At 40.9% G+C, this 144,179-nt stretch overlaps 7 protein-coding genes across 9 annotated transcripts; 1 reads left to right on the top strand and 6 right to left on the bottom strand.

Annotated features, from left to right (window-relative positions):
* Positions 1–61,010: 61,010 nt before the first annotated feature.
* On the top strand, positions 61,011–72,593 carry LOC132131481 (putative cyclin-dependent serine/threonine-protein kinase DDB_G0272797/DDB_G0274007). 3 transcript variants are annotated; one of them, XM_059543524.1, is made up of 7 exons: positions 61,011–61,475; positions 64,639–64,732; positions 67,519–67,590; positions 68,140–68,333; positions 68,944–69,832; positions 70,082–70,196; positions 71,163–72,593. In XM_059543524.1, exons 1-7 carry the CDS (start codon positions 61,404–61,406, stop codon positions 71,173–71,175), a joined length of 1,449 nt encoding a protein of 482 aa, XP_059399507.1. In that variant the 5' UTR covers positions 61,011–61,403; the 3' UTR covers positions 71,176–72,593. The 3 variants fall into 3 exon arrangements, with proteins under 3 accessions (XP_059399507.1, XP_059399506.1, XP_059399508.1); XM_059543523.1 differs by having other exon boundaries at positions 64,636–64,732; XM_059543525.1 differs by lacking the exon at positions 61,011–61,475 and having other exon boundaries at positions 64,641–64,728.
* Positions 72,594–99,554: 26,961 nt separating this feature from the next.
* Positions 99,555–104,649, bottom strand: LOC132131598 (zona pellucida sperm-binding protein 1-like). The gene is made up of 4 exons (XM_059543660.1): positions 104,585–104,649; positions 104,356–104,513; positions 104,170–104,282; positions 99,555–99,789 (listed from the first exon to the last, which is right to left on the bottom strand). The coding sequence occupies exons 1-4, from the start codon at positions 104,647–104,649 to the stop codon at positions 99,571–99,573; spliced, it is 555 nt and encodes a 184-aa protein (XP_059399643.1). The 3' UTR covers positions 99,555–99,570.
* A 6,529-nt stretch (positions 104,650–111,178) lies between these two features.
* On the bottom strand, positions 111,179–113,265 carry LOC132131439 (zona pellucida sperm-binding protein 4-like). Its single transcript, XM_059543459.1, has 7 exons — positions 112,660–113,265; positions 112,403–112,590; positions 112,237–112,334; positions 112,008–112,165; positions 111,742–111,934; positions 111,370–111,669; positions 111,179–111,290 (listed from the first exon to the last, which is right to left on the bottom strand). Exons 1-6 carry the CDS (start codon positions 113,258–113,260, stop codon positions 111,468–111,470), a joined length of 1,440 nt encoding a protein of 479 aa, XP_059399442.1. The 5' UTR covers positions 113,261–113,265; the 3' UTR covers positions 111,179–111,290; positions 111,370–111,467.
* A 5,580-nt stretch (positions 113,266–118,845) lies between these two features.
* On the bottom strand, positions 118,846–120,930 carry LOC132131529 (zona pellucida sperm-binding protein 4-like). The gene is made up of 8 exons (XM_059543581.1): positions 120,325–120,930; positions 120,068–120,255; positions 119,902–119,999; positions 119,673–119,830; positions 119,407–119,599; positions 119,187–119,334; positions 119,035–119,107; positions 118,846–118,955 (listed from the first exon to the last, which is right to left on the bottom strand). Exons 1-8 carry the CDS (start codon positions 120,923–120,925, stop codon positions 118,879–118,881), a joined length of 1,536 nt encoding a protein of 511 aa, XP_059399564.1. The 5' UTR covers positions 120,926–120,930; the 3' UTR covers positions 118,846–118,878.
* Positions 120,931–127,070: 6,140 nt separating this feature from the next.
* Positions 127,071–128,598, bottom strand: LOC132131551 (zona pellucida sperm-binding protein 4-like; the record flags this gene model as incomplete). Its single annotated transcript, XM_059543603.1, has 5 exons — positions 127,993–128,598; positions 127,736–127,923; positions 127,570–127,667; positions 127,341–127,498; positions 127,071–127,267 (listed from the first exon to the last, which is right to left on the bottom strand). Coding segments are annotated over exons 1-5 (1,242 nt in total), but the record flags the coding sequence as incomplete, so codon positions are not given.
* Positions 128,599–132,274: 3,676 nt separating this feature from the next.
* Positions 132,275–136,242, bottom strand: LOC132131852 (zona pellucida sperm-binding protein 4-like). Its single transcript, XM_059543987.1, has 7 exons — positions 135,634–136,242; positions 135,377–135,564; positions 135,211–135,308; positions 134,982–135,139; positions 134,716–134,908; positions 134,496–134,643; positions 132,275–132,283 (listed from the first exon to the last, which is right to left on the bottom strand). The coding sequence occupies exons 1-7, from the start codon at positions 136,232–136,234 to the stop codon at positions 132,275–132,277; spliced, it is 1,395 nt and encodes a 464-aa protein (XP_059399970.1). The 5' UTR covers positions 136,235–136,242.
* A 5,580-nt stretch (positions 136,243–141,822) lies between these two features.
* On the bottom strand, positions 141,823–143,910 carry LOC132131591 (zona pellucida sperm-binding protein 4-like). Its single transcript, XM_059543655.1, has 8 exons — positions 143,302–143,910; positions 143,045–143,232; positions 142,879–142,976; positions 142,650–142,807; positions 142,384–142,576; positions 142,164–142,311; positions 142,012–142,084; positions 141,823–141,932 (listed from the first exon to the last, which is right to left on the bottom strand). The coding sequence occupies exons 1-8, from the start codon at positions 143,900–143,902 to the stop codon at positions 141,856–141,858; spliced, it is 1,536 nt and encodes a 511-aa protein (XP_059399638.1). The 5' UTR covers positions 143,903–143,910; the 3' UTR covers positions 141,823–141,855.
* Positions 143,911–144,179: the final 269 nt, after the last annotated feature.

Below are 144,179 nucleotides of genomic sequence, written 5' to 3'. Positions count from 1 at the left end.
TGCTTTGCCATTACATTGTGTAAGACAATCCTGCCAATAATTTTAAATAGGAGAGAGCATGAGGAATGAAGAAAGGGAGGTCAGTCCTCATTTTAGTTGCTCACGCACATTGAATTACAGAAATGTGTAAAGACTAAAGAACAGAGTGAAAAGAGACACAAACACCTGTTAAGTTGATTGTCATGTCACTCTGTCCCTCCTCCACCTTGATCTTCTTTCTCTCTAATGTACCATCTCTCTCGTACACACACACACAGTTGTTGAAGATGAAGATGACTCACAGGTGTTAACGTGGGAGGAGTAGCACATGAGGTCAGCAGTATCTCTCTGTCTTCATTACTGATCACACACACCACTGCTCACACAACACACACACACACACACACACACACACACACACACACACACACGCACGTACGCACGCACACACGCACACACACACGCACACACACACACACACACACACACACACACACATATGCACATACTCACAGCCGTCATCACATTATTTAAATGCTCCATGCACACGTCTCTTGGCCTATACAGTACATGTATTGGTCACTATATGTTAAAACAGACCTTAAGTTGAGTTATATACAATAGAAGAAATGGCCTAGATTTTAAATTTCTGTATTTGAAATGCATACTAAATTTCCATGCATTGCTTCCATTACAGTTTTTCAATAAAAAAATAATAAACTTAATCTGATGCATATTTATCAGCCATACATAAATGAAACACACTGTAAAAAAGCACATTTTACAAAAAAAAAAAAACAAGTATTCATATAAAAACTGTCTTTACATTTATTTTTTAATTCACTGTGTTATTTGCCTTTTCTTCATAATATATATATTTTTTTCATTGCAGGTAATATTTCTGTAACAATACTAATAAACTAAATATGTTTTAAATAAACATTTACACACTATTTTCATCATTAATAAATCCAGTTATACATTTTAATTAAAAACAAAAAACAAAAAAATTCCCACAGCCAGGCCTATTTTGTTTTCACAATAAAATCTGTTTAAATAAATGCATTTTCAAAATATGATTATTTTTTAATAAAAGCAAGCTGCAAATAGATAACAGTAAACTATGTCATGATTCTTTGAGTGCAGAAACCATGCCTATTTAATATACGACTGACAAATATGCATTTAATATACAAGTTTAGTGGTTTAAGTTAAAAATTTATGAAATTGTCTTTATCCAATTCTAACACACACACACACACACACACACACACACACACACACACACACACACACACACACACACACACACACACACACACACACATATATATACTTTTTTTAACATCTTAATAAGTAAAAATAGTTTTTGTTTGATTTCTAGTTGTATCTATGTCTAATGTAAATTGCCCAATACATTTCTGTCATAGAAGTACAAGATGAATAAAATATTTTTTAGACCGATGAATAAAAGTTATCATAATGAATGACAGGAGGACGGAATGAAGGTCTAGGGCCCTCTTCTGTCTGAAATAAATACTGCATCTAAATAAATACATAAAAAATCCACACCTGGTACTTTATCAACTTCGTTATATTATATTTGCTCTTTCGCTGTTCTTTTTCTTTGAAGCATCAGTCAAATGTCACAATTCTTTAAGTCATTCGTTTGTGTAAATCATCATAGAATAATAAAAGTCAAATGTTCAGGGACATTCTCAGTACTGACTACAGGACATTTCACTTTGCATTACGTGACAGATTGAACTCTGTAATGCAAAAAATTTTATCTGCATTTTATTATAGTTACACTGTCAAGCTCAATAGTTCAAGCCTTTTATGGGGGGGGGGGGGATCACATAAATGACCCACAAAGTATGTTTTCGTATAATACCATGCAATCTGTCAAGGTAAAGGAACACTTTGGTTACAAAAGCATGAGTCATTTCCACCATACTGAGATGCAGCAATAGCTGAATAGCATTGATTGTTTCAATCCTGGGACTCTGAACCCACCTGAACCTTGTCAATGTTCATTTCTACTTAGCAACTAAGTACAAACACATTGCTCTGTCACCATCTGTTGAATTGTTAACAAAGCATGCTGGCCTCGAATGCAGATGTATGGTGAGGCTGCACTAATAGTTTACTGAGGATGTTAAACAACATGATATTTACTAAGAAATGTCAAACAGCATCTTATGGAAAATGATATTCGTTCATCTGGAACTCAAAAACAGTCATTGTGAAGTGAAAATGTGGGCCAAATAACCATTCGTCTATGAATTGTCTAAACCGTTTGTCCTGTGAGAGCGACTACATAATAATTTAATATTTACTATATTTCCACCAAGATGGGAAAAATATGGGTTACAGTTTATTTTAAAATAAAAAATAATGAGAAGACGAAGAGAAAGCAAAAGAAGAAAAAAAATCATAATAATTAAAATTATTAATTATTATTATTATTATTATTTTAGGGCCATAAATATAAATTATTACTGTTGTTGTTTTCTTTATTTTTATTTAATGTTATATTATATTATATTATAAAAAAAGAACCCCAGAATTAGACAAAAATTAATAAAAACTAATAATTTATGATATATGAATGTAATATAATTAACATTTCTGGGTCATATTTAACCACATAATTAAAATCAACAACAACATTAAACAACAACAACAACAACAACAGCAAAAACATTTTAGTACTAAAGGTGTAAATATTATATTATTTTTATTTAACATTTTAAGCACATTTACCTCTCAATATTCTTATTGCTGTTATACAAAAAAAAAAAAAAAAAAACCCGGAAGAAAACAAAAAAGTACCATAAAATAATACAAAATATTTTATTTATAAAAATAAAAATACAAGTAATCAGACTTGTTAATGTTTTAAATTCATAACAATGTTGTGAAATTAACGTTTTAAATATAAAATGTTGAATACATAACTATTGTTTGATTGAAATGATTTAAATAACAGAAATGACTGAAATGACACACACATACACATAACTGTCAGCAGGTGGCTGATTTTATCACTGAATCATTCATTCAAATTATTGTTTTGAACGGCTGATTTATTCAGGAACGTAGCAAGTGACTGTCTTTATGAATGGGTGATTGAATCACTGAAATTCTCGCTCTCTGTTTCCAAAGGTCGTACTCCGTTTTAAACGTTGCCGTTATGTATGTTCTGTGGCCTGTCACACACACCGAATGACAGATTCAGCATTTCTCTGAGACCGTGAACACTATCTGCATGCATGTGGGATTTTCCCACAGCTTCTGTAAACAATCCTTCATACGGCTCTTCTCCGCACGTTTACTCGTCTCAGCAGTAATAATAATAAATCTGTCTGAACGTGTGACTGGATGTCAACATGATTGTGTGCAGTCTGTACGGGGCTGATGGGACACATGTTATCAGTGATGTCACAAGGTGACGATCTTTAGGGGCGGAACCAAAATTCGGGAAGTTTGGTTCCGCCCGGAAGTGTTTCCGCCCGGACCGGAAAAACAGAACACCGGAACTTCCGGTAGCGCCGTAAGAAGGAAAATCAGGGAATTCGATGCACCTGTGCCTAGTTAGGGACAGCGGTTGGTGATTGGAGGATACGCTGGACAAGGCAGTACTTAAGGCCAAGTTATTTCACAGTCTAGGAAGCTCTTTTTGGTGTGTGTGAAGCACTGGGTTGTGCCCGTCTTGGTACGCTGCTGGTAGCTGTCTAACTCTCTCTCTCCCTCAGGCTGGAATTGTATGATTGTGAAGACATCGCGAACCTTAAAGGTTGAGAAGTGAACAGATTATACGGCGAACTGAGACGACGTGAAAAAGGGGATTGGAAGTGGCATTGATGTGAGTACTAAGAGCCAGTCGAAAGTGCCCTGTATATCGACCTGGCGTTGTGTAGATCTCTCCAGGAGGAGGAGGGTGGCCCTACCCCTAATATAGTGTGGTGGGAGAGCCGAAGGAATACTTATTGAAGTAGTCGCAACGACGACATCACTAGCTAGGCCGCATATTCCATCGCCAGATCCGAACCAAGCGAAGTGAAGGAAGACGGGTGTCCTTTCCGTACACTGAGTGTGGTGGGTGAGTCTTCGTGCTGTGAAAACCTATAATTTTGACGTGGTGTTGTATATTGCTGTGGGCTGCTGTGTATTGCCGTGTGTCCTGTCAGATAAACCCCCGCCTTCACGCACTTCGGCGTGGGAGGACAAGGAGATTGCTGGCCCTAGCCTAGTTCAGTACAGTATATGTTGTGAGCGTGCTTCAGATCTCCGGAGATAGCACGGTACGCTGTGTCCAGCCCAGAGGTGAAAGCCATCCAAAGCAGAGTAACTGTGTTTTGTGTCCAAGTTGATACCTGTGGAGAGGAAAGGAAAGAGAGTGAGTAACACAAGGAGAAACAGAGGAAACCTGTACTTACAGTACGCTGTGTTCAGCCCAGAGGTGAGAGCCATTCAAAGCAAACTAACGGTGCTATTGTGCCCAAGTTGATATCTGTGGAGAGAAAAGGAGAGAGAGGTGAATGACACGAGGAGGAATAGAGCGAACCCTGTACTTACAGTACGCTGTGTCCAGCCCAGAGGTGAGAGCCATTCAAAGCAAACTAACTGTGCTATTGTGCCCAAGTTGATACCTGTGGAGAGAAAAGGAGAGAGAGAGTGAATAACACGAGGAGGAATAGAGCGAACCCTGTACTTACAGTACGCTGTGTCCAGCCCAGAGGTGAGAGCCATTCAAAGCAAACTAACTGTGCTATTGTGCCCAAGTTGATACCTGTGGAGAGAAAAGGAGAGAGAGAGTGAATAACACGAGGAGGAATAGAGCGAACCCTGTACTTACAGTACGCTGTGTCCAGCCCAGAGGTGAGAGCCATTCAAAGCAAACTAACTGTGCTATTGTGCCCAAGTTGATACCTGTGGAGAGAAAAGGAGAGAGAGAGTGAATAACACGAGGAGGAATAGAGCGAACCCTGTACTTACAGTACGCTGTGTCCAGCCCAGAGGTGAGAGCCATTCAAAGCAAACTAACTGTGCTATTGTGCCCAAGTTGATACCTGTGGAGAGAAAAGGAGAGAGAGAGTGAATAACACGAGGAGGAATAGAGCGAACCCTGTACTTACAGTACGCTGTGTCCAGCCCAGAGGTGAGAGCCATTCAAAGCAAACTAACTGTGCTATTGTGCCCAAGTTGATACCTGTGGAGAGAAAAGGAGAGAGAGTGGGTAACACGAGGAGAGACTGAGGAAACCTGTACTTACGCCGCTGCCTGTGGAGAAAGAGAAAGCGAGTGAGCACCCAAGGAACGAACTGTGTGAACCAGTACTTACTGTGAGCTGTAATCAGCGAAGAGGTGAGAGCAAAACCAAGCTGAACTAACTGTGCCTGTGTGTCCCAGCCGCTGCCTGTGGAGAAAGAGAAAGCGAGTGAGCACCCAAGGAACGAACTGTGTGAACCAGTACTTACTGTGAGCTGTAATCAGCGAAGAGGTGAGAGCAAAACCAAGCTGAACTAACTGTGCCTGTGTGTCCCAGCCGTTGCCTGTGGAGAAAGAGAAAGAGCGTGAGCACCCAAGGAACGAACTGGGTGAATCAGTACTTACTGCGAGCTGTAATCAGCGAAGAGCCGTTGCCTGTGGAGGAAGAGAAAGAGAGTGGGCACCTCGAGAACGAACTGTGTGAACCAGTACTTACCGTGAGCTGTATTCAGCGAAGAGGAGGAAGAAGGAGGGCGCTACGGATACCTAAGACTCAGGCCGGGGCCCGAGCCCCACGCCCCGGATCCCCGTGGCCCCCTTGCTCCCTGACCTCTTCCCGGCCATAGCCCATCTGGAGGGCCGAGTCAGAGTTTAGTTTTAATTGCCCTTTCCCTATTCCCCAAGCTATTTTTAAATATTTAAATAAAGATTGTTTTATCACTTACTTGTTCTCGTGTTGTTTGGCCATTGGGTCGGGTTTGGGGACCTCCTCGAGGTGGAAGTTGAGAAGGGGTGTGGCTTCGTTAAAGCATAGCCAGCCCCTGGGTGTGACAGATTTGGCGTAGTCGGCAGGGTTTCCACCTCGAGTTGAGTAACCAAGGTCGTCCAATGACCGACAACGCGGGGCTTTCAGCCCAACCCCGTGCCATGCCCGTTTTTATGGGGAGCCCCTGGATTCAAAAATATGGGGGGACAGAATCCGAGGTACGATTGTCTGAATGGAAGGCTCAACTAGAGTACTTGGCCGACCTACAGGGCCTTAGTGCAGCCCAGCGGCTTCAGTTTGTGTTAAACTCCCTGGATGGAGAAGCGCGGCGAGAGGTGCATGCCGCCCCCGAAGCCGTTAGAGCCAACGCCCAAACCGTGTTCCAGTTCCTCACTGAACAGTATGGTGACCACACCCCCGTAGCTGCCCTTCGCTCCCAGTTCTTCAATTGTAAGCAGGGCCCCCGCCAACCGATTAGAGCTTTCGCCCTGAGGTTGCGAGAGCAATTCGCCCGACTACAGACCCGTCGGGACCACGGGTTGGGAGATGGAGAGACTCTATTGCGGGACCAGTTTCTTCTGGGGTTGAAGGAGGGTCCGGTGAGACAGAGCCTACGTATCCAGTTTCGAAGGGACCCGGGTCTTACGTTTGAAGATCTGAAGAAAGAGGCACTGGCCCTGGAAGGTGATGAGACTGAGGTGAGTGGTTCCCCAGTGTGTGCGGTTGTCAGTGAAGTAGCACCAGCACAACCCGGAGGCCCTGACTGGAAGCAAGCACTGAAGGCTGAACTTTTGAAAGATGTCCGCGATCAGATGTCTGAACTGTCTAAAGCCCTCGTAGGAGAATTGCGCCAAGGACGGGCGCGGGAGGAACCACGGCCGGCGCCCCGAGACCGAGTGTACTCAGAGGGAGGCCGAGAGCCGTTCAGGCGCCCGAACCACTTTAACCGGCCCCGTTTCGAATGGGACGGGCAAGGGCGACCCATCTGCAACCGCTGTGGCAAACCAGGTCACTATAGCCGCCAGTGTGGGCCCCGCAGGGCGTCAGAAGGGGGTTTTTAGGTCGGCCGGCCACTGTGGGTCGTGTGGCCGGGACCCCTCGAGAAGACCCTGGAAGAGGATATGGCTCTAGGAGCCAGATGATTGGGCGTAGCCCCGTGGCGAAGGTGAGAGTGTGCGGCAAGGAGATTCAATGCCTGGTAGACACAGGCTCCCAAGTGACGTTGTTTGCTGAGAGTTTATCCGAAGAAGTGTTTGGGAAACAAGGGGCACCAGGGGCGGAGGCCCCCTGGCTTACTCTGAAGGGCGCAAACGGCCTCGACATCCCATATATTGGCTACCGATTGACGGACCTAGAGGTTCACGGAGTGATGGTCCCCCAGAAAGGTGTGATTATCGTGCAAGACCATTGTCTGGGTGCACATCGAGCCCTGTTGGGCATGAATGTCCTCGCTGATTGCTGGGAAGAGCTATTTCGGGCTAGGCCCGTATCGAAGATACCACCTGCAGAGAGGCCCAAGTGGGAGTGTGTGGTAGCTGACTGTCGAAGGGTGCAAATGAGCCAAGTCCGCAGGGAACAGGAAGAGGTAGGAAGAGTGATGTGTCGTTTTGCTTTGTCTGTCCCCGCAAAAAGTGAGGCTGTTGTGTGGGCGCGAGTACCGCCCCGAAGAGCGGGCCCAGAAGAGTGGGTGCTGGTGGAGCCCCATGTGGATTGTCCACAAGTGGAAGTGGCACGAGGACTATCGACGGTCCGGCGGGGGAGAGTCCCCGTGAGGATACGGAATGTACATCCATACGCGGTGCAACTACATCGGCACCAACGATTAGCCCGTCTGACAACGGTTACATCCCACCAAGTAAGGGAAGAGAGGGATATTAGTTTTCGTCAGGTGTGCCCCACTGTCATCGAGGTGGCCCTGACACAAGTAGACACCCCATGGGGTGGTATGGAGAGGAGTGTGCCGAGCCACCTGGCGGGTGAGTCGTTACAAGGGGAGGATTTAGAGCAGGCACAGACACAGAAGTTACAGGCCCTCCTTCGGAGATGGCAGCATGTGTTCGCCACCCACGATGAAGACTACGGATGCACCCAGGTGGTACAACATCATATACCTACCGGGGATGCAGGGCCCAGCCGGGAGAGGTATCGCCCAATTCCGCCCACTTTGTATACCGAGGTACGTACACTCCTGCAAGGCATGCTGAAGCAAGGAGTTGTTAGGGAAAGCAGCAGCCCGTGGGCGGCCCCCATAGTGCTGGTGCAAAAGAAGACGGGGGCTTGGAGATTCTGCGTGGACTACCGTAAGCTGAACCTCGTGACTAAGAAAGACGCTTTCCCTTTGCCACGGATCGAAGATTCGCTTGCCAGCCTCACGCAGTCGGCATGGTACTCTACCCTAGATTTGGCCAGTGGCTACTGGCAGGTGCAGGTGGCCGAAACAGACCGGGAGAAGACTGCCTTTACAACCCCGTTTGGACTATTTGAATGGGACCGGATGCCTTTCGGGCTCTGTAACGCTCCGGCCACCTTCCAGCGGCTGATGCAGCGGTGCTTGGGAGGTCAGTTAATGGAGTCAGTATTAGTTTACCTGGATGATGTGATTGTCTACTCCCCAGATTTTGATTCACACCTGAGGCACCTCGAGGAAGTCTTTCGGGCCATGGAGAAGTACGGATTGAAACTACAGCCCAATAAGTGTCACTTACTACGGAGAGAAGTCAACTTTCTGGGCCACGTGGTCAGTGCGGCTGGAGTGTCCGTAGATCCTGGAAAGGTATCGGCCGTGAAGGACTGGAAGGCCCCGAGGACAGTGAGGCAAGTGCGATCCTTTTTAGGATTTGTGGGATACTATAGGCGTTTCATAAAGGACTTTTCAAAAATTGCTAAACCCCTTAATCAGTTGCTGGTTGGCACAGGTCGTAACCGGGGCCGGGGGTCGCCCAACGTAGACTGGGATGCAAATTGTGAGTCGGCGTTCCAGACATTGAAGCAGGAGCTGCTACAGGCCCCTATCTTGGCATACGCAGATTTCACAAAACCATTCCTTTTGTATACAGATGCCAGCAATCTCGGGCTGGGAGCGGTGTTGGCTCAACGGCAGGACGGAGTTGAGAGGGTCATCGCGTACGCCAGCCGGAGCCTCCACCCAGCCGAGAGGAACGATGCGAACTATAGTTCTTTCAAATTGGAGCTGCTGGCGTTGAAGTGGGCCCTAAGTGAGAAATTTAAAGACTACCTCTGGGGTGCCAAGGTGACGATCATTACAGACAATAACCCATTAGTACACTTACAGACGGCGAAGCTGGGAGCCGTGGAGCAGCGGTGGGTGGCCCAACTGGCCAACTTTGACTATCAACTACAGTACCGACCAGGGCGTGAACACATGAACGCGGACGTCCTCTCAAGGCTGCCCGAAGCGGAAAGCCCCGGAGGGGCCAGCCCGGAGGAGGGCTATATGGTAGGAGCAGTAGAGGCACCAGGCAGCAGACAAGAGGCCGTGCCTGAGAACTGGGGATGGGATCCCCGTCGGTGGAGGGAGAGACAGGCCAGGGATCAAGATGTGCGGCTGGTAAGAGAATGGCTGGAACAGGGCCGACGGCTGACGCCAGCGGAGAGGTTAGCCCAGACGGATACTGGGAGGAGGCTGCTGGGGCAATGGGACAGGCTGGAGCTGAGAGATGGCGTTTTGTGCAGAAGGGTCAGTGACCCGAAGTTGGGCGAAGAAGTACGCCAGATCGTGGTACCCGCAGATGAGGTAACGGCTTTAGTTTCGGCGTACCACAACCAGTTGGGGCATCAGGGACAGGAGAGGACCGTGTCCCTGCTTAGGAGATTCTTCTTTTGGCCCGGGCTAGAGGCATCGGTGCACGCCCTAATTCAAGCTTGCCCGAGATGCATATTGTTTAAGTCCAGACGGGAGGTCCGAGCGCCAATGGTACCCATCCATGCGAAGGCCCCCCTTCATATCATGGCTATGGACTTCTTGACACTGGGCCGACCACGAGATCGCTACCAGAACATCTTGATAATAACGGATTTGTTCACAAAGTACGCTTGGGCTATCCCCACCCTCGACCAGACTGCAACCACCACCGCTACAGTTTTATGGCGGGCCGTCTTCCAGACGTTCGGATGCCCGGAGTTTCTGCACTCCGATCAAGGAGCCAACTTTGAGTCCAGGGTAATTAGAGAACTATGCCAGTTGTACGGTTGCACGAAAACTCACACCACTTCGTATCATCCTCAGGGGAACGGCGGCTGTGAGAGATTCAATCAGACCCTATTGGGGCTGCTGGGGACCTTGGACCAACAACGGCAGGACGATTGGGTGAGTGCCTTGCCAAACCTCCTACAGGCCTATAACAACAGTATACATAGTACTACGGGTTACGCTCCCACTTACCTGATGTTTGGCAGACACATACGAATGCCTACTGACCTGGTCCTAGGAGTGATAGCCGACCAAGAGGAAGCAAGTGTAACGGAGTGGGTGGGGCGCCATCACCAGCGCTTGCATTTCGCCTACGAGCAGGTGTCGAAAAGGATACAGACGGCAGGAGAGAAAAGTAAGCGGTTGTATGATCGGACTGCTAGAGAAGCCCCTCTACTGCCAGGAGAGAGGGTGTTGGTGAGAGATAATCGGCGGCAGGGGAAGGGGAAACTGAGTGACCGTTGGGAGGCCACCCCTTATGTAGTCTGCCGGCAGCAGAGGCCGGGGCAGCCGGTCTATACCATCCGGCCAGAAGGGAAGTCAGGCCCCGACCGTGTGGTGCACCGGAACATGATTCGCCCATGCCCTAACTACCCTGAAGCCGTGGAAGAAGTCCCCACGGAACCTGTACCAGCGGCCCCCTGGATTGAAGGTTGGGCTGTGGTACCAGGGAGACCCGTGGTGGCACCACCCCCGATCGCCCCGAGAGAACCAGAAGCAGCCCCTGAACAAGCTGAGCCCGATTCACCAGTGAGACGATCCCAGCGAGAGAACCGAGGCCGACCCCCTGCCCGCTATGGGGAGTGGACAGCCCGAGGACGTTCTAGGGACTAGAACGGATTGGCGGGGGAGGATGTCACAAGGTGACGATCTTTAGGGGCGGAACCAAAATTCGGGAAGTTTGGTTCCGCCCGGAAGTGTTTCCGCCCGGACCGGAAAAACAGAACACCGGAACTTCCGGTAGCGCCGTAAGAAGGAAAATCAGGGAATTCGATGCACCTGTGCCTAGTTAGGGACAGCGGTTGGTGATTGGAGGATACGCTGGACAAGGCAGTACTTAAGGCCAAGTTATTTCACAGTCTAGGAAGCTCTTTTTGGTGTGTGTGAAGCACTGGGTTGTGCCCGTCTTGGTACGCTGCTGGTAGCTGTCTAACTCTCTCTCTCCCTCAGGCTGGAATTGTATGATTGTGAAGACATCGCGAACCTTAAAGGTTGAGAAGTGAACAGATTATACGGCGAACTGAGACGACGTGAAAAAGGGGATTGGAAGTGGCATTGATGTGAGTACTAAGAGCCAGTCGAAAGTGCCCTGTATATCGACCTGGCGTTGTGTAGATCTCTCCAGGAGGAGGAGGGTGGCCCTACCCCTAATATAGTGTGGTGGGAGAGCCGAAGGAATACTTATTGAAGTAGTCGCAACGACGACATCACTAGCTAGGCCGCATATTCCATCGCCAGATCCGAACCAAGCGAAGTGAAGGAAGACGGGTGTCCTTTCCGTACACTGAGTGTGGTGGGTGAGTCTTCGTGCTGTGAAAACCTATAATTTTGACGTGGTGTTGTATATTGCTGTGGGCTGCTGTGTATTGCCGTGTGTCCTGTCAGATAAACCCCCGCCTTCACGCACTTCGGCGTGGGAGGACAAGGAGATTGCTGGCCCTAGCCTAGTTCAGTACAGTATATGTTGTGAGCGTGCTTCAGATCTCCGGAGATAGCACGGTACGCTGTGTCCAGCCCAGAGGTGAAAGCCATCCAAAGCAGAGTAACTGTGTTTTGTGTCCAAGTTGATACCTGTGGAGAGGAAAGGAAAGAGAGTGAGTAACACAAGGAGAAACAGAGGAAACCTGTACTTACAGTACGCTGTGTTCAGCCCAGAGGTGAGAGCCATTCAAAGCAAACTAACGGTGCTATTGTGCCCAAGTTGATATCTGTGGAGAGAAAAGGAGAGAGAGGTGAATGACACGAGGAGGAATAGAGCGAACCCTGTACTTACAGTACGCTGTGTCCAGCCCAGAGGTGAGAGCCATTCAAAGCAAACTAACTGTGCTATTGTGCCCAAGTTGATACCTGTGGAGAGAAAAGGAGAGAGAGAGTGAATAACACGAGGAGGAATAGAGCGAACCCTGTACTTACAGTACGCTGTGTCCAGCCCAGAGGTGAGAGCCATTCAAAGCAAACTAACTGTGCTATTGTGCCCAAGTTGATACCTGTGGAGAGAAAAGGAGAGAGAGAGTGAATAACACGAGGAGGAATAGAGCGAACCCTGTACTTACAGTACGCTGTGTCCAGCCCAGAGGTGAGAGCCATTCAAAGCAAACTAACTGTGCTATTGTGCCCAAGTTGATACCTGTGGAGAGAAAAGGAGAGAGAGAGTGAATAACACGAGGAGGAATAGAGCGAACCCTGTACTTACAGTACGCTGTGTCCAGCCCAGAGGTGAGAGCCATTCAAAGCAAACTAACTGTGCTATTGTGCCCAAGTTGATACCTGTGGAGAGAAAAGGAGAGAGAGAGTGAATAACACGAGGAGGAATAGAGCGAACCCTGTACTTACAGTACGCTGTGTCCAGCCCAGAGGTGAGAGCCATTCAAAGCAAACTAACTGTGCTATTGTGCCCAAGTTGATACCTGTGGAGAGAAAAGGAGAGAGAGTGGGTAACACGAGGAGAGACTGAGGAAACCTGTACTTACGCCGCTGCCTGTGGAGAAAGAGAAAGCGAGTGAGCACCCAAGGAACGAACTGTGTGAACCAGTACTTACTGTGAGCTGTAATCAGCGAAGAGGTGAGAGCAAAACCAAGCTGAACTAACTGTGCCTGTGTGTCCCAGCCGCTGCCTGTGGAGAAAGAGAAAGCGAGTGAGCACCCAAGGAACGAACTGTGTGAACCAGTACTTACTGTGAGCTGTAATCAGCGAAGAGGTGAGAGCAAAACCAAGCTGAACTAACTGTGCCTGTGTGTCCCAGCCGTTGCCTGTGGAGAAAGAGAAAGAGCGTGAGCACCCAAGGAACGAACTGGGTGAATCAGTACTTACTGCGAGCTGTAATCAGCGAAGAGCCGTTGCCTGTGGAGGAAGAGAAAGAGAGTGGGCACCTCGAGAACGAACTGTGTGAACCAGTACTTACCGTGAGCTGTATTCAGCGAAGAGGAGGAAGAAGGAGGGCGCTACGGATACCTAAGACTCAGGCCGGGGCCCGAGCCCCACGCCCCGGATCCCCGTGGCCCCCTTGCTCCCTGACCTCTTCCCGGCCATAGCCCATCTGGAGGGCCGAGTCAGAGTTTAGTTTTAATTGCCCTTTCCCTATTCCCCAAGCTATTTTTAAATATTTAAATAAAGATTGTTTTATCACTTACTTGTTCTCGTGTTGTTTGGCCATTGGGTCGGGTTTGGGGACCTCCTCGAGGTGGAAGTTGAGAAGGGGTGTGGCTTCGTTAAAGCATAGCCAGCCCCTGGGTGTGACAGTTAGGCTACACACATGACCAATGACATGAGAGAACAGGAGAGAGAGAGAGAGAGAAATGATGCTAGCTATAATTACTGCCTATTATAAATATATCAAATGAAAACAGGATCACTTTCAAACAGTGTTTAAAATCCAAGAGTACGATGGAGTTAAAAAAAAGCATCATACAGGGCCCTGCACATCATGTAATAAATAATAAAAAAGAAAAGTATATTGAGTTCATGAATTAAGAATCCATTTTGAATCACAGCCACGTTGTACTAATTCATTCCCTCATTTTGATTAAATTAAATTAGTACAACATGCGATTGTATGGAATTTTGTTTGTTTCTACCATGGGATTAAAAAAAAGGGTAAGTGAGACTTTATCTGACTATTCCGACTTATTTTCTTGCAATTCTGAGTTTAATATATATCACAGTTCTGACTTTATTTCAGAACAGCGAGATGAAAAGTCAAAACTGTGAGATGTAAACTCGCAATTCTGGGAAGAAATGTCAGAAATGTTAGATACAAACTTGCAATCGTCACAATAAAGTCAGAATTGTGCGATAAAAAGAAAAATTACCTTTTTACATGTATTTTCATTCCAAAGTGGGAATAAATAAACAGATTTAAACTCAGAATTCAGAGGAAAAAAGACAGAATTGCGATGTATAACCTCAGAATTGTAAAGTAATAATTATGAATTTAATGTCTCGCAATTCTGACGTCTTTCTTTGAACTGCGAGAAACAATTGTAAACGGTAAAAGAAAGGTCATAAATATGAAATATAAACTCGATGTCCAGAGAATGTGTCTGAGCATAAAGGCCATTGGTCAGATTTACACATTTCACATTTTCACCGTTATTACCCAAGAGATTCCTTTAATACATACAGACCTTATAATGGGGTCTGTTGTCACGATAGGGTAAATATTAAATATTAAACCTTATATACGGTTGAATATTATCCAGCCCTCAGCAGTAGCAACAATAGTAGTGATGCTTGCAAGTTAATGCAATAAAATGTTGTTTCTTTATTGTACACTAGAGAGCACCCTTGAGCTTTATGTATATAAATGCAATAGAACAGGATATTCACATATCTTCAGAGCTGACTGTAAAACAGGGTGTGTTTGTTACTTTAATCAACACTTGTCATGCTCATACCAGCCTTATTGTTCCTCAGTTCGTAGTTCGTTTGTAAAATCAGGTTTTGTGTGCGTGAGGATGTTTGATCTCAGATCTCATCCTCAGGGCAAGGGTGAATTATATTTTGACTCTGTGTATTTGTGTGTGTCTGGGATGGTAAACTTGGCATTTGGGATGGTGTGGTCTTGGCGTGAAGATGCTCGCAAGTTTATGTCAGCAGGTCAGCAATCCAGGAGGCCACAATCCGTAAATAACCACCGGAGACAGACTGGAACATTCATCCGTCCCTCCAGCTCTGTCTGAACCGTTCCAGTTTCTAGAGATCTACGTTCACTCACTGAATACACAATCCCAGGTAACTAACATTAAACAGGTATGTGCTTCACATACTGCATAAGCTCTAAAAGTGCAACCTGCTTGATAATAATGATTTTTATGTGTCTATTTCTGAGACAGTCTGTCACTAGTCAGTCAGTACACAGAAAAAAAATAATTTGATTATTATTTTTTTACTCCAAAAAGACAAATGACTACACAATGTGAAGCCCCCATCCTACATTCCAGCCGTCAGTCAAAATTTATTGGTTGCAATTGTGTAATTCTCTTCAAGCTGACACATCTCAAACTCTTTCAGCCTGTGCTCTGTCAGACAGTAACTCTCAATGTGGGCCAGACAGGCTTCTGGAGACCAGCTTGCTGCAGGACGCAGTGCTGGATATGTGACCTTCTCAAGTCTACCTGCTAAACTGTGTCGTCTGTGTGAGGGAGGACGTGCGCTATTTTTACACAACGACAAATTGTGAAGGAAATGAAGCGAGAGGGAGGGTTGAGAGTGGGCGACAAGCAGGGCCGGCTCTAGGTTATTTGGTGCCCAAGGTGAGAGCCCCCCCCGGGAAAAAGAAACTCCACAGTTATTCCATAGTTATTCATTTTTTATTTTCAATGTTCACACAACAACTCTTTAAAAGCAACAACCTGAAGGATACAGTAGAAAACAATAGAAAAGCATTAAGATCTCACCTCAAGGAAAAACAGTTATAGTGTTTTCATTTTATTACGTGTTTTCATTTACCCCATCATTTAAAGCGCTAAAACCAGCTGTCAGATGTTTTTGCACCACTCCCGGTTGCTGAGCAGCTGAGTTTGACAGCTGCCTGTCAGAGTGACTCAGTCGTTTTTTAGGATTGTAAATCTAGTAAAAGAAATGGACAAATGCAAGCAGTGTGTGGACAGTGCACAGTAAAAGTGTACAGCATGTGCGCAGCTTTCATAATACGATACATACATTTAATTAACTTTTTTTTTTTAATTCTGCAATTTTGCACCCTGTCCAGCAGATGGCGCCCCAGGCGGCCGCCTGTGTCGCCTGTCGGCAAAGCCGGCCCTGGCGACAAGACCTGTAAACTCCCTGAAGCGAGACCTATAATAGAGAAATTTCACTAATGAGATATCTTTAATATTTTTCCTAGATTACTTGATCTTAAAAGCTTTTCCTAAATTAACTGTAGCAACCAATGAAGGCTTTTTGGTGAAGATTTCCTGCTTTTCGAATGTTCCAAGTCTCACATACGTACTGTAAAGTTTTACAAGACAATTCAGTAGAATCTGTTCTCAGATTTGTAATTATATCAACATCAGAAATGATAGATCTCAGTATGATTTTTCTCGCTATTTCCAAGACCAAACTATCTGAGCAATGCTGTCAACATTAATTTTACTGGTATTCTCTTTCCTGATCAAGCAACAGAAAGTATAATTAGGCATTTGATCAGTGTATAGGCTGAGCTAGCTGGCTAATCAGCTAGTGGTATGCCAAGTTAGTTTCTCAGAGCAACTGTCTTGCACAAATGTCTTGTATTCCTCCAATAAACTTTGCATTCTTTCACAAAATGTTTGCATTCCCCCAAGAAACTTTGTGTTCACTGGCAAAATGTTTGCATTCTCTTGTGAAACTTTACGTTCACTCACATAACTATTGCATTCTCTATTGAAATTTAAATTTACTTAAAAAACATTTGCGTTCTTTATTGAAATTTTACGTTCACTCACAAAATGTTTGCGTTCTTTATTGAAACTTTAGTTCACTCACAAAGTTTTGGCATTCTTTATTTAAACTTTTCATTCAGACAAAATGTTTTTAGTTCTTTATTGAAACTTTACATTCACCTCACAAAATGTTTTAGGTCTTTATTGAAACTTTAGTTCACTCACAAAATGTTTGCATTCTTTATTGAAACTTTTCATTCATTCACAAAATGTTTTAGTTCTTTATTTAAACTTTTCATTTACTCACAAAATGTTTTAGTTCTTTATTGAAACTTTACGTTCACTCACAAAAATTTTATGTTCTCTATCGAAACTTTGTTCACTCACAAAATGTTTGCGTTATTTTTTTAAACTTTTCATTCATTAACAAAATGTTTGTGTTCTCCATCAAAACTTTACGTTTACTCACAAAATGTTTGTGTTCTCTATCAAAACTTTACGTTTACTCACAAAATGTTTGTGTTCTCTATCAAAACTTTACGTTTACTCACAAAATGTTTGCGTTTTTTTTTTACTTTTCATTCACTCACAAAATGTTTGCGTTCTTTTTTTAAAACTTTTCATTCACTAACAAAATGTTTGTGTTCTCTATCAAAACTTTACGTTTACTCACAAAATGTTTGTGTTCTCTATTGAAACTTTACGTTTACTCACAAAATGTTTGCGTTCTTTTTTAAAACTTTACGTTTACTCACAAAATGTTTGTGTTCTCTATCAAAACTTTAAGTTTACTCACAAAATGTTTGCGTTCTTTTTAAAACTTTACGTTTACTCACAAAATGTTTGTGTTCTCTATCAAAACTTTACGTTTACTCACAAAATGTTTGCGTTTTTTTTTTACTTTTCATTCACTCACAAAATGTTTGCGTTCTTTTTTTAAATTTTTTAATTCACTAACAAAATGTTTGTGTTCTCCATCAAAACTTTACGTTTACTCACAAAATGTTTGTGTTCTCTATTGAAACTTTACGTTTACTCACAAAATGTTTGCGTTCTTTTTTAAAACTTTACGTTTACTCACAAAATGTTTGTGTTCTCTATCGAAACTTTGTTCACTCACAAAATGTTTGCGTTCTCTATCAAAACTTTGTTCACTCACAAAATGTTTGCGTTCTTTTTTAAAACTTTTAATTCACTAACAAAACGTTTGTGTTCTCTATCAAAACTTTACGTTTACTCACAAAATGTTTGTTTTCTCTATCGAAACTTTGTTTACTCAGAAAATGTTTGTGTTCTCTATCAAAACTACGTTTACTGACAAAATGTTTGTGTTCTCTATCGAAACTTTACGTTCACTCACAAAATGTTTGTGTTCTTTATCGAAAATTTACGTTCACTCACAAAATGTTTGTGTTCTCCATCGAAACTTTACGTTCACTCAAAAAATATTTGGATTCTTTATTGAAACTTTGTGTTTACTCACAAAAATGTTCATGTTTTCCCAATCAATGTTGTGTTTGCTTTTAAATGTTTTGCATTCCTCCAATAAACTTTGTGTTTAGCTAGCTAGCGATAAACACATCAACTTTAACTATCTTTAAACACCGTTCAGCAATATTTTCTTGAAACTTTTGACTCGAGACATAAAATGGACCATAAAAGAAGATATTTTATGCTAATATGCTATAGCTCCCCTTGTGGCAACATTGATAGTGTTAGAATGCTGACATTCTGACATATTTCCAAACAACAACAACAATAAAACGTGCAAAAGCAACCTTGCAAAGGTAAAAACAAATGTTTTAGACAGGAACTCCCTGACTAACAGACACAAATAAAGATTGCCTACCTAGATGACACCTACGAATAGTATAACACACACACAAACACACACAGAGCTTTATCTGGATGGTACCCAAATCTCTCCCCGTGGTCTGCTCTCTGCTCGGGTGTGTCCACCCGCCTCAGGACGGGACAGAATAGACTATTGTTAACCTCAGAAGACACAAAAATTTCAAACAATTCAATACACAGACGCTCACACAGCCTGAAGTAAATGGCAAGTGTGTGTATGTGTGTGTGGCAGGAAAGATTGGTAATGAAGGGCTACAGTTGGCAGAGCGAAAAATTTATCTCATTGTTATCAGTCCTCAACAAGCCTTTGTTCTGCTGTTTGTCCTTTCTGCTTTGTACGTGATGTGGTGGAAGATTATAGATGTAAGTGTGAGTTTGTGCGGTATGCATGGAAAATTTGACTTCTTTGTAGATCACACACTGACTGTAATCATAAGAATTTGAGTTAAAGCAAGTGCCTACGTGTGTGTCGCAGTTTGATTTGTGCGTCTTTCAGCATGACTGCAAAGTCATCATCAAAGCTGTCTTTGAGCCCGCAGAGTCAGTCCGCACACACATACACACACTTTGAAGTCAAGCCGGGTGACTTGCTGAGTTGCTGAGAGTGTGAGAATGAGTGTGACACATGTAACACCTGATCTCAGCATATCCTGCTATTCACATATAAACACTTAAGACATACTGATCTTCAAGAGCCCATCTCTCTCTCTCATTCTGAGGGTCTGACAGTGCTGTTGTCAGGGATGGAGTGTGTACTACAGTGTGACTGGCAGTGAGTTATATAAGAATGCTGCTGCTTGGTGCTGATGATGTTATACTTTACTTTATATTAATGTAATGTAATATTCATATAATTTGTTGTATTTAAATATAGATTATATAAGTAATAATTCAAATGCATTATATTACAGATTTAATGATTTATATTAAAATGAATAATAATACATTTTATGAATATATATATATATATATATACACACACACACACCCACACACACACACACACACACACACAGGTGCATCTAAAAAAAATTGAATAAAATGGAAAATTCTTTATTTTTTTATCATTTAAATAAAAAAGCATACTTTCTTATATTTTAGATTCATTGCACACAAACTGAAATATTTCAAGAGTTTTTTGTTTTAATTCTGATGGTTATGATTTACAGCTTACAGCCCTCATTAATCTCTCCCTCCATACAGCTGAGATTCCACCTGCGGTTGTGCTTCCCCTGTATAAGGGTGGTGATCAGGCTGACCTAAAAAATTACAGGCCAATCTCCATCTTGCCTTGTGTGTCTAAAATTCTGGATAAACTTGTCAACAAACAACTAATCAATCATCTTAATGTGAACGGCATCATCTCCGGGGCACAGTCTGGCTTCCGATCAGGGTATGGTTGTGTTACAGCAACCACTAAAGTGCTCAATGACATTACATCTGTGTTAGATAACAAACTGCGCTGCTATTTTCATTGACCTTGCAAAAGCTTTTGACTCTGTGGACCACAATACACTCACCCACAGACTTAGCAACATTGGTGTCACTGATCACTCACTGGTTTGGTTCTCAAATTATCTTACCGGGTTCAACGTGTAAGTTTTGCAAACCTTTTCTCCCATTCTCTCCCGGTTACCAGGGGTGTCCCCCAAGGCTCCATCCTTGTCCCTACACTTTTCTCAATTTATATTAATAACATTCCCCAGGCAGTTGGTAATTCACTCATTTACTTATATGCTGATGATACAATCCTTTTATGCCAAAGGTTCCTCCCCTGATGCTGTTCAAGCTACCCTGCAAGCTAGCTTTTACCAACTACAGCAGTCTTTTACACAATTCAAACTCACTCTTAATACCTCCAAAACAAAAATAATGTGGTTTTACCATAAGGGTACTATGCCTCCTTCTGCCCTTAACATCACCGCCTGCAAGGGGACTATTCTAGAACAAGTCACTGCATATAACTACTTGGGCATCTGGTTGGAAATTTCACTTTCTTTGTTTATTCACATATCAAAGCTGCAATCAAAGGTCAAAGCAAAGCTTGGTTTCCTTTACAGAATCCGCTCTTCATTCACCACCTCTGCCAAACTTACTCTCATTCAAATGACCATTATACCAATGTTAGACTATGGAGACTCTATATACAGAGTTGCTTGCAAATCCACTCTATTAAAACTTGATGCTCTTTATCATTCTGCTATCAGGGTTGCCACAAATGCACCCTTCAATACACACCACTGTGCTCTATATTCATCTGTTAATTGGCCCTCCCTTCACAATCACCGTAAATTTCACTGGTTCACCTTCATTTACAAGAAACTTCTCGGCCACTCACATCCTTACTTATGTCACCTGCTGCAGCCAAAGCCAGTCACATATAACACCCGGTCCTCACTTCATCTTCAACTAAGCATTCCCAAAACCAACTCTGCGTTTGGTCTTGCATCTTTTCAGTCTGCTGCCGCTCACGACAGGAATGCTCTGAATAACATTCTCAAGCTGGATAAACTAATTTCAATTTCATCCTTTAAAACTAGTATATCATACTTGTTCACAGACATATGCAGTTGCTTCTCTACATATATATATATATATATATATATATATATATATATATATATATATATTTAAAGCAATTAGATTGATGATGATGTTTGATGTTTAATTGTATTTATGTAATTGCTATCCCTGTATGTATTTCTAATGTTCTGTATTTATTTTAGCCCTACTTCCCTTTGCCTAAGTGGTTATTACACTTGTCAGGCCACCATTGTAAATAAGAACTTGTTCTTAATGACTTGCCTGTAAAAATAAAGGTAAAAAAATAGCTTAGGAAAATAAAAAATTCAGTATCTCAAAAAATGTGAACATTTTCTCAAAGATCAATCAAAAAAGATTTACAAAACAGGAATGTTCAAGATCTCCAAAGCAGGTTTAATAATGCACTCAATATTAGGTTGGGTCTCCTTTTGCACAAATTACTGCTTCAATGCTGCGTGACATGGAGGCCATCAGTCTGTGGCACTGCTGAGGCATTACTGAAGCCCAGATTGCTTTGATAGCAGCCTTCAGCTTCTCTCTCTTGTTTGTCAGATGTTACTTATCTTCCTCTTCACAATACCCCATAGATTCTCTGTGAGGTTCAGGTCAGGTGAGTTTGCTGGCCATCAAGCACAGTAGTATTACAGTTTTTCTCAGTCGCTTTGGTGCATTTCTCAAATCAGAAATGGAATTCTCAAATCTACTTATACAACCTCAACATCATCTAGTCATTAATACACATCATAAAACCAGTTTCTCATTCTTTTCAACAAGTTGCAATTGCTTTTGTACATTCATGCAATTGATTATGCACATTTATCTTCTGTTTCCTACATTATCAGTTGCTAATGTCATGTCAGTAAGTGCATTTCTCAAAACAACTCGTACAAATAGCAAAACACCATGGATTACTGTACCTGCAAAAGCCAATCCTTAGTTCATCTCTCAAAAATAAATATCTGTGTCAATGAACATGTCAGTGCCATCAGAATGACAAGTCCTTGTGTCATAGTTTACAGATATTATCAGGAAGGCTATTCCAGAGTTTGGGAGCCAAATGTGAAAAAGCTCTACCTCCTTTAGTGGACTTTGCTATCCTAGGAACTACCAAAAGTCCAGCGTTTTGTGACCTTAGGGTGCGTGATGGGTTGTAGCGTGGTAGAAGGCTAATTAGGTACGCAGGAGCTAAACCATTTAGGGCCTTATAGGTAAGTAATGATAATTTGTAACTGATACGGAACTTAATAGGTAGCCAGTGCAAAGCCTGTAAAATTGGGGTAATATGATCATATTTTCTTGACCTGGTAAGGACTCTAGCTGCTGCATTTTGGACTACCTGTAGCTTGTTTATTGACGAAGCAGGACAACCACCTAGAAGTCCATTACAATAGTCCAGTCTAGAGGTCATGAATGCATGAACTAGCTTTTCTGCATCAGAAACAGATAACATGTTTCGTAGCTTGGCAATGTTTCTAAGATGGAAGAATGTGGTTTTTGTAACATTGGAAATATGATTTTCGAAAGACAAATTGCTGTCCAATATAACACCCAGATTTCTGACTGTAGAGGAAGTAACAGTACATCCGTCTAGTTGCAGATTGTAATCTATAAGATTCTGTGTGGTGTTTTTTGGTCCAATAATTAATATCTCTGTCTTATCCGAATTTAATTGGAGAAAATTATTTGTCATCCAATCTTTTACATTTTTAACACACTCTGTTAGCTTAGATAATTGGGAAGTTTCATCTGGTCTCGTTGAAATATATAGCTGAGTATCATCAGCATAACAGTGGAAGCTAATTCCGTATTTTCTAATAATATTACCAAGGGGCAACATGTATATTGAAAATAGAAGGGGACCTAGGATGGATCCTTGTGGCACTCCATATTTTACTGATGATAAATGAGATGACACCCCATTTAAGTAAACAAAATAGTAGCGATCGGACAGGTAGGATCTAAACCATCTTAGAGCCTGCCCTTGAATACCTGTATAGTTTTGTAATCGATCTATGAGTATGTCATGATCTATGGTGTCGAACGCAGCACTAAGATCAAGTAAGACTAGAAATGAGATGCAGCCTTGATCTGACGCAAGAAGCAGGTCATTTGTAATTTTAACAAGTGCAGTTTCTGTGCTATGGTGGGGCCTAAAACCTGACTGAAATTCTTCATACAGATCATTTTTATGCAGGAAGGTGCTCAATTGAGCAGACACAACTTTTTCTAAAATTTTAGACATAAATGGAAGATTTGAAATAGGCCTATAATTTGCCAGTACACTAGGATCTAGTTTTGGTTTCTTAATAAGAGGCTTGATAACCGTCAGCTTGAATGGTTTTGGGACGTGACCTAAAGATAACGACGAGTTAATGATATTGAGAAGCGGTTCTTCGGCTACAGGTAACAGCTCTTTTAGTAATTTAGTGGGTACAGGATCTAATAAACATGTTGTTGGTTTAGATACAGTGATAAGTTTATTTAGCTCTTCCTGTCCTATATTTGTAAAGCACTGCAGTTTATCTTTGGGTGCGATGGATGAAACTGAAGTGTTAGACGCTGTAGAATCTACATTCGCTATTGTATTTCTAATGTTATCTATTTTATCAGTGAAGAAATTCATAAAGTCATTACTATTTAACGTTGGTGGAATATTTGAATCAGGTGGCGTCTGGTAATTTGTTAATTTAGCCACTGTGCTAAATAAAAACCTTGGATTGTTTTGGTTATTTTCAATGAGTTTGTGGATATGCTCTGCCCTAGCAGTTTTTAGAGCCTGTCTATACCTGGACATACTGTTTTTCCATGCAATTTTAAAAACTTCCAAGTTAGTTTTTCTCCATTTGCGTTCAAGACTACGAGTTACTTTCTTGAGAGAGTGAGTATTACTGTTATACCATGGCACAGTACGTTTTTCTCTAACCTTTTTCAATTTGATGGGGGCAACAGCTTCTAATGTATTAGAGAAAATAGTGCCCATGTTGTCAGTAATTTCGTCTAAATCATGTGTATTTTTGGGTACAAATAGCAGTTGAGATAGATCAGGCAGGTTATTTGCGAATCTGTCTTTGGTGGCTGGAACAATAGTTCTGCCCAGACGGTAACGCTGAGACATATAGTTAATATCAGTTATACGCAGCATGCACGATACAAGGAAATGGTCTGTAATATCATCACATTGGGGTACAATATCTATAGCAGTAAGATCGATTCCATGCGATATAATTAGATCTAGTGTATGATTAAAACGATGAGTGGGCCCGGTGACATTTTGCTTGACTCCAAAGGAGTTTATTAGGTCAGTAAACGCAAGTCCTAATGTATCATTTGCATTATCAACGTGAATATTAAAATCTCCCATGATTAGCGCTTTATCAACTGTAACTAGAAGGTCTGAGAGGAAATCTGCAAATTCTTTTAGGAATTCTGTATACGGCCCTGGTGGTCTATACACAGTAGCCAGAGCAAGAGATACATTAGATTTCTTTTGCATGTCTGACAGTGTAACATTTAGCAGAAGTATTTCAAAAGAGTTAAACCTGTATCCTGTTTTCTGGGTAACATTGAGAATATCACTATATATTGTTGCAACACCTCCGCCATGACCAGTCTGACGGGGCTCATGCTTATAACAGTAGTTTGGTGGAGTAGACTCATTTAGACCAAAATAATCATTTGGTTTTAGCCAGGTTTCAGTCAAGCAGAGTACATCAAAACTATTTTCTGTGATCATTTCATTTACAATAACTGCTTTGGGTGTGAGTGATCTAATATTTATGAGCCCAAACTTAAAAAATTGTTTTTGTTCATTTACTTTACATTTTTCTGGTTTAATTACGATAAGATTTTTTCTAGATCCTATATTATATTTTGACCTCACTATTCGGGGAACAGACACAGTCTTAATAGTTTTTACAGCACAAGTACTTTTATCATTTAAGCGGGTGGAACAAAACTCATCATAATAGTTATTAGAGAATTGTCTTACTAGTCACATGGAGCGAAGTGTCCTGGAGATGTTGTCAGAGAGCAGCTCCACTCCGATTCTGCTGGGGTGTAATCCATCAGCGCGAAACAGCCTAGGACGCTCCCAGAAAAGATTCCAGTTATTAACAAATAGCAGTTTCTGTTCTTTACACCATGACAACAGCCATTCATTTAAAGCAAAAAGTCTACTGAACCTTTCGTGTCCTCGTCGATACGTGGGCAGTGGTCCTGACACGACGATCGTCGCTGCGGGCGTCGTTCTGCGAACCGTCTCGATCAGGCTGCTGAAGTCCCTCTTCAGCGTCTCCGTCTGCCGCAGCGTGGTGTCGTTAACCCCGGCGTGAAGCACGACCGCTCTGGGGCTCTCGTCGACCTTCAGGATCGCGGGTATCTGCGCAGAAACATCGAGAACACGAGCACCAGGCAAACAATGAGTGTGCACTTTACCTTCGGCTAACGTAGCACTTACGTGTCGGACGATGGAGTCTCCGATGATCACAGCGTCGCGTCCTGTCTCGCGGAGGGGAGCGAAGCGGTTCCGGATGGAGATGTCGAAGGCAGGAGGGGGAGAAGTCGTCGCCCGGGACCCGGCTCGCGTCCTCCGCTGTGGATGCACCCAGGGTCCGTGGTGTCCCGGCGTCGCAGTGAAGGACATCTGGGAAGATCGCGTCCTGGGTGCACCGGGCCTGTGCAGAGAAACACACGGAGTAGACGTGGTGGGACTGTTAGCAGATCGCTGTATACTTACCCCGGACTTGTGAGCGTCAGCCCGGGATGATTCCAGCGCGGTTCTCCGCTCTCTCAGCTGGGCCTGCCTCACCTCCAGGTCGCGAATCTGCTTTCCCACGGCCTCGAGCTCGAGCTGCACAGAGTGGAGACATTCATCCGCCATTAAAGCAAGTAACAGTGAGTACAGCAGTGGTAATGTGTGTGAATAGAGTATTAGCAATGTTAGCGCAGTTAGCTGCAACCACGCCGCTGATGCTAATGGGCTAAAAGCTAATAGCGGACCCGGGAGATCAAAATAAAACTAGTGATAGCGAGGCGCTCTGATTGTTTTTGTTGTAGAATACAATAGAGGATATATTCACACGTTATATAAACGGAAACGATGATGTATAAAATTGATTTTTGAGTTAAAAATAGTCAATGAAAAGAATATAGTGACGGAGCTCAAACGCAGTACAGCCGCCAACAACAAACAGGAAGTGACGTAATAAACATTACAAACAATTTAAATATATACATACAAACTGTATTTATTTTATTTATTGTTGAATATGGAATATATATCAGGAACTCATATGCTAAAATAAAAACAAACAATAATTATCAAACCGTAAATTTAATAAAAAAATAAATATGGTAATAATAATAATGCTATATATTATTTGAAATATATACATACAAATTGTAGCCTAATTGTTTTACTAATTACTGCTGAAGTCACAGATAGTGACAAAGTGCTTCTTGCAGACTGGAAGTTTGCATTTTTTGCAAATAGTGCTGGTTTTAACATCTTCCGGCCAGCACATTTGGCACCTTTTTTTTTGTCTGCTTGTCGATGTACCAGTCTGCACGCACCGGCAGACGAGGCAGCTGTAGGTGGACCGGCCGATGAGCAAGACGAGGCAGCTGTAGGTGGACCGTCCGATGAGGAAGATGAGGCAGCTGTAGGTGGACCGGCAGATGAGGAAGATGAGGCAGCTGTAGGTGGACCGGCCGATGAGGAAGATGAGGCAGACGAGGCAGCTGTAGGTGGACCGGCAGATGAGGAAGATGAGGCAGACGAGGCAGCTGTAGGTGGACCGGCCGATGAAGAAGATGAGGCAGCTGTAGGTGGACCGGCCGATGAGGAAGATGAGGCAGACGAGGCAGCTGTAGGTGGACCGGCCGATGAGGAAGACGAGGCAGCTGTAGGTGGACCGGCCGATGAGGAAGACGAGGCAGCTGTAGGTGGACCGGCCAATGAGGAAGACGAGGCAGCTGTAGGTGGACCAGCCAATGAAGAAGATGAGGCAGCTGTAGGTGGACCGGCCGATGAGGAAGATGAGGCAGACGAGGCAGCTGTAGGTGGACCGGCCGATGAGGAAGATGAGGCAGATGAGGCAGCAGTAGGTGGAACGGCCGATGAGGCAGCTGTAGGTGGACCAGCCAATGAAGAAGACGAGGCAGCTGTAGGTGGACCAGCCAATGAAGAAGATGAGGCAGCTGTAGGTGGACCGGCCGATGAGGAAGATGAGGCAGATGAGGCAGCAGTAGGTGGACCGGCCGATGAGGCAGCTGTAGGTGGACCAGCCAATGAAGAAGATGAGGCAGCTGTAGGTGGACCAGCCAATGAAGAAGATGAGGCAGCTGTAGGTGGACCGGCAGATGAGGCAGACAAGGAAGACGAGGGACCAGCTTCCTCATCTCTAGAGTCCTTTACGCTTTTTAGGAAGCTCACAGAGGCCGGTGTTCGAGGAATGTGCGGACGCCTTTTCATGAATGGATAGACCAGCGCTTTCCCCAGCTCCTGGAGAAAAATCCGCCTCTTGTAGCTTTTCTGCTGCCCCCAGGTTGGATTAATCTCCCTCCATAGAACAAAGGAGTTGTAGGCCGAGACATCCAGGATGTTAAAAAAGTTGGCCATGGGCCAACGAGCTGTTTTTCGGGCACAGGTGTATGTTGCAACAATCTGTAATATTACACAAACATGTACAACATTTTAGTAAATCTATTTTATAATGCAATTTACTTTTTTCTCAATACATTTCAAGTTCAATTTATCATTTATCTTAGAATATAAGTAATTATTGTACAATTATTTTTAGCATTGAACAAATACCACATACCTTGTCTAGATTATCGACTCCTCCTTTGGTGGCATTGTAATCTAGAATCATCATGGGCTTTCTGTCTTCGCGGTCACTCACTCCTGCATTATTATGCATGGTGCTCATCAGAATCACATTCTTCTTTTTTTGGGGGGAGTACGACACGATGGTGTGTGTCTCAGTGAATCCAAAAAGTGAAGAATGAAGTGGCCTGTTTTGCATTGTCACCAATGCACTTGGGAGCTCCGCTCTGTTCTTCCTTACAGTGCCCAGCATCCTTATTTTTCTTTGCAGGAGCTCTGTACCAAGTGCATAAGACGTGAAAAAATTGTCACACGTGACAATGTGCCCCTTCAGATCGTGTACCAGGTCAAGCACCACACGTTTGCCCAGATGTTGTTCCCTTTGTGCTCCTTCAGGTTTACCCATGTTGTGGCTGTAGCTGGATTTTTGATCTATTTATTTATGATTATTTATGTGTGTGCGAGCGTTTTATTTATTGATTTTATTTTACATTCTCAAAATTTGTTCTGTTGCAGTCTAACAGTACATTTTCTCTCTCTCTCTCTCTCTCTCTCTCTCTCTCTCTCTCTCTCTCTCTCTGTGTGTGTGTGTGTATATTAGCGAGATTTGTTTTCATTTATTGATTTTATTTTGCATATTCTATAAATTTGCTGTTGCAGTCTTGCCTTCTCTCTCTCTCTCTCTCTCTCTCTCTCTGTGTGTGTGTGTGTGTGTTTGCATTTGAGCGAGATGTTTTTTTTCATTTATTGATTTTATTTTGCATATTCAAAAAATTTGCTGTTGCAGTCAGTTAATCTCTCTATCTCTCTCTCTCTCTGTGTGTGTGAGTGAGTGAATGTGTGTGTGTTTGTGTGTTTGTGTGTGTGTGTGTGTTGCATTTGAGAGAGAGAGTCTCTTTTGTATTTTTTTTAGCATATTCTCAAAATTTGCTGTTGCAGTCAGTTAATCTCTCTATCTCTCTCTCTCTCTCTGTGTGTGTGAGTGAATGTGTGTGTGTTTGTGTGTGTGTGTGTGTGTGTTGCATTTGAGAGAGAGAGTCTCTTTTGTATTTTTTTTTAGCATATTCTCAAAATTTGCTGTTGCAGTCTTGCCAGTTAATCTCTCTCTCTCTCTCTCTCTCTCTCTGTGTGTGTGTGTGTGTGTGTGTGTGTATGTGTGTATGTGTGAGTGTGTGTGTGTGTGTGTGTGTGTGTGTTGCATTTGAGAGAGAGTCTCTTTTGTATTTTTTATTTATTTATTTTTGCATATTCTCAAAATTTGCTGTTGCAGTCTTACCAGTCTCTCTCTCTCTCTCTCTCTCTCTCTCTCTTTGTGTGTGTGTGTGTGTGTCTGTGTGTGTGCATTTGAGCAAGTTTTTTTTTTCATTTATTGATTTTATGTGGAATATTCTACAAATTTGCTGTTGCAGTCGCCAGTTTATCTGTGTATGTGTGTGTGTGTTTGTGTGCATGGGTGTGTGTGTGTGTGTGTGGGGGGGGGGGGTCTTATTTGCACTCTTGATGTTCTAGAGTTTCACCCCTTCATTGCTGTACACTTTTTTTCAGCACAGTTGCTGATCTGTAGCTTGTACCACCAAAAGTTTCTCTGAGTTTTCCTATTTTTTCGTATTTCCCATTCATTTCCTATGTCGCCCGTTTTCGGGCGGGAGGAAGCTAAGTGTGACTTTTTTTTTTACGACCCTTTAACATATCAGAATCATCTCCTTGATTTTTTTGTGTGTTCATATAGGTAATACAACAAAAGTCACCAAGTTTCATCCCCATCCGATGAAGCAAAAAAAATTAAACATTTCAAAACATTCAAGTTTTCGCCCGTTTTCGGGCGAAGAAGCCCAGATGATCTCTCATTCTAGTTCTGTAGGCTACATAATCATGGGGAAGACTGCTGAATTGACAGTTGTCCAAAAGACGACCATTGACACCTTGCACAAGGAGGGCAAGACACAAAAGTTCATTGCAAAAGAGGCTGACTGTTCACAGAGCTCTGGGTCCAAGCACATTAATAGAAAGGTGAAGGAAAGGAAAAGATGTGGTAGGAAAAAAAGTGTACAAGCAATAGGGATAACCGCACCCTGGAGAGGATTGTGAAACAAAACCCATTCAAAAATGTGGGGGAGATTCACAAAGAGTGGACTGCAGCTGGAGTCAGTGCTTCAAGAACCACTACGCACAGACGTATGCAAGACATGGGTTTCAGCTGTCGCATTCCTTGTGTCAAGCCAATCTTGAACAACAGACAGCGTCAGAAGCGTCTCGCTTCAAAAAGAACTGGACTGCTGCTAAGTGGTCCAAAGTTATGTTCTCTGATGAAAGTAAATTTTGCATTTCCTTTGGAAATCAGGGTCAGAGTCTGGAGGAAGAGAGGAGAGGCACACAATCCACGTTGCTTGAGGTCCAGTGTAAAGTTTCCACAATCAGTGATGGTTTGCAGTGCCATGTCATCTGCTGGTGTTGGTTCACTGTGTTTTGTGAGGTCCAAGGTCAACAGAGCCGTATACCAGGAAGCTTTAGAGCACTTCATGCTTCCTGCTACTGACCAACTTTATGGAGATGCAGATTGAATTTTCCAACAGGACTTAGCCAAAGCTACCAGTATCTGGTTTAAGGACCATGGTATCCCTGTTCTTAATTGGCCAGCAAACTCGCCTGACCTTAACCCCCATAGAAAATCTATGGGGTATTGGAAAGAGGAAGATGTGATATGCCAGACCCAACAATGCAGAAGATGTAAAGGCCACTATCAGAGCAACCTGGGCTCTCATAACACCTGAGCAGTGCCACAGACTGATCGACTCCATGCCACGCCACATTGCTGCAGTAAGTATGCATTGAGTGCTGTACATGCTCATATTTTTAATGTTCATACTTTTTAGTCGGCCAAGATTTCTAAAAATCCTTTCCTTTTATTGGTCTTAAGTTATATTCTAATTTTCTGAGATACTGAATTTGGAACTTTTCTTAGTTGTCAGTTATAATAATCAAAATTAAAAGAAATAAACATTTGAAATATATCAGTCTGGGTGTAATGAATGAATATAATATACAAGTTTCACTTTCTGAATGGAATAAATTAAATAAATCAACTTTTTGATGATATTCTAATTATATGACCAGCACCTGTATGTATATATATATATATACACTGGCGTTTCTGCCAGTGTTGGGAAGGTTACTTTGGAAATGTAATAGGTTACAGATTACAAGTTACCCTGTTTAAAATGTAATAGTAGTGTAACTTTTTCAATTACTTTATTAAAGTAATGTAACTAATTACTTTTGAGTACTTTTTGATTACTTTTCTAAATTTGTGAAAATTAAAGAATAATAAATAATAAATAACGCATGTGACGTATTCTGTGTGATAAACTCCTAAACATTGGTGTTTTTTTAAACTGCTGTCTCTTTGTATATGATGATAGTTTTCTCAAAATAAGTAAAATGCACATTAAGTGACACAGAGCAGTTCTAGAAATTATGTTTATGTGCTCGTGTACTCCTATATTGAGGCAGCAGAGGTTGAAAACACTGCGAGCTTCAGTAGGCCTATGTGTAGTAAATGAAACCATGTCTTTGCCATTAATTTACAGGAGGGGCGGACTGGAAAAAAATTCAGACTGAAAAATTCAAACCCATACAAACAAATTCATGGACAATACTATTTTTTTGTATGGACCTGACATAAAAAAAGGTTTAAATCTTTAATTTGGGGACATGCAAAATAATTAAAAGTTCTCTCCTGAACGGCACCTTCACTTCTATTTTTCTCTTCAGTCTCTTTATTTTGCCCTGTTATCCATCTCTCTCATGACTTTAATACTCAAGATTGAACAAAACTATACTTTACAATACAATACTCTACAATACTACAATATCTTTATAGAAAAATCCTAATACTGTACACGAGTCATGTTTTTCCCTTACAAAAGTTAAACATGCTTTTATTAGCCTATATAAAAGTAAAATAACCTTGTTTTGTTTTTGTTTTTTTGCAAATGGATTTGTATTTATTTTTAAATAAATACATTTGTAAACTAATTTTACATTTTTGGTTACCACATTTAAACAATAGTAACCATTTTCTCTGGATTTATAGTTAAATATTAAAATGTTAATTTTCGTAAGGGTTGTGTTGTTGTCTGTCGTAGCTCCCCCTAAACCTATAATAAAATCGGACTTTTTTTCAGATAAATTCCTACTGTAACATTACAACAGATAATAATGATGTCCTTTATATAGTATTTTGAGTGATGACTGATGAGCAACGTGCTGCTGCTTGATTAAATAAAAAAAAAAACAAAGACAAAAAAGCATCTTTACAGATGAAACTGACCTGAAACCCTGAACAGTAGTTCTGCTTCTCTGCTCCAGCTGTGCGCTTCCACAGTCCACTCTCTCTCTCTCTCTCTCTCTCTCTCTCTCTCTCTCTCTCTCTCTCTCTCGCATTGATTACTCTGAGTCTGATCCAAACCGTTTGGCGGAGGCGCGGAGAGCGCGCGAGTCATGACTAACACTTCATGACTTATTAAGAGATTTAATTATCAAATGGCGGATTCGCAAATGATCGCTTTAGTACATTCGGCAGGCAATTAATAATGATATTAAATAGTGGGTCAAAATCGGCTGCCAGGCCACCGGGAATTGTCCCGGTTCTCCCGATGTCCAGTCCGCGCCTGATTTCCACAGACACGCAGAATGTGCAAGTCATATAGCTATTGCATTTTTGGGGCTTAATATTCACAGACACTAGTCCATGTCATGTTTTGATTCAAGTGTACTGACCTACTTTTGATTTAGTCATCCAAAATGTGGCATATTCCGTCCGCGTTCCGTTTTTATGACTGGATTCTACGAACCAGACTGTATTTCCGCATCCCGGAAATTATTAGGGCGGTATGTCTCAGAATAGTCAGTGCAATTTGGGAAAGAAATCAGTTAAATCTGTATGTGGATGTGTGTAAATATTCAAATGTAATCCCCTTTGTAATCGTTAAAAATTTCATAAGTAACTGTAATCTAATTACTCATTTTTTCGTAGTAACTGTAACTAATTACAGTTACAATAAATTTGTAATTAAATTACGTAACGCCGTTACATGTAACTAGTTACTCCCCAACACTGGTTTCTGCTGCATGTCAGTTGCGTGACGGCTGCTTCGCGTTTTCTGTGTCTTTACACACCATAATCGTGCCTGACGCGGCGCTGGCGCGCTGCTGCTACTGTAGGTGACATAGAAGCAGACCGCCAACAGACCAGAATCTTGTCTTCACGACAACAATATCTATACTTCATGTTGAGCATAAATATAAAGCCTACTGATAAAGGACAGCGTCAACAGTATTGACGGCAAAATAGACTATGTTTGACAGGTGCAATATGCCAGTGTGTCACCGGCCTAAGGTTTTCAAAAGGCATCACGCGATTGTGAACATCACTACAACTAGGAAAAAAAACTATTGTAATTCAAACGCAGCTCCCGTCGGCATTTAAACAGACCTTTGCTCTTAATTCCGATCGGTCCAACGCAATAACGAAATCTGAGAAGGTCTAAAAACTGAAACTGTTCATGCTGCACTTTACATTTTGGAAAAGTTATATTTTTAAAATATGAGCAGGCCTACAAACTGGGATTGGTAATGCTGCACTGTAATCATAGTTATTAATTTATATTTTTCATTATATTTTATTATATGATATTGGTTTGAGACTGATAGTATTTTATTTAGTGGAGAACTTTGCAGCAGTATTTTACTTATATTCTTTTTTATTTTATATATATTTTATTAAAAAGTATTTAAAAAAAGTGTAAACAAATTGTTAAAAAAAAGTTTTTAGTAATAAACAACCTGCAGTTTAATGTTTGCATTTCTTTCCCTTACTGTACCGAAAATAAACCGAACCGTGAGTTTAAATACCGAGGTATACCGTACCGTGATTTTTGTGTACCGTTACACCCCTAATATATATATATATATATATATATATACACACACACACACACATTCAGCCTTCCATCTATATGTTTGTCCACTCACATATTCATCCCTGTATATTTACATTTATTCCTCCATCATAATCCATAATTTTCAGTCCATCTGCTGGACTGTGATTTGACCTCGGCTCCATTGAACTGCCATCTGCTGATGTTGACAGGACAGTCTCCATTCTCCATTGCTCAATGGCAGCTCAGAAAAGCATTGGAAATTTTGTCCCAAGGAACAAATTAGCAAGAATTTCACACAGAAGAAATCCCCGTCTCTGTTTGACGTCATGTTTCTTTATTCCACATTTTTGCAGCATTCTGAAACACTGCTGTTATTTCCACATTGTTCAATGTCTGTCATAAAATGCCATCGCTGTTATGTTATGTGTGTGCGCATAGCGGTTAGTCGAACAAGGACTTGGCACGTCTATACAAGGCCTGTTGACCTCCTCTGGCTATAGTAGTACAGTGTGTGTCTGTGTGAGTGTGCAGAAGCCTATTGTCTGTATGCCTGTTATCATTAGACTGCAGTTTCCTATGTTGTAAAGGAAGGAGAGAGAGAAACTTGTTAAAAATATCTTCAGCTTTCAGCACAGATAAGCTGCAGCAAAACCAACAGTTAATGTATTTCAAACACATTTTTCTTGCAAAAAAAATAAAAAATAAAAGTTAAGTTCACAATAACTGTCTGTCTGCAAACACACAAACAGGAGACGTCACACACCCTGTGACCTCAGCAGAAAGGAATTCAATTGGAAATAGAAAGAGACGCAGTAGTTGGGGGGGGGCAATTTGCTTTTGAGGTGAGAGACAGAGAAAATTGAGAGAGAGACAGACGTGCAGACAGACAGACGGTAAATGCCAGACTAAAGTAATAATACAGCTGTCTGTCACTCACTTAATGAGCGGTCGGGACACTTTTACACACATAAACATAAAATGACATATAGCAATGACTGAGTCACTGCTCAGGTTCCTGTGAATTTACATTTCTGCACAAGAAGTGTATTACTTTCCTAGACACTGATGTTTGAGTTGAGAAAAACTGTTATGGATAAGAACTTTAACAGTCTGATCAAAGATCAGTTTTCTTAAAGGAATAGCACACCTAAAAATAAAAATCTAGTTTTAGTCACCCTTGTATTGTACCCATTGTGCTTGACTTTCCTTCTTTCATGAAAAACTTAAGGAGATGTTTTGTACAGTGTTCAAGCTGCTCTTTTCTTTACAATGGATGCGAATGGGGACTAGGGCTGTCGAGCTTCAAAATAACAAGAAGGAACTATATAAGGTCTACATAATATTCACATATGCACATCATAGGGGACATATTATATCAACCCTACAGTAATAGCATTAAAAAGTCTACTTTATAAAGATTTACCTATTTTATCTCACAAATTCTGACTTTTTTCCTCGCAAATGCAATTTAAATCTCTTACTTCAAACTCAATTTAACGCAACAATTGCAATTCTGTCAATTCTGAGGGGAAAAAAGCCAGACATGTGGGATTAGAACTCATGATTCTGAGCCTAGGGGAAAAGAGCGAACGACCAGTTGATTTTTCTCATCAGAATTGTGAAATCTAATCGCCGAATTGCAAGAAAAGAATCATAATTTCACAAAGTTATCTTTTTATTCTTTTATTCCTTGGCTTCTGTAGACTACTAATTTAAAAAAATTCATTTTCTGCCACCAGAATGTCATCACTGTTTGCAAAAACCAAATTTGGTATTTAGCAATATAGACTATCTGCATACCCACCAAAAATGCTAGATTCCTGAATGCTCTTGGAGCATTTGTTTACGCTTGTAATAAATAAAAAAAAAGTATTTGAATCAATAGCAATATTCAAATAAAACTTTTCATACTGTGCAAAATCTGATCTAAAATCAACTTCAAACCCTTGATATGTAAATACTGATCTGTAAGTCCAGAACCAGACTGATGTTAAAGCTATGAGGCAGAGGTCGTTCCCTCACCGTAGACTGATGATGTCATGCATGTGTGACTCAGCGGGGTCCCTAAATCCTCAGGGGCCACATTCCAGGACGGGCCACTCATCCGAGTCAAGGAGTCACTCTCTCTCTCTCTCTATCTCTCTCTCTCTCGCTCTCTCTCTCTCTTTTGTCATTAATTAACTTTCCATACGTCCTTCAACAAGCAGGAATTCTTAACCGATGACATCAACACTGGAGGTAAAACCTCCTGTTTTCAATGCATTACTGCCCATAAGGAGATATTCCTGTCTCTTGCACACAGGTTAGTCACACAGGATTTTCTCATCCTGTTTGCTGTTTCAGCAGCTGAGATGGAAGACTGTGAGGGATGGATTCACGGAGAGCCTGACTCATGTGGAGCTACAGTAATATACATTACGTCTGGTTCTCTGTCCTGACATTGATCACTTTGCCATTTTGCTCAATGTTTGGCCTCATGCACAGACGCCTATTATGTCTGAGGAAACCCATCATCATTTTTATGGTCTGTGATTACGATAATATGATAACCATGGGTAATAAAGAATGAAAGACTATAAAAACACTATTGATAATAAACATTTATTACTTAGAAAGAAGGAGGACAGTGTTATTTAGCACTATTTATATACTATTATAGTATTCTTTATATTTTGAGTGACCTTTATTTTGTATGTTTTTGCTTTCTAGTTTCGTTTAAGCTTAATTATAAATAGAAATATTTTAGTAAAAGTACAAAAACAGTTTTTAGTTTCCATAAATACTTCTGTTTAGTTTTAAGCTAAAGTTAAAGTGGAAATAAATATTTAAAATAATAAACACTTTAATATATATAAGTATATAAATCGTTTTAAAGTTTTTTTTTTATGAAAAATATTTGTATTTTGTTTCAGCTTTTATGCTGTAGGTGAGATTTTAGAATATTATTTTATTTGAATGGTTTTATAATAAATCGAACAGAAACACACATGCATTATAAACCATGGAAGTTTGTTTCCCAAAAATAAATAATAATAATAAAAAGAAAAATGTAATTGTTTTGACTTTTAATCTCACAATTCAGACTAAGAAGTTTGTCTCAGAATTGTCATAAATAAATAAAAACATAAGAATTGTGAAATAAAAAAGTGACAATTACTTTTTTTTTTAATTCCATGGTGAAAAAAAAAAAAAAAATGCGAGATGTAAACTGTGAGAGATAAAAAGTCAGAATTGTGACATAAAAAGTCGTAATCATTCACAATTAGTCTCTGTTATTTTCTTATTCTGTCCCGGAAATGGACTTCCATAGTAAACTGAAATTATAAACCGATCTTGCATATTAAAAGCTACTTGGATGGAGGCATCTTTTTTTTTCTACTCTTCCTTTAACTCGCTCGGCTGTGTTTGTGTGTGAGGGAATGTTACCAAGGAAAAGCCACAGTCCAGTGATGATCCCAAAGACACTTGCTCAAGCACTCAATAGAGCCATTGATAGAGGAAAGAGTGGAAGCAGAGAAAGAGAGAGGGACAGATTTACGATTGACGCCTATCAAACAAAGGTGTAGTCACTGACTCAGAGGCATCGTGATCGTCTGAGGTCAAACACACAAGCAGAATCAAATCTTCCACTCCCTTATCTGTTCATTGTTTGTGTCTTGTAGAAAAGACACAATGTATATTTAAAATTTGGTCTTTTTCATTTATATTTATTTATTATTATATAAAAATATATCATTAATAATTATATTTTTCTATTTATAAAAATAAAAAATAAATAAAAACATTATTGCTACATTCCAATCTGCATGAGTGCACAGATATCTGCTGGTGACAGTATTTTCATTCTTATTTTTAAAATATATAATAACAGAATGGATCAGTATTGATGTACTATCATTAACATACTATTATAGCTTTATTCATATTTTGAATTAGTTTTTGTTTTCATATTGTCCATTTTCATTTTACATTTTACAAAGGTTCAATTACTTCATTTTTATTTCAGTTTTAGTTTAAATTATTCAAATTTAAACTAAACTACAATGGGATATGGCCTTGGCATTTAACTGAAAAGAACATACTCTTCTGTAATCAGGGATTGTGGTTAACCAGAAATCATGCATGAATGCATGCATTCCTCAAAAATGACATAATATGCCACCTTTGTCATATTATGTTCTCCGCTCGATGATCTGGGACACACTAATCCTAATCCCACATACTATATAGGACGCATGCGAATTGGGTCGTTGTGCATCTTTCCCTGTCACCACTGCAATAAAGCCACTCACAGAGCATTTCCATGGTGACACACACAGAACTTGTACTGATCCAGAACAGCTGTTGTTGTTGTTTTGATTGTTATACACCACATGCTTGTGTGTGTAGCCGTTCCACGCTGTTGAAACATGTCTTTAGTGGAAAGGTCTCTTACTGACAGCAATTCTGGATGAGGAGTAATCAGTGATTCATTGGAAAGAAAAAGTGAAAGGCCTGATATGTTTGAACCTGCTTTTAGCAGAAATATTCAGGCGTTTCAGACAGCCCCCAAATATTTCTTGACGGGATTAACCTGTTTGTGTTGTAAAAGCTGGCGTAGTGTTAGACTTTATGTCTCTATTGTGAGGAAGTAGGGTCTCAAGTGGTTTACGCTCCATTATATCAGATTAATTATAAGATTAAGGTTTGAAGTGGTTTGTTTCCGTTTTTCGCTTCCCAAAAAATATGACAGAGTAGAAATTTCATAATCGAAGTAATCCACACCATCAATTAATGTCTTGTGAAGCAAAAAGCTGCATGTTTGAAGGAAACAAGTCCATCCTTGAGAGGTTTTTGACTGCAAGCAGTTGCTTCCGTCTAAAAGTATTGCTTTCTTCAGTGAAAAAGTCAGCTCGTCTGAATCAGGAGAGAAATATGAACAGATTAATCTCTGTTTTCAAGCAAAAAGATCTTAAAACTGTTGTAAACATATATTTTGGAGGATTTTGATGTGAGAGACAACAGCGGATGGACTTTTTCTATTATGGATTATGGACTCATATTTATAGTAGCTGCTAAAAGTTGGTAGCTTCTGTATATAAAGCATTGCTGTTACTATTGCTCATAATCGGGATGTGAACAAACCCCAAATCATAAAGTTTAAACTTTTGCATGTAACTTAATATTCTGGAACATTTGTGCTATCGACAAAGCATATTGAAACGTGTGCTGTGACGTTTGGCTATTTGAACTGTTTTCATACATTTTGTGCATACTTATATACTCAGCAGTGTCTCAGTATCGCTACTAAATTAACAGAGTTAAAAATTTCACTTTTATGATTTGAATCTTCTTAGTGAATCAAAAACAAACAGCACGATGTGCGTAGTCTGATTCCTGAATGAATGAGTCTTATGTTCATGTGACAAATCTATGCAAAAAAAAAAAAAAAGGGTTGGTATGTTTTTGATATGTTTCATGACATTTTCATATTGACAACATTGGCAACATTTTATATTTGCAGTTCAGGGATGAAATCTCCAATGAGTGGCAGTAAAAAATGTATGCTTTTTTGCGTTTGGCGTACTCTAAACCTACCAATGTGTTAACAAAAGCAAAATTTTTGAAAAAAGAGTAAATATTGTTGGTGTTTTACTTCCACTAGTGTTCATTAAACCTGGAAATGGTAGATCAATTGCAGTTGAAAGATACAAGTAGTGCATGTATTGCTGCATTTTTGTAGTTGTGAAGAATTGCATTTCTTTTTCTTCTTCTTTTTTTTTGTGTATTCATTAAAATTATCAAAAGTATTTTTAACGTAACTGTTCAGAATGTAAATGCTGCATGAAACATCTGTGATGTGAAGTAAATATTAAAATTCATGTGTGATAGACACAGACTGAAAGATAATTAATCCCTGAGGGAGAATCTTCTAACATTCTTCTATAAATTGTTGCATAAATATTGCAGGAAAGCCCAGACAAGTCGCTCTCAGATTTTGTTGGATTGCAAGCCGAATAGTTTTAGCTTGAGCTTATTGTTTGTTTCATTGTAACCATTGGAGTTTTATAAAAACTTTACGTTGAAGTTTATATTTGAGACAATGATGGTTAAACATAAGGATGAAGTTTGGTTTTAGACACCTTTGAAAGCTCTGAAGGCTGCCTGTAATCTCCCAGATGTTTCTGAAGAGTTTGTCAGCAGCCATTCAAGTGAACTCTGCAGTATTTGTCATTAAAGGTGAAACATTAAACACCGGCATTATTCTGCCCCTCCTGCACCACAAGAAAGAGAGAGAGAAATAAGAGGGGATACCCTTTTCAGCATCTGAGTCATGCTGGAGACGTTGGAGTTTTCCAAGCCGGAAACACCGCAGCGGAAAAGGAACGGGAAGACACCTGGGATTTTCAATACAAACAATAACAAACATAGCTCAGGAAGAACTAATGCTAAAGACGTTACGTGTGTGTATTAAACATGAATGAAGAGGAGTGTGTGAGTAGATGGCAGAGGGAAGGGGAGTATTGTATTCGGAGGAGGATGTCTTTGTTCTGTCACTCCTCTGATTAAGCAAACATTACTCTTCTGTTACCTGGAAGCTGAAATCCCATAAAGGATGCATGTCCTCCAGCTCAAAATAACAATTAACCAACATTTACTGCACTGTAATCCAACAGCATCTCCTGCACCTGTTTTCCTTCTATCTATCTATCTATCTATCTATCTATCTATCTATCTATCTATCTATCTATCTATCTATCTATCTATCTATCTATCTATCTATCTATCTATCTATCTATCTATCTATCTATCTATCTATCTATCTGTCTGTCTGTCTGTCTGTCTGTCTGTCTGTCTGTCTATCTATCTATCTATCTATCTATCTATCTATCATCCGTCCGTCCGTCCATCCATCCGTCTGTCTGTCTGTCTCTCTCTCTCTGTCTATCTGTCCATCTTTCCATCTGTCTCTATGTCTTTCTGTCTGTCTGTCTGTCTGTCTGTCCATCTGTCTCTCTCTCTGTCTGTCTGTCTCTGTGTCCGTCTATCTCTCTCTGTCCATCTGTCGCTCTGTCTGTCTCTCTGTCCATCTGTCTGTCTATCTGTCTCTCTGTCCGTCTGTCTGTCTCTCTGTCTATCTGTCTGTCTCTCTGTCTGTCTGTCCATTCATCCGTCCATCCTTCAGTTAATTTGTTTGGTGAACCAGTTAATTAGAAAAGCGACGATCAGCTGACAAAATCATACACTGATTGTTTGTGATGTCATCACCTCATTGCTTGTCTGTTGGCAGTTATCAGTCGGATGTTTAGATTGTTCTGGCCTTCCTTTCCACTGTAAATAAGCAGTATGTACCACATCAACACCCTTCCTTAAAACTCATCACCTGTGCATACTTACACAGTCATTGTTTTGAACAGTGATCTTTACACAATAATTCTGTCAACAGAATCAGCTCAAACATCTTTATTACAGCTGTAGGCTCAAACATGCTAAATACACTGAACACACATTCAGAAAGAGCCCAAATCATTCTACATCATCAAAAAAGTTATGTTTTTATATAAATTTAAGAACCAACTATTTGGGTGGAGTTACACACAGGTTCAAATAATAGAAGTAGTAGTAGTAGTAGTAGTAATAAATCTTTTTTCTTTTATTTTTATTATTACTTTAATTTAACTATTACTGGTTTAATTAATAATATTATTACAACTAATAATAATTAATTGCTTATTGATTAATCATCTTCAATTGATTAATAATAATTATAATAACAATAGTTATTATTATTTGTACTATTTATTGTCTTTTATTATTATTGGTTCGATTACTATTATTAATATTAATTGTAATTAGTAATATTATTATTATTATTAACAACAACAATAATAATAATAATGTATTCATGTAATAGTGAATGTGCTGTAATTGTGTTTGTGGATGTAAGAGAGACTATTTCCACTTAATACACACTTTTTTCCTGTAGTGGAGAGAGAGATCTGTCTGCACCATTAGAAAGTCAATAAGTGAAAAAAAAAACGAGAGAAAATGACAAGACTCAGCCAAACCCATGCTTTGGCCTGAGGCGGCATCTCTATCATGTGGTTTAGGTAGGAAAGGTGGATTTTCCCCATCTCTAAACATCAATATAACTTCATCCACACCTTTTCCACATCCCTCACTCTCAAATTCTCCTGCACACCACAAACATTATCATATCTCGACGACTGAGCACATCTTCCCAGACCTGATGTCACTGGGTGTGAGTGGATGTGTGCGTTTACTGTTCTGGATCGTAATTTCTGTCCTTTGTTCTGAGCGTTGGTGTATTATTGGTATGTGGCACCACATACACTTCACATTTTCCAACATCTCACTGATAATACCATGACAAGCATCAGCATGTACTCAAAAAATGGACCATTATGCATTGCAAAAAGAGCTCTGTGGAGATTGTGAATTTGCCATTTTTTTATGTGTGGTGCCTACACACTGTAGGCTAGTGGGACTACGAAAGGCTCCACAGATCTTATGCAGGGCTTTACGCATCTTACAAGGCTCAAAAGATCATAGAACAGCTTCGTCCCTATTAAAGCCATAGTGGAAACAGTAGTCATGAAGTCATAGTTTTTTGGTCTTTTAAATTTTTAATATGTGGAAGCATTTGGAAGACTACGGAGCCCCGCATATGACATGCAAGAAAAAATTAATAAATTGTGCGCACGATTTACTAATTTGTTCCCTCAATTTACTAAAACGTGTACACTATTACTATTACGCTCCCTCGATTTGCTAAATCGTGCGCACAATTTAGCAAATCGAGGGAACGAATTAGTAAATCGTGCGCACAATTTATAAATCAAGTGAACGCAATAGTAAATCGAGGGAACGCAATAGTAATCGTATGCACATTTTAGTACATTGAGGGAACGAATTAGTAAATCGTGCACATGATTTAGCCTTATATTTTTTCCTGCATGTCATGTGTGGGGCTCCGTAGGAAGGCAAGTACAAACAAATAAAATAAGTCCAATTAACATGCAGTATTTTTAGTAGTTTGTCATAATTGTTTGATATAACAAACTGTAATATGTTATGTAAGAGATAATGTACATCCTGTCGGTTTTTATCGCAGGATGACAGGTCTTGTATCACCCAAATAATTATATCGATAAAAGAAATTGATTTAAGACAAAACATTACAGTGTACAAAACAACTGTCGCAAAACGGCAGCAGCTGCGTTTCTATGAAACATATTCATACTATTTTTTTTACATACGGTTAAAAAAGAATGACTACCCTGAATGCACTGTAAGTCGATTTGGATAAAAGCATCTGCTAAATGCATAAATGTAAATGTAATACAAACGCGTTTTATCATAGATTTTCATTTTCACATATATACCTCTATATATATGCAATTTAAAATGACAAGCTATAATAAGGCTATAGATTATATGTAAAGTGCTTTGCATAAAAAAAATCATGTTAATTTCATGTTAATCTAAAAATACAACAATCACTGTCATCGTGTCTGAGAATTTGTGAGTGACTGAAACGATCAGATGTCAAGACCCACTGAAGTCCTGCAGCGTGTGTGAATGTGCTCTGACCAGCTATACAGACAGGAAATGGAAGGGACACTGGATGTGTTGGAGACGCTTTCTGTCTGGTCACCATTCTGTTTTTGTCTGTCTGCTTTAAACCACTTATCATTCAGTAATCAAATTCTCTCATCACAACTTTCACTCGTTCATTTCTCCCTGTCTTCTGAAGGCCTTTCTCTTTCCCTCTCTCTCAAATAATGTGTTCCCTGGCAGAAATTCAGTGATGCGTGTAGCTGCATGCCTGATATTAATATCTTGGTAAGATAGAAGTTCTCCTTCATCAGATAATACCATCAGAAAGAGCCCATATTCCACCAGTACACTTATTGACCATCACTGTTTCCAACCAACAACAAAATGATATTTCGATAGGACGGTCATTTGGGATTCATTGCAAGAATAATTGGATAATTAAATGCTTACTTTATTTTAAATCTCTGCTACTTTTGCAGAATTAACAGAATGTTGTTAGTGTTGTAGCATAGCATGTTTGCAAGAGGTTATGCTGGTTGGCTAACTTTTTTATTATGCTAACCACTAGCCAAATAAGCTACTTGTTTAAAAAAATTTCATAAAATTTTGCTCCATTCAAGTACATAAACTCACCCACCTTACAAAAAGCTATTGAAGACTGTAGTGATGAGGTATTTTTGTAGGCCAAACCAGTTGTTCGTATCATCTTGGTTCCCTTGTCAAAAACCCAGTTGGATTTTTCCGTGGGCTTTGGATTATTGCCGAAAAGTAAGCTCTGTGACCAACAAAAATGTATGATTCTGTTCATCATTATAATATTCACTACTGAACACAACTGTAATGAATTTACAATTTATAATTTCAGCCTCCTGACAGCCTGTTGAATGAAGCTGTCTTTTAGTCTGCTCGTCCTGGCATGAAGACTTCACAGTCTCCTCCATGATGGCAGCAAGCCTGTCCTCCAACAAAAAATGACCATATAGGTTGTTTGTGCAAGCACCTTATTACGACCTATATTTACGTTTTAAAGTTAAGCGCCCTCTAGCAGGCGTAAAAATAATGACAGTATCGCGTTGCATCTGTCGTCATGAAATGACATATAACTACATTAATAATCAAAACGCACGTTTATTTAAATGCAATGTGTGGGCTTTTTACACCGATCTCACAGTATTTCCTACATATTTTAATAGGTGGCTTATTCGTTCGAATGACCACACCTAACCCTACCCCTAAACCTACCCCTCACAGAAATCATGCTAAATTATGATTTATTGTGCATATACATTTTCGTGCACGTCCGTTCCCTGGGATCGAACCCATGATAGCATGATTACATATCAAGGTATAACGCAATAATCTACCAACTGAGCAACATGAAACGCAAACCAGAGTGCAAATAAAAGAGTACAAAACATTAATATGAAAACGACCTTTAGCCGATAGGGGCGCAATTGTAGTAAACGCTCTGATGGGTTGTATTTCAGGGATTTGGACAAACGACCTATACGAGCGTATTGGTTGGAGGATAGGTTGATGGCAGAACACTGAAGAAGTTGTGTGTCATGTGTGTGGGATCACATGCAATGCAGAGGGCTTTGTGGGTGAGACGGGTTCCATAAATGTCCTGGAGGGAGGCTAGAAAGACACCAACGATCTTCTCAGCTGCTCTCACTATTCGTTGAAGAGTCTTCTGGCAGGACGCGTTGCAGGCGCCATACCACACAGTGATGCAGCTTGTCAGGATGCTCTCGGTGGTGCCCCTGTAGAAGCGCCACATGATGGGGGGGCGGGGCTCTGGCTCTTCTCAGTTTGCAGAGGAAGTAGAGATGCTGTTGTGATTTCTTGGCCAGTGCTGCTGTGTTTTCAGTACAGGAGAGGTCCACTGTGATGTGCACACCCAGGAACTCTCCTGAAGTCAACCACAATCTCCTTTGTCTTCTCCATGTTCAGAGAGAGATTGTTGTCACTTCACCATCCGGCCAGGCGGCTCACCTCGCTCCTGTAGTCTGTCTCATCTTTGTTGCTAATAAGACCAACCACAGTCGTGTCATCTGCAAACTTAATAAAGAGGTTGGAGTTGTGTGACGGTGTGCAGTTGTGGGTCAGCAGAGTGAAGAGGAGGGGACTCAGCACACATCCTTGGGGGGCCCCAGTGTTCAGTGTGATGGTGCTGGATGTGTTGCTCCCGACCCTTACTGCCTGAGGTCTTCCAGTCAGAAAGTCCAACAGCCAGTTGCACAGCGAGGTGTTGAGCCCCAGCTGGACCAGTTTGTTAATGAGCTTTTGAGAGATGATAGTGTTTAATGCTGAACTGAAATCTATGAACAGCATTCTGATGTATGAGTCCTTTTTGTCTATATGTGTGAGTGCTGAGTGGACGACAGTGGCGATAGCGCCATCGATCGAGTGGCTGGAGCGATATGCAAACTGGAAGGGGTCCGGGGGTGGCAGACTTGATGTAGTGCATGACTAGCCATTCGAAGCACTTTATCAGAATAGGGGTAAATGCAACTGGACAGTAGTCATTGAAGCAGGATGGAGATCGGCTTCTTCGGGACTGGAATGATGGTGGTAACTTTAAAGCATGTGGGAACATCAGCCTGACTAAGCAAGATGTTGAAAATGTCTGTGAAGACATCAGTGAGTAGATGAGTTTACTTATTCAGTGTGACATTCAACCATTGTAGTCCCATTTAGCAACTTGTTAGCAAATACTGTTTTCAAGTATTAAAAATAAGTATTAAAATAAAAGTATTACAATTATTTAAAATAATCACTAAGTACTGATATTTTGTGTCATACAATACAATGTGAAAACATTGAGCTTGTGTTCACCACAGACATCATTTCAGGCATTTAACCACAAACCCATTCAAAAAACTCACTGACTTCAGGACGGTAGAACCGGAAGTAAAAATGGGATGAATGGGAACTGCAGCATGTCTTAAATGTTCTCGCCTTCCCGTGTCTTTGAGTTCACTGCATGCATTCCATGAACAGCTCTTTCTCCATGTCACTCTCTCCTTCTTTCTCCCTCCTCCTCAAACATTAATCAACAATGACAACAGTGTGCTGACTGCCATATGGAGCAATCCCTGCCTGTAACAAAGCAACCTGCTTATACTTTATATACTCACAGTAAAGTTCTTTTTCATTCTTTGCTAATCAGTAAAAGGGAGTATGAACCATGTATGTTAGCAAACATCATGAAGCTGCCCATTCACAGAGCAACATTTTGATGAATATGTAAATATTTATAAACAAACACAAACAACAGAAATGACAGCGGGAAAAAACAGCAGTTAAGAAAGCATCTGAACATAGAGTTGTGGATATCTTTGCACAAGCTCTGTAATTCAGCACTCCAGTCAAGTCACGCTTATTTATATAGCACTTTATAAAATAGATTGCTTTAATTAATCCCAAATTTAATTAACCCCAAAAAAAGAAGAACAAAAAAAATTCCTGAAGGTTTAAGTTTTATAGCAGTCGAAGGTAAGGGTTCAATTTGGGGTTAAGAAATAAGCAGCAAATATTTATTGTTGCTGGGAGACTTCAGATAAACACAGAACGAGGGTTACTAACTAGTCACCACTCTGCTTACTGCATCACACGTATCTGACTCCTAGATCTACTGCGTGTAAATAGTCATGCTTCTTTGTGATCATGCTCCATATATATATATATATATCTTCTTATACTTAACGCTGGAAGCTGGAAAATCTCACTAAACTGGAAATAAAGACTTGATGTACCCTCACTCTGTTCAGGGGCGTTTTGTCATAAATACACACAAGAGGGTGACAAAGATGGTAACATTTGTAGATACAAACAGAAAGGGCATAATTACTGTATAATCACACCCACCCACACATACACACAGAAGACCACAGATATACTCTTCACACCCTTGACACACGTTCACAGTTTTTTTTTCATTGTGCACCAGAATAGCCCAAGTTCTTCATTTTCTGCAGGGACACGCCCACACTTACTGTATGGAGCCGGGTGGTGCTCCATCTCCATCCTTGATGCCGCACCATCTTTGTTCCCTTTCGACACTAAACACCTACTGGAAGCAAAAATCCAAGCTATATTTGGTTGGTTTGGAGAAACGGTCATTTTCTGAATAAGAATGTAAAACTGAACTTCCTGTTCTGGCTTTATTTAGCGGTTGGTGAATCTAAATGAAAGCAGAACCATTTTGGGGGGAATAATATTTTATATTTATTTCTAAAGACCAGAGATATTAGACAGCTCATTTCCTGTGTTCTATCTCTGGTGTTCTGGCATAGAATAGAATAGAATAAATAGAATAGAATAGACAATTTAATGCATTAATTATGTCTGATTATAAATTTGTGTTAAAAATATTTAAGTAAAATCTGTTTCTAGATAAAAACAAAATCTAATATAAAATAAATATGGTGAAATCACTTACAAAAATACCACTATAAAACATTAGCATATACTATATTAGCATATAAATATTCTATATATAAAAAATAAAATAAAATAAAAGAGGCAATAAAAGAAAACACTATATATAATAACTTATACCTGATGTATAAAAATAATGCAATAAAACATTTAAATTAATTTGAAATTAATCAGGTCTAGTAAAAAAATTATGTTTCATAGCTGTAAATAAAACAAAGATTAAAGTTTTACAACAGTATACTTTTTCAGTCTTTCTATTTTAAAATTTTATGCTTAACTCAATTAGTTACTTCCTGAGAAGTAACCTCTTTTTTGCCGTTATTTTCTAAATTTACTAGCAATTTCTGACTGAAAGTAAATCCTATAACATTCTTAATTGTTTTACTTTCAGTTGGAAATGCTGATGGATAGAAACAATATTGAAATTCTGTTGAAAATGAGTTACAATAATTATAAAAAGTCACGAGTATCATGAGTAACAACCTTGTAATACCTGTGTCATACCCATGTCATTATACAGAGTTGTGTCCTGATATGTCACAAAAACAAGAGCACACACACACACACACACACACAAACACACACACACACACACACACACACACACACACACACACACACACACACACACACACACACACACACACAGAAAAAGGCTGTAGGGTGTGAAGGCTAGAGGTGAGGGTGCATTGGTAAAAGATGTGTGTGTGTGTGTGTGTGTATGTTTGTTTGCATATGTGTGTGTGGGTTGGGGGGAGTGGGGTGTGTTGGGGGTGTGGTTGTCAGGCAGGTGTTCATTCTCCCAGCCATTAATGTCGGAAAGCTCATCTGTGCTAATTGCTAAACACATTGGGCTATTACCCCCAACCCATTCCACATTAAAGAAAGGAGCCATTGGAGCAATATGAACTAAATAAGTGAGGAATGACACTCAAAAAGAACACAGGAATTGCCAGAGAGAATGGTTAAGGAGAAAAACTAGCACACTCAAAATGCATAAAAATGCTCATAAATCTCATATTTAAAAATGCAATTCCAGAAAACTAACATTCAGGTATATTAGTGCACAACATGAGCATTCTAGCAAGAAACATACAATTCATATTCATTCTAAAGCATTACTTGGCGACACATGGCATCTAATGTCCCATGATCTAGTATGATGGGAGGAGAGATCTAAAAGCAATAGCAAAAGCAGTAAAAGTAATTATTTATATTTTTGTGGAGGTTTGTAATTAATTTTAGATCCATTCATTTACATTTCCAAGGAAAAACTTGGGCATTGGGTGTTGTGCATCATTCTTCTTTCTTACTGCATCTCTGGCAGTGTGCAAAAAGTTTTTTATGTTTTATTTATTTATTTTTTTAAACATTCAGAACTACAATTATATTTCTTGTAATTGAGTTTATATCACAATCAAATTCACATATCGCTACTGCAACTTCATTTCTCATTGTGACTGTACTGTGTATCTTACAGTTTTCTAACAATTGTCTTTTTTTTTCTAATTGCAACTTCATATCTCACAATTGCAACTTTATTTATCGCAATAGCAACTTCAGTTCTCATATTTGTGACCTTTATCTCACAATTCGTACTTCAACTCTCATAATTTGACTTTTTCTTTGTAATTGGCACTTTATATATCATAATTATGATTTTATGCCCAGCAATTTCATCTTTGTTTCCATAACTGCGACTTTTTCTTACAACTGTTACTTGTATCTAACAATTTCAATGTCATATCTAACACTTATGAATATGTCTTGTAATTTCAACATTATATATCATAATCTCACCTTTATGTTTCATAATTGTAAGTTCTCATATTTGTGACCTTTATCTCACAATTGTGACTTCATATCTCACAACTGACTTTTTTTTGTAATTGCATCTTTATATATCATAATTATGACTTTATTTCTTGTAACAGCAACTATATATTTTGCTATTGCAATTGTATTTCTTGTAGTGTGATTTAATATCTCAAATTTGGGACTTTTATATCTTGTTTTTTTCATAACTGTGACATCACCTCTAACAAATGACTTTTGCGTAATTGCGACTTCATATGTTACTCACACTTTAGAATTTTTTCTTGTAATTGCAACTTCATATCTTATGATTTCAACATTATTTCTCATAATTGTGACTTAATGTCTCAAAATTCCATCTTTATTTGTTGTAAATGTGACAAATTGCAAGTTTATTTAATACTTCAATCATTTTAAGTCCAATTAAGTTGTTATTTCTAGTAATTGTAAATTTATATCTCAAAATTGCAACTTTATTTCTTGTAATAAATACAAATAGGATTCAAATGATAATCTATTGACTAAACATGTTTTAAATCTATTGTAGAATCTGTGACTACACATTTTTTTTATGTTGATTAGATTCTGTGTTATTATAGTATTCAAAAGGCTTTAATAGATGTACTGTATTTTTCGGACTATAAGTTGCACCTGAGTATAAGTCGCATCAGTCGTAAAATACGTCATGACAAGGGAAAAAACATATATAAGTCACACTGGACTATAAGTCGCATTTATTTAGAACCAAGCACCAAGAGAAAACATTACCATCTACAGCCGCGAGAGGGCGCTCTGTGCTGCTTAGTGGTAGACTACAAGAGCAATGAGCAGCAATGAGCAGCATAGAGCGCCCTCTCGCCGCTGTAGATGGTAATGTTTTCTCTTGGTTCATTTCTCTCGGTTCATTTCTCTTGGTTCATGTCAAATTAATTTCGATAAATAAGTCGCACCTGACTATAAGTCGCAGGACCAGCCAAACTAAGAAAAAAAGTGTGACTTATAGTCCGGAAAATACGGTATGTATACACATTCACACTACAAATCATGTGTAATTATGGTCCGGTTAGCACACAGACAAACATGTTTCAGTGCGAGCGCTGACCTGTGGGGCCTACAGAGGAGTTCTGGGACTGTTAGGGCAAGTCCTTCTGTTTGACTGTACTATATATATATGAGAGGAGGAGCGCATATGAGAACAAGGGAAAGACTGAGGTGTGTGTGTCAGAGTGAGTGAGGGCGGCCAAAGTCCCTGTATTCCCTCAGGTACCGTTTTCCTCAACCTCTGAGGACTTGGAGCAGGAAAGGAGAGAACATTGGAACGGATGCTCTCAGAGTTTGAGAGAGACCCTTAATGCTCTGGGACTTTTCCCAGAACCTTAAAACACTTCTCTGAGATCTTAAGTCACACATGCTTTCAACATGCAGCCACCTGCGAGAGTTAGGAACACAACAAATCAAAAAACGTACTCTCTAGGAGAAACAATCGAGGTATCAAAGAGACCTCATTTTGATTTTTACGTTCCCACAGGGTTCCAGAGTGCTGTCCTCAGATTAATGCTTGGGTGTGTTTGGGTTCTGGGTTAAGTTGGGAGTTGACTGGTTAATTTGTACACGTGTTTGACAGGTAGTTGGTTATTACAATATATCCGCCTTCAGTAAGAAGATATATGGGTTCAAATATTGATACTTTTGTCCTCCAAAAAAAAAAAAGGGAAAAAAGTTTTTCTCACACTTTAACTAGTTCACCACTAACAATTTTTAGACAAATTCTGTTATTTTATCTTTATATCATTCTGTGATGGAAACGACAGTTTTTACATTTCAGGAATAAAATGTCAGATTCCTTTGTCTTGCTTTATCTAATTTCATAGCTGGCATCTTATCCATTCTTACAATATTTTCACACATTTTGCTTAAATTGACAAAATTACAACTTGATTAAAAATATGTGATATTTAGCTTGATATTTCTTTGTTTTCCTTACACATCGTACATATTTCATCTCTTCTTCTTGGTAAATAAATGCACCTTTAGGGGGAAATAAAGAAGAAGAAAAAAACATTTGACAATTTGGGGTGGTGGAAATGACACATTGTCATTTTTGTAAAAATTCTATACGTTTTACACAATAAATATTGAAACAGTTTATTTACTTCTATATCTAGAAGATATTTTTAATTCATATTTTGATGAAGGATTTTCATAGACTGTAAAAATAGATTTGTCAAAGTTGAAAATAAAATTATGATCATCAGAGTACATCCTACAAGAAAATCCTATTTCAGTCTTTCTGTGTAAAAATGTCACTTGTCGTTTGTTCGCCATTATTTGTGAAATTTACTAGCAGTTTCCAAGTGAAAATTGTTTCAAGGTTTGAGGTTGAAAATCTGAGATAATGGTAAAATTTGAAAAAATTTGTAATTTTTTTTTTTAATAAGATACATATAACACACACACAAACACAAATGCAGCTCTGTTTTAATTAAACAAAACTGATTATGAATCTTCAGAGGTTCCTTTATCCATCTGTGCACTGTATTCAAAAATTACAGATACTTACCATTTTCAGGCTATAATTTGAGTCAAGTTCATATTGTTGGTATGTGAGGTTTGGACTGAGTTTCAGTGACAGCAGGTGTCAACAGTGCTGAATTACAGCCTGCCTCAGTTTCCACTTCCCATCCAATCAGCCTCCAGTACCTCTGAGGGAAAGACTGTGACTCTGAAGGTAACCTCAGCCATTACCTTCAAGCTGGATCAGCTAGTCAGCTCGTAATTTAACCAATAAATGCCTCTTTAACTGGACTTACATGTGATCATAGCTTGCTCTGCACTCTCAATTTGTGCAATTACCGTCTACCTGTGTTCTCATTGAGTAGGGAGCGTGTGTGTAGATCTGACCCCTGAATATTTGCGGTGGCCTCCCATTAACTGTGCATATGCCTGTGGGACAATTCCTTTAACAGTGGCCCCGGCTCCTGTGGTAAGACTAACCCCTCACTCACAGAAAACATACCTAAGTTTGCCCATTCATTAAGAACCTGACACCATTTCCTCATGCTCAAGGTGTAACTGTGTAACCTCCCAGACTAAGATGACAAACTTTCATCCACAAGTTCAACAAAAGCTTGTACTTTTGCAAAAACTAAACCAGACACTAGTTTCAACTAGAAACCCAACCTGTTTCTAGCTTTGCTGTCAAATATATGATGCAGAGTAACAGTGGAAATGGTTTTCTCAAAAAAAAAAAAAAAAAAACTTATGCAACTTATGCCTGTCATACAACTGCGACTGTGTCTCACAATTGCAATTTCACAATAACATAATTTCTCAAATTTTCCTTTCATCTAAATGTAATACATTTTATCTTATTTGTTTCTCCTTAATGCAACTTTTCCTCATGATTGTTTATTTTTTTCTGCAACTTTACATTCCCCGATTGCCCTTTTTTGTCATTGCAACGTTTATTTCTCACAATTACGTGATATTTACAGTTCTGTTTGTTAACTGTTACAATTACAACTTATTTCTCATAAATGTTACTTTTTCTCATAATTGCTTTATATCTAACAATTGCAGTTAAAAAGAACAATTGTGAATAATTGCGACATTAAACTTCACAATTGTGACAGTACCTCACAATTAAAACTTTATTTTTCATAATTGGGACTCTTTTCCACAGTTGCTTTTCCTCGCAATTGCCCCTTAATATTTTACTGTTGTGACTTCATAATTATAACTGCACTTGTTAAGTATGTCACAATTACAACTTTATGTGACTTTTCCTCATAATTTCAACTTTATATCTAACATTTGTGATAAAAAATTACTAATAATTGTGATGTTTTACTTCACAATTTTGACAATACATGACCATTACAAATGTAATTTGCAAAAGAGAATTTTTTTCGCAATGGCAACTTTTCATTATTTCTCACAGCTGTGAATGTATGCTTCACAATTTCACAATTGTCATTGCGACTTTATTTCTCACAATTACAACATTTTTCAAAATTGCGATTGTGAAGTATGTCACAGTTTCAACTATAGTTCGCATAAATGTGACTTTCTTGTAATTAAAACTGTATAATAATATAATAATTGCAACTTTATAATGAACAATTGCAATGTTATTACTGAACAAATATGACAGTTTCTTACATTTAATACTTTATTTCACATAATTGTGACTTTTGTCACAATTGCAGCTTTATTTCTCGTAAATTACCTTTTCTCGTAATTGCATCTTTGTGACTTTTTCTCACTTTTTCTAAATTTGCTAAGAGTGAACTGACCCAACTTTTTTTTTTTTACACACGAATGACTGAAGCTCTAGTTTTGGCAAATATAAACCCAAGTTGCGCCCTTTAATCATCTTGAATTATGCATTTGACAATGAATTGTAGAAGTCCCGGTGAAAGAGATCTAGATTAGTCAAACTCTGTCTGTATCTGTTTGCATCTGATTTGTTGTGTATAAACAAGCATGGTTTGATTGGCAGAGATTTGTTGCCCATTCATGCAATGACCAAAATGGTGGAAGGCCAGATATGAAGATGTAAGATAGTTGACATGCTCGAGCTAGAACAGAGGCTGGAGTGTCTTTTATCAGAGGAGTGGATTTCTTGTTGGCTTTGGTTTAATCGTGGATTACAAACCACTGATTTACAGATATGCTTGAAATTTGATCTTAATGTTGCCAAACTTTCCAAATCTCAACGAAACAAGAAATCTCTAAAAGGAGACTAAACTGCACCTTAAGGTCATAGCATTTTAGATGATTGCAATACCAAAGAGAGGTCATTGAAAGCATTGGGTTACAGACATGAGTTACATCTCAAATTATTATACTTATCAAGTTGATGTCTGCTATTATTTTCTAAATGATTACATTTCCCCCCTGATAAATGATAAAAATAAAAACTCCCATATGCTCACATTAAAAGAAGAATGTAGAGACTATAAAATCTGAGGCAGTACAGCAAGAGATGAGATACAATTTCTGAAAATTCAGCTCTAGATGACAAAGACTGTGTATAAAATGACATTAAGTTTCTGTTTCAGAAGAGGAAGCTAATGAGGGATGTATTTATAGAGCCTGCATAAATATTTGAGAGTGGAAATTGTAATCGTATTCTGGTGCTAAAACTGTGCGTGTGAAACTATAAAAAAACACACTGGAAAGATAATCAATAATAATAATTAATGTGTTTATATGGCCAGTAGTGACATTTAGGTAAGGTGTGGGTGGCACATGGGTGGAACATTAATTGATAAGGGCCTTGTTTTAATTTAGGGAGCACTGACAAAAACAGAAAACTTTTGAATGCATTTTAGCCATCCATTAACATGACCACGTGGGCTTGAAAATTCAAACCCGAAAACGGGTTTCAAGGTGCCTGTCTTTAAAAACGATGCTATTATCATGTCCGTGTATCTACGATATGAATACTGTGACATCATGAGCAAGCGTATCATAAGTTCAGTCTATAGGAATGCGTATGTACACAGGTGCATTGTGTTTGTGACATTGCCAACTACTGGTCTGGCATGAAAAAGACAATGTTTTAGGAAAAGCTTTTCTGTTTTTTGTTTCGATTTTCGTTTATAGTGAAGCTTCACTTCATTTAGAGAGTAAAAAAGTCTCACAAAGCCAGTATTTCTGGCACTCAGCATAAAGTCAGGTCTACATCGCAGCTTATTTTGTCCAAGTAATGCCCACTTAGACAGGAAGAAACTGTTTAAGAACATGCAAAGCTTCCGCTACTATTTTTTTTTATTTATTTTTTGTTCGTAAGTGCCACTTAGGTCTGGGTTCATCTGAAATTGATCATTCAATTACAATTTTGATGTTTAATTAGAATTTGTGCTCAAGAATCATTAGCAAAGTGTTGGTGCCAATTGGTGCATTCACCACTCTACAAGATGATTAATAAAGCATTATGTTTTTATTTAATTAATGAAGGTCTTGTAAATCTGTAATGCAAATCTGTACATGCACCTTAGTTTTATTGTATATAATATTCATCATTTTTATTCATTTTAATTAATAAACAAATTTACTGTCAGTACAGACTCTGCTGCTTCTGCCTTATTTTCTCACATGTATCCAACTTGGAAACTCTGGGCTTAAAGAAAATTCTAATTACAATTTTGTGGTGGCATTTATGTGCAATCTTTCTGACATGACTTAAAAGCACCAAAAGTATGCCTAAAAACAACATGCAAAATGGCCGTCTGGGATCGTAACCAAGATGACCACCAGGTGACTTGACTAGTCTTAAAGGCACATTGGTGTGATCTTACTGTAAATTTGTAAATACGGTATGTTTTAGAAAACCCACTTTTGTCACTATATATATATATATATATATATATATATATATATATATATATATATATATATATATATATATATATATATATATATATGTATATATACACATACATATACACTGTCAGGATTTGTATTTATAGTTTTTCTTTCAGAAGTAAAATGTATGAAATAAAAAAAAATATATATAATATGATTTGCACTATGCTAGTCTATTTACTCATATCTGTCCCATTATTTCACTCCCAAAAAAGCATCTTAAACCATTTTGTGCCTTTGTTCTTAGAACTTTCCACTCCCATCTGCACTTTTATGGGATTGCACTCTCATGCTAATTTGCTGTTTAGTAAATCTTTCCCAAAAAGGGCAGATCTGTAAATATAGGGAGATAAAGATATAACACAAACAACTAATTGTGGATGTTTTCTTGCAGACAGCTGCAGTGGTAATGATTCTGTCCAGGTCGAGGCATACAGTGAAGCTCTATGTCTCTCTATGATCATTGGGTCGAATCCAGAATCCTGGCTCCACATTAACACCAGTTAGAGGAAAAAAACCATCAGCGCAGCTTCCTGTTTTCTCCTCCAGCCTGGAACGGTGATTCCCTCATGACCTGCTGCTATGATGATCGCACACAAACACCTAAACACAGTGACACATTGAGAACAGTTTTTGCGTTAGCAACCAATCAAATATGAAATTCACCTGGCTCTCCACACTCTCCTTGACCTCCAGTTCACATCATCAAACTATCAATCCGTCCATATATTTCATTACCAGATCCTCATATCCACCGGCTGTCTTCATCTGCTATTATACTCATTGCATTAGCCTTCCGCGTGCAGCTGCTGTTCGCTAGCTTATTGTGATGTTTGTATATTTAGCTGCTGAATTCATTTCCTCTACTGTTGACTCGGGGAAAACACATACAATGCACAAACAGATGCCCCCCGCCCCACTCGCTCCCACCCGCTGTTTTGCCTTCTCCCTCTACAGGTCCACATCTGTACGCCACCTCCTCCTGCCACCCTTCAGTTTTAAAAGAAGTGAGTTGAGAACGAAAGCAGGGCGAACTTCACAGCATGCAGGCTGTGAGCTCGCCATTGTTCAGCCAAAATTCCCAGACAATCAGGAGATCAAGCCTGAAATTCCCTACTAGCTCTTGTATCCTTCAGGAAAGAAAAAAAAAGAAAAGAAAAAAAGTATTTACATATATTTCCTTAATTACTATTATTATATTTTATTTCATGGTCTGTCTAGATACTCGATTCTGATTGGCTGGCAGGTATGCATTAAAACCGTTTAATGCACAGGTAGTTCCAAGTCAGTTTAACCACCAATCTGTATTAATGTACTGCTTTAACTGACACACACACACACACACACACACACACACACACACCCCAATCGTACAGAGAGAGAGAGAGACTGGAGATCCCACTGCACACACAGAAACATTCAAGTGTAGGCCAACACAAAGACTTTTATTTATAAAATGGCTTAGATACTGGATCTCTGCATTATATTTCTCAGCAACGAGGAGGTAAAATCTCTAAGTAACTAAACTCACAAATTGTTTGTAAAGAGAGATGCACAGTTATTTCACTCAAACAATTATATTATATTATATTATATTAATGTTGTTGTTGTTTAAGCCCTTTACAGGCCCTGCACCAACTGTAAGCCAGTGGCATTGCTTCTCCTCTCCTTCTCTTCAACTTTCAAGCACCAGGTCAGAGTGTTGGTAGTTACAGCTGGTCATCAGATGAGCACCCCCTTCAGATTCTGCGTCCTGGATCTACCCCTGCTGACCACAACCAACTCTATGTTGTTGTTCGTCCTTCAATAGTTTGGCCCTGCCACAGCACCTCCCGCTGCATCCAGATCCACTGAGATGCTGTTTCAGTCTGTTCAGTAACCTTGCCTACCAGCTGTTTCCTGGCTATCCCTTCAATACCCAGCAGCCCAAGGGTTCTCCGGAGTGACTGCCCAGCAAAACCTCTGCAGCCGTCCTCTACTGAGAAATTTGAGGCCTGCCATCAATTTTGCTGGCTCTCAGGGATAAGGTCTTGATATTTCTTGTGCTTCAATCATGAGCCTCCTCCATCCTTTCTTCCAAGGGTACTGTTAACTATCTAAGCATCACCTGCTTAGTGCCACTAGACCAGAGGACAATATCCGCTCTGAGGCTGGTGTGTATTATTATAGGATTTTTTATTATAATAATCTATAAAAAATAATTGTTATTATTACTATTGTTGTCATTTATTTTAACATCATAATTGTTATTATTATTTAATAACAACAGCAATTATAATTATAGTATTTTAAGAAATAATAATAATAATAATAGTTAAAAATATAACATATATAATATTATTCTATTTTTGTTTATTGTTTATAAGGTTATATTAGTAATTATTATTGTCTTTTTGTATTTTTATTTCCTAATGAAAGTATTATTATTGCTATTGTTCTTAAAGTACAGCTATTATTTTTAAGAAATAATAATAATAGTTAAAAATATAACATAAATAATATTATTCTATTTTTGTTTATATGGGTATTATAATAATAATTATTTTTTTTTTGTATTTTTATTTCCTAATAAAGGTATTATTATTGCTATTGTTCTTAAAGTATAGCTATTATTATTATTAAGTAATAATAATAATAATAATAATAATTATTTTTTTCTTTTTTCTTTTTTACAAACTTGAGATGAACAAAGGGCCTGAGCTATGCAATGGTTACAAAAAAGTAAAATAAATAAATAAATAATAAGAAGAAGAAGAAATGAATAAATAACTTCTTGCAATTAATGATGTACAACTGCTCTGGGTGTGTGTTCATGGTGTGTGTGTGTTCACTGCTCTGTGTGTGTGCACTTTGGATGGGTTAAATGCAGAGCACAAATTCTGAGTATGGGTCACCATACTTGGCTGTATGTCACATCACTTTCACTTCACAATATCTCACTCAATAATTACTTTTTTTTTTACTATACCTATTAATTAATAGATATTTACTATAAATGTTACATTTTTGTCCTCAATCCTGCCTAATTCTTGCTAAAGCATCTGTGATATGCGGCAGACCCTCCCTCTGTTTTCAGATTGGATTTCACTGAAGAAATTCCATGGAAATCTTGGATTCTTTCAGTGAGCTCTGTTGAGGCAGAAGAGAAGGGGTGGAGGGCGGTGGGGACGAGCAGGAGCAGCTCCTCAAAGCCTGAACATTCAGTTCAGGAATTTTGGCTGGCCTACTAATGGAGGTGGAAAATTGGCTTAATCAATTAAATCAGAGAGCCAGACAGGACTTGGTCTGCAGTGACACACCGGGACTGACCCAGAACACTCTCACACTGTGTGTCAAATCTGACTCACTCTGTGTTTCACCTGATCTTATCTTAATGACATCACCTATATTTGTTTTTGTGGCTTTTGTGTGTGCCAGAGTTAAGTCTGATCTGAAGTGCAGGTGATCAGTAGCTCCTGCGGCTCACAATAACTTGGGTCACGTCAATCACTCACTGCATGTGGATAGAAAAGGTCAGCAGGTTTATAAATAGCCCCCAAGAGACGTTCAAATGTCCATGTCACTTCCTGCTGCTGCAGCAAAGGGGGCCGGCGTGTCCCTGTGACCTCTGACCTCTCATAGTTTGTGATGTGTGATTTTCCCTGAAAGCGGAAGAGCTGGCAAACACCGTACGTGCAGTGAGACGAGAGGATTTCACATCTCATTTTAAACTTCTCTGTCTCCAGACATCAGGTCAGACCTTCACAAACATTCTCAGGCTCTCTGGAGGTGACTTCAGCTCCATGATGTCATCGCTCGACTGGAAATCCCAAAACACAAAACCTTGTGAAATCAGAAGCTGAGGTATTTCACTTTTTAGTTTCTCTGTTGTGCAGTGTTTATATCTAAAAATATATCAATAGTAACACACATAACTGAACTAATGATTTCCCAGACTCTTTTTTTTTTATAATTCTCACGAAGCCTGTCGAGAATGTGAGTCATATTTCACTCCAAAATCAAAAGATCTATATTTTTCAATTAAATGTTTGATTAAAGAAAAAAAATGAAATAAAATGAAAATGATTATTATTATAAAATGATTAAAATACAAAAATAAATATTTAATAATGATTGTTTAAAAATGATGGTTGATGGCTAATTTCGCTGGTACTTGTGACTAGTGACAATAAAGGGCTACTACTACTACTATTATTATATTTTAGTGAATCTCAAAAATGACATTTCTCTTCAAATTAAAATTATATACACAAAGATGATTCATTTATTTATTTATCTATCATAAAAATATAAATTCATCCTGTTTAAGATTTGGTTTTGTGATATTTACACGACAAGATCATTAATTTTCTTGAAGATACTGGCACAATTATTGCTAATTGATTATTTTATTTAAATTAGTATCAAATGCAGTGCAATAACTTAATGGTGCAAAAACGGCACTTTACACTTGACAATTTAATGAAAGTGTGACATTTCAAAATCACAGTAATGAGAATTTGGGAAGGAAATGTGCTTAATTGCCATGAAATAATGCAATATATATATATATATATATATATATATATATATATATATATATGATACCAATTCCAGAGTCTCCTCACAACTGGTTCGGATCGTCCAGTGCAGTGCTGCTTCTCAGTTCACAATTCATATGCTAGATAACCTCCAGTGAAACGAGACAGAACATGTGGATGTGAGAAAACTGTTGCCTTTTTCCTAATAAAAGTCTCACTTAGAGAATGTCAGGTCATGTTTGAAGAGCACCCCCGCTCCTCTAATCATTCGCCTAATATGGAAACATCAGTCCAGCCTCGAATCACCTAGCGAGCCAATCAGAAGGCAGGAGGGGCGTGGTTTGTTTTTTAAGATTGAAACTATAGAGAAGCGCTGCAGCGCGGTTTAAAGCACCTGAGACACGCGCTACAACACAACAATTGCCTGCGCGCCAAGAGAAGTCGCATTCTTGCAGCGCTGAAATGAAAATAAACGGGGTATTTATGAAATGAACATACTGGACGTATCTTACTTGGATATATAAAGCTGTTGTTTTAAGCGGAGACTGGAGTTTTAGTTTCTTTCCTTTTAAGTGTTTCATTAATATGCGTTTTTTGACGGACCGTGACCACTTTCTTTCCACACTGGAGATTTCGGATACGCCGTTAAATGTCAAAGAGGATCAGCTGGCACGGCGTTCAAAGTGACTCAACCCCTCTGGAATAAACTTTCCTGCGGCTGTGTGTGTGTGTGTGTGAGTGTTTGACAGCGAGAGAGACAGTTGGATGTGCGCGCATGATGAGCTCGCGGCTGCTGCTGCTGGTGCTCGCGGCGCTCGCGGCGTGCCTGCGGTCTGGTCGCGCGCAGGTAAGCTTCACCTGATTGACGTCACGCTCGGTTTGAGTTTGATTTATATGTCTCTCTTGACAATAGCTGCATTCACGGCGCGCTTGATTTCGAGGATGAAATTCAAGCAAACCGTAACAAATGCCCTCATAAGCATGCCTGACTGCGCGCTGGCCCCAGAGTGGAAGAGAAAAGAGAAACTATCCTTGATTTGATGCTTAATCTATCTGTATTTGTTTATGTCTGCAATTCTAAACTCAAACAAAGACACTGTTAGGGTTGCCAGCATTAATGTGCACTGGATGGGTTCCCAGATGGACCACTGCCAAAAACACATCGCTCAGTCCAAGAGCATCACTGTCACTGCTTAAACCACAGTTATGTTATAATGCATTTAACACTACAGTACGCCTTTAGCCGTGTTAAAATAGTGCTGTGAGTTGCTATAGAACAAGGTCCTCTATAGGGTTCCCACAGTCATAGAAAACTTGAAATTGTGTTTTCCAGTGAATTCATCAAATCTGAAATTTGCAATGTTTGAACTCACGTGCACAAAGACAAAATGTATATGTAAAAAAAAAATCATTAGAAATAGTCATAATTGCTGTGGGAATCCTGGTAATAATAAAATATATTGTGTATATTGGTCAATATTTGGCCATTCTGAGTTTATCGACTTACAGTATAACTGTATCAACCGACTCATAAATGGATAATGTGCATATATATATGTATATAAATATATATACATTTTTTTGAGTGATTTCTCTTTTAGTTGTTTTTAAATGCAAATCTTTTTTGGAACAATATGTTACTGTCAGCCCTACTGCTCTCTAAATATAGGCTATTGATATATACCATTAAAAACATTCATTCGTGCATCTTCGATTTGGGTTGCAGATTCTCACATATGCGCACTGACCTTTACGGAAAGGTCTTTATGACATGCTCATCAATTCCCGTCCACTCTATCTCTCTAAGACCTAGATCCCCTTGTGGTGTTTCTGTAATCTGTCTCTTGAATATCACCATTGCATCACCAGCAAACCTACAAAAGTTTTAGTTTAAAAGGGCACAGCTGATGGGATTTTAGACCTCCAGCTGATGCAGCATAAGTCTTGTGTATAAGTTATATAAGAGAGAGGAATAATCTAGGCGACACTGTGAAGACGTGCGGATGGGATCACATAAAATGATTTGGCTTTGGGTCTCTCGGGGCATTACTGTGTGTCACGGATCGAGGGCTTAAAAAAAAAAAAAAAAGAAGCGAAATTGCTTTTGCAGACATGACTAAGGACTCGAGCGAATGAAAACTGAGCCGAACAACTGAGAGGAGCCAAACAAATGTGCATCGAATTAATGACTCAGTTTTGGAAAATAGAAGATGGATCAACCTTTTTGTGCTTGTGCTTATTCGTTTGTATAATATTTAATCTCTCACTATGTAAGCGTGATTATCAAAGCTTGATCCCTCTTTTTATGCTTCTTTCAGTGCATCTATTTATACAACCTCTGTGTTTGTATGTGCAGGTGTGGATACAGTATTTCTTTATATCTGAATACAGTAATGGTAGACTGCCATGTGGCCGCCCTATGTTTCAAGAGTGTGCGTATAGCAATCCAGGTCCATAATTATACCTCATTCCTCCTCAACTTTTCCCCTGGATGAACTATTGGCATTCCAGTGTCCCATGATTCATGTGGCAAATGGTAGTGACGTCATCCTAATAGGATCAGTATACGTGTTACAGCACACACACACACACACGCACTTGACAGTGGGTATGAAATCTTTTTTAGTGCATGTGTGTTTTGCAAAACAGCTATTTTGCAAGGGACCAGTTTCATACATATTTTTTCTATGATTCTTATTAAAACGAATGAAAAACGTATGTTTGAAGTTCCATCTCTAAACTTACCTCTCCGTGGGGCGAGAGTAAATCGAATGAAAATGTATGAGTGCAGTTGTACAAATAGCTACGAATAGTTACAATTGTTAAATCTTCAAAATTATTAAAAATTGAGTGATTATATGCCATGACCGTAGCTGACCTAAAAAACAAAACTCAATGTAGAAGAATGTTGAAGAACAGCACCCCTTGTGTCCACATTGAGAATGCATCCATAATGTTGCATTAAGACATTTTGGAATAAAATGATGGATTAAATCAAAATTGCGTAGCTACAAGTATTCACTTAAGTCTTAAATTAAGTTCTGCCCCTAGACTTATCCCTCAATGGGAAGAAATTTTTTAATTAATTCATCGCACGAACAAATCAAATTAGTTACGAATTCTCATTAGACTTTTATTGTCATATTAGCATATTAAACGTGGGCAGTTATATTATATTCAAGAGTGTGATATCATATGTAACGTGATCTGATTTTAGTCAGTTTAAATGGTTGCAGCTTAGCGATTTTAGCACAAAAACACCATTTATACATTGTTCATGGAGTGATTTTCTGAATCATTTTAGTTGGATGTTTGTCTAACTTAAAAAAAAAAAAACTTAATACTACTTTGATCAGCTGGTTATAACTAATGCACTTTAATGACAGCCAACTAGATTCACTTAAACTTACTAAAATGACTTGCTTTACTCAAAATGGGGAACTACTATTACCAATAACAATGGTCTATAACATGGTCTATATTGGTCAATTAATCAGCATGGCCAAAATTTATATCACTTATCTGTATATAAAGTATATCAAACTCATTTAAAATGCAAGAGAAATCAATTGCATTCATGTCACTTAACAGCATAATGCTGAAGAAGTCTCCTGACTGCGGTACACTATATGAAATTACGAATTATAACTGTGTGGTGGTGTGATTTTTGATTGGTTTGTTCCTTATGGCAATATGTTTTATTTATATATTTATTTTCCCACTGTGTGCCTGCCACATGACACTGACCACATCACACGCACATAGAGCGACCTGATTATGAGTAAGGCAGCTTAATAAAGGACAGAGATAAAAAGAAACACAAAGTACAAATTGAGCTCCCCACACATGCTCTCTGTAATTCTGCAACACGTGTGTGTATGCAATACTCTGACTAGACATGGATATGGGGAGGCTATTGAAATTACAGGAACTGGTTTTTCACTCAGACAGATTTGTCCGTTCTGGTCATTTTTGACCATCTCTTTTTCTCTCTTTTTTTTCATCAGAAGGATCCTCTCCCTCCATCTCTAGTGGATTTAGTGATGAACAGTCCAATCTCATCTGTAGATGATCTGAAGAGGCTTCTGGACGTAGAATCCGTAGGTAAAGCTGATCCCAAATAAACTATATACAAGATAGAGCATACAAAACATAACAGTTTATATACATGTGTGTGATTTTAAAAATGACAAAAAATACTCACAAAATAAGTTTTATTATTATTATTATTATTATTATTATTAATAATAATAAATTATTATTAAACACATTATATATTTATACTGTCTGTCTAACATCTTACATATATTAAAAAAGGATTATAAATCATTTAAAACATTTAAAAAAATACATGAACACAGTATGATAAAATGCATAAACATTTTTATTAGTACATTATATATTTTGATTTGTTTTTACGAACAAAATATCAAACCAAGTGCATTTACTTAAAAAATAAAATAAAATAAAAATAAAATACATTTAAAGGGATTCTTCACCAAAAAACTACAATTTTGTCATTAATAATTTACCCCCATGTCGTTCCAAACTTGTAAAAGCTTTGTTTGTCTTCTGAACACAATTGAAGATATTTTGGATGAAAACCGGGGAGGCTTGTGACTGTCCCAAAGACTGCCAAGTAAATTGCACGGTCAAGGTCCAGAAAAGTATGAAAGACATCGTCAGAATAGTCCATCTGCCATCAGTGGTTCAACCGTAACGTTATGAAGCGACAAGAATACTTTTTGTATGAGAAGTAAAAAAAAATAAAAAATTACGGTGATGTGGGGAGAGACAGAGAAGACAAATTATTAAATAAATTTGTTATTTTACTTTTATTCACGTTTAAAAAGTATTCTCATTGCTTCATAACATTACGGTTGAACCACTGATAATCTATTCTGACAATGTCTTTCATACTTTTATGAAAGTCTCCCGGTTTTTATCCAAAATATCTTAAATTGTTTTCCGAAGATGACCAAAGCTTTTACAGGTTTGGAACGATATGGGGGTAAGTGATTAATGACAACATTTTCATTTTAGGGTGGAGTATCACTTTAATCGTCTTATGAAATTCATAAATTTGGTTATATTTGGTTATATAGTTATATACTGTCACACAAATATTGACATTATATCTTACATTTGCCGCCTTGCTCTCTACATATCATCATAGGACATTGAAAAACTCATATCAGCACTACTTCAAACTAGTAAATGTGGAATGTGGGTATTTTCTGGAGTGTGTTGAGTGGAAATGTGAGGCAGGAAAGAGTGAGGGGTCTGGAATGCAGTGTATGTGTGTGTGTGTACACGTGTGTGTGTGTGTGTGTGCATGCGTGTGGATAATGGTAATATTTACATGAATGGGCACTGCATAGCTTTTCACAGGCACAATAGTAGTGACCTTGAGCCCAGTCCAGCTCTAAGTTTACAGAAGGGACACAAACACAAAGCTACACTATTGTTCCCTATACCAATTTGTGTATGTGTGTGCATTTTAGCCAGATTTAACAATGTTACGACCTTTACTTCAAGAGCTATTATACCAGACGAACGGCACTTATGGATACTCTTGATTAGATTTATGGCAAGGTGCCGGGACAGTGGAATCAAGACGATTCAAATGGCAATCATCATAAAGACACAGCAGGTCTTTAGGATGGGACATACAGAGACACAAATGCACAGACAAGAGTTCCAGTCGTATGTAATGTGCATTTCAATAGAGAACTAGTTGATGGAATAGTTGTAAGTTTACAGAGTTTGTTATACCTAGTAACACTTACTAAACAAATTTAGAAATTCTTTAACTATACAACACTTATGTCCAACATTCTTATGTCAGATAAACAAAAAAGCAGACTCATTATACAACATCATAGAATCATACAATTCTTGTTCTGTCTGTCTTTGAGGTTCTTTTTCTTACACTATTTTACTGGAGTGTCTCCCCAAGAGGGGAACATATAGGTCCTGAAGTCCCCTAAAAAGATGCGATGAGAAAATTAGGAAATTAAATCATATACAAATACTATTTTGAAAATGTACAGTATTTCTGTACATTGGTAGATCAGACATAAAAGGCCCATTCACACCATGACATCTATATTAGCATCCACTTTCTGTTCATTACTATCGCAATTCTGCAATATCAGTTGTAAAAAAAATTCTGAATGAGATTTGAATGAAATTGTTCCTCTGTGTCACTATTGTTATAGTTGTAGTTAGTTTTCCCTTTAAGGTCCATTCACATACAGAATAATAACTATAACAATAACTACTAACATCTGCATTAATGGATGCTAACCTTCTGTTTACTAGAGGCATGCATTGCCATTTTGTCATGAGCCACTATAAATTTTCCAAGCACTTTAATGTTGGATGGATTCTGATTGGCTATCTTTATCATTCATTAGCTTAAAGCTGTGCTGTGCTGGACTTCTGTATTCTCATAGTATTAGGTTCACTTAAAATAACATAAAATGCTGTTTTGTGCATGCCAGGCCAGTAGTTGGCGATGTCACTTTGTAAAGAAACCCTAACACGTTATGCTGTGCATCACAACTTCACATTTTTATATTTAAACAACAGAGACGATAACTTTTCAAATCCTGCAGTTTGTTTGCATTTTCTGGCCCTCAAAATGCCGTTGTTGGGTAAATGAACGACTTAAACATTTAAAAAGTATTTCGTTGAAATGCCGTTATGTAAACAGCACCTAAGATTGATTATCAAAACTTTATAGTTATCATTATATTTATATTAACTGGTGGATTTCAGGAGTTTACAAGATCTGAAATCAGCTTTCAAGATCACTAACTACTCAAAATTGGTGGACAATGTTCCAGATTTTTAATCCCTCCTTCGTTTTGTCTTTCATTTTTTAGAGGAAGATGATGAAAAGCCTGAGAATGAGGTGCAATCTAACGGAACACACAGACGTCTTCCCAGAAGCCTTAGTAAGTCTGCTAGCATTCCCTTCCTTCCTCTCTTTGTCTCACTGTCTCTTTATCTCTGTCCTCTAGCAGGATTTCTATGTATTTACAGTCTGTGGCGATTATTTTGAGACACTGTGGCATCTACATTCCTCAATGGTGTTGTGGCTTTGTTGTGTGTTTGTGCGAGTGTGTGAGATGTGCTTATATGAGCCTGGAGTCTGCTGTTGCATCTCTGTGATTGATTCGGTCTCATCCTGTCTCGCCACATGTCCTTAGGTCACCCTCAAACACACACAAGTTTCAAAGTTCAATTTTACCACCCACGCTTTTTTCGCACAAATACTCAAACCCTTATGTTTTTTCTCTTTCTGAGTGCTCACTTTCAGACAAGTGCACCTCAGATCTGCGAATTGTACAACAAACAGACTCTGACAGCACTGAGAGGGTGAATTATAGTAGTCCTGTTAGTCTGGTTTGTCTTCCATCCAGTTTGACTGCTGCTATGAGGGAGTTTGATAAATAAATGTTACATAAACATGAAGTTAACTGTTATTTCTGTCTCTCTCATAGACGTTCAGGTGGCCCAGCAGGCAATGTGTAAAGTGAGAACAGAAGTTATGGAAGTGACCCGTTCGATGTTGGACAGACGGAACGCCAACTTCTTGTTATGGCCTCCGTGTGTGGAAGTGCAGCGCTGTTCGGGCTGCTGCAACACACGCATTCTACAATGCACGCCAGTCACCACAGAAACGCGACATTTACAGGTATTTATGCGCAAAATTGTAATGACTTTGTAGCTGCTTTTAGATAACAAGTTTTCTAAAAGATGAGCAATATAATAATGCCTTAAAATATCTATTTTGGCCAAATTCTCAAGCAACATTACATGAATGATTTACTGAGAAGGTCATCCCAGAATGCATTGCACTTTGTGAAAAAAAATCTTGATTAAGATATCTTCATCATCATCTATTTTTCAGAATATTTATGTTGTGTATGTTATGCCAATTGGTGAATAACATTGCTAGCTTAGCAACATGCTAACGTTTAAATAGGTCAATATAGTTATAAATACATTGATTTACCTAATATTTATATGTACTGTGCATTTCAATGTTAATTTGTGTATAACATTGTTAGCTTAGCAACATATGCTAACATAAAAATCTAATCACAAATAGACAATTTTATCCAATTGTAATGTGTAATGTTATGCAGATTAGCATATCACATTGTTAACATAACAATTATAAAATAAAAATAGTAATCTAATTACAAATGGACTATTTAACCCAGTATTAACATGTAGTTTATTTTTTTTTATCATTGTAAATATCATTATTTTGATATCTTGTTTTTTTTTTTTTTGTCTAGATGACAAAAATACAGTTTATCAACCGACAGCCAGTCTATGAGAAGGTTGTCATACCCGTGGAGGACCATGTGACTTGTAGCTGTCAATCACGTGTTTCTGCACATCCCCCACGGCTCCAGACCACACCCCTTCCTCCGCACAGACTCCACCAAAAAGTTACATTACCAAAGAAGCAATCGAAAGAGGAGCTACACCGCAATGATGAACTTAAACATAATCAAAGGCTCCATTTGGAGGATAGAGAGAGTCAAGAAGTACAATGGCAGTCCAAATACACAGTCACACACACACAGGGCTACAGACAAAGCCCATACCAACATACAAACACGCCAGTTTATACAAGCAGAGGAGATGTTCCCACTAGACCAACCACATTAGGAGATCCACGCATGATGAGTGACACAACACAAACAGAGGAGGTCGAACACATGAAATCCGAAAACAGTGGCGACGGCATGACGAAAAAGACGCAACAGCATTATGACAAACATCCGCAAGAGGATCAACAGACGAAACAAAATCAAACGACACCACAGCAACCAAAAAACAGTCCTACCCACAATTCTGTTCAATCAGAGCACAGCATGCCAGACAGCAGCCAATTAGACGGTCTTAGTCACACTTACAGCCACGTTGAGGTCATTGGCCAATCCAGTGGCTTATCAGAAGCACCAAATCATCACTCTGATCAATCAGAAGTTAGAAAACATCATCACCACCACCACCACCACCACCAATCAGAAGCGAGTAATCAAAATAAGCAGGAAAGGGAACGGCAACAAGAGGAAACACAACATCATCTTCGCCACCAACAGCACAGACACCATCAGCTTCACCAGCATACAACACAAGCAGTTAGCCAACAACAGACTAGCGCACAAAGAACAGGTCAGTGTCTAGATTGTCTGTTGAGTTATTGGTTGTGAACACATTGTATTGTAATTAGCAGCTTATGCTTCCTGTTATTCTTTCCATTTCTTAAATGTCAGAGTTAGCTTATAAAGTCAATGGTTAACAAATCATGTAACGCTAATATTTTGATGGCTGCCTTGAGATTAATTATTTCAGCGTTCATCCAATCATCCTTCTAACTACATTCTTTATGTGTTCTATTTTCTTCATTATCCCATAATGAAGCCCCTCCCAGCACGCCCTCAGCCACACAGACTGCGCCCCCTCTCCAGCCCCCACGGAAGCACCGGCGGAAACACCGGAGGAGGATGAGCAAGGCCTCCATGAGAGCGTTGATAATGTAATTTAATTTTATTATTGTATTAAGAATCTAATGTGTGGCTCAATGACATGACAAAAAGACACAAAAGCCTCAATAAAATAATAAAATTATTGATAAGAAAGTGGCAGTTGACCCAAAAATTAAATTTCTGTCATTATTTATTTACACTAAAGCTGTTCCAAACCTCTATGAATTTATTTTAGCTGTTTAACACAAAGAAGATATTTTTAAAAATGTTTGTTACCAAACACTTGACGGTAGCCAATGACTTCCATAGTATTGAAAAAAGAAAAAAATACTATGAAAGTCAGTGGCTACCAGCACCAAAACAGGAAATGACACAAGATTGTAAAAAGTCATGTGGTATGATTCCCCAAAAATGTAATGATATTTACCTTGAATCCATGGAAACTTGTTACCTTGAAAATATATTTTTTCAAAACGTTTTTGAAAATAATAATAAGGTAAGATATAAATTAAGCATAAATTAAGTTTTAGGGAAAAAAAATATACTTTTGACTTTACACCACATGACACTTTTAAATCATTCAATTTAAACTTGAAAATGATACAAAAGTGTTTCAAAATTATATGAAACCAACAAGAATACAAACAGCACATTGGCACATGTGCTTTAAAAGATTATTCCTTGTGAACACACTTACATGTAATTGACCCGTACACTACTAAACATAGAATACACCAAAACCGAGTCATTTCTGTGTAACTAGTGGCATTAAAACAGAACTGCAGAAATGTTTTCCAACAACCAGTCTACCATTGTTGGATTAACAATGCTAAGGTTCAAAGCTTCCTCAATATATAAATACTATTGGTTGAGCCCATTTAAACAGACTGTAGTTCAGTTTGATACCGTTAGTGGTGCGGAAATGACACAAACAAAGCAATTTAACAAAGCAATTAAATTTTCAAGTGAAATCTAATCAAAGATCTAACCAGATTTGGACCCTTATCCTCTTACAGGGTAATGTCCTGAAGAATACCAAGACTTTGAACTGCTGCCAAATTCCCAGTAGCAACCACAAAGCTGGGAGTCAGGGTGGAGACACATACACACACACACACACAGGATATAGCAGAGACACACTGGAAATGTCTTTATAATAACTGGAAATTTCTTTGATCTTTGCCAAAAAAAAAGCTCCCATGAACTACATTTCCCATCAGCCATTGCAGTCATTGGAGGCCACCAGTTCTGCAGGGTCTGCCCTATGGGAGTTGGTCGCACTCAGGATTTCCTGTGAGAGAGGACTTAAAAGGGATTCCATATGGACGCAAACACAACCTGCCTAATAGTGAGACTGTATTTAAAACAACAGCATTACGGTCTGCCAAATACACTTCACACTTCGGTCAGCAGAACAGTTGCCAAATGTGGTGCAATATTGACTTGGCTGGCCAAGAACGGGCTCAAATCAGTGATTAGCTACTTGGGGAAAGTCAAAGTAGCCTTCAAATGCCAATGAATGATGTAGACCTACTGTGGGTCGGGTTGGAAAACAACTGTGGACTATTTATCCACTGGACGAACTACTGGAATAGCAACTGGAAGAAGTCAAAACTGGAATATGTAACTGGAAAGTTGTAAGGACTTTGAACTGGGAATCTCAAAGAGCATAACAACTGGAGATATAAAGCTCAGGACTTCCAGAAAAGGATAAAATACAAATAAATATTACACATATAACTCAAAAGGTATAATCTGTACATTTTCCAAGCTACTTGAACACTCCAAGTTTATTAAATAGCAAAATATCAGCTGGCTAGATATAAAATCGAGGAGTAAAAGCACTTACTAAACAGTCTTTTGGACATTTACCATGGTAATCTGATGGTATTGGTTGAAGTACTTTGGAGTATCTATATACCATGGTATATGAATATGGTAATCCTTCTGGTACTGCCTCAGTTCTTTTTTGTAAGGATCTCTCAGTATCATGCACATTATTTAATTGGTGCAAAAACACTGGAATGACGTACACTGGAGATTATTAACTATGAAGTGCTGAAAGCACTCAATGTTCGCATGTTGGTAGATGCACAGTCAAATAGTTCCTAATTCAATATTTAAATGGAAATAAGAAGACTGTGTTTAGCTGTAATGAGGTAACAGTGAGATACTCCCATCCTGTAGGGGGCGGTATGGAGTGCTCTGTCATTTTATGCCTGCTGTCCCCTAACATCCGTCTGTGCATTCAGCTGCTTCTGGAATCTTGTAAAGCTATAAAATAACTGTTTGTAAATTGTGCATTTTCAGGCTTTTTACGTAACTTATTTATAAAAGGTAGATGCACTACCTATCTGCTTCCAAGAGTAATTGTTATTTGTTTTGATGGAAATTATTGTTAATGTAATAATGCTATTTTAATATAAATATGAAACATTTTAAATTTATCATTGGTTTGATGTTTTTTTTCTTCTTCTCCCCATTCAATTTTGCAAAAAACGTTTGAGATTTTCATCCAAAGTGGCATATACTGCCAATGCTTCCTCAGAAATCAAGTCATAAACCAAATCCAGATATAATAAAAATCTGTTGAAGTAAAACCAGTTTCGGCGGCCATCTTGGAAACACATGTAGCATTAGCTGAACCATACAAAACATGTCATACAAATGCAGTATCAAACAAACAAGGTCAAGATCATGTTTATCTACCAATCTGCAATTCAACTTGAGGGAAAAAAAGTTTTAAATTCTACTCTAGCATCTCTAGTCAGGATAAACACTACTTTTTTTAGACTGTTCCTGCTAATACACATGCAAATGCTTCCTCGAAAATCAAAGTTCGCAGCTCTTCAAAATGTTGTTTGTGTGTCTGTACATATGAATGATTCTGCACAGCATGTAGCGTGTGGTGGTCATATTACAGTTGTGATTTGTGTGTGTGAGGGTGACAGGTCGCAGTGGTTACCGACAGTCGTCCTAGCAGCACAGATGGACGTGTATGCAGAGGGAGATCAGGTGGTGTAACAGATACCAGAGGGCTGGCCGGGAGGAGATGAACTGATAAATGTTACACAGACAAAGCAAATCGACGAGAGGGCAACAGAAAGCCAGCAGAAGTGAGAAGAGAGGTACAGGAAGAGAGGAGAGTCTGACAGAGGGCAGACGAGGAGAAAAGGGAGTGTGAAAGAAACAGAAAACCGATGACATGTAGGGAGTGACACGGAGGAAGAGGTAAATCTTTGTGAACGCAGACCATCTAGTCTTCACAAGTGCTCGGTAATCTCAAAGTGGGAGATATGTGTGTGTCTGGGGCCCCCGACATAGAGGCTGCCTCATCAAGTGAGGGTCGACGATAAGTTTCAAGCATAAAATAACAGACACGGCAATAATTTGTAGACACCGCCAGACCCCTAAGTTATGACCGAGACCTTAAAAATGCCTAACAGTCAAATATTCTCCACATGAAACTAGTTGAGTTGCAGTACTGTTTACTGCCTACAAGGCAGCTGCATACTAAATGGAAATGCTCTGCAAGGGCGCCAACTCTGTGCGTCACACAAATAGGGCTCCTTGTGGAAACGAGAAACTACTGACATTCCAACAGAGCTTGACTTAGGCATGTTGCTGAGCTAACGGCACAATATTGTAATTAGAAGAAAAACATATACAGTATGATATTAAAGTAAGGTTTCCAGTGTCTGCCAGTTCCAGTTATCTGGACAAAACAGTCTGTTATTTTTATTGATTGTGCAAACTGGTGTTATTTTAAGCATTATTTACCTATAGTGGCTAAGAAATCAGATATCTCTTTAAGTATGCAATTATAGTATAAAAACATTATTACACAGTGTTATATGTTGATGTTAGTAATGTCTCTTAGACACACACATATATCAGCTAATCTGAAAAACAGAATAGAAATGAAGTACTTTTCAAGCATTTTATTCTGTGCACTTCATTCAACCCGGAGAGAAAAGGTTCAGACCAGGGGGAGGACTAAATAAAAATTATTTGAGAGTGTATGGATCTCCAACCGTGTGTGTGTGTGTTGTGATGCATGGAGTGGTTTTGGTGTGTTCGCATGATGTGCGAGCTCCAGCTGACCCCTGGCACAACCTGCAGCTTACCCTCACTGAACTCACTCACACCTGGGCTCCACCTGGCCTGGTGTCCCCTGCCCCTGTCAATCCTCCATCCATCTACACTGCTCAAATAGCCACGGTACACCTCTGCGAATTAACACATGTGTGTGTGCATCTAATATAAAGTGCAGATTTAACCACACACACATCGGTGTGTAGTGTTTGCACAAGAGAAAGGTAAAGACGGGGTCAAATTTGCTCTAGAATCACATAGCTAGGTCGTTCTACAGTAAGAGTCACTAGTCCCTTAATAAGAGTAAACAAATAGAACATTAAAATGTCTTCAAATTTATAAACTTGATCCAAGAACAGGTTAAAAAAAAAACACAGACACTATGTGTTCACTGAAATTTTTAAACATTTCAAAACAGTTTTGATAATTAAAACAATAATTAAAACAAGTTTACTGAAATCATGTGACTTTGGAAGTTTTATACAGGCTCCAAAATACTGGTTAGAAATAAATGATTTGCAAAGGTTTCATAGCTTCACAAAGCAGTGTTTCGAAAGCATCCATCACTACCAATTACACATTTTATAACTAAATTACAATTTTGAAACAATTTTCTTTGCCAGTGATGTTATCTAGGCCAGGTAGGCTATTGGTTTATGTTAACCGTATAACCAAAAAAAAAAAAAAAAAAAACGGTTGTTTTAGCAAACTAGCATTCATATTTGGCTCCATTTTGGTGTGTAAAACTTTAAAAATGGGTAAAATCAATTCTACACCATGTTTTCCTGAAAAATATTTATGTATAGGTCACTGTCAAATTCTGCCAAGTGTAGCACCATTAAATCTCATTCAAAATTCTTCTGTTCTGTAAGCATTTTCTCAGCTGGTCTGTAACAGTAAGTGTTCAATACATTTTTTTATGAGTTCCTGGACCATCTGAGGTGTGTTTTGGCTATGGTTTTCTGTGTGCATTATTTATACATTTGTGTGCTCTGTGTGTTTTGGCTGGCACAGATAGAGCTGATAATGCATGCGTGGAATAAAGTCTGAGTGTCATAATCACCATCAGATCGTGCAGGGCTCGTAACGCTACACACGGACCTGTGCCAGATTTAGCAGCTCTGTGTAAGGACACACTCTTAAAGGGACAGATACAGCCCACAGCAAACATATGGGACACAGATTGAGATAAAGACAGGGACAGGCAAATTGGACCATACTATAATACTGTAAAATAATAAGAATAATATTAATAAAAATCTAGATAAATGTTGATACTTATGTCCAAATTGCTGGAGAATTAAAAAACAATATAGCCTCAAATACTTCTCACTGGCTAATTTTTAAGTTTAAAATGCTTTATTCTTAAACACAATGGTAATCTGGTTGTTAAAGATAAAATGAATCATATTTTAATTTGAACTTTGCGATATCCAACCCGATCTCAAGGGAAAACGTAACTATTTTTACAAGGTGGCGATTTCGTACAAATTGATGCAGATTGTACGAAAATGTACGAATGAGATTTCATACGAATTACATACCAATTTGCCGAAACTAAAAATGTTACGAATTGTCATGATATTGTGTTGGTAGAGATCAATCTGAAAAATGCTGGATGGAAACATTAAAATGCACAAAAAATGAAAAAAGTACACATAAATTATAAGCACTTCCTAGAAATGTCTGATACAGATATATCTGTCACCAATCTGAAATTCGTCAGAATTTGTATTCGCAATCTAAACCATAAGTAATTTATTACTAGTGTAAGCTACAGTGCCAATTTTGTTCTCTTGAGCACATGCAATTTAAATGCAGCTTTAAAGCTTGTTCACGCCATTTTCATGAAAATTTGGTCACACTTTGTGTGCAATTTGCATCAAAAAAGTTTTCTGCCTTTGATATTCACTGGCGCTTAGCGAATTACCACTACTAAGTTTTATGTAACTGTAACATCAACAGCTTTGGGCATGTGACCAAAAGTACAAATCTTATTGGTTGGACAATTTTCTTAACAATGCGATGGAACAGAAATTAGTAAAATATACAGTCGTGGCCAAAAGTTTTGAGAATTACATAAATCTTGGAAATTGGAAAAGTTGCTGCTTAAGTTTTTATAATAGCAATTTGCATATACTCCAGAATGTTATGAAGAGTGATCAGATGAATTGCATAGTCCTTCTTTGCCATGAAAATTAACTTAATCCTTAATTTTAAAAAAACCTTTCCACTGCATTTCATTGCTGTCATTAAAGGACCTGCTGAGATCATTTCAGTAATCGTCTTGTTAACTCAGGTGAGAATGTTGATGAGCACAAGGCTGGAGATCATTATGTCAGGCTGATTGGGTTAGAATGGCAGACTTGACATGTTAAAAGGAGGGTGATGCTTGAAATCATTGTTCTTCCATTGTTAACCATGGTGACCTGCAAAGAAACTCGTGCAGCCATCATTGCGCTGCATAAAAATGGCTTCACAGGCAAGGATATTGTGGCTACTAAGATTGCACCTAAATTAACAATTTATAGGATCATCAAAAACTTCAAGGAAAGAGGTTCAATTCTTGTAAAGAAGGCTTCAGGGTGCGTCCAAGAAAGTCAACCAAGCGCCAGGATGGTCTCCTAAAGAGGATTCAGCTGCGGGATCGGAGTGCCACCAGTGCAGAGCTTGCTCAGGAATGGCAGCAGGCAGGTGTGAGCGCATCTGCACGCACAGTGAGGCCAAGACTTTTGGAAGATGGCCTGGTGTCAAGAAGGGCAGCAAAGAAGCCTCTTCTCACCAAAAAAAAAACATCAGGGACAGATTGATCTTCTGCAGAAAGTATAGTGAATGGACTGCTGAGGACTGGGGCAAAGTCATTTTCTCCGATTAAGCCCCTTTCCGATTGTTTGGGGCATCTGGAAAAAGGCTTGTTCGGAGAAGAAAGGGTGAGCGCTACCATCAGTCCTGTGTCATGCCAACAGTAAAGCATCCTGACACCATTCATGTGTGGGGTTGCTTCTCATCCAAGGGAGTGGGCTCACTCACAATTCTGCCCAAAAACACAGCCATGAATAAAGAATGGAACCAAAACACCCTCCAACCGCAACTTCTTCCAACAATCCAACAACAGTTTGGTGAAGAACAATGCATTTTCCAGCATGATGGAGCACCGTGCCATAAGGCAAAAGTGATAACTAAGTGGCTCGGGGACCAGAATATTGAAATTTTGGGCCCATGGCCTGGAAGCTCCCCAGATCTTAATCCCATTGAGAACTTGTGGTCAATCCTCAAGAGGCGGGTGGACAAACAAAAACCCACTAATTCTGACAAACTCCAAGAAGTGATTATGAAAGAATGGGTTGCTATCAGTCAGGATTTGGCCCAGAAGTTGATTGAGAGCATGCCCAGTCGAATTGCAGAGGTCCTGAAAAAGACCAACAAAAAAGGCCAACAATGCAAATACTTACTCTTTGCATAAATGTCATGTAATTGTCGATAAAAGCCTTTGAAACGTATGAAGTGCTTGTAATTATATTTCAGTACATCACAGAAACAACTGAAACAAAGATCTAAAAGCAGTTTAGCAGCAAACTTTTTGAAAACTAATATTTATGTAATTCTCAAAACTTTTGGCCATGACTGTACAAATATTTTTAAATCCTTAATATTGCTGGCATGCAAATGTACATGCTGGTCTGAACAGGCACATTAACAGCGAATTTAATGTTTAAATTAATGCTTGTCGCACCAAATATTTGTCTTTTCCCCCAATATATTTAGAATTATTTTCAATTTAGCAATTTATAATTTAGCAATTGATGTTGTAAAATGAAGTAGCTACTGTACATTTAATATTAATATTATAATATTTTTTAACATTTATTTCGCAACTTGAAAGGAAAGCTGTTGCAAGTATAAATTAAAACTTTGGGATTCCTAAAATGTACTTATTTTTGGAGCTTTCCTTGAATCATTTTGGACTTTATTGGTGGCGGAATGTGCATATTACTGAAAAAAAAATCTGGATTGAACACAAATGCATACTATTACACGAACAATCACAGTGCTTTTTATTAATAAATATCTAGATTTGCAATGCAAGTCACATACACACATAAGATGATGAAAAAACTACTTTTTTACCAATAAAACTGGCAACACTCTTAAGATCCTACAGTTTCCATCGCAGTTTGTAATCACCGCATTCATCCCAGTATTCAATCAGACCGTTAATCGGAACAGTATCTTAACTCTTTAATCGGTTTTGGGTCATGACCTTATCTCGCTGTGACTAATGTCTTCCCCTCAGACAAAATATCTGACACATATCGCATGACTCAAAGCCTGTAGGCTTTACAAACATGGACAAGCATGCTGAAAAATTCAGATGTAGTACTTTCACAGTTATTTTTAGGTTACGCATCCATGACGTTCATCTGATCTGAGAATCAGAGAAAATACACATACATACAGACGACTAAAGCTACATTAGCGAGAACCTCTCATTGACATTTTCAAATCCTCTTGTAGTTTTAATATAACTTACCCTGATCTTAACTCTGCAAATATGTTAATATATAATAATAATGTAAATTATATAGAATGCTTGTTGTAGGCTCATCTGCCCATTTTCCACTTTCACACATGTAGATTTTACTGGATGTCACAATCATTCACAACCTCCATCAAGAAAAATACTGAATGAACTTGTTGACACTCAGCGTTTTCCTTTTTTGTCCATTCTTTAAAACACAAGATTTAAACTCCTGATACAATTGTACTTGAAAACAACTAACTAAGAACTGAAATTGTATTTTCTTTTTAAATTAGATGTGTTTAGCAATTTGTTAAATCTACCTCATTAGCTTGCTAAAGCTACTAGCCACAAACAAAATCGAATTTTTTTTACTGCTAAGTCGTGTATCTATTGATTAAATGACATGTTATCTTGAGACTGTGAAGGACTGAAGTACATTTTGTCATACTGTTGTGAAGCAAGTTGCTGGTGAAAACATAAGCATTAAAATGCATTTCAGTATATTATTAAGAATTATTTGGCCAACAAAAGTTTCAAATGTAGTTTTAGTGGCCTAAACATTGTCTGGAATCTTTTGCTATTGGATTCACATTGTTGAGGTGTCATTTCAAAATGTTTGTTTTTGCATGTTTTGCAATTTACAACCCCCCCCCCCCCACTTATTTACATCGAAGCAGGGGTTTGAGTTGTATATAGTGAAAAATTATAGAAATTTTAGCAGTATATTAAACTTAGAATTAACGATTGTAAATTTGCTAATATTTTAGCCTTTTTTATGCTTTTCTTACAAAATTTGATTACATTTTAGTAATATGTTGATATTAGCTAATGAATGAACCTGCTTGTGTTTTTTTCCCAAGTTACTTAAGCACAGACTGGTTTGGAGGAAAATAATAAAACTACCTTTTTTTGTAAAATTACAGGAAAAAATAAATGAAGTTGACGGTTGAAGGATGCATTGAGCCATATATAGTGAAAAAAACTATACATTTTTTAGAAGGAATGTATTAATTTTTAAACTACTGTAAATCAGATTTTTTTTCTTTAAACATTTTATTAAAATGTAAGCATTATGTTTATATTAGCTAATGAATGTCATTAAGCACAGATTAGAAAAATAATTCAGGAAAATTACAGAAATGTAGCCTCAAATATTTCCTATTGGCTAATTTTAAGTTTAAAAATGCTTTATTCTTAAACACAATGGTAATCTGGTTGCTAAAGATCCTAGCATTCCTCAGAAAATGTAAAAATCTATTTTTTTCTCTTTTGTCCCCTGATAATGTCCCATCTGGAATGTACAATTACTTTGGGTTCTTCAGATAAAATAAAATGTGCTTGTTTAATCGAAAGTAAGAAGGCCACCTATTTCCTTCTCATTTTAACATTTGGAGAAGTTAAAAACCATTGGCTGCTTCCAATCCTCCTTTCATCCTGCCATCATTTTATACATTTTTACATTTATTCACTTAGCTGACGCTTTTATCCAAAGCGACTTACAATTGCCACATATGTCAGAGGTCAACCACCTCTGGAGCAACTAGGGGTTAAGTGTCTTGCTCAGGAACACATTGGTGTCTCACAGTGGATTCGAACCCGGGTCTCTCGCACCAAAGACATGTGTCTTATCCACTGCGCTAGCACCACCCCATCAAAACTTCATCTAAAAATATCACACAGTAAACAAATGTTCTTTGTGCACAAAAAGCGGAATGTCTCCAGATAAAAGCCATGGATCTCTGTGAAAGTATTTCGAAATGTGAATTGTGAAATGCAGTCTTCGTCCTCGTCTGTTGTTTTATTTAGATTCCGGTTGCCATAGAGGTGTCTGGTGTTAAAATGTACTGATGGTTTGAGATATTTTAACCCGTCTCATTGCAGAGTGAATGGTGTTAATTGGATCCTTGACCTCTGACCTTCTCTAAAACTCCCTGGCTTTGTATGTCTCACAGTTTTCATTTTTCTCCGAAAACCCCTCAGCACACCTCTGTTTAATCCTGGCCGTCAACACTACTTCCTGTTAGCAGCTGCATTAGGCTTTAATTCACTCTCCTGTTGTCTCTTTCGGTTACAAGACCTCTCGCCATTTCCCTTGTTCCCATTTGATCATGTAGAGATATTTCTAGTTTGTGAGTGTGTGTGTGTGTGTGTGTTTGTGTACACTGTGACACACCCACCTCAGAAGCTGATTATGTGAGGGCTTCATCAGGCCGCTGTGACTCAGATCAGTACAGATGAGTAATGAAGTGTCTGCTCCACGGCACATTTATGACAGCTGAGCTATTACAGTCATATACGTCCACAACTGACACACCACATGGGGGAACCTGCAAACGTCAGAAAAAGAATGTGGGACATGTTTTTATACACGTGCTATACAATCTGCATTGTATAAAGTGCTAAATAAATAAAGGTGACTTGACTTGACAATACAGGACATTTCTAAGTTAAATTGTGTATATGTGCTGTACACATTTTATTGTATATTTTTAAAATTATTTAAATTTATATATATATATATTTTACTAGTAAAATGAATTAGCTTATGAATCACATTTACCTTACCTGTAAAATATACTCACTTATATCCTGTAAGATGAGACAGACAGACAGACAGACAGACAGAGAGAGGAGACAGACAATGAGACAGATGAGACAGACAGACAGAGGAGACAGACAGAGAGGATACAAACAGAGGAGACAGACAGACAGAGGAGACAGACAGTGGAGATAGACAGACAGAGGAGACTGACAGACAGAGGAAATAAACAAACAGAGGAGACAGACAAAGGAGACAGATCGACAGACAAACAGACAGAGAAGACAGTCAAAGGAGATAGACAGACAGAGGAGACAGATAGACAGACAAACAAAGGAGACAGGAAGACAAACAGAAAGTCAGAGGAGGCAGATAGACAGACATAAAGAGGAAACAGACAGACAGATAGACAGACAGCGAGTCAGAGGAGACATTCAGACAGGCAGACAGACAGACAGACAAAGGAGACAGACAGACAGAGGAGACAGATAGACAGAAAGTTAAAGGAGACAGACAGACAGTCAGAGGAGACAGACAGACAGACAGAGGAGACAGACAGACAGTCAAAGGAGACAGACAGACAGACAGAGGAGACAGATAGACAGAAAGTTAAAGGAGACAGACAGACAGACAGTCAGAGGAGACAGACAGACAGAGGAGACAGATAGACAGACAGACAGAGGAGACAGACAGACAGACAGACAGACAGACAGACAGACAGACAGACAGATAAAGGAGACATACAGAAAGACAGACAGACAGATGGAGTATAAATAGAACGACAGAACGATAGATAGATAGATAGATAGATAGATATATAGATAGATAGATAGATAGATAGATAGATAGATAGATAGATAGACAGACAGACAGTGAGACAGATGAGACAGACAGACAGACAGACAGACAGACAGAGGAGACAGACAGTGAGACAGATGAGACAGACCGACAGAGGAGACAGACAGAGAGGATACAAACAGAGGAGACAGACAGACAGAGGAGACAGACAGTGGAGATAGACAGACAGAGGAGACTGACAGACAGAGGAAATAAACAAACAGAGGAGACAGACAAAGGAGACAGATCGACAGACAAAAAGACAGAGAAGACAGTCAAAGGAGATAGACAGACAGAGGAGACAGATAGACAGACAAACAAAGGAGACAGGAAGACAAACAGAAAGTCAGAGGAGGCAGACAGAGAAGACAGATATACAGAGAGACAGACATAAAGAGGAAACAGACAGACAGATAGACAGACAGCGAGTCAGAGGAGACATTCAGACAGGCAGACAGACAGACAGACAAAGGAGACAGACAGACAGAGGAGACAGGTAGACAGAAAGTTAAAGGAGACAGACAGACAGTCAGAGGAGACAGACAGACAGACAGAGGAGACAGACAGACAGAGGAGACAGACAGACAGTCAAAGGAGACAGACAGACAGACAGAGGAGACAGATAGACAGAAAGTTAAAGGAGACAGACAGACAGAGGAGACAGATAGACAGACAGACAGAGGAGACAGACAGACAGACAGACAGATAAAGGAGACATACAGAAAGACAGACAGACAGATGGAGTATAAATAGAACGACAGAACGATAGATAGATAGATAGATAGATAGATAGATAGATAGACATACAGACAGACAGTGAGACAGATGAGACAGACAGACAGAGAGAGGAGACAGACAATGAGACAGATGAGACAGACAGACAGACAGAGGAGACAGACAGAGAGGATACAAACAGAGGAGACAGACAGACAGAGGAGACAGACAGTGGAGATAGACAGACAGAGGAGACTGACAGACAGAGGAAATAAACAAACAGAGGAGACAGACAAAGGAGACAGATCGACAGACAAACAGACAGAGAAGACAGTCAAAGGAGATAGACAGACAGAGGAGACAGATAGACAGACAAACAAAGGAGACAGGAAGACAAACAGAAAGTCAGAGGAGGCAGACAGACAGACATAAAGAGGAAACAGACAGACAGATAGACAGACAGCGAGTCAGAGGAGACATTCAGACAGGCAGACAGACAGACAGACAAAGGAGACAGACAGACAGAGGAGACAGATAGACAGAAAGTTAAAGGAGACAGACAGACAGTCAGAGGAGACAGACAGACAGTCAAAGGAGACAGACAAACAGACAGACAGAGGAGACAGATAGACAGAAAGTTAAAGGAGACAGACAGACAGACAGTTAGAGGAGACAGACAGACAGAGGAGACAGATAGACAGACAGACAGAGGAGACAGACAGACAGACAGACAGATAAAGGAAACATACAGAAAGACAGACAGACAGATGGAGTATAAATAGATAGATAGATAGATAGATAGATAGATAGATAGATAGATAGACAGACAGACAGACAGACAGACAGACAGACAGACAGACAGACAGACATGTCCCAATCATTTAGTAAGCAAGATTTTATGACCAATGACTAAACATTTCTGAAGTTTTGATTTGGAGCCCAGACTTGAAGACATGATTACACTGAAATGGCATCAGTGTTGTCTAAGAAACAGCAAGACAGTGGAAACAACAGCAGCAAAGGTGATTTAAAAGCACTTGGAGAAGAGTTACGCAGGTGTTACTGTTCAACACCCGTATCTAACACACACACACACACACACACACACACACACACACACACACACACACACACACACGGGCCATCTGCATCACATATTTATAACAAGTTTAGAAAAACAGGAACATTGTGCTCATGAAAATATCTGCTTCCCTTTTCTCCATCCCCTTCAGCAGAAGACAAAGGCATTTTTCATGAGTGAGCATGAAGGATGTGTACTCAGACATTTAGGGAACTCGGAGCTGATGGGAGAGCTTGAGCGTTACGCCTCAACATGAAAAACAAATTTATGGGTGAGCCCATTTGTGAGCTTCACGGTGAGGGTCACAGTGCTGCAACTCACCATAAAAATTGTTTGTGGCGTGTTTGTGAGTGCATGTATATGTGTGTGTGTGTATTTACGCTGATATTTGTCCCATGTTTTCCATTTCTTGGAAAGGAAATGGTACCTAGCGCCCAGCGACAAGATGAAAACACAGGAAGTGCAAGCTGCATTCCTCACATTCCAGCATTGTCTCTATGTGCGGACACACACACACACACACACACACACACACACACACACACACACACACACACACACACACACACACACACACACACACACACACACACTCATTTGTAAACTACAAAACAAATGCAAACACAAGTAGCACCTGTATGATGATAAACATCACAAGTCCATTATATTATAAAATATTAAGTCAAGTCACCTTTATTTATATAGCGCTTTAAACAAAATACATTGCGTCAAAGCAACTGAACAACATTCATTAGGAAAACAGTGTGTCAATAATGCAAATTGACAGTTAAAGGTAGTTCATCGTTCAGTTAAATAGTGTCTGTGCATTTATTTGCAATCAAGTCAATGATATCGCTGTAGATGAAGTGACCCCAACTAAGCCAGAAGCGACAGCGGCAAGGAACCGAAACTCCATATAAACTTCATATACTTCATATACATATTCTTGAAGGTTCAAAGAAAGCAATGTTTCAGAATTCGTCTTCCTCGTGTGGAGAGGCGAATAGGTGAATAAACTTAGTAATGAAAATAAACGAAAACAAAAGAAATAAACGCTCCCGGAGGAGCCATGAAAAGGCTGTCCTCTCAGCCGCCGTGCTGAGAGGGAAGGCGATATGAGAGCGGCCCAAGGCCGCGCAGAGGGACGAGCAGGGTCTGAGAAAAAGGGCAAGAGTGCAGAAGGTAAAAAGCAGGAGGTGCTTCCTGGGTCAGTCCTTTATAGCTCGACTGGTTCACGCCTCTGTTCGCGTGAACAACCAATGAACGTCCGCGATCTGAAGCAGGAAAAAGTTCCTTTGTCTCTGGGGCAACACCCACCCTAATAAATTAGGGCTTATCAGATTTCAACAGTGATATTCTAGCAAGTTCGTAATTCCAGATTAATATATTTTTCATAAATTTTCTTTATATAAGTGAGTCCGTCAAAGCATGACGATTAAACAGATACCAAAAATAATATATATAAATGATCAAAACATGAAGTTACATTCAAATGCAGAATTACACACATTTAAAGTTTGATTAACACACGATAAAACTGCAGATACTCCAATTTGATATGGGGAGACATCTAAGTACAAAAAGAGATACATTCTATACCTTTAAAAGGTGCTTTTCTCTTTCCTTACAAAAATTCCCAGCGAGAGCTGGCTTCCCTGTTTCTCCCAGATGAGGTCGTAAAGTTTTTATGACTTGGGGGAAGGGAAGGGTTACCAACAGGGCTCTATTTGGTAACATTAATTAGGATGAACATTTCCAAATCAGAAGTTACAAATCAGAAAATCATAACCATCGCACAACAGGCTAACCCTGCAATGCCTATCAAATACATCTTAATAATGACTTACATGATGAGTGTAAGATAAACATTTGTGGGTGTGTGTGTGTGCGTGTGTGTGTTTAAGTTGTAAGGAGAGTTCGTAATCTCTTTGAAGCTGGAATGTGTTGTCGGGCCGTGGGGGAAAGAAAAAATGGGGGTTTCGTCTTTTTTTCTTTTGAGGCTCCCGCGAGTGTCTCTGGAGACTCTCTCTAAGGTGTAATAACTGTCACCCACGGCAGGATGTTGCCGACATCGCGGCGCCCCAAATGGTGAATTATGTTTGAAGATGTAGTAAAACTCAAAGTCCTGGTTTACTCACGTTCGGGTCTTTGAGTGCAGAATGTGTTAGAGTTAGGATTCATTAATATGGAACAGATGGCTGAAATACCATCAGCTCAATAGTGTTACAAAAATTATGTTAATAATAAAATAGATTAGATAATTTGATCTACTTATGTTCATGCATCTGAACCAAAGAACTTCTGATTTAAATATTTTATTTGTAAATTAAGTGACATGACATGTGGCCAAGTATGGTGACCCATACTCAGAATTAGTGCTCTGCATTCATCCCATCCAAAGTGCACACACACACACCGTGAACAAACAACCAGAGCAGTGGGCAGCCATTTTTTTGCTTCAGCGCCCGGAGAGCAGTTGGGGGTTCGGGGTCTTGCTCAAGGGCACCTCAGTCATGGTAGTAAAGGTGGGAGACAGCTCTGTACATTCACTCCCCACACCTACAATTCCTGCAAGTATGAGACTCAAAGTCAGACTCTCTAACCATTAGGCCACAACTTCCCCACACATTATATTATTGTTACAGATCACTCGGGAGGTTGAGGAGTAACAGACAGAAGGGTTTATTAATAGACACAAGCAGAGGAGCAGGTAGTGTTGGGTAGAGTGATGAATGGATGCGTGAGAGCTGGGTGAAGACGTCAGAGGAGGGAGGTGAACCACACACACACGCACACTGGGGATCTTAATCTTCGGAGAATCACTGGAGAGAGGTAAGTAGAGGAAGAGTTAGTCCTTTGAGTTAGCATACAGGTAAGACCTTGTCGGGAACGAGACCAGACGCTGATTGAGTGCGTGTGTGTGGTATTTATGGTGCTGAGATGATTGGGTAATGATGAGGGTCAGGTGGAAGTGATCAGTACTCCGGTGAGGGCGTGCGTTGTGAATGAGTGGAGGTGGAACCTGGCGTGTTTGTAACAGTACTCCCCTCCCCACGGCCCGCTCCTGAGGGCAGAGGACCCCGACGACGTGGTGGACGTCCTCTTCCCCTGGGAGCTGGTCGGTCAGGATGATTGGAGTGGAAGGTGTCGAGTAAGTTAGGATCCAGGATATCGTTGCGTGGCACCCAGGAACGTTCCTCTGGAGAGTATCCTTCCCAGTCCACTAGATATTCCAGTTGTCCACCACGCCGCCGGGAGTCCAGGATGTCACTAACTTCATAGGCCGTGCCGTCGTCTAGGAGGAGTGGAGGGGGGGCTTCGGTTTCGCCAGGTTCTGTGGAGGGAGAGGCACATGGAGGGTGGGATGAATCCGGTACTCAGGGGGTAAATTGGAGTTTGTGAGTGACCGGATTGATTTGCTGGAGGATGGTGAATGGGCCAATGAATCTGGGACTTAGCTTGCGGTAGGGCAGGCGCAGGCGGATGTCCCGGGTGGACAGCCAGACCTTCTGATCAGGTTGGTACGTTGGGGCCTCAGATCGGCGAAGGTCAGCTGTCGTTCTGCATCTGCGTAAGCCCCGCTGGAGTTGGTGGTGTGCCGCGTCCCAGACCCTCTCGCTCTCCCAGAACCACTAGTCAATGGCGGGGACATCTGAGGGTTCACCTGACCAGGGGTAGAGTGGAAGTTGGTAGCAGAGTACACACTGGAATGGAGTGAGTCCAGTGGTAGGGAGTTTTGTGCGTACTCGGCCCACCCAAGGAACTGGTTCCAGGAGTTCTGGTGGCCATGACAGAAGGTACGGAGGAAGCGTCCAATCTCCTGGACCTTCCTCTCCGTTTGCCCATTTGACTGGGGATGGTATTCGGAGGACAGGCTAATGGCCACACCTAGGAGTGAATGGAAAGCCTTCCATACCCGGGAGATGAACTGGGGACCTCGGTCCGAGACGATATCCTCCCACCCTTCAGGGGGAGAAGACGACAGGATTTAGAAAATCTATCCACTATGACAAGAATGCAGGTATTATTATCTGGGCGGGCAGAGGATGGAGCTTGCCTGATGGAAGATGGCGAGGGCTCTTGGATATGGTGCAGCTTGTGCATCAGTTCACGTACCTCCTGACATCCGAGGCCATGTTGGGCCACCAGAAGTGTTCCTTAAGCAACGAGAGGGTTTCATTGACCCCCGGGTGACCAGTGCCAAGAGATGTGTGAACGGAGTGAATTAGTGGAGTGTGCCATGTGCTGGGAATATACTGATGTCCCGGTGGGCAACCCGGCGGGGTGTTCGTAGTAGGATCGTTAGGAGGAAGGGTCTCTGCAGACCAGGTAATAGGAGAGACGATGACCTTTTCTGGAAGAATGGTTTCTGGTTCTTCGAGATTCTCTTCGGAGGCTTGACACCGGGACAGGTCGTCAGCCTTTACGTTTTTCACCCCTGGGCGATATGAGATGGTAAAGTGGAAGCGGGTGAAGAATAACGCCCAGCGGGATTGTCTTGGATTTAATCTTTTGGCCACTCGAAGATACTCCAGGTTTTTATGATCTGTGAGGACCAGAAAGGGGTGTTTGGCTCCCTCCAACCAATGCCTTCATTCTTCTAAGGCCAACTTGATGGCCAACAACTCCCGGTTGCCGATATCATAGTTGACCTCCGCCGGGTTGAGTTTCCGGGAGAAGAAGGCGCATGGGTGGAGGCGACTGGGATTCCCCTGCTGCTGAGAAAGGACCGCTCCCACTCCGGTGGTTGAGGCATCGACTTCCACGACGAAGGGTCAGTCGGGGTCGGGATGAACCACGAGTGGGGCGGTCGTAAAGGCCTCTTTGAGGGTGTGGAAGGCCTCTGTGGCGGCAGGAGTCCAGGGGAGAGATTTGGGTGTGTTACGGAGGAGACTGGTGAGAGGGCTGGTGATGGTACTGAAGTTTTAGATAAATCGTCTATAGAAGTTGGCAAAGTCAAGGAACCGTTGTAACTCTTTGATGGTGGTAGGAGGTGGCCAATCTCTGACGGCATTTACCTTCCCCTCGTCCATCCGGATGCCACTGCTGCTGTTGTTGTATCCAAGGAACTGCACTGAGGGCTGATGGAAAGAGCACTTGTCGGCCTTGAGATAGAGTTGAAAGGACCTCTGCAACGTGGTGTTGATGTTCTGCCAGGCTCCTGAAGTACATGAGGATATCATCTATGTAGACAAGGACGAACCTGTGGAGGAACTCCCGGAGCACCTCATGGATGAAATCATGGAAGACGGAGGGGGCGTTAACAAGTCCATACGGCATCACGCAGTATTCATAGTGGCCAGTAGGGGTTATGAAGGCTGCATTCCACTCGTCCCCCTCTAGTATCCGGATGAGGTTATAGGCGCTGCGGAGGTCCAACTTGGTGAAAACAGTGGCACCACGGAGATGTTCCAAGGCAGCTGGGACGAGGGGAAGTGGGTACCTGAACTTGACAGTGATATGGTTGAGAGCCCGATAATCAATGCATGGTCTTAAACCTCCGTCCTTTTTCTCCACAAAGAAGAAACTCGAAGCAGCAGGGGAGGTAGATGGACGAATATAACCCTGGGCCAGCGCCTCCTTGATCAGCATATCGAACGGATGATGTCACATTTAAATCTTTTTAATGAAGTTGACCCCAAGCATGCCTTGCCACACGCACAAAACACACACACACACACACACACACACACACACACACACACACACACACAAGACATTGACTTGCATAAGTCTTTGATCTTTGATCTCTCTCTTCTGATTACTGTGAGTGATGTTATTTTCTTTGAAAGCCTCCAGTGAAGCATCTGTTCTCTCCTCATCCCCCCCCCCCCCCTCATATAAATATATATATATATATAAATATTTTTTTTCTAGAAGAAGAATAAGTGTACTGGATTGCCTTGGTTCAGAATCGCTAATACTATTTCTTTATGCTTAGTGTTAGTGATTTGGAGAAAAAAAAGAAAAAAGAAAAACATTTGAATGCATATTTGCAACCACACAGCAATGCCCCTGCAACCACCCCACAGAACATAAAACCTTCATAGCAATGTGCTAAAAACCGTTCAAAAACATTTTCAACCGCATAAATATCCTGACAATAACCTTGAACACTATAGCCACCCCATAGCAAGACCCTGGCAACCACCCAAAAACCTTACCATTGAAACAGCACATTTTTGGTATAGTTTTCTTCTTACAGTGCCTGATGCCTGACAACATGAAAACACTAACGAGAAAGATCATTAAGTAATTAATCTCATTATCTAATTGTGTCTTTTCATTGCAAATGGACCCATTTACATGATAAATCACATGAACACACTCACAGTGAGGAGGTCTTGGAGCACCAGACGACCCTCATCAGTCTTTCTGCAGCTATATAAAGATCTGTAGTCTATCACCATGATGGAAAACGAGCATTCATGAATACTGCATGCATACCCTAACTTTAGCACTGCGCAGATAGAGACTACAAGGATAGTCTGACCTCAAATTTAGCTACAACAAGCACAACAACAATAAAGACAACAAAACCATCAACTGGAAAGGAGTTGTATATTTCCATAAAGGTAACCTTTCATATCAAAAGTCTATCCAAGAGTAATGCTAACTAGCTAATGTTATTTTGTTGTAATCTAGATTACTTGTTGTAATCAAACAGGTGAAATGATAACCTTGACATTGTAAAAGGTACAACTACTATGAAACTGCATAGTAATGTGCTAAAAACCACACAAAGACACCCGGCAACCAAATAGAACAACAACAACATAACACCCTGGCTGCATGGCAATATGCTACAACTCTCAAAACAACATATAGCAATATCCTTCAAATTATCTAGAACACCATTGTAACTGCATAGGAACATGTTAAATATCCATCAGAACACTTTAACAATAGCTTAATCACAGACTGGAAACCAACCATAATACCTTTGAAACCACAGAACAGTGTGCAAAGGAACGCAAAAGAATACTTTTGCAACTGTATTGTAACAAGTTAAAACACCTTAGTAATGCCAGTGTAACTGGTGTGTATAATTGACTCAATTTGCTTTCTTTTAATTCCTATATTGGATTATTAATTTTTTTTAGATTTATATATGCTGTTTATGCTGCTATAAATTCTATTAGTTTCATAATATGAACGGGTTAGTGAACTCCAAGAAATTTTGTTCATTTATTATTGTTTGCAATTGTTTGCAATTGTTTCTTTGGGATTCTGTCTGGGGAGGGGAATTATTTCAGTGGAACACATCCGGGGTTTTCCCCACGTGCAATGTGCGATAGCCTCAGTCCACCTACAAGGGCGTAGATTTAGTTTGAACATTGGGGGGGTTGAACGTTGTATGCTGCCCGTTATTTTTTTCAAAAAAAAATTTTTTTTTTATGTGTATTGTTATTGGATAATTTATTTCTATCTATCTATCTATCTATCTATCTATCTATCTATCTATCTATCTATCTATCTATCTATCTATCTATCTATCTATCTATCTATCTATCTATCTATCTATCTATCTATCTATCTATCTGGCAACATGCTTTAACTGATTACAAATTCAACATATACAAATATGAAAGAGACAACATTTAGACATTTATTTTAAGATTTTTACATTCCACCTTAATGCCTTTTAATTTTTTTTCTAAAGGGAAACACACCTTTAAAACATTAAAGGCATTAATGTATAGCCTATGTTGCGACCTAGAATTATTATTTATAAGTATTATTTTATCATTTCATAATTTCCTTGAATAGGGATATGTTTAGAACTATGTAAGGGGAATCACTATAATTTCATTGTAATTTAATTCGATAAATATTCTGGAAATTATTCTGATTTATGTTACTGAGAGGTGAAAGTTCAGTTATGATGATGTGATAGGCCAGCGCAGACGGAAAAAAAAGAAGGAACGTAGGCTATAGCGCGGCTGGTATGAGATGTTGTGTTGCTTCGTGTAAAAAAGATAGTTTCAACAGAACTGGCTAAATAAAGTTGCAAAAAGGAAGACGGAGTCTGTTTTAAGTGTGCAACATAAACTTGGTGTTCCCGCCCGGTTGGATTTCATCACGAAGCAAGCAAGATGAGTAACGAGGGACTAGCCACGACACATTGGTGAGAGCTATCTGCGAGCTACCTAGCTACCGAAGTCGTCAATACTGCAGTGCTCCAGACGAAGCAGTGAAGGTAAAAGTTTTCTATCATGTCAGAAGGGCAACAGATGTCGTCTGAGTGGGAAACGCTGGTAGCTGAGATAGAAGAAAAGTTACTGACACTGACAGCACCAGAGTTGAATCATATATGCTGGGCACTCAGTCTAACAGTGGAAAAAAGTGACAAAGACTTACCTCGTAAACGCAGGAGGCATATTCTCCAAAATCTAGAAGGGGAAGATGTTATTTCACAAGAGGATGAAGGGATGTCTCTTTTGCTGCCAGTAAATGCCAAAATTGAGGAAGTCAAAGGGAAAATTGACCAAATGGTGTAGCCCAGTTCCAACAAATAGCGCAAAAGCGCCACCCGGTAGTTGAAAATGATATTGCACCCAGTAATCCAAATGAACAAGGAGAAAATGTTTCTGTCCCGAATGCAACAGGAACAGCTTCCCAAAATGTTTCATTTTTTCATCCACTGTACAGAAGAGAGTTAAAAATAATTGGACAAATTGGAGAACCAAACCAAAAGGATAAATTAGCGTACACCAGTTTGGAAAGACAAATCCAAAGAGCACTGAAAAAGGGATGTGATGAGGGAAAAGTCGTAGAAGCTGTCATTCAAGCTATAGCTCCAGGAACAAAACTGAAGAGTTATCTTGAAAGTAGAGTTGATCTGTCATTGCAAGCTCTCAGACAGATATTACGGACTCATTACATTGAGAAGGATGCTACAGATTTGTACCACTCCCTCACGCGCGCTGTTCAAGATTCAAAAGAAACACCCATTCAGTTTTTAGTGCGAGCTATGGATCTGAGACAACAAATTGTTTTTGCTTCAGAAAGAGTTAAATCTGGTTTGAAGTACAGCGCAGAGCTTATCCAAAATCAATTCCTCCAAACAGTACTCACTGGCCTCCATGATGACGCGATTCGTGCAGACATAAAGCCATACTTACAGAATCCGACAGTTGAAGATGAAGTCCTTTTGGAGAAAGTGACAGCTGCATACACCCTGGAAATGGAAAGAAAGAATAAGTTGTCAAATACATCAAAAGCAAAGATGATCAAAATTGCAGCAGTTAGTGAGGAAAGTGAGGAATGTGGAAAGGAAAGCTACGTGCACAAACCAAACAAAAAGAATAAACACTGTGAGACAAACAAACGTGATACACTGATGGAAAAGGTTGATCAAGGTAATAAAGCTATATGTGAAGCTATTCAGGATCTCACCACTCAAATTGCTAGTCTCCACCAGACCTCTAAGCCCCAGCCAATGAGAGTGGGTGAACAGCCGAACCGAAAATATTGACCACAGCCAAAGACTGGGAAACAGTGTCAGCAGTGCCAATTTTCCAATCCGGATGGAAGGTGTAGTCACTGTTATAAGTGTGGCAGCGCAGAACACTGGGCATCAGGTTGTAGAATGAGAAATACCTCAGCCAGTACAAACAAAATTGAAATTTTGATTCATCCTGCCGAAAACACAGACAACGTGGATCTGTTCAGCTTAAGAGCACCACTCATTGGTAAACAACGACAAACAGCCAAGCTAGTAGGGAGGAGATGCCTAGTTCGAGCCTCCCTAGAGGGAGTTGACACTTCAATACTGTGGGACACCGGTTCACAGGTATCAATAGTGGGAACGAACTGGAAAAGAAAATACCTGCCAGATGTTAAGGTGAGACCAGTGGGGGAGCTGCTTGAGGAGGGAGCACTGGAGCTCTCAGCCGCAAACGAAACAGACATTCCATATGATGGATGGATGGAAATCAAATTCACCTTGTCTAAGAATGCTGTGGCTGGAATGAGTGACAAACCTGTTGTGGTCCCAATCCTGGTTGCCAGCAGTGACATTGAACGCCCCATCATTGGCTTTAATGTGATTGAAGAGCTAGCGTTGACGAACGACAACTGTGGAGACTGTACTCCTTCTGGTCATATGGTGGAAAAGCTGTGCTCAGCACTGGAGGTAGGGCGCAAAACGGAGAGAGCTGTCTTGTCTGTTTTAAAGAAACGAAAGTTTGAGGACCAACCCCACATAGCCAGAGTAGGCAGACAACCAGTGACCATCCCGAAAAACAAAGTGGTAGCAGTGCCATGCGGCCTACTAAATAAGAGAGTGTTGAATTCGTCACATGTAGTGTTGGAGCCGAACCATGAGACACCATGGCCAACAGGCTTAGTCATCAGAGAGCAGTTAATTCGGCTCCCTTCTGAAGATAACGGTAAAATAGAGGTTACTTTTGAAAACCTGACTGACAATGACATCATGCTATGTAGTCGCACGACACTTGGGTGGTTGCACAGTGTTGATGCCATCTACCCATCGCAGACAAAGTCTATGTTTGATCAGAGACCTGAGGCACGAGACAGCAGCAGTGTCACCTCACTTGCACAGCAATCCAGCTCTATGCCACAAGCTGAGCCCTGGGACCCACCTGTGGACCTAGCCATCTGCCAGATGACCAACGGCAACAGGTACAACAAATGCTCAGGGAGGAATGTGATGTTTTTGCAAAGGATGAGTGGGACACGGGTTGTATCAAAGATTTGCAGATGGACATACAATTAAAAGACAATGTGCCTGTCCAAAGAACATACAATGCAATTCCTAGACACCTCTACCAAGAAGTGAAAACTCACATACAGGACTTACTCAGTCGAGGCTGGATCCAGAAGTCTTGTTCGTCATATTCTTGGCCTGTGGTATGCGTGAGGAAGAAAGATGGAGGTCTATGCTTGTGCATAGACTACAGACTGCTGAACGGGAAAACACAGCCGGATCGTCATCCAATCCCGAGAATACAGGAGATCCTGGAAAACCTGGGGGGCAACTCCTGGTTCACGGTGTTGGACCAGGGCAAGGCTCACCAGGGCTTCATGAGTGAGAAAAGTAGACCCTGCACCGCATTCATAACACCATGGGGACTGTATGAATGGGTGAGGATCCCGTTTGGGCTTACTAATGCACCTGCAGCTTTTCAGCGCTACATGGAGGGATGTCTGGGAGATCTGAGAGATGAGGTGTGTGTCCCATATTTAGATGATGTGTTAGTGTTTAGCTCCAGCTTTGAACAACATATCCAAAACGTGAGACAGGTACTGCGACGGCAAAGAGAATGTGGTATAAAACTGAGGCCAAAAAAATGTGACTTTTTTAAAAGTGAGGTCTGTTATGTGGGTCGAGTAATCTCTGCAGAGGGATACAAGATGAACCCCAAAGAGGGGGAAGCAGTTCAAGCACTGAAGCATGAGACACCAACCACTGTGCGAGAGGTGAGGAAGCTGATGGGTTTCCTCAGTTACTATAGATCCTATATACCAGACTTCTCCAGGATAGCCAAACCTCTCTACGAACTGTTAGCAAAGCCCAAGTCTGAACAGACGCAAAGCCAAAAGAGAAAGAATGTAAGCCGTAGGTCTGCTCAGTTGCCACCATCCCATCCTGTCCAGTGGACAATGATTCACCAGGAAATACTGAACAGGATGGTAGATCAGCTGACAAATCCACCAGTGATGGCATATCCGGACTTGGAGAAACCCTTTGTACTTCACGTGGATGCCTCAGAAGAGGGCTTAGGTGCCGTTTTGTACCAGCGTCAAGAGGGTGTTCTTAGGGTCATTGCCTATGGCTCACGGACATTGTCACCGGCAGAAAAGAATTACAAGCTACATTCTGGCAAATTAGAATTTTTGGCACTAAAATGGGCCATCACAGAACGTTTTCGTGACCATCTGTTCCATGCACCTGACTTTGTGGTATATAGTGACAATAATCCCTTGACCTATGTCACGAGGTCAGCAAAGCTCAATGCAGCGGGACACCGCTGGGTGGCAGAGCTGGCGGATTATAGATTCACATTGAAGTACAGACCCGGAACAGCAAACAGAGATGCGGATTTCCTGTCATGAAGACAAAAGCCCATTGAAGAGATCATGCGAGAGTGTACAGAAGAATGCCCCCAGGAAGCTATAGAATGCATCGGAAAAGCTCTGGAAAGAGATAAAACCTAAGATGTTGATTGGATCTCTGTTGTCACATGTAACATCGATGCACTGCCAGAGGAGTGTAACATCTCAGAGCCAATCCAGCCTCTTGCAGTGGAAGACATCAGAGTTGCCCAGAGTGGAGACTAAGCCATTAGTAGAGCTCTGGCTTTGAAAAAAGCACATTTATTCTTGAAACATAAAGACAAGCTGGCAGAAAGTGGAGCAGTGAGACAACTTCTCCGAGAGTGGCCCCGTCTAAAGATTGATGGAGATGGCATTCTCAGAAGAGAGACTGCAGCGAGAAAGCAGTTAGTTGTTCCTGAGTCCCTGAAGCCTATTGTGTACAAGCATCTCCACAGGGAAATGGGACACTTAGGTGCCGAACGAATGGTGGCTCTCGCAAGAGAACGGTTCTTCTGGCCAAAGATGAGACAGGAAATGGAACACTATGTTACCCAGATGTGTCGCTGCATAAAAAGGAAAAAACCTAACCGAATAATCAGGACACCTATCCAGACCATTGAGACCTCGGCACCGTTTGAGATGATATCCATTGACTACTTACACTTAGACAAGTGTAAAGGGGGTGAGGAGTATATACTTGTAGTGGTGGATCATTTTACCAAATACGCACAGGCCTACGCAACGAAAGACAAGTCTGGGAAGACCGCGGCCAGAAAACTCTTTGATGATTTTATTATGCGTTTTGGTTTTTCATCTAAGATACATCATGATCAGGGAAAAGAGTTTGAAAATACTCTCTTTCACAGGTTACAAGACTACTGTGGTATTCGCCATTCACGCACCTCCCCATACCACCCTCAAGCTAATCCTGCAGAGCGCTTCAACAGAACGCTGCTGGGTATGTTGCGCACGCTTGAAGAGTCTCAGAAGTCAAGGTGGAAAGGGATTGTTAAGAGATTTTACACCTCATAACGTTATGAAATTTGTGTATAATCATCATTAATAAAATTCTAACATAGTAGAGATTATCAAAAGAAAGAAATTAAGTATTGAAACCGCCAGTAGGCGGCAGTGTTTCACTGTTTTAATGAGTTAGCCACTTAAATCGTTAATTCATCCAATTCGTTCAAAAGTCAGATTAATTTAGTAAGAAAACAAACACCGATGTGAATACTTTTGTCGTTGATAATTACAGACACTATTGAAAAATATACTAGCAGCTGCTTTGGTAACTTGTTATACTGATAGTTATAGCTAAATACATTGCAATGGATTAGCTAGCTAAAATATATGTGGTGTGTACTAACTATTACACAATATTCTCATACCTCATTCTCAGTACATGCTTTTTATTTTATTTTTTTTGCATCCCTCTCTGACCAGCAGTTAAATATAGTCCGCTGTGCAGCGCTTCTCTTCATTTTTGGCGTTAACATTAACCGTGTGCTCTCCCATTCAAACACCACTCGCTTGTTTTGGTGAAAGTGCGACTCATTGGTTGGGCGTTACCAATTGGTTCAATGGAGGGGGAGTATTTTTTGTCTGATTTATTATGACATACTCATATTTGATTAAGAACAACATTATTTTTACAAAATAAATGAATTCTATTTTTTCATATTATATTTTTCATTTGATCTACTGTGATTTTCATGTTGAAATATTGGGGGGGTTGTAACTGATGGATTTGAATATTGGGGGGGTTACCTCCCCCCCACCCCCCCCCCACAAACTACGCCCCTGTCCACCTATGTGCGAGGCTAAGGAGCACATGTATTATTGAGCTCTCCCCTTAATTGACTCTGGTATGATGATATTTCTTGTCCAAAATGCGTATTTATCGCTGGATGAATGTGATATATTTTATACTAGCACTTGATTGTATTAGTTATGATGAAAATGTATATTTTGAGGTGTTATTTGACCTTAACGATGTGTATTGTGACGCTAACTAATTAGCATCATATGCTTAGTGTGCCAGAGAGGGAGAAGCGGTCGCCTTTTGATCCACTGATTATTTCTCCTTATTACAGACCAAGTAAAGGAAAGTGCTAAATCTCATCGAAGAGTGGTCGTGTGGTCTCTGTGTGTGAGGGTGACCAGTCCAGACATGCTACACCAGCACATTGGCAACCACCCAGAATCCCCATGCAACTAAATAGCAATAAGCTCAGAACAACTTAGCAACACCCTGACAACTCAGCAGAACTGCACAGCAACATAAAAACATTTTACATTTCAAATATTTACATCTATTCATTAAGCATAACAACTAAGAATATACGTGAAACCACATAATGACACCCTGACAACCAACCAGAATATTCTAGTAAATGCATTGTATTATACTAATAATCAAAACAAAGTAGCAACACCCCGATGACCAACTGGAACAATCCATTACCGGCATACCGATTAATATAAAACTCCTAGAACATCTTGGAAACCACCCTGAATCCTTTGCAAATGCATAGCAGTTAGTAACACCCTGGAAACTAACCAGAAACATAAAAACTATTTAGATTACCATAGCAACCAAACAATGACACTCTGGCATCCAACAGGAAACATCCTAGCAACCACATTTGGCATTGAGCTAAACAACACTCAGAACAACATAACAACCAACTGGAACATTCATAGCAATGGGCAAATAAACAAAATTTTATAATATATATATATATATATATATATATACCTAAGAATATTTTAGCAGTTGCATTAACACCACGCAAAAACCTTTTGCAACTGCATAGCAACATGCTAAAGCCAGTTCAAAACAACTTAGCCACACTTTGGCAAATAAACAACATTATATGCTGCACAATCTACATCTATTCATTCAGTATAAACTATGTGGACTACCTTAGCAACCACATAATACCTTAGCAACCAGAGAGCGAGAGAAAAAGAACACTTTTGCAACTGCATCTCAACGAACTTAAAACACTTAGGACTTTTTAGCAACTGCATAACACCCTGGCGACCACCTAGGTGTGACAGTGGTGGTTGTTAAATTCCCACCATAATGTCAACCAATCCTCACTAAAACAAAATCAGGCTCTCAGAAAACAGTGAGAGGAATGCAAAAGGAGTTGAATGGAGGCCCGTAAAGGTACATCAGAAGATCTTCTGACTGTCACTACATGCTTGAGTTTGGAGATCAGCCAAAATTCAGTCGTGTTCGAGGCCTATGACAGGTCTCAGCACAGTTCTCGAAGGGACCCCACCTCCAACAGAGAGCGAGAAGAAAGCGGCTCTTTCTCTTTCTTCTAAATGACTCTTGCACATCTTGCTTGTGAATGACAGTCCTGCAGATGGAGAGAGAGCGAGACATACATCAGAAAGATAAGAGCATGGAGGAATGTAGGGCTACTTACACTCATCTTTTATTCTTTCTTCTGATGGCCAGCTCAAACCAAAAGGAAGGAGAAGAAAGGATGGAAGGGATTCAATTTAGAAGAGTTTAAAAGAACATATGCTATACTTTTGTAGCATTTTTCACAATAAAGTTCATTTATAGCTGCATTCACACCATCTCAGAATTACTAATAAGAGTAACATCTCATAATAACTATAATCACTTTGCCTTTGAGACTTCAATAGGTAAAGTTCCTCTGAAATGGCAAAAGGACAGATGGGATGATGGTTGTAGTAGTGTTCAAAGCCCCTATCACACTGCGATTCCGGAAAATACATGGGTAAAGTGTTCCGGCAATTGTTCCCGGGTTGCTAGATTTTGCACTTTCACACTGCCAGTGATTACCCGGAATATGTGCGCGCTTTCACACACAACCCGTAAATGTCCATTAATGACACGTGACATCAGTGCGTGACGTGTAATGTACGAGTCGAAAACGTTAGGCACGTTATACTTTCACTGAAGCAAGCGAACGATCTCGGCATCAGCGTGGAAAGTGAGGAACTAACTGATCTCTGCTTCATTACAGTTTGCACGTTTTTTAGTTGCGAACGTTGATCTTCCTTCAAAACAGCCGGTAAAAGAGTCAAGCGATAACGTGCATCATCAATATGACACGGCATTAGCTCTGGCTTTGGTTCACACAGCGCTCTTCCCAGGACTGAACCTGGCAATGTTACTAGGTCCCCGACCCAGGTTCAGTGCCGGAATCAATCCTGGGACGGGTTTGCTTTCACACAGATGGTGACCCGGCAATGTTCCGGCAATTTGCCAGGTCCGACGTGCAGTGTGAAAGGGGCTCAAGAGACAGATGTGTCATATCTTAAACAGGTTATGAGAAGCATATAGGTTCACCTCAGTATCCAAACTTCACCTACAGTCCCACTGCCACGAAAAGCCAAGATGCAGAACATGTTGATTCTCCAATTACTCCACTATACCAAAATCCAGTTATTCCAGGTCTTGTGATAAATATTTCATCACATATAAAACAAAGTCTAAAGAAGTTTACTTTTTTAAAGATTTTATATCAAAAAGTGCCTCTAATTCAAGAATCAACCATAGAGCCATGACCTAACAACCATTTCTGTAGCCCAGTGGTTCCCAGTCCTGGGGCCTGATGTATAAACGTTGCGTACGCACAAAATGGGCACAAAATCCACGCACATATCGGGATTTATAAAAAATAAACTTGGCGTTAATAAGCGCGCACCGTAAGGATGCTCTTGACCGTGCGTACGCACTCTTTTAGAAGATTATGTGTTTTGGCGACACCAACTGGCCCACATAGCAATAACTATTTAAAATGAAAAACTTCTAAATTATTCTATTACATCACCCAATAAATCAAATTGCATCAACCTGAATTATCATTATCAGCATTCTTAACCAGGTGCAAATACTTTGAATTTACTATTTTTTTTAATGAATGGGCTATAAAAAGGTATGTGCGTATGTAACATATCATTATAATGGATGCTCTAGCGCTGTTAGAAGACCTTGCTAATGACGCTCTACGGAGGGAGCGTGTTTTCAGAGACCGTGAAGATTTCCTTGCTCATGATGATGATTGGCTCATGAGCCGATTTCGATTCCCAAGAGCCATCCTCTTGGAATTGTGTTCTGAATTACGGCCAGTATTGGAAAGACCCTCGTGGAGAAACCACACGCTCTGTGTTCCTGTACAAGTATTGACCACATTAGGCCACTTGGCCACTTGTACTTTCCAGCGAGACTTGGCAGACCGATCGGGTATGTCGCAGTCATCCTTGAGCCGTGTCATGCCATATGTATGGGATGCCATAGTGTGGATGGCACCCCGATACATCTGTTTTCCTTACACGCAAGCTGAACAGGCCAACATCAAAATGCAATTTGCAGCAATCGCCGGTTTTCCCAATGTAATCGGTGCTATTGACTGCACTCATGTTGCAATAGAGGCACCATGTGAGAATGAATTTGCTTTTGTTAACCGAAAACATTTTCATTCTTTGAACGTGCAGATCATATGTGATGCGCATATGTCTCTGACAAATGTAGTTGCGAGATGGCCTGGGTCAACTCATGATTCCTACATTTTGTCCAACAGCAGTGTAGGGAACAGACTGCAAACAGGAGCTGTGCGTGATGGATGGCTTCTTGGTAAGTCGGCAGGAATGCGCATGTAATTGTAATTGAGTAATGATGCAAATGTGTTTAAAGCATACCTTTTAAAATGTTTTTTCTTTTAGGTATAAATTATAATCTCCAATGATAAACAAACCCACACTTATTTTAAGATGTTTTTAAAGCAAAATTTCACATTAATGCTAATTTCCAGGAAACAAAACATGTTTTATAGCATTTAAAAATTAAGTGAAATGATATATTGAATCAATATTGCCCTGGAAAAAAAACAAAAAGCTATCTATAGGCTATTTTACAAGCATGTACTTTGTTTAAAGTATTCTTATATTGTTTATAATTGTTACCTCGGTCTAGCACTTGAAATTACATTCAAAATGCATTCATGGTTTTGTTATATTTTCTTAAAAAAAAAAAAAATATTGTAAATGTTTTACCTCTCAGGAGACAGTGGTTATCCCCTTAGAACGTGGCTGCTAACTCCACTAACTAGACCCCAAACCGAACGGCGTTATAATGAGAAGCATTGCCGGACACGTTCAGTGGTCGAACGCACTATTGGTCTGCTAAAAGGACGCTGGAGGTGCTTGGATAGGTCTGGTGCCACAGTATTGTACAGCCCTACAAAGGTTTGCCGCATTGTAGTGGCTTGCGCAGTGTTGCACAACATTGCTCAAAAGAATGGTATACCTGTTCCACCGAACGCCCATACTGAAGATAATGAACCCGACCCTGGCCCTCCTAATGCAGTGCATAATGCTATGGCAATACAGCGGCTTATAAATGTAATAAATAGAATGTAAAAAGGCAAGTGAATTCAAACTTTCAAACTATTTTTTCACAAGTTCCTTAAGTGAACCACATTTCTGAAAAAATTGTTTATTTCTTTCAGTTCGGAACACACTGCATTAACAGCATGAACCATGTGACGTTGGGTCTGCATGACTTCTTCCGTCAGTACACGCCTTGAGTTACCAGCGCTCGGTGGTGGCACAAAGGATGATGATGCACTGGATTGCGCACAGGATGTGGTTGCTTGGGCATTTGATGGCAGCACACTGGACGTTGGTGGAGGCACACAGGATGGCGGCGGCACGTAGGATCTAAGCCTTAATCCCTTGTCTAACCCACTTGGACCACTCACTGGGTTTGAAGGAAGGCATTCCAGGATTAACGGTTCCTTTAATCATTTAAAAAAAAAAAAAAAAAAAAAAAAAAAAAATTATTTACTTAAAGGTTGTATTGCATATCTGTAAATGTGTGAAATAAAATGTGCACTTAATGACTTGCTTTTGTCTTTATAGGTTACATTTTTAGCATACGAATAAACAGGAAAGTCGACTATTTTAATAAACGTATATCTTAAGGGCAGCTGCATCTATTGCTAGATTTGTCACTTGGATATTTTTGGACTTCCCACTTCCACGGAATTTGAATTGGTTGAATTAAATTATCCACAATAAAAAAAAAAAAAAAGCAGAATTTTAAACAGACAAAAACTTATATAAATGTGTAGATAAATCAATTACTTACCATCGTCACCGCAAATCACATCCGTATCACCTTGGAATTCTGGAAGAACTCCACTTAATCCGGTTTCCCCTATAAAATCGCACCCACCCTTGCATCAAAGGCTGAGAGGTCAGTGATTCCTGGACCACCACCAGTTGTTAGGACACTGGACCTGTGTGCACATATTCTTTTTTTTTTACGACTACTTTTAAGTCAGACCATTTTTTTTTTGTCTCTTGGACTGTGCGAAGCACTGAGGTAACAGCATTGACTGCTTCTGTTACTTGCTCCCATTCTAATATCTTTTATTTGAAATGCCCACAGAGAGCCCACCAAATAAAACTTTTTCGGCCCTCCACCACAGACAGCAGTACCTCCAGTCTGTGAAGTTTCTTTTTCTTTTCGTTTCTGTTCTTCCATTTTTATCCAAACAGATCAAAATGACAATTATCGGTCGTATTAATATGCAGGGAGATCATACATATTCAAAATAGGCGGTCTTAACCTCCAAATATGGTGGTTATTTCGGGAGGAGATTGGGGTAAGCTATAAGCACGTGCACACAATATTCAGATAATTGTGATTTATAAAATGAACCTTGCGCAGGTTCTGGCGTACGTACGGTTTTATAAATCTGAAAACTTTTGTGCGTACGCAAATTCTGTTTAAGGATGAAATCTACGCAAAGTTTTATACATGCGCCTGGTCCTTGAGAACTCCAAACACTGCATGTTTTTGATGTCGGTCTTTGGGCTTAGGCTTAAGACGATTTTCAAATCTTAACCAATTTTAAAACCATGGGACACCACAAACATGAAGACCGATTCAAACAATTTTTAGCCTTATCATCTGAACCAGCACACTAGATGATTCGATCAGTCAGATAGTGGTCGTCCTGGTAAGGGCATCTGAAGACAAAAGGTTAGAAAGGGTCTCCCAGCAGACTAACTGGATAAAGATTGGCTGTACACTCACCCGTCGATCAGAAGGTCCCACTGGGGGAGACTGAGTGGACTGGGGGTTTAAGTAGTCCAACAACGTCCCAGCATCAGGACAATGTTGGGGTCAGTCCTCTCCATAATGTGCACCTCAACATACACAGGCTCTCGCAGGACTTTTGCGATGGGATAATCAGCGTCACTGTAGTAGGACGTGTAGGCCTCATCCCCTGAGAAACAAACCTGGGGTTTAACCAGACTCCAGTTTGAAAGGCTTTAGGCAGACACAGGACAAGACCTTACCTTCAGCACAGCCTTTGGTGACACATTGGCCATTGGCCAGTCTGAGCTCCACCCTGAGAGGTCCAGGAGCAGCTACTGGTGGAGGTGGAGGAACAGAGTTGACCTCCACAACCAGAGCTTCCACGGAAGTTCCCGAATATCTACACTGGAAGAGAAACCTGGACGACACACAGCGAGCTTGTAGCATTTATCAGGGATTAGTGGTCACACCAAGTAATGGATCTCCTACTCAAAATGACTGTCCCTTGTGATGGAACCATATGGTCCGATCCCCACTTCATACGATGAGGTCATTCTGTTTTCATACACCACATATCCGCGGTCATCCTGTGAATAGAAACGGTGTCAGCATCCAGTCCATCATTAGCAATGCAGAATAAAACCAGTAGCAGCTGCTCACCATCACACTCGTGCCACATGTGGTCACAGGTATATAGTAAAGGAAGGTGTAGACCCTACAGGAGCACAAGGTGGGTCGTTTCCACCCAGTAGATGAACCAAATCCAGATTCGGTCGAGGTAAAGTAACGTCTCGAGACACCACTACCACAAACTGACCATCTCTAATACACTGGACAGTCACTAGAACAAGGTACAAGAGCATGTTAAATTCAGAGCATCTGTTTAACACTAACAGAATAAGATGGAGAACGCTTACCTGCCCTCCCATAGAAACACTGCTGTCCGTTAAAGCAGCAGTTGATAGCTTCACACTCAGCACCACTGATCCCAGGTAGACCACATTGGATCTGCTCAAAATCAGCTACAGCACATTTATCAAGGGGCTCTGCCTGCACTACTGGCTTCTGAAACTGCTGTTTAACTGGCTTCTGAATTGGAAACTGCAGCTTAGGTTGTTGTGGAACTGGCTTCTGAAGCGGAAACTGCAGCTAAGGTTGTTGTGGAACTGGCTTCTGAAGCGGAAACTGCGGTGTAGGTAGTTGTGGAACAGGCTTTTTTGAGCAGAAATTGCTGGTTAGTTAGCTGTTAAACTGGTTTCCGAAGCGGAAACTGCTGGTTAGTTAGCTGTTGAACTGGCTTCTGGAGCTGAAACTGCTGGTCAGTTTGCTGGATCATCAGAGCTTGAGCATCCTGAAGTGATTTACTCCACTGTGGAACAGCATGACAGAAAGCACAGACCACCAAAATCTGAGCCAAACACCAACTTCCAGCCATTGTTCAACAGCTAAACACAAAGTGAAGCTACTGCCCTTTGGTCTTTTTGTATTCTACAGATTTCAGCTAATTAACGATAGTCCCTCCCTCTTCATTAACAACTGGGTGATTCTCATTGGATCTCAAGATTCAATTCTTATTGAGAAAAAACGCTTATAAAAGCAACACAGAGGCTGCGTCCACATCTTCACTGACAACTCTCTCAAGCCTCGTTCACGCGGACGCTAAACATTCTTTCCAAATCTTTATCTTCGTCTGATACAGGCTCAAACATATCAGGTTGGATGCCTAATCTCGCCATCGTTCACGCTGGACAGAAGAGATCCGCGCTGTGAAACAGCCAATCAGAGCAGAGCTCAACATTATTGTTCATGACCCTTCCAAATAATTCTAGGGACAAATCCCAGGGTTGTAAATGGACATGTAAAACCGTTCCAGAGAATTTTTGCCCATACCCAAGCCACGTACCTTTTATGTAGATATCATTTAAAATATTGTATCAATGCATTCTATAGCACCTTTAACTGGGATTATGAGCTCATATTTTGGCCGGAAGCAATAATTTGAATTTGAATTTCTCAACGATGGATTTGTTTCTTATAAACACACAGCCTTTCCCTTCAAAAGACCGTAATTGATGTGAATTACTTGTGGATTATTTTGATATTTATTTCAACGAATTACTTTCGTTCTGATGCCACCCATTCACTGCAGAGGATTCATTGGGGAGCAAGTGATGTAATTCTACATTTTTCCAAATCTTTTCCAATGATAAACTAAAAACTCTTAAAAAAAGAGAGAGATTTTTATGAATATTCTCTATTATTTGAGTCATATTAGGCGCTTTTGTAATGACATTCTTTGTCTATCATAGACACACTGTCAAACTTTAATTGTAAAATTGTGAATAAGTGTAGATGAAAATCTCAGATCCTTTTCAAGCCTTCCATTGGCTAGTGACATTCCAGAACGTTCTCATTTGTTAATTACAGGTCCAGAGACCTTTGGAGGTCCAAAGGTAATCAATCAAGCTGAAATGGGAGGAGCCGCTTAAATTCAAAGCTGTACTTAATGGCAAAGACGAGCACTGGTGGGTATTGTGTTAACGTTTGTCAGGATGGGTCTTTTGCAATGTGTGTTAGTGCTGGTTGTGCTTGTGGTGTTTGATCTGAAGAATGCTTTTGGAAGTTTGAGTTCCAGTCAAAGTCCGAAAAGCAAGAAGCATCAATTGTATCCAGCTTCCAGAGTGCCTGTTTCTTCTCAAGTGCTCGGGAACACTTTGCAGAAGGCCTCTCCGTTTCAGAGTCTCGACTACAGAGGATTTGCACAAGAGCCTCTTGGTCTTCAGGAGAAGCAGGTGTTGCAGGGTCCAGTGAAGCCTTTGGACTGGAGGTTCCCCGTTGTTCCAGAAGTGCCGAGTGAGATGGCGGTGGATTTCCATTTGAGGCAACCTGTGACCCCCAGTAGTGTAGCTATTCAATGCGGTGAGAACCGGATTCATGTGGAGGTACAGCAGGACTTGTTTAGCAATGGTGAACTGATCCAGCCATCTGGTCTGACTCTGGGAGGATGTCCTGTTGTCGGTTTGGTCCCAGGCTCTAAGGTGCTCTTCTTTGAGAATGAACTGCAGGACTGCAACAGTGTCTTGATGGTAAGAGCTGTTAAGTGTTACTAGATTTATTGAACCCTACTAAAAATAGGCCCTTGTTTTGGTATCGACGTTCTAGATTCAGGGAACCATCCATGGGACGGTTCTCTTATAGTGGGAAAGACTCTTAATAACTGCTTACTCGGGTAACCAAGTGTTATGGCAGGACTTGCTAAGATGCCTTTTGGAATGGGTTCTCTTTTTCGGAGAACCCTCTTGGTAACAACGTCAGTCTCCTATAGATGACCAAGGATGAGCTTGTCTACACCTTTGCCCTTACCTACACTCCTGAGGCGTTTGCTGGCACTCCGATTACCCGTGCAGGTGGTGCAGTTATTGGAGTTCAATGCCACTATCAAAGGTAAGCGACCTTTTGTGACTTGTGGCACTGCTTGCAGTGGTGGAACTGGAAGCCCATTTAATTGGTCACTTCTTGAACTGCAGGTTTCAAAATGTCAGCAGTAGTGCCTTGAAGCCAACTTGGGTCCCTTATGCCTCAACGGAGGCTGGTGAAGAAGTCTTGGTGTTCTCCCTGAAGCTCATGACTGGTTTGTGCAGTTTCTCTAGACCTTCTGCCTTCTGAACGAGGCTGTACCTAAGCAGTTCTTCCCTCTTGCAGATGACTGGTCCTATGAGAGGCCTTCAAACTCCTACTTCCTGGGTGACGTTATTAATGTTGAGGCATCTGTGAAGGTATACAACCACGTCCCTCTGCGTGTGTTTGTGGACAGCTGTGTGGCCACCCAAGTACCTGATGTGAACGCCCTTCCGAGATATTGGTTCATTGAGAATCATGGGTGTGTTCATGTCACCAGATGCTGCAGAGTTGACTTGTTCTCGCGTTTGCTCCTTGTAACCACTTTGTCCCTGACAACTACTTTTTACTCCTTAGATGTCTTGTGGATGCCAAGGTCACAGCTTCCAGCTCGCGCTTCATGCCTCGATCCCAGGAAGACAAAATCCGGTTCCAGCTGGAGGCCTTCATGTTCCAGGGGGGATCCAGTCCTTCTGTATGTATGAGTGTTTGAGAATGACCTCTCCCATTTGCTTTGGTTTGTGTCCCCTTACCCGTGGTGTCTCTTGCAGATCTACATGACGTGTGTTCTGAAGGCCACTCTTGCTTCTGCACCTAGTGACGCGCTCCACAAATCCTGTTCCTTTGCCAATGGGTATGTTCATGCCACTTACGAATACATTAAAGGTGCCAAGTCTGATTTTTCGTATTGCAGGTGGCTTGCTGCTGATGGGAACAACCAGGTTTGTGGTTGCTGTGACTCAACATGTGGTCCTGATGGTGGAACTGCTGCTTCTCCTTTTGGAGGTAGGAAGGTGCTTTTAAGCTTGGTTTTTGACCCTTCAAGCACTTAACTTTGGTGTCTGCTTTTTCTAGGCCTTCAGTGGGAAGGGAAGGCCTCGCTCGGTCCTGTAGTGGTTCAAGAGCACAAGAAGACTTTAGCTGGTCTTCAATAAATGTGGGGGAGCAAACTTATTCTTGTTTCTGTTTTTCTTGTCTAGTTTAACCAATTGATTTTGTGCGAGGAAGTGGGTAGTCCTACTGTACCTATTCTCTTGCCAGAAGGAAAGGCTCCCTTTTCTCGTAAGGGAAGTTAATAAACCTTTTAAAGGGACCTGCTGTGAGCTCCCTTTTTTAGGAGTACTGTAAAGGGAATTCTGTTAATTGGCACTTGTGCCAAAAGAGTTCTGTGTGAACGTCCCCTTCCTTGAACAAATCCATGTACAATAGAAGCGCACTCCCAGTATCAACACTGGCACAACATTTTCCACCTTCAGACGGGTTATTTATAGGCTTTACATTTTAGGAAAACGGCAGGCATCGCTTAAGTTCAGTGTAGTATTTGGTGTGCCAAACTTGCAGAACCTGTACTGACGTAAGGGTTTTTTTGTGCAGTAGCAGGTCAGTTAGAATTCTGAAAAATCATTGACGAAATGACACCCAAATAGAACTAATGTTTGGACTCTCAGTGAATGACCTTTTTTGAAAACTGTTGGTTTGTCACTTGTGCAACATCTTGGGCGGTTTCAATACTAAAGGGATACTCCACCCCAAAAAACCGGCCCCAGATTATTGTTTTACTTTCACAGTACGTTAAACATCACTCTCTCACTTGACCTGGAGAAACGGTGCATCAGTTGAAAGTTTAAAGACTCTAGCTTCGATATTTGACCAATGTTTTGATAAAACATTGTTGCAGTGACCGTCATTTATGTCAGGAGTACAAAATAAATAGGAGTCATTTTTAGAATAGAAATTCACCAAGCATTCATATTCAGTCACGTCTGCAGTGGTTTGTGTTCAAATAGGGTTTATAGTCAAAAGTTGCATATACACAGAGATATATTTACTGATGTTTACTTCATATTTCTTCAGTCAGAATCCTCATTTCTAATCATTTTCCACTGATTTACGTGATCTGATGATAATGATCCGCTCCCAGCCCTGTCTCTGTGTGAATAGTCTTCCGTGTGCGCGCTGACAGAGACCGGATTCGCCCGTGTCTTGTCCATCATAACTGTGCATCATATCCCGCCCCATCCTACCCATGATGCATTTCCTGTACACTTCTGTGTCGATATCTGACCACAACCACACAGAGAAACCTCTGTACCCATGAAATATCCAAATAATAAACACACGATTACGTTAGTTAATGGTTGGTATGTGATTTTGGGCGTTTTTATAACTATTAAAAATGTACATCTGAAATGCTAACTTGTGCAGCGACGTAAAAGGCTATAAATAGCATATTTTTACAGCAGTAAAATTCCACATGTGATCGCAAAAGGAGGTTATTACAAACAATCGGTTAATTTTCATGAATAGTCTTATGTAGCTTGATGCTAACGTTAGCTCTAATGCAGCTACATAGCAGGTGCAGTTCTTCTTCATAATGCATTTTGTAATCATTTTGTCAAAGGTTGTAAGAAAATGTTTTGTTGTATTTTTATAGTAAGGCTTTTGATAATAGTGGGGTAAATGTATACTGGCATAATGATAAATGAAGAATCAGGATTTTGTGTCATACCTGGCCCATGTGTGAAAGGCTCGTTTCGTAACAACAATAGAATCATGAATGGGGCAGTTTTGCCGGTCCCAACAAGAGATGATCGCATTCCAGGAGTCATAAATCAATTTTACTAGCCTTCTCTAAAAACACACATGACACGGTCTTAGAAAAGGTTTCATAAATTTCACACTTTGTGAGATTATATTCTGAAATATCAAAATGAAGTATTAGTAGACTTGTGGCTTTAGCTTCATTATGTATCTAAAATCATATCCTACGTCACTTTTAAATAGGTTTTTAATATTTTTACTGACATGTTTCAGCTTACATATATCTCTATTATAACCGTCTGAGTAATTCTGATTCCTGAACAGTAAACTTTGAGGTGTCAGCTTTGTGAACAGATGTTGATTATGTATCTAGTAAGAAAGACTCGTTAGCAGCAACCTTTTAATTTTGGGCATGTCATTCGTGTCTCCATGCTGAAAATGGGGGGTGACAAGTAAGGGGTTAAATTGGGTCCCAAAGACCAATGAAGGTTCTACAGGTTTGGAACGACACGGGGGTAAGTGATTAGTGACACCATTTTCATTTTGGGGAGGAGGATCCCTTTAATATCATTACTTTGAGTTGAGGACAATTGACACGGTTTCTTGTTTGCTTCAAGACAGTCGAGAATTGATTTCCATTTAAAACTTGAGCTCAGCAATTTGAGTTGGATTTAAAACAAAAGCCGCAAGTAATCCACATAACTTTATATTGTGAATATCGGGAACCAAACTACGGTTTGGAAGACAAATTAAAAAAGGGGAACCTTGTGCTGCCCCAGGTTAACAACTGGAGGATGGATAAAGGAATGCACAACCTTACAAAAGGTTGTGAAACCTTGGTTTAATAGTGTGAGGAAAAAACAACTGGGAAGAGGCATGTAATCCCGGATTCTGCCCAACCAAAACAATAGACAAAGAGATACCTCAGGGTTCTGCACGGTTTATTAAAAACACTAGATTTACATGACCAGAGTAACTTCTCCACTAGAAACCACAGTCTGCTCCCCAGAGACAGCCTTGATACGGGTGTCTCTTCCTGAAAGAGAAGTGTTAGAAGTGAGAACGCACTTCTAAAATGCTCAGTTCCTTTTTGTCGAGAGAAAGCAAGAACTCACGTTTCCTGGTGCAGCTTTGCTCACAAGAGCCAGATGATGGATGGCACACCTCTGTACTGCAGTGGATGAAGATCTGACAGGGAAGAAAGAGGCTCAAGTCATAGAATCCACAAGTAGTAAATACACAAATGTTCAAGTAAAGGGGGGCATACGGTTTCCTGCAGAGCAGCCAGTGAGGCTGGATCTACAAATGTGAACATCTTCACAGCAAAGCGCTTGTAGTGGGTTGGGAACTGAAGACCAGACGATCCAGTCACTGGAACCAGTGTGGTCAGATAGCGGTCGTCCTGGTAAGGGCATCTGAAGACAAAAGAGAAGGTTAGAAAGGGTCTCCCAGCAGACTAACTGGATGAAGATTGGCTGTACACGCACCCGTCGATCAGAAGGTCCCACTGGGGGAGACTGAGTGGACTGGGGGTTGAAGTAGTCCAACAGCGTCCCAGCATCAGGACAATGTTGGGGTCAGTCCTCTCCATAATGTGCACCTCAACATACACAGGCTCTCGCAGGACTTTTGTGATGGGATAATCAGCGTCACTGTAGTAGGACGTGTAGGCCTCATCCCCTGAGGAACAACACTGGGGTTTAACCAGACTCCAGTTTGAAAGGCTTTAGGCAGACACAGGACAAGACCTTACCTTCAGCACAGCCTTTGGTGACACATTGGCCATTGGCCAGTCTGAGCTCCACCCTGAGAGGTCCAGGAGCAGCTACTGGTGGAGGTGGAGGAACAGAGTTGACCTCCACAACCAGAGCTTCCACGGAAGTTCCCGAATATCTACACTGGAAGAGAAACCTGGACGACACACAGCGAGCTTGTAGCATTTATCAGGGATTAGTGGTCACACCAAGTCATGGATCACCTACTCAAAATGACTGTCCCTTGTGATGGAACCATATGGTCCAATCCCCACTTCATACGATGAGGTCATTCTGTTTTCATACACCACATATCCACCGTCCTCCTGTGAATAGAGACGGTGTCAGCATCCAGTCCAAGCGATGCAGAATAAAACCAGTAGCAGCTGCTAACCATCACGCTCGTGCCACATGCGGTCACAGGGAACTGGTATATAGCAAAGGAAGGTGTAGACCCCACAGGAGCACAAGGTGGGTCGTTTCCACCCAGTAGATGAACCGAATCCAGACTCAGTCGAGGCAAGGTAACGTCTCGAGACACCACTACCACAAACTGACCATCTCGAATACACTGGACAGTCACTAGAACAAGAGCAGGTTAAATTCAGAGAAACGGTTTAACACGAACAGAATAAGATGGAGAACGCTTACCTGCCCTCCCATAGAAACACTGCTGTCCGTTAAAGCAGCAGTTGATAGCTTCACACTCAGCACCACTGATCCCAGGTAGACCACATTGGATCTGCTCAGAATCAGCTACAGCACATTTATCAAGGGGCTCTGCCTGCACTACTGGCTTCTGAAACTGCTGTTTAACTGGCTTCTGAATCGGAAACTGCGGCTTAGGTTGTTGTGGAACTGGCTTCTGAAGCGGAAACTGCGGGTTAGGTTGTTGTGGAACTGGCTTCTGAAGCGGAAACTGCAGCTTAGGTTGTTGTGGAACTGGCTTCTGAAGCGGAAACTGCGGCTTAGGTTGTTGTGGAACTGGCTTCTGAAGCGGAAACTGCGGTGTAGGTAGTTGTGGAACAGGCTTTTGGAGCGGAAATTGCTGGTTAGTTAGCTGTTGAACTGGTTTCCGAGGCGGAAACTGCTGGTTAGTTAGCTGTTGAACTGGCTTCTGGAGCTGAAACTGCTGGTCAGTTTGCTGGATCATCAGAGCTTGAGCATCCTGAAGCGATTTACTCCACTGTGGAACAGCATGACAGAAAGCACAGACCACCAAAATCTGAGCCAAACACCAACTTCCAGCCATTGTTCAACAGCTAAACACAAAGTGAAGCTACTGCCCTTTGGTCTTTTTGTATTCTACAGATTTCAGCTAATTAACGATAGTCCCTCCCTCTTCATTAACAACTGGGTGATTCTCATTGGATCTCAAGATTCAATTCTTATTGAGAAAAAACGCTTATAAAAGCAACACAGAGGCTGCGTCCACATCTTCACTGACAACTCTCTCAAGCCTCGTTCACGCGGACGCTAAACATTCTTTCCAAATCTTTATCTTCGTCTGATACAGGCTCAAACATATCAGGTTTTAATGCCTAATCTCGCCATCGTTCACGCTGGACAGAAGAGATCCGCGCTGTGAAACAGCCAATCAGAGCAGAGCTCAACATTATTGTTCATGACCCTTCCAAATAATTCTAGGGACAAATCCCAGGGTTGTAAATGGACATGTAAAACCGTTCCAGAGAATTTTTGCCCATACCCAAGCCACGTACCTTTTATGTAGATATCATTTAAAATATAGTATCAATGCATTCTATGGCACCTTTAACTGGGATTATGAGCTCATATTTTGGCTGGAAGCAATAATTTGAATTTGAATTTCTCAACGATGGATTTGTTTCTTATAAACACACAGCCTTTCCCTTCACAAGACCGTAATTGATGTGAATTACTTGTGGATTATTTTGATATTTATAATAGCTCTTTGGACTTTCGTTCTGATGCCACCCATTCACTGCAGAGGATCCATTAAAAGAGAGAGAGATTTTTATGAATATTCTCTATTATTTGAGTCATATCAGGCGCTTTTGTAATGACATTCTTTGTCTATCATAGACACACTGTCAAACTTTAATTGTAAAATTGTGAATAAGTGTAGATGAAAATCTCAGATCCTTTTCAAGCCTTCCATTGGCTAGTGACATTCCAGAACGTTCTCATTTGTTAATTACAGGTCCAGAGACCTTTGGAGGTCCAAAGGTAATCAATCAAGCTGAAAGGGGAGGAGCCGCTTAAATTCAAAGCTGTACTTAATGGCAAAGACGAGCACTGGTGGGTATTGTGTTAACGTTTGTCAGGATGGGTCTTTTGCAATGTGTGTTAGTGCTGGTTGTGCTTGTGGTGTTTGATCTGAAGAATGCTTTTGGAAGTTTGAGTTCCAGTCAAAGTCCGAAAAGCAAGAAGCATCAATTGTATCCAGCTTCCAGAGTGCCTGTTTCTTCTCAAGTGCTCGGGAACACTTTGCAGAAGGCCTCTCCGTTTCAGAGTCTCGACTACAGAGGATTTGCACAAGAGCCTCTTGGTCTTCAGGAGAAGCAGGTGTTGCAGGGTCCAGTGAAGCCTTTGGACTGGAGGTTCCCCGTTGTTCCAGAAGTGCCGAGTGAGATGGCGGTGGATTTCCATTTGAGGCAACCTGTGACCCCCAGTAGTGTAGCTATTCAATGCGGTGAGAACCGGATTCATGTGGAGGTACAGCAGGACTTGTTTAGCAATGGTGAACTGATCCAGCCATCTGGTCTGACTCTGGGAGGATGTCCTGTTGTCGGTTTGGTCCCAGGCTCTAAGGTGCTCTTCTTTGAGAATGAACTGCAGGACTGCAACAGTGTCTTGATGGTAAGAGCTGTTAAGTGTTACTAGATTTATTGAACCCTACTAAAAATAGGCCCTTGTTTTGGTATCGACGTTCTAGATTCAGGGAACCATCCATGGGACGGTTCTCTTATAGTGGGAAAGACTCTTAATAACTGCTTACTCGGGTAACCAAGTGTTATGGCAGGACTTGCTAAGATGCCTTTTGGAATGGGTTCTCTTTTTCGGAGAACCCTCTTGGTAACAACGTCAGTCTCCTATAGATGACCAAGGATGAGCTTGTCTACACCTTTGCCCTTACCTACACTCCTGAGGCGTTTGCTGGCACTCCGATTACCCGTGCAGGTGGTGCAGTTATTGGAGTTCAATGCCACTATCAAAGGTAAGCGACCTTTTGTGACTTGTGGCACTGCTTGCAGTGGTGGAACTGGAAGCCCATTTAATTGGTCACTTCTTGAACTGCAGGTTTCAAAATGTCAGCAGTAGTGCCTTGAAGCCAACTTGGGTCCCTTATGCCTCAACGGAGGCTGGTGAAGAAGTCTTGGTGTTCTCCCTGAAGCTCATGACTGGTTTGTGCAGTTTCTCTAGACCTTCTGCCTTCTGAACGAGGCTGTACCTAAGCAGTTCTTCCCTCTTGCAGATGACTGGTCCTATGAGAGGCCTTCAAACTCCTACTTCCTGGGTGACGTTATTAATGTTGAGGCATCTGTGAAGGTATACAACCACGTCCCTCTGCGTGTGTTTGTGGACCGCTGTGTGGCCACCCAAGTACCTGATGTGAACGCCCTTCCGAGATATTGGTTCATTGAGAATCATGGGTGTGTTCATGTCACCAGATGCTGCAGAGTTGACTTGTTCTCGCGTTTGCTCCTTGTAACCACTTTGTCCCTGACAACTACTTTTTACTCCTTAGATGTCTTGTGGATGCCAAGGTCACAGCTTCCAGCTCGCGCTTCATGCCTCGATCCCAGGAAGACAAAATCCGGTTCCAGCTGGAGGCCTTCATGTTCCAGGGGGGATCCAGTCCTTCTGTATGTATGAGTGTTTGAGAATGACCTCTCCCATTTGCTTTGGTTTGTGTCCCCTTACCCGTGGTGTCTCTTGCAGATCTACATGACGTGTGTTCTGAAGGCCACTCTTGCTTCTGCACCTAGTGACGCGCTCCACAAATCCTGTTCCTTTGCCAATGGGTATGTTCATGCCACTTACGAATACATTAAAGGTGCCAAGTCTGATTTTTCGTATTGCAGGTGGCTTGCTGCTGATGGGAACAACCAGGTTTGTGGTTGCTGTGACTCAACATGTGGTCCTGATGGTGGAACTGCTGCTTCTCCTTTTGGAGGTAGGAAGGTGCTTTTAAGCTTGGTTTTTGACCCTTCAAGCACTTAACTTTGGTGTCTGCTTTTTCTAGGCCTTCAGTGGGAAGGGAAGGCCTCGCTCGGTCCTGTAGTGGTTCAAGAGCACAAGAAGACTTTAGCTGGTCTTCAATAAATGTGGGGGAGCAAACTTATTCTTGTTTCTGTTTTTCTTGTCTAGTTTAACCAATTGATTTTGTGCGAGGAAGTGGGTAGTCCTACTGTACCTATTCTCTTGCCAGAAGGAAAGGCTCCCTTTTCTCGTAAGGGAAGTTAATAAACCTTTTAAAGGGACCTGCTGTGAGCTCCCTTTTTTAGGAGTACTGTAAAGGGAATTCTGTTAATTGGCACTTGTGCCAAAAGAGTTCTGTGTGAACGTCCCCTTCCTTGAACAAATCCATGTACAATAGAAGCGCACTCCCAGTATCAACACTGGCACAACATTTTCCACCTTCAGACGGGTTATTTATAGGCTTTACATTTTAGGAAAACGGCAGGCATCGCTTAAGTTCAGTGTAGTATTTGGTGTGCCAAACTTGCAGAACCTGTACTGACGTAAGGGGTTTTTTGTGCAGTAGCAGGTCAGTTAGAATTCTGAAAAATCATTGACGAAATGACACCCAAATAGAACTAATGTTTGGACTCTCAGTGAATGACCTTTTTTGAAAACTGTTGGTTTGTCACTTGTGCAACATCTTGGGCGGTTTCAATACTAAAGGGATACTCCACCCCAAAAAACCGGCCCCAGATTATTGTTTTACTTTCACAGTACGTTAAACATCACTCTCTCACTTGACCTGGAGAAACGGTGCATCAGTTGAAAGTTTAAAGACTCTAGCTTCGATATTTGACCAATGTTTTGATAAAACATTGTTGCAGTGACCGTCATTTATGTCAGGAGTACAAAATAAATAGGAGTCATTTTTAGAATAGAAATTCACCAAGCATTCATATTCAGTCACGTCTGCAGTGGTTTGTGTTCAAATAGGGTTTATAGTCAAAAGTTGCATATACACAGAGATATATTTACTGATGTTTACTTCATATTTCTTCAGTCAGAATCCTCATTTCTAATCATTTTCCACTGATTTACGTGATCTGATGATAATGATCCGCTCCCAGCCCTGTCTCTGTGTGAATAGTCTTCCGTGTGCGCGCTGACAGAGACCGGATTCGCCCGTGTCTTGTCCATCATAACTGTGCATCATATCCCGCCCCATCCTACCCATGATGCATTTCCTGTACACTTCTGTGTCGATATCTGACCACAACCACACAGAGAAACCTCTGTACCCATGAAATATCCAAATAATAAACACACGATTACGTTAGTTAATGGTTGGTATGTGATTTTGGGCGTTTTTATAACTATTAAAAATGTACATCTGAAATGCTAACTTGTGCAGCGACGTAAAAGGCTATAAATAGCATATTTTTACAGCAGTAAAATTCCACATGTGATCGCAAAAGGAGGTTATTACAAACAATCGGTTAATTTTCATGAATAGTCTTATGTAGCTTGATGCTAACGTTAGCTCTAATGCAGCTACATAGCAGGTGCAGTTCTTCTTCATAATGCATTTTGTAATCATTTTGTCAAAGGTTGTAAGAAAATGTTTTGTTGTATTTTTATAGTAAGGCTTTTGATAATAGTGGGGTAAATGTATACTGGCATAATGATAAATGAAGAATCAGGATTTTGTGTCATACCTGGCCCATGTGTGAAAGGCTCGTTTCGTAACAATAGAATCATGAATGGGGCAGTTTTGCCGGTCCCAACAAGAGATGATCGCATTCCAGGAGTCATAAATCAATTTTACTAGCCTTCTCTAAAAACACACATGACACGGTCTTAGAAAAGGTTTCATAAATTTCACACTTTGTGAGATTATATTCTGAAATATCAAAATGAAGTATTAGTAGACTTGTGGCTTTAGCTTCATTATGTATCTAAAATCATATCCTACGTCACTTTTAAATAGGTTTTTAATATTTTTACTGACATGTTTCAGCTTACATATATCTCTATTATAACCGTCTGAGTAATTCTGATTCCTGAACAGTAAACTTTGAGGTGTCAGCTTTGTGAACAGATGTTGATTATGTATCTAGTAAGAAAGACTCGTTAGCAGCAACCTTTTAATTTTGGGCATGTCATTCGTGTCTCCATGCTGAAAATGGGGGGTGACAAGTAAGGGGTTAAATTGGGTCCCAAAGACCAATGAAGGTTCTACAGGTTTGGAACGACACGGGGGTAAGTGATTAGTGACACCATTTTCATTTTGGGGAGGAGGATCCCTTTAATATCATTACTTTGAGTTGAGGACAATTGACACGGTTTCTTGTTTGCTTCAAGACAGTCGAGAATTGATTTCCATTTAAAACTTGAGCTCAGCAATTTGAGTTGGATTTAAAACAAAAGCCGCAAGTAATCCACATAACTTTATATTGTGAATATCGGGAACCAAACTACGGTTTGGAAGACAAATTAAAAAAGGGGAACCTTGTGCTGCCCCAGGTTAACAACTGGAGGATGGATAAAGGAATGCACAACCTTACAAAAGGTTGTGAAACCTTGGTTTAATAGTGTGAGGAAAAAACAACTGGGAAGAGGCATGTAATCCCGGATTCTGCCCAACCAAAACAATAGACAAAGAGATACCTCAGGGTTCTGCACGGTTTATTAAAAACACTAGATTTACATGACCAGAGTAACTTCTCCACTAGAAACCACAGTCTGCTCCCCAGAGACAGCCTTGATACGAGTGTCTCTTCCTGAAAGAGAAGTGTTAGAAGTGAGAACGCACTTCTAAAATGCTCAGTTCCTTTTTGTCGAGAGAAAGCAAGAACTCACGTTTCCTGGTGCAGCTTTGCTCACAAGAGCCAGATGATGGATGGCACACCTCTGTACTGCAGTGGATGAAGATCTGACAGGGAAGAAAGAGGCTCAAGTCATAGAATCCACAAGTAGTAAATACACAAATGTTCAAGTAAAGGGGGGCATACGGTTTCCTGCAGAGCAGCCAGTGAGGCTGGATCTACAAATGTGAACATCTTCACAGCAAAGCGCTTGTAGTGGGTTGGGAACTGAAGACCAGACGATCCAGTCACTGGAACCAGTGTGGTCAGATAGCGGTCGTCCTGGTAAGGGCATCTGAAGACAAAAGAGAAGGTTAGAAAGGGTCTCCCAGCAGACTAACTGGATGAAGATTGGCTGTACACGCACCCGTCGATCAGAAGGTCCCACTGGGGGAGACTGAGTGGACTGGGGGTTGAAGTAGTCCAACAGCGTCCCAGCATCAGGACAATGTTGGGGTCAGTCCTCTCCATAATGTGCACCTCAACATACACAGGCTCTCGCAGGACTTTTGTGATGGGATAATCAGCGTCACTGTAGTAGGACGTGTAGGCCTCATCCCCTGAGGAACAACACTGGGGTTTAACCAGACTCCAGTTTGAAAGGCTTTAGGCAGACACAGGACAAGACCTTACCTTCAGCACAGCCTTTGGTGACACATTGGCCATTGGCCAGTCTGAGCTCCACCCTGAGAGGTCCAGGAGCAGCTACTGGTGGAGGTGGAGGAACAGAGTTGACCTCCACAACCAGAGCTTCCACGGAAGTTCCCGAATATCTACACTGGAAGAGAAACCTGGACGACACACAGCGAGCTTGTAGCATTTATCAGGGATTAGTGGTCACACCAAGTCATGGATCACCTACTCAAAATGACTGTCCCTTGTGATGGAACCATATGGTCCAATCCCCACTTCATACGATGAGGTCATTCTGTTTTCATACACCACATATCCACCGTCCTCCTGTGAATAGAGACGGTGTCAGCATCCAGTCCAAGCGATGCAGAATAAAACCAGTAGCAGCTGCTAACCATCACGCTCGTGCCACATGCGGTCACAGGGAACTGGTATATAGCAAAGGAAGGTGTAGACCCCACAGGAGCACAAGGTGGGTCGTTTCCACCCAGTAGATGAACCGAATCCAGACTCAGTCGAGGCAAGGTAACGTCTCGAGACACCACTACCACAAACTGACCATCTCGAATACACTGGACAGTCACTAGAACAAGAGCAGGTTAAATTCAGAGAAACGGTTTAACACGAACAGAATAAGATGGAGAACGCTTACCTGCCCTCCCATAGAAACACTGCTGTCCGTTAAAGCAGCAGTTGATAGCTTCACACTCAGCACCACTGATCCCAGGTAGACCACATTGGATCTGCTCAGAATCAGCTACAGCACATTTATCAAGGGGCTCTGCCTGCACTACTGGCTTCTGAAACTGCTGTTTAACTGGCTTCTGAATCGGAAACTGCGGCTTAGGTTGTTGTGGAACTGGCTTCTGAAGCGGAAACTGCGGGTTAGGTTGTTGTGGAACTGGCTTCTGAAGCGGAAACTGCAGCTTAGGTTGTTGTGGAACTGGCTTCTGAAGCGGAAACTGCGGCTTAGGTTGTTGTGGAACTGGCTTCTGAAGCGGAAACTGCGGTGTAGGTAGTTGTGGAACAGGCTTTTGGAGCGGAAATTGCTGGTTAGTTAGCTGTTGAACTGGTTTCCGAGGCGGAAACTGCTGGTTAGTTAGCTGTTGAACTGGCTTCTGGAGCTGAAACTGCTGGTCAGTTTGCTGGATCATCAGAGCTTGAGCATCCTGAAGCGATTTACTCCACTGTGGAACAGCATGACAGAAAGCACAGACCACCAAAATCTGAGCCAAACACCAACTTCCAGCCATTGTTCAACAGCTAAACACAAAGTGAAGCTACTGCCCTTTGGTCTTTTTGTATTCTACAGATTTCAGCTAATTAACGATAGTCCCTCCCTCTTCATTAACAACTGGGTGATTCTCATTGGATCTCAAGATTCAATTCTTATTGAGAAAAAACGCTTATAAAAGCAACACAGAGGCTGCGTCCACATCTTCACTGACAACTCTCTCAAGCCTCGTTCACGCGGACGCTAAACATTCTTTCCAAATCTTTATCTTCGTCTGATACAGGCTCAAACATATCAGGTTTTAATGCCTAATCTCGCCATCGTTCACGCTGGACAGAAGAGATCCGCGCTGTGAAACAGCCAATCAGAGCAGAGCTCAACATTATTGTTCATGACCCTTCCAAATAATTCTAGGGACAAATCCCAGGGTTGTAAATGGACATGTAAAACCGTTCCAGAGAATTTTTGCCCATACCCAAGCCACGTACCTTTTATGTAGATATCATTTAAAATATAGTATCAATGCATTCTATGGCACCTTTAACTGGGATTATGAGCTCATATTTTGGCTGGAAGCAATAATTTGAATTTGAATTTCTCAACGATGGATTTGTTTCTTATAAACACACAGCCTTTCCCTTCACAAGACCGTAATTGATGTGAATTACTTGTGGATTATTTTGATATTTATAATAGCTCTTTGGACTTTCGTTCTGATGCCACCCATTCACTGCAGAGGATCCATTAAAAGAGAGAGAGATTTTTATGAATATTCTCTATTATTTGAGTCATATCAGGCGCTTTTGTAATGACATTCTTTGTCTATCATAGACACACTGTCAAACTTTAATTGTAAAATTGTGAATAAGTGTAGATGAAAATCTCAGATCCTTTTCAAGCCTTCCATTGGCTAGTGACATTCCAGAACGTTCTCATTTGTTAATTACAGGTCCAGAGACCTTTGGAGGTCCAAAGGTAATCAATCAAGCTGAAAGGGGAGGAGCCGCTTAAATTCAAAGCTGTACTTAATGGCAAAGACGAGCACTGGTGGGTATTGTGTTAACGTTTGTCAGGATGGGTCTTTTGCAATGTGTGTTAGTGCTGGTTGTGCTTGTGGTGTTTGATCTGAAGAATGCTTTTGGAAGTTTGAGTTCCAGTCAAAGTCCGAAAAGCAAGAAGCATCAATTGTATCCAGCTTCCAGAGTGCCTGTTTCTTCTCAAGTGCTCGGGAACACTTTGCAGAAGGCCTCTCCGTTTCAGAGTCTCGACTACAGAGGATTTGCACAAGAGCCTCTTGGTCTTCAGGAGAAGCAGGTGTTGCAGGGTCCAGTGAAGCCTTTGGACTGGAGGTTCCCCGTTGTTCCAGAAGTGCCGAGTGAGATGGCGGTGGATTTCCATTTGAGGCAACCTGTGACCCCCAGTAGTGTAGCTATTCAATGCGGTGAGAACCGGATTCATGTGGAGGTACAGCAGGACTTGTTTAGCAATGGTGAACTGATCCAGCCATCTGGTCTGACTCTGGGAGGATGTCCTGTTGTCGGTTTGGTCCCAGGCTCTAAGGTGCTCTTCTTTGAGAATGAACTGCAGGACTGCAACAGTGTCTTGATGGTAAGAGCTGTTAAGTGTTACTAGATTTATTGAACCCTACTAAAAATAGGCCCTTGTTTTGGTATCGACGTTCTAGATTCAGGGAACCATCCATGGGACGGTTCTCTTATAGTGGGAAAGACTCTTAATAACTGCTTACTCGGGTAACCAAGTGTTATGGCAGGACTTGCTAAGATGCCTTTTGGAATGGGTTCTCTTTTTCGGAGAACCCTCTTGGTAACAACGTCAGTCTCCTATAGATGACCAAGGATGAGCTTGTCTACACCTTTGCCCTTACCTACACTCCTGAGGCGTTTGCTGGCACTCCGATTACCCGTGCAGGTGGTGCAGTTATTGGAGTTCAATGCCACTATCAAAGGTAAGCGACCTTTTGTGACTTGTGGCACTGCTTGCAGTGGTGGAACTGGAAGCCCATTTAATTGGTCACTTCTTGAACTGCAGGTTTCAAAATGTCAGCAGTAGTGCCTTGAAGCCAACTTGGGTCCCTTATGCCTCAACGGAGGCTGGTGAAGAAGTCTTGGTGTTCTCCCTGAAGCTCATGACTGGTTTGTGCAGTTTCTCTAGACCTTCTGCCTTCTGAACGAGGCTGTACCTAAGCAGTTCTTCCCTCTTGCAGATGACTGGTCCTATGAGAGGCCTTCAAACTCCTACTTCCTGGGTGACGTTATTAATGTTGAGGCATCTGTGAAGGTATACAACCACGTCCCTCTGCGTGTGTTTGTGGACAGCTGTGTGGCCACCCAAGTACCTGATGTGAACGCCCTTCCGAGATATTGGTTCATTGAGAATCATGGGTGTGTTCATGTCACCAGATGCTGCAGAGTTGACTTGTTCTCGCGTTTGCTCCTTGTAACCACTTTGTCCCTGACAACTACTTTTTACTCCTTAGATGTCTTGTGGATGCCAAGGTCACAGCTTCCAGCTCGCGCTTCATGCCTCGATCCCAGGAAGACAAAATCCGGTTCCAGCTGGAGGCCTTCATGTTCCAGGGGGGATCCAGTCCTTCTGTATGTATGAGTGTTTGAGAATGACCTCTCCCATTTGCTTTGGTTTGTGTCCCCTTACCCGTGGTGTCTCTTGCAGATCTACATGACGTGTGTTCTGAAGGCCACTCTTGCTTCTGCACCTAGTGACGCGCTCCACAAATCCTGTTCCTTTGCCAATGGGTATGTTCATGCCACTTACGAATACATTAAAGGTGCCAAGTCTGATTTTTCGTATTGCAGGTGGCTTGCTGCTGATGGGAACAACCAGGTTTGTGGTTGCTGTGACTCAACATGTGGTCCTGATGGTGGAACTGCTGCTTCTCCTTTTGGAGGTAGGAAGGTGCTTTTAAGCTTGGTTTTTGACCCTTCAAGCACTTAACTTTGGTGTCTGCTTTTTCTAGGCCTTCAGTGGGAAGGGAAGGCCTCGCTCGGTCCTGTAGTGGTTCAAGAGCACAAGAAGACTTTAGCTGGTCTTCAATAAATGTGGGGGAGCAAACTTATTCTTGTTTCTGTTTTTCTTGTCTAGTTTAACCAATTGATTTTGTGCGAGGAAGTGGGTAGTCCTACTGTACCTATTCTCTTGCCAGAAGGAAAGGCTCCCTTTTCTCGTAAGGGAAGTTAATAAACCTTTTAAAGGGACCTGCTGTGAGCTCCCTTTTTTAGGAGTACTGTAAAGGGAATTCTGTTAATTGGCACTTGTGCCAAAAGAGTTCTGTGTGAACGTCCCCTTCCTTGAACAAATCCATGTACAATAGAAGCGCACTCCCAGTATCAACACTGGCACAACATTTTCCACCTTCAGACGGGTTATTTATAGGCTTTACATTTTAGGAAAACGGCAGGCATCGCTTAAGTTCAGTGTAGTATTTGGTGTGCCAAACTTGCAGAACCTGTACTGACGTAAGGGTTTTTTTGTGCAGTAGCAGGTCAGTTAGAATTCTGAAAAATCATTGACGAAATGACACCCAAATAGAACTAATGTTTGGACTCTCAGTGAATGACCTTTTTTGAAAACTGTTGGTTTGTCACTTGTGCAACATCTTGGGCGGTTTCAATACTAAAGGGATACTCCACCCCAAAAAACCGGCCCCAGATTATTGTTTTACTTTCACAGTACGTTAAACATCACTCTCTCACTTGACCTGGAGAAACGGTGCATCAGTTGAAAGTTTAAAGACTCTAGCTTCGATATTTGACCAATGTTTTGATAAAACATTGTTGCAGTGACCGTCATTTATGTCAGGAGTACAAAATAAATAGGAGTCATTTTTAGAATAGAAATTCACCAAGCATTCATATTCAGTCACGTCTGCAGTGGTTTGTGTTCAAATAGGGTTTATAGTCAAAAGTTGCATATACACAGAGATATATTTACTGATGTTTACTTCATATTTCTTCAGTCAGAATCCTCATTTCTAATCATTTTCCACTGATTTACGTGATCTGATGATAATGATCCGCTCCCAGCCCTGTCTCTGTGTGAATAGTCTTCCGTGTGCGCGCTGACAGAGACCGGATTCGCCCGTGTCTTGTCCATCATAACTGTGCATCATATCCCGCCCCATCCTACCCATGATGCATTTCCTGTACACTTCTGTGTCGATATCTGACCACAACCACACAGAGAAACCTCTGTACCCATGAAATATCCAAATAATAAACACACGATTACGTTAGTTAATGGTTGGTATGTGATTTTGGGCGTTTTTATAACTATTAAAAATGTACATCTGAAATGCTAACTTGTGCAGCGACGTAAAAGGCTATAAATAGCATATTTTTACAGCAGTAAAATTCCACATGTGATCGCAAAAGGAGGTTATTACAAACAATCGGTTAATTTTCATGAATAGTCTTATGTAGCTTGATGCTAACGTTAGCTCTAATGCAGCTACATAGCAGGTGCAGTTCTTCTTCATAATGCATTTTGTAATCATTTTGTCAAAGGTTGTAAGAAAATGTTTTGTTGTATTTTTATAGTAAGGCTTTTGATAATAGTGGGGTAAATGTATACTGGCATAATGATAAATGAAGAATCAGGATTTTGTGTCATACCTGGCCCATGTGTGAAAGGCTCGTTTCGTAACAACAATAGAATCATGAATGGGGCAGTTTTGCCGGTCCCAACAAGAGATGATCGCATTCCAGGAGTCATAAATCAATTTTACTAGCCTTCTCTAAAAACACACATGACACGGTCTTAGAAAAGGTTTCATAAATTTCACACTTTGTGAGATTATATTCTGAAATATCAAAATGAAGTATTAGTAGACTTGTGGCTTTAGCTTCATTATGTATCTAAAATCATATCCTACGTCACTTTTAAATAGGTTTTTAATATTTTTACTGACATGTTTCAGCTTACATATATCTCTATTATAACCGTCTGAGTAATTCTGATTCCTGAACAGTAAACTTTGAGGTGTCAGCTTTGTGAACAGATGTTGATTATGTATCTAGTAAGAAAGACTCGTTAGCAGCAACCTTTTAATTTTGGGCATGTCATTCGTGTCTCCATGCTGAAAATGGGGGGTGACAAGTAAGGGGTTAAATTGGGTCCCAAAGACCAATGAAGGTTCTACAGGTTTGGAACGACACGGGGGTAAGTGATTAGTGACACCATTTTCATTTTGGGGAGGAGGATCCCTTTAATATCATTACTTTGAGTTGAGGACAATTGACACGGTTTCTTGTTTGCTTCAAGACAGTCGAGAATTGATTTCCATTTAAAACTTGAGCTCAGCAATTTGAGTTGGATTTAAAACAAAAGCCGCAAGTAATCCACATAACTTTATATTGTGAATATCGGGAACCAAACTACGGTTTGGAAGACAAATTAAAAAAGGGGAACCTTGTGCTGCCCCAGGTTAACAACTGGAGGATGGATAAAGGAATGCACAACCTTACAAAAGGTTGTGAAACCTTGGTTTAATAGTGTGAGGAAAAAACAACTGGGAAGAGGCATGTAATCCCGGATTCTGCCCAACCAAAACAATAGACAAAGAGATACCTCAGGGTTCTGCACGGTTTATTAAAAACACTAGATTTACATGACCAGAGTAACTTCTCCACTAGAAACCACAGTCTGCTCCCCAGAGACAGCCTTGATACGAGTGTCTCTTCCTGAAAGAGAAGTGTTAGAAGTGAGAACGCACTTCTAAAATGCTCAGTTCCTTTTTGTCGAGAGAAAGCAAGAACTCACGTTTCCTGGTGCAGCTTTGCTCACAAGAGCCAGATGATGGATGGCACACCTCTGTACTGCAGTGGATGAAGATCTGACAGGGAAGAAAGAGGCTCAAGTCATAGAATCCACAAGTAGTAAATACACAAATGTTCAAGTAAAGGGGGGCATACGGTTTCCTGCAGAGCAGCCAGTGAGGCTGGATCTACAAATGTGAACATCTTCACAGCAAAGCGCTTGTAGTGGGTTGGGAACTGAAGACCAGACGATCCAGTCACTGGAACCAGTGTGGTCAGATAGCGGTCGTCCTGGTAAGGGCATCTGAAGACAAAAGAGAAGGTTAGAAAGGGTCTCCCAGCAGACTAACTGGATGAAGATTGGCTGTACACGCACCCGTCGATCAGAAGGTCCCACTGGGGGAGACTGAGTGGACTGGGGGTTGAAGTAGTCCAACAACGTCCCAGCATCAGGACAATGTTGGGGTCAGTCCTCTCCATAATGTGCACCTCAACATACACAGGCTCTCGCAGGACTTTTGTGATGGGATAATCAGCGTCACTGTAGTAGGACGTGTAGGCCTCATCCCCTGAGGAACAACACTGGGGTTTAACCAGACTCCAGTTTGAAAGGCTTTAGGCAGACACAGGACAAGACCTTACCTTCAGCACAGCCTTTGGTGACACATTGGCCGTTGGCCAGTCTGAGCTCCACCCTGAGAGGTCCAGGAGCAGCTACTGGTGGAGGTGGAGGAACAGAGTTGACCTCCACAACCAGAGCTTCCACGGAAGTTCCCGAATATCTACACTGGAAGAGAAACCTGGACGACACACAGCGAGCTTGTAGCATTTATCAGGGATTAGTGGTCACACCAAGTCATGGATCACCTACTCAAAATGACTGTCCCTTGTGATGGAACCATATGGTCCAATCCCCACTTCATACGATGAGGTCATTCTGTTTTCATACACCACATATCCACCGTCCTCCTGTGAATAGAAACGGTGTCAGCATCCAGTCCAAGCGATGCAGAATAAAACCAGTAGCAGCTGCTAACCATCACGCTCGTGCCACATGCGGTCACAGGGAACTGGTATATAGCAAAGGAAGGTGTAGACCCCACAGGAGCACAAGGTGGGTCGTTTCCACCCAGTAGATGAACCGAATCCAGACTCAGTCGAGGCAAGGTAACGTCTCGAGACACCACTACCACAAACTGACCATCTCGAATACACTGGACAGTCACTAGAACAAGAGCAGGTTAAATTCAGAGAAACGGTTTAACACGAACAGAATAAGATGGAGAACGCTTACCTGCCCTCCCATAGAAACACTGCTGTCCGTTAAAGCAGCAGTTGATAGCTTCACACTCAGCACCACTGATCCCAGGTAGACCACATTGGATCTGCTCAGAATCAGCTACAGCACATTTATCAAGGGGCTCTGCCTGCACTACTGGCTTCTGAAACTGCTGTTTAACTGGCTTCTGAATCGGAAACTGCGGCTTAGGTTGTTGTGGAACTGGCTTCTGAAGCGGAAACTGCGGGTTAGGTTGTTGTGGAACTGGCTTCTGAAGCGGAAACTGCAGCTTAGGTTGTTGTGGAACTGGCTTCTGAAGCGGAAACTGCGGCTTAGGTTGTTGTGGAACTGGCTTCTGAAGCGGAAACTGCGGTGTAGGTAGTTGTGGAACAGGCTTTTGGAGCGGAAATTGCTGGTTAGTTAGCTGTTGAACTGGTTTCCGAGGCGGAAACTGCTGGTTAGTTAGCTGTTGAACTGGCTTCTGGAGCTGAAACTGCTGGTCAGTTTGCTGGATCATCAGAGCTTGAGCATCCTGAAGCGATTTACTCCACTGTGGAACAGCATGACAGAAAGCACAGACCACCAAAATCTGAGCCAAACACCAACTTCCAGCCATTGTTCAACAGCTAAACACAAAGTGAAGCTACTGCCCTTTGGTCTTTTTGTATTCTACAGATTTCAGCTAATTAACGATAGTCCCTCCCTCTTCATTAACAACTGGGTGATTCTCATTGGATCTCAAGATTCAATTCTTATTGAGAAAAAACGCTTATAAAAGCAACACAGAGGCTGCGTCCACATCTTCACTGACAACTCTCTCAAGCCTCGTTCACGCGGACGCTAAACATTCTTTCCAAATCTTTATCTTCGTCTGATACAGGCTCAAACATATCAGGTTTTAATGCCTAATCTCGCCATCGTTCACGCTGGACAGAAGAGATCCGCGCTGTGAAACAGCCAATCAGAGCAGAGCTCAACATTATTGTTCATGACCCTTCCAAATAATTCTAGGGACAAATCCCAGGGTTGTAAATGGACATGTAAAACCGTTCCAGAGAATTTTTGCCCATACCCAAGCCACGTACCTTTTATGTAGATATCATTTAAAATATAGTATCAATGCATTCTATGGCACCTTTAACTGGGATTATGAGCTCATATTTTGGCTGGAAGCAATAATTTGAATTTGAATTTCTCAACGATGGATTTGTTTCTTATAAACACACAGCCTTTCCCTTCACAAGACCGTAATTGATGTGAATTACTTGTGGATTATTTTGATATTTATAATAGCTCTTTGGACTTTCGTTCTGATGCCACCCATTCACTGCAGAGGATCCATTAAAAGAGAGAGAGATTTTTATGAATATTCTCTATTATTTGAGTCATATCAGGCGCTTTTGTAATGACATTCTTTGTCTATCATAGACACACTGTCAAACTTTAATTGTAAAATTGTGAATAAGTGTAGATGAAAATCTCAGATCCTTTTCAAGCCTTCCATTGGCTAGTGACATTCCAGAACGTTCTCATTTGTTAATTACAGGTCCAGAGACCTTTGGAGGTCCAAAGGTAATCAATCAAGCTGAAAGGGGAGGAGCCGCTTAAATTCAAAGCTGTACTTAATGGCAAAGACGAGCACTGGTGGGTATTGTGTTAACGTTTGTCAGGATGGGTCTTTTGCAATGTGTGTTAGTGCTGGTTGTGCTTGTGGTGTTTGATCTGAAGAATGCTTTTGGAAGTTTGAGTTCCAGTCAAAGTCCGAAAAGCAAGAAGCATCAATTGTATCCAGCTTCCAGAGTGCCTGTTTCTTCTCAAGTGCTCGGGAACACTTTGCAGAAGGCCTCTCCGTTTCAGAGTCTCGACTACAGAGGATTTGCACAAGAGCCTCTTGGTCTTCAGGAGAAGCAGGTGTTGCAGGGTCCAGTGAAGCCTTTGGACTGGAGGTTCCCCGTTGTTCCAGAAGTGCCGAGTGAGATGGCGGTGGATTTCCATTTGAGGCAACCTGTGACCCCCAGTAGTGTAGCTATTCAATGCGGTGAGAACCGGATTCATGTGGAGGTACAGCAGGACTTGTTTAGCAATGGTGAACTGATCCAGCCATCTGGTCTGACTCTGGGAGGATGTCCTGTTGTCGGTTTGGTCCCAGGCTCTAAGGTGCTCTTCTTTGAGAATGAACTGCAGGACTGCAACAGTGTCTTGATGGTAAGAGCTGTTAAGTGTTACTAGATTTATTGAACCCTACTAAAAATAGGCCCTTGTTTTGGTATCGACGTTCTAGATTCAGGGAACCATCCATGGGACGGTTCTCTTATAGTGGGAAAGACTCTTAATAACTGCTTACTCGGGTAACCAAGTGTTATGGCAGGACTTGCTAAGATGCCTTTTGGAATGGGTTCTCTTTTTCGGAGAACCCTCTTGGTAACAACGTCAGTCTCCTATAGATGACCAAGGATGAGCTTGTCTACACCTTTGCCCTTACCTACACTCCTGAGGCGTTTGCTGGCACTCCGATTACCCGTGCAGGTGGTGCAGTTATTGGAGTTCAATGCCACTATCAAAGGTAAGCGACCTTTTGTGACTTGTGGCACTGCTTGCAGTGGTGGAACTGGAAGCCCATTTAATTGGTCACTTCTTGAACTGCAGGTTTCAAAATGTCAGCAGTAGTGCCTTGAAGCCAACTTGGGTCCCTTATGCCTCAACGGAGGCTGGTGAAGAAGTCTTGGTGTTCTCCCTGAAGCTCATGACTGGTTTGTGCAGTTTCTCTAGACCTTCTGCCTTCTGAACGAGGCTGTACCTAAGCAGTTCTTCCCTCTTGCAGATGACTGGTCCTATGAGAGGCCTTCAAACTCCTACTTCCTGGGTGACGTTATTAATGTTGAGGCATCTGTGAAGGTATACAACCACGTCCCTCTGCGTGTGTTTGTGGACAGCTGTGTGGCCACCCAAGTACCTGATGTGAACGCCCTTCCGAGATATTGGTTCATTGAGAATCATGGGTGTGTTCATGTCACCAGATGCTGCAGAGTTGACTTGTTCTCGCGTTTGCTCCTTGTAACCACTTTGTCCCTGACAACTACTTTTTACTCCTTAGATGTCTTGTGGATGCCAAGGTCACAGCTTCCAGCTCGCACTTCATGCCTCGATCCCAGGAAGACAAAATCCGGTTCCAGCTGGAGGCCTTCATGTTCCAGGGGGGATCCAGTCCTTCTGTATGTATGAGTGTTTGAGAATGACCTCTCCCATTTGCTTTGGTTTGTGTCCCCTTACCCGTGGTGTCTCTTGCAGATCTACATGACGTGTGTTCTGAAGGCCACTCTTGCTTCTGCACCTAGTGACGCGCTCCACAAATCCTGTTCCTTTGCCAATGGGTATGTTCATGCCACTTACGAATACATTAAAGGTGCCAAGTCTGATTTGTCGTATTGCAGGTGGCTTGCTGCTGATGGGAACAACCAGGTTTGTGGTTGCTGTGACTCAACATGTGGTCCTGATGGTGGAACTGCTGCTTCTCCTTTTGGAGGTAGGAAGGTGCTTTTAAGCTTGGTTTTTGACCCTTCAAGCACTTAACTTTGGTGTCTGCTTTTTCTAGGCCTTCAGTGGGAAGGGAAGGCCTCGCTCGGTCCTGTAGTGGTTCAAGAGCACAAGAAGACTTTAGCTGGTCTTCAATAAATGTGGGGGAGCAAACTTATTCTTGTTTCTGTTTTTCTTGTCTAGTTTAACCAATTGATTTTGTGCGAGGAAGTGGGTAGTCCTACTGTACCTATTCTCTTGCCAGAAGGAAAGGCTACCTTTTAAAGGGACCTGCTGTGAGCTCCCTTTTTTAGGAGTACTGTAAAGGGAATTCTGTTAATTGGCACTTGTGCCAAAAGAGTTCTGTGTGAACGTCCCCTTCCTTGAACAAATCCATGTACAATAGAAGCGCACTCCCAGTATCAACACTGGCACAACATTTTCCACCTTCAGACGGGTTATTTATAGGCTTTACATTTTAGGAAAACGGCAGGCATCGCTTAAGTTCAGTGTAGTATTTGGTGTGCCAAACTTGCAGAACCTGTACTGACGTAAGGGGTTTTTTGTGCAGTAGCAGGTCAGTTAGAATTCTGAAAAATCATTGACGAAATGACACCCAAATAGAACTAATGTTTGGACTCTCAGTGAATGACCTTTTTTGAAAACTGTTGGTTTGTCACTTGTGCAACATCTTGGGCGGTTTCAATACTAAAGGGATACTCCACCCCAAAAAACCGGCCCCAGATTATTGTTTTACTTTCACAGTACGTTAAACATCACTCTCTCACTTGACCTGGAGAAACGGTGCATCAGTTGAAAGTTTAAAGACTCTAGCTTCGATATTTGACCAATGTTTTGATAAAACATTGTTGCAGTGACCGTCATTTATGTCAGGAGTACAAAATAAATAGGAGTCATTTTTAGAATAGAAATTCACCAAGCATTCATATTCAGTCACGTCTGCAGTGGTTTGTGTTCAAATAGGGTTTATAGTCAAAAGTTGCATATACACAGAGATATATTTACTGATGTTTACTTCATATTTCTTCAGTCAGAATCCTCATTTCTAATCATTTTCCACTGATTTACGTGATCTGATGATAATGATCCGCTCCCAGCCCTGTCTCTGTGTGAATAGTCTTCCGTGTGCGCGCTGACAGAGACCGGATTCGCCCGTGTCTTGTCCATCATAACTGTGCATCATATCCCGCCCCATCCTACCCATGATGCATTTCCTGTACACTTCTGTGTCGATATCTGACCACAACCACACAGAGAAACCTCTGTACCCATGAAATATCCAAATAATAAACACACGATTACGTTAGTTAATGGTTGGTATGTGATTTTGGGCGTTTTTATAACTATTAAAAATGTACATCTGAAATGCTAACTTGTGCAGCGACGTAAAAGGCTATAAATAGCATATTTTTACAGCAGTAAAATTCCACATGTGATCGCAAAAGGAGGTTATTACAAACAATCGGTTAATTTTCATGAATAGTCTTATGTAGCTTGATGCTAACGTTAGCTCTAATGCAGCTACATAGCAGGTGCAGTTCTTCTTCATAATGCATTTTGTAATCATTTTGTCAAAGGTTGTAAGAAAATGTTTTGTTGTATTTTTATAGTAAGGCTTTTGATAATAGTGGGGTAAATGTATACTGGCATAATGATAAATGAAGAATCAGGATTTTGTGTCATACCTGGCCCATGTGTGAAAGGCTCGTTTCGTAACAACAATAGAATCATGAATGGGGCAGTTTTGCCGGTCCCAACAAGAGATGATCGCATTCCAGGAGTCATAAATCAATTTTACTAGCCTTCTCTAAAAACACACATGACACGGTCTTAGAAAAGGTTTCATAAATTTCACACTTTGTGAGATTATATTCTGAAATATCAAAATGAAGTATTAGTAGACTTGTGGCTTTAGCTTCATTATGTATCTAAAATCATATCCTACGTCACTTTTAAATAGGTTTTTAATATTTTTACTGACATGTTTCAGCTTACATATATCTCTATTATAACCGTCTGAGTAATTCTGATTCCTGAACAGTAAACTTTGAGGTGTCAGCTTTGTGAACAGATGTTGATTATGTATCTAGTAAGAAAGACTCGTTAGCAGCAACCTTTTAATTTTGGGCATGTCATTCGTGTCTCCATGCTGAAAATGGGGGGTGACAAGTAAGGGGTTAAATTGGGTCCCAAAGACCAATGAAGGTTCTACAGGTTTGGAACGACACGGGGGTAAGTGATTAGTGACACCATTTTCATTTTGGGGAGGAGGATCCCTTTAATATCATTACTTTGAGTTGAGGACAATTGACACGGTTTCTTGTTTGCTTCAAGACAGTCGAGAATTGATTTCCATTTAAAACTTGAGCTCAGCAATTTGAGTTGGATTTAAAACAAAAGCCGCAAGTAATCCACATAACTTTATATTGTGAATATCGGGAACCAAACTACGGTTTGGAAGACAAATTAAAAAAGGGGAACCTTGTGCTGCCCCAGGTTAACAACTGGAGGATGGATAAAGGAATGCACAACCTTACAAAAGGTTGTGAAACCTTGGTTTAATAGTGTGAGGAAAAAACAACTGGGAAGAGGCATGTAATCCCGGATTCTGCCCAACCAAAACAACAGACAAAGAGATACCTCAGGGTTCTGCACGGTTTATTAAAAACACTAGATTTACATGACCAGAGTAACTTCTCCACTAGAAACCACAGTCTGCTCCCCAGAGACAGCCTTGATACGAGTGTCTCTTCCTGAAAGAGAAGTGTTAGAAGTGAGAACGCACTTCTAAAATGCTCAGTTCCTTTTTGTCGAGAGAAAGCAAGAACTCACGTTTCCTGGTGCAGCTTTGCTCACAAGAACCAGATGATGGATGGCACACCTCTGTACTGCAGTGGATGAAGATCTGACAGGGAAGAAAGAGGCTCAAGTCATAGAATCCACAAGTAGTAAATACACAAATGTTCAAGTAAAGGGGGGCATACGGTTTCCTGCAGAGCAGCCAGTGAGGCTGGATCTACAAATGTGAACATCTTCACAGCAAAGCGCTTGTAGTGGGTTGGGAACTGAAGACCAGACGATCCAGTCACTGGAACCAGTGTGGTCAGATAGCGGTCGTCCTGGTAAGGGCATCTGAAGACAAAAGAGAAGGTTAGAAAGGGTCTCCCAGCAGACTAACTGGATGAAGATTGGCTGTACACGCACCCGTCGATCAGAAGGTCCCACTGGGGGAGACTGAGTGGACTGGGGGTTGAAGTAGTCCAACAACGTCCCAGCATCAGGACAATGTTGGGGTCAGTCCTCTCCATAATGTGCACCTCAACATACACAGGCTCTCGCAGGACTTTTGTGATGGGATAATCAGCGTCACTGTAGTAGGACGTGTAGGCCTCATCCCCTGAGGAACAACACTGGGGTTTAACCAGACTCCAGTTTGAAAGGCTTTAGGCAGACACAGGACAAGACCTTACCTTCAGCACAGCCTTTGGTGACACATTGGCCATTGGCCAGTCTGAGCTCCACCCTGAGAGGTCCAGGAGCAGCTACTGGTGGAGGTGGAGGAACAGAGTTGACCTCCACAACCAGAGCTTCCACGGAAGTTCCCGAATATCTACACTGGAAGAGAAACCTGGACGACACACAGCGAGCTTGTAGCATTTATCAGGGATTAGTGGTCACACCAAGTCATGGATCACCTACTCAAAATGACTGTCCCTTGTGATGGAACCATATGGTCCAATCCCCACTTCATACGATGAGGTCATTCTGTTTTCATACACCACATATCCACCGTCCTCCTGTGAATAGAAACGGTGTCAGCATCCAGTCCAAGCGATGCAGAATAAAACCAGTAGCAGCTGCTAACCATCACGCTCGTGCCACATGCGGTCACAGGGAACTGGTATATAGCAAAGGAAGGTGTAGACCCCACAGGAGCACAAGGTGGGTCGTTTCCACCCAGTAGATGAACCGAATCCAGACTCAGTCGAGGCAAGGTAACGTCTCGAGACACCACTACCACAAACTGACCATCTCGAATACACTGGACAGTCACTAGAACAAGAGCAGGTTAAATTCAGAGAAACGGTTTAACACGAACAGAATAAGATGGAGAACGCTTACCTGCCCTCCCATAGAAACACTGCTGTCCGTTAAAGCAGCAGTTGATAGCTTCACACTCAGCACCACTGATCCCAGGTAGACCACATTGGATCTGCTCAGAATCAGCTACAGCACATTTATCAAGGGGCTCTGCCTGCACTACTGGCTTCTGAAACTGCTGTTTAACTGGCTTCTGAATCGGAAACTGCGGCTTAGGTTGTTGTGGAACTGGCTTCTGAAGCGGAAACTGCGGGTTAGGTTGTTGTGGAACTGGCTTCTGAAGCGGAAACTGCAGCTTAGGTTGTTGTGGAACTGGCTTCTGAAGTGGAAACTGCGGCTTAGGTTGTTGTGGAACTGGCTTCTGAAGCGGAAACTGCGGTGTAGGTAGTTGTGGAACAGGCTTTTGGAGAGGAAATTGCTGGTTAGTTAGCTGTTGAACTGGTTTCCGAGGCGGAAACTGCTGGTTAGTTAGCTGTTGAACTGGCTTCTGGAGCTGAAACTGCTGGTCAGTTTGCTGGATCATCAGAGCTTGAGCATCCTGAAGCGATTTACTCCACTGTGGAACAGCATGACAGAAAGCACAGACCACCAAAATCTGAGCCAAACACCAACTTCCAGCCATTGTTCAACAGCTAAACACAAAGTGAAGCTACTGCCCTTTGGTCTTTTTGTATTCTACAGATTTCAGCTAATTAACGATAGTCCCTCCCTCTTCATTAACAACTGGGTGATTCTCATTGGATCTCAAGATTCAATTCTTATTGAGAAAAAACGCTTATAAAAGCAACACAGAGGCTGCGTCCACATCTTCACTGACAACTCTCTCAAGCCTCGTTCACGCGGACGCTAAACATTCTTTCCAAATCTTTATCTTCGTCTGATACAGGCTCAAACATATCAGGTTTTAATGCCTAATCTCGCCATCGTTCACGCTGGACAGAAGAGATCCGCGCTGTGAAACAGCCAATCAGAGCAGAGCTCAACATTATTGTTCATGACCCTTCCAAATAATTCTAGGGACAAATCCCAGGGTGGTAAATGGACATGTAAAACCGTTCCAGAGAATTTTTGCCCATACCCAAGCCACGTACCTTTTATGTAGATATCATTTAAAATATAGTATCAATGCATTCTATGGCACCTTTAACTGGGATTATGAGCTCATATTTTGGCTGGAAGCAATAATTTGAATTTGAATTTCTCAACGATGGATTTGTTTCTTATAAACACACAGCCTTTCCCTTCACAAGACCGTAATTGATGTGAATTACTTGTGGATTATTTTGATATTTATAATAGCTCTTTGGACTTTCGTTCTGATGCCACCCATTCACTGCAGAGGATCCATTAAAAGAGAGAGAGATTTTTATGAATATTCTCTATTATTTGAGTCATATCAGGCGCTTTTGTAATGACATTCTTTGTCTATCATAGACACACTGTCAAACTTTAATTGTAAAATTGTGAATAAGTGTAGATGAAAATCTCAGATCCTTTTCAAGCCTTCCATTGGCTAGTGACATTCCAGAACGTTCTCATTTGTTAATTACAGGTCCAGAGACCTTTGGAGGTCCAAAGGTAATCAATCAAGCTGAAAGGGGAGGAGCCGCTTAAATTCAAAGCTGTACTTAATGGCAAAGACGAGCACTGGTGGGTATTGTGTTAACGTTTGTCAGGATGGGTCTTTTGCAATGTGTGTTAGTGCTGGTTGTGCTTGTGGTGTTTGATCTGAAGAATGCTTTTGGAAGTTTGAGTTCCAGTCAAAGTCCGAAAAGCAAGAAGCATCAATTGTATCCAGCTTCCAGAGTGCCTGTTTCTTCTCAAGTGCTCGGGAACACTTTGCAGAAGGCCTCTCCGTTTCAGAGTCTCGACTACAGAGGATTTGCACAAGAGCCTCTTGGTCTTCAGGAGAAGCAGGTGTTGCAGGGTCCAGTGAAGCCTTTGGACTGGAGGTTCCCCGTTGTTCCAGAAGTGCCGAGTGAGATGGCGGTGGATTTCCATTTGAGGCAACCTGTGACCCCCAGTAGTGTAGCTATTCAATGCGGTGAGAACCGGATTCATGTGGAGGTACAGCAGGACTTGTTTAGCAATGGTGAACTGATCCAGCCATCTGGTCTGACTCTGGGAGGATGTCCTGTTGTCGGTTTGGTCCCAGGCTCTAAGGTGCTCTTCTTTGAGAATGAACTGCAGGACTGCAACAGTGTCTTGATGGTAAGAGCTGTTAAGTGTTACTAGATTTATTGAACCCTACTAAAAATAGGCCCTTGTTTTGGTATCGACGTTCTAGATTCAGGGAACCATCCATGGGACGGTTCTCTTATAGTGGGAAAGACTCTTAATAACTGCTTACTCGGGTAACCAAGTGTTATGGCAGGACTTGCTAAGATGCCTTTTGGAATGGGTTCTCTTTTTCGGAGAACCCTCTTGGTAACAACGTCAGTCTCCTATAGATGACCAAGGATGAGCTTGTCTACACCTTTGCCCTTACCTACACTCCTGAGGCGTTTGCTGGCACTCCGATTACCCGTGCAGGTGGTGCAGTTATTGGAGTTCAATGCCACTATCAAAGGTAAGCGACCTTTTGTGACTTGTGGCACTGCTTGCAGTGGTGGAACTGGAAGCCCATTTAATTGGTCACTTCTTGAACTGCAGGTTTCAAAATGTCAGCAGTAGTGCCTTGAAGCCAACTTGGGTCCCTTATGCCTCAACGGAGGCTGGTGAAGAAGTCTTGGTGTTCTCCCTGAAGCTCATGACTGGTTTGTGCAGTTTCTCTAGACCTTCTGCCTTCTGAACGAGGCTGTACCTAAGCAGTTCTTCCCTCTTGCAGATGACTGGTCCTATGAGAGGCCTTCAAACTCCTACTTCCTGGGTGACGTTATTAATGTTGAGGCATCTGTGAAGGTATACAACCACGTCCCTCTGCGTGTGTTTGTGGACAGCTGTGTGGCCACCCAAGTACCTGATGTGAACGCCCTTCCGAGATATTGGTTCATTGAGAATCATGGGTGTGTTCATGTCACCAGATGCTGCAGAGTTGACTTGTTCTCGCGTTTGCTCCTTGTAACCACTTTGTCCCTGACAACTACTTTTTACTCCTTAGATGTCTTGTGGATGCCAAGGTCACAGCTTCCAGCTCGCGCTTCATGCCTCGATCCCAGGAAGACAAAATCCGGTTCCAGCTGGAGGCCTTCATGTTCCAGGGGGGATCCAGTCCTTCTGTATGTATGAGTGTTTGAGAATGACCTCTCCCATTTGCTTTGGTTTGTGTCCCCTTACCCGTGGTGTCTCTTGCAGATCTACATGACGTGTGTTCTGAAGGCCACTCTTGCTTCTGCACCTAGTGACGCGCTCCACAAATCCTGTTCCTTTGCCAATGGGTATGTTCATGCCACTTACGAATACATTAAAGGTGCCAAGTCTGATTTTTCGTATTGCAGGTGGCTTGCTGCTGATGGGAACAACCAGGTTTGTGGTTGCTGTGACTCAACATGTGGTCCTGATGGTGGAACTGCTGCTTCTCCTTTTGGAGGTAGGAAGGTGCTTTTAAGCTTGGTTTTTGACCCTTCAAGCACTTAACTTTGGTGTCTGCTTTTTCTAGGCCTTCAGTGGGAAGGGAAGGCCTCGCTCGGTCCTGTAGTGGTTCAAGAGCACAAGAAGACTTTAGCTGGTCTTCAATAAATGTGGGGGAGCAAACTTATTCTTGTTTCTGTTTTTCTTGTCTAGTTTAACCAATTGATTTTGTGCGAGGAAGTGGGTAGTCCTACTGTACCTATTCTCTTGCCAGAAGGAAAGGCTCCCTTTTCTCGTAAGGGAAGTTAATAAACCTTTTAAAGGGACCTGCTGTGAGCTCCCTTTTTTAGGAGTACTGTAAAGGGAATTCTGTTAATTGGCACTTGTGCCAAAAGAGTTCTGTGTGAACGTCCCCTTCCTTGAACAAATCCATGTACAATAGAAGCGCACTCCCAGTATCAACACTGGCACAACATTTTCCACCTTCAGACGGGTTATTTATAGGCTTTACATTTTAGGAAAACGGCAGGCATCGCTTAAGTTCAGTGTAGTATTTGGTGTGCCAAACTTGCAGAACCTGTACTGACGTAAGGGGTTTTTTGTGCAGTAGCAGGTCAGTTAGAATTCTGAAAAATCATTGACGAAATGACACCCAAATAGAACTAATGTTTGGACTCTCAGTGAATGACCTTTTTTGAAAACTGTTGGTTTGTCACTTGTGCAACATCTTGGGCGGTTTCAATACTAAAGGGATACTCCACCCCAAAAAACCGGCCCCAGATTATTGTTTTACTTTCACAGTACGTTAAACATCACTCTCTCACTTGACCTGGAGAAACGGTGCATCAGTTGAAAGTTTAAAGACTCTAGCTTCGATATTTGACCAATGTTTTGATAAAACATTGTTGCAGTGACCGTCATTTATGTCAGGAGTACAAAATAAATAGGAGTCATTTTTAGAATAGAAATTCACCAAGCATTCATATTCAGTCACGTCTGCAGTGGTTTGTGTTCAAATAGGGTTTATAGTCAAAAGTTGCATATACACAGAGATATATTTACTGATGTTTACTTCATATTTCTTCAGTCAGAATCCTCATTTCTAATCATTTTCCACTGATTTACGTGATCTGATGATAATGATCCGCTCCCAGCCCTGTCTCTGTGTGAATAGTCTTCCGTGTGCGCGCTGACAGAGACCGGATTCGCCCGTGTCTTGTCCATCATAACTGTGCATCATATCCCGCCCCATCCTACCCATGATGCATTTCCTGTACACTTCTGTGTCGATATCTGACCACAACCACACAGAGAAACCTCTGTACCCATGAAATATCCAAATAATAAACACACGATTACGTTAGTTAATGGTTGGTATGTGATTTTGGGCGTTTTTATAACTATTAAAAATGTACATCTGAAATGCTAACTTGTGCAGCGACGTAAAAGGCTATAAATAGCATATTTTTACAGCAGTAAAATTCCACATGTGATCGCAAAAGGAGGTTATTACAAACAATCGGTTAATTTTCATGAATAGTCTTATGTAGCTTGATGCTAACGTTAGCTCTAATGCAGCTACATAGCAGGTGCAGTTCTTCTTCATAATGCATTTTGTAATCATTTTGTCAAAGGTTGTAAGAAAATGTTTTGTTGTATTTTTATAGTAAGGCTTTTGATAATAGTGGGGTAAATGTATACTGGCATAATGATAAATGAAGAATCAGGATTTTGTGTCATACCTGGCCCATGTGTGAAAGGCTCGTTTCGTAACAACAATAGAATCATGAATGGGGCAGTTTTGCCGGTCCCAACAAGAGATGATCGCATTCCAGGAGTCATAAATCAATTTTACTAGCCTTCTCTAAAAACACACATGACACGGTCTTAGAAAAGGTTTCATAAATTTCACACTTTGTGAGATTATATTCTGAAATATCAAAATGAAGTATTAGTAGACTTGTGGCTTTAGCTTCATTATGTATCTAAAATCATATCCTACGTCACTTTTAAATAGGTTTTTAATATTTTTACTGACATGTTTCAGCTTACATATATCTCTATTATAACCGTCTGAGTAATTCTGATTCCTGAACAGTAAACTTTGAGGTGTCAGCTTTGTGAACAGATGTTGATTATGTATCTAGTAAGAAAGACTCGTTAGCAGCAACCTTTTAATTTTGGGCATGTCATTCGTGTCTCCATGCTGAAAATGGGGGGTGACAAGTAAGGGGTTAAATTGGGTCCCAAAGACCAATGAAGGTTCTACAGGTTTGGAACGACACGGGGGTAAGTGATTAGTGACACCATTTTCATTTTGGGGAGGAGGATCCCTTTAATATCATTACTTTGAGTTGAGGACAATTGACACGGTTTCTTGTTTGCTTCAAGACAGTCGAGAATTGATTTCCATTTAAAACTTGAGCTCAGCAATTTGAGTTGGATTTAAAACAAAAGCCGCAAGTAATCCACATAACTTTATATTGTGAATATCGGGAACCAAACTACGGTTTGGAAGACAAATTAAAAAAGGGGAACCTTGTGCTGCCCCAGGTTAACAACTGGAGGATGGATAAAGGAATGCACAACCTTACAAAAGGTTGTAAAACCTTGGTTTAATAGTGTGAGGAAAAAACAACTGGGAAGAGGCATGTAATCCCGGATTCTGCCCAACCAAAACAATAGACAAAGAGATACCTCAGGGTTCTGCACGGTTTATTAAAAACACTAGATTTACATGACCAGAGTAACTTCTCCACTAGAAACCACAGTCTGCTCCCCAGAGACAGCCTTGATACGAGTGTCTCTTCCTGAAAGAGAAGTGTTAGAAGTGAGAACGCACTTCTAAAATGCTCAGTTCCTTTTTGTCGAGAGAAAGCAAGAACTCACGTTTCCTGGTGCAGCTTTGCTCACAAGAGCCAGATGATGGATGGCACACCTCTGTACTGCAGTGGATGAAGATCTGACAGGGAAGAAAGAGGCTCAAGTCATAGAATCCACAAGTAGTAAATACACAAATGTTCAAGTAAAGGGGGGCATACGGTTTCCTGCAGAGCAGCCAGTGAGGCTGGATCTACAAATGTGAACATCTTCACAGCAAAGCGCTTGTAGTGGGTTGGGAACTGAAGACCAGACGATCCAGTCACTGGAACCAGTGTGGTCAGATAGCGGTCGTCCTGGTAAGGGCATCTGAAGACAAAAGAGAAGGTTAGAAAGGGTCTCCCAGCAGACTAACTGGATGAAGATTGGCTGTACACGCACCCGTCGATCAGAAGGTCCCACTGGGGGAGACTGAGTGGACTGGGGGTTGAAGTAGTCCAACAACGTCCCAGCATCAGGACAATGTTGGGGTCAGTCCTCTCCATAATGTGCACCTCAACATACACAGGCTCTCGCAGGACTTTTGTGATGGGATAATCAGCGTCACTGTAGTAGGACGTGTAGGCCTCATCCCCTGAGGAACAACACTGGGGTTTAACCAGACTCCAGTTTGAAAGGCTTTAGGCAGACACAGGACAAGACCTTACCTTCAGCACAGCCTTTGGTGACACATTGGCCATTGGCCAGTCTGAGCTCCACCCTGAGAGGTCCAGGAGCAGCTACTGGTGGAGGTGGAGGAACAGAGTTGACCTCCACAACCAGAGCTTCCACGGAAGTTCCCGAATATCTACACTGGAAGAGAAACCTGGACGACACACAGCGAGCTTGTAGCATTTATCAGGGATTAGTGGTCACACCAAGTCATGGATCACCTACTCAAAATGACTGTCCCTTGTGATGGAACCATATGGTCCAATCCCCACTTCATACGATGAGGTCATTCTGTTTTCATACACCACATATCCACCGTCCTCCTGTGAATAGAAACGGTGTCAGCATCCAGTCCAAGCGATGCAGAATAAAACCAGTAGCAGCTGCTAACCATCACGCTCGTGCCACATGCGGTCACAGGGAACTGGTATATAGCAAAGGAAGGTGTAGACCCCACAGGAGCACAAGGTGGGTCGTTTCCACCCAGTAGATGAACCGAATCCAGACTCAGTCGAGGCAAGGTAACGTCTCGAGACACCACTACCACAAACTGACCATCTCGAATACACTGGACAGTCACTAGAACAAGAGCAGGTTAAATTCAGAGAAACGGTTTAACACGAACAGAATAAGATGGAGAACGCTTACCTGCCCTCCCATAGAAACACTGCTGTCCGTTAAAGCAGCAGTTGATAGCTTCACACTCAGCACCACTGATCCCAGGTAGACCACATTGGATCTGCTCAGAATCAGCTACAGCACATTTATCAAGGGGCTCTGCCTGCACTACTGGCTTCTGAAACTGCTGTTTAACTGGCTTCTGAATCGGAAACTGCGGCTTAGGTTGTTGTGGAACTGGCTTCTGAAGCGGAAACTGCGGGTTAGGTTGTTGTGGAACTGGCTTCTGAAGCGGAAACTGCAGCTTAGGTTGTTGTGGAACTGGCTTCTGAAGCGGAAACTGCGGCTTAGGTTGTTGTGGAACTGGCTTCTGAAGCGGAAACTGCGGTGTAGGTAGTTGTGGAACAGGCTTTTGGAGCGGAAATTGCTGGTTAGTTAGCTGTTGAACTGGTTTCCGAGGCGGAAACTGCTGGTTAGTTAGCTGTTGAACTGGCTTCTGGAGCTGAAACTGCTGGTCAGTTTGCTGGATCATCAGAGCTTGAGCATCCTGAAGCGATTTACTCCACTGTGGAACAGCATGACAGAAAGCACAGACCACCAAAATCTGAGCCAAACACCAACTTCCAGCCATTGTTCAACAGCTAAACACAAAGTGAAGCTACTGCCCTTTGGTCTTTTTGTATTCTACAGATTTCAGCTAATTAACGATAGTCCCTCCCTCTTCATTAACAACTGGGTGATTCTCATTGGATCTCAAGATTCAATTCTTATTGAGAAAAAACGCTTATAAAAGCAACACAGAGGCTGCGTCCACATCTTCACTGACAACTCTCTCAAGCCTCGTTCACGCGGACGCTAAACATTCTTTCCAAATCTTTATCTTCGTCTGATACAGGCTCAAACATATC

This window comes from Carassius carassius, chromosome 48, assembly GCF_963082965.1.
Source record: "Carassius carassius chromosome 48, fCarCar2.1, whole genome shotgun sequence".
Taxonomy (NCBI): domain Eukaryota; kingdom Metazoa; phylum Chordata; class Actinopteri; order Cypriniformes; family Cyprinidae; genus Carassius; species Carassius carassius.
The sequence above is the reverse complement of the archived record's forward strand: the minus strand, read 5'-3'. Positions and strand labels throughout refer to the sequence as shown.

Coding starts and splice junctions, on each gene's coding strand:
- LOC132131481 (XM_059543523.1), top strand. CDS start 61,404: ATGATGAGCTCGCGGCTGCTGCTGCTGGTGCTCGCGGCGCTCGCGGCG. Junction 61,476..64,635: donor TGCGGTCTGGTCGCGCGCAG/GTAAGCTTCACC, acceptor TTTTTTCATCAG/AAGGATCCTCTCCCTCCATC. Junction 68,334..68,943: donor CAGAAACGCGACATTTACAG/GTATTTATGCGC, acceptor TTTTTTGTCTAG/ATGACAAAAATACAGTTTAT.
- LOC132131598 (XM_059543660.1), bottom strand. CDS start 104,649: ATGACCTCATCGTATGAAGTGGGGATCGGACCATATGGTTCCATCACA. Junction 104,283..104,355: donor CACCAAAGGCTGTGCTGAAG/GTAAGGTCTTGT, acceptor TTTGTTTCTCAG/GGGATGAGGCCTACACGTCC. Junction 99,790..104,169: donor AGAGGACTGACCCCAACATT/GTCCTGATGCTG, acceptor TGCAAAATCTAG/CAACCCGGGAACAATTGCCG.
- LOC132131439 (XM_059543459.1), bottom strand. CDS start 113,260: ATGGCTGGAAGTTGGTGTTTGGCTCAGATTTTGGTGGTCTGTGCTTTC. Junction 112,166..112,236: donor ACAAGGGACAGTCATTTTGA/GTAGGTGATCCA, acceptor TGTGTCGTCCAG/GTTTCTCTTCCAGTGTAGAT. Junction 111,670..111,741: donor TGGGACCTTCTGATCGACGG/GTGCGTGTACAG, acceptor TTTTGTCTTCAG/ATGCCCTTACCAGGACGACC.
- LOC132131529 (XM_059543581.1), bottom strand. CDS start 120,925: ATGGCTGGAAGTTGGTGTTTGGCTCAGATTTTGGTGGTCTGTGCTTTC. Junction 120,256..120,324: donor GTGTTTCTATGGGAGGGCAG/GTAAGCGTTCTC, acceptor CTCTTGTTCTAG/TGACTGTCCAGTGTATTCGA. Junction 119,108..119,186: donor TGGCTGCTCTGCAGGAAACC/GTATGCCCCCCT, acceptor CTTCCCTGTCAG/ATCTTCATCCACTGCAGTAC.
- LOC132131852 (XM_059543987.1), bottom strand. CDS start 136,234: ATGGCTGGAAGTTGGTGTTTGGCTCAGATTTTGGTGGTCTGTGCTTTC. Junction 135,309..135,376: donor CATGTGGCACGAGCGTGATG/GTTAGCAGCTGC, acceptor TTCTATTCACAG/GAGGACGGTGGATATGTGGT. Junction 134,909..134,981: donor CACCAAAGGCTGTGCTGAAG/GTAAGGTCTTGT, acceptor GTTGTTCCTCAG/GGGATGAGGCCTACACGTCC.
- LOC132131591 (XM_059543655.1), bottom strand. CDS start 143,902: ATGGCTGGAAGTTGGTGTTTGGCTCAGATTTTGGTGGTCTGTGCTTTC. Junction 142,808..142,878: donor ACAAGGGACAGTCATTTTGA/GTAGGTGATCCA, acceptor TGTGTCGTCCAG/GTTTCTCTTCCAGTGTAGAT. Junction 142,312..142,383: donor TGGGACCTTCTGATCGACGG/GTGCGTGTACAG, acceptor TTTTGTCTTCAG/ATGCCCTTACCAGGACGACC.